Genomic DNA, 120,136 nt, shown 5'->3' with positions numbered 1-120,136 from the left:
CAAAATGGCAAAAATCATGCATAAAGAATAACAGGTTTTTAAAATAATATTTCAAAGAAAAGTAAAATTTATGGCACAAATACTAAGGTTATAGAGGACAAGGACGAAAACAAATATGCTGAAACATTTCTCACTGAATAGGTTTATGTCATTACCATTAGTATATACAAAAGAACTGCATCATTAAAATCTAGTCAAAAAGTGTTTAACTTGGCTACATTGCATTGCTTTGAGCTGTTCAACAAGCTATGAACTTGATGTGGTATGATATGGGTGATAGGCTACACACACAAACACACAACATTAGCAATAGAGCTTCTTTGCTGGACTATAAAAACAATCACATCACGCTTTTGCATTCATTGCAGCACTCTGCTTAAAACCTCTTCCTGCTCCCTTGGAGCAATCTGCTTCAGGATATACATACAGTATATTTTGCTCTAAACAATGCCATATAGTTGAGTTTAGACACATAATGGCCAGTGATGGCAATGTCAAGTTTATCATTTGCCAAAAGTATGCTAAATGTAAGCAGACTCATTAAATTGACCTGTATTTGGAATCTGGTCAAAATTGGTCTGAGTGTAACTAACCATATCCAATGCTTGTGCAGCATTTCAGTTGTAGTCTAAAGGTGTCCCAGATGTAAGTTCTGCTCCATATCATGTCTGAAATATGGGCTTACCAGGCCTGATTTGTGTCTGTGTTGTGGTAGTCACACACTGATGAGTTAATCACCATTCCTCCACGGCGGTGTGTGAGCCAGATGACAGTAGGCAGTGTGCGCCAACATTGGGCAATCATTCATTTGCTATCTGGGTAGGTTTTTTTGTTTATGCATGTAGGTGGGCTGGAACATTTCTAAGCATTATTGGCACACCAAGGCATCCTCATTTAGCAATGTTTGTTAAACATCCATTGTACGGTATTTATAACTAGTGACTGTTATATACAATCACAATATATATTGATTGTTTTTCGTCAAAAATATTTTAAATAAATTGATTACTGTACCATTTACCAACAAACATGTGGAATATATGTGTAGAGTTTGGCTGTAAAAAATGTTAGTTCGCTAAGTGTTGTTTAGTCTAATATCTGTACCTTAAAGAAAGATATTTACTGATGCGATACAATTCCTTCCTACAAATAAACCCCCTGAACAATTCCATAGACATTAAAGTTTAACATGTCTTATTTTAAAATCTAATTGTGCATCATGATCACTGTTAATAAACCTGATTTAGATTTAAAAGGGCATCCTTTATCAGTCTTTTAGTAAATGTGTTCATAAGCCAAAACAAACAAAAATTTTCGCGAGATTTACAAAAGTTTCAGAAATGGTGATTTTCTTTGGACTTATGTGCATATGTTGATGAATGTCGATCCCCCGTAAATTCCCAAGTGCATGCACAGCACAGCTCATTTGCATTTGGTTACACCCACAAAACTCCATAAAAGGCAAAACTCACAGCATTAAAATGAAGAAGCAAAATGGCAAAAAGTCTTTCTTTTGTAAAGATCAAAAGAAAGAGTTAATTGAGATGAACAGAAAATGGTTTGGCATGAAAACCGAGAATAATAACAGAGAGACCCTAAGCACCTCATGCAGGGAAACTGCTATTTTTTTATTCAAAGTGTCTCAGCGACTCTCAGCCAGAAATTTCTCGCACACTAATGCAGCTCCATGGTGGAGCATTGGAAAAGCAGGAGGGCATGTGTCATAGGAAGCTGACAATTGCACAGAGCACACTAGAGCTTATATGGCACACTGCAGCTTGAGACATGCCAGATCGGTCACTTATCGGTCTTAGTGCCCTAATGAAGTGTTGCACAGCATTAAACGAAGATGCTGTGGCACACAGAACTGGCTTACACACCACTTGAGCCACTGCAGCCTGCATCTTAATTGGACGCCTATTTTTATTTGTCTTAATTTAACTTAGTTAATGCATTAATATGAAGCAACTGAGTTTCACAAACGTTTAATAGAATTTGTGTGTGTAACTGAAATACACAAGTGATTTAAACTTGACAAAGTAATCCATATATAAAGGTAAAGTAACTCACCTTAAATGATATGATTTGAAGCCACTCAGTCGAGGTTAGTCTTTTTATGTATACAATTTACACACATTCAGGGGCATGAGTAGGATACAAAGTTTTTTTTGTGTAAATGCTCATATAAATGATTTAGGAATAAATTCATATCCAATTTGATAAATTTTCTTCTTTATTAGTTGAGATCAGCTTTAATTATACTAAAGTCAGGTGGGATAATTCTTCCATCTGGCACAGGATGGTTTATATGGTTCAAGGCTTGCATGCTATTCATGGTGTGTTTCTCAAAACAAATGCGATTTTAACCATAGCCCGGAAGGTATCCTGCTTATTTTGTATAGAAATTGCTGGCGAAAGGCCTGAACTGCATTCTCTTTACAAATAGTACATTGTATCCATCAGCACATTCACGCATATTTGCTGAATATGTTTAATGCAGAACAGATTGAGTTCTTTCTGGATTAGGTCATTTACAACAACATATTAAGAACTGAATCCAAATCTCCAGGGGGACTTTGGTGATACATTTCTTTTGTATATTAAACTGGACTGTACACTGTAGAGTATAATTTTTCATCTAGTATCTTCAAAATCCTGCTGTCTTTGGTGGTGTGTTTGCCAAAATAACCAAGGTGTGGTGCAAAGAGAAAACAATGTCACTTCTATCCTCTCCAATCTGATCTCTAGGCACTCACACCCACTAATATTGCTCATTTAGTCCTGCTTTTTAAGCTTTGTGACATGAATTTGATCCATTCATCCTTTTTTTACATTTCACATGGGAATTGTTACATTCATTTCTCTCCCAGACAGGATTTTTTAAAAGGCTGTAAGAAGAAAAAAAAAGAAATAATATTACGTTTCGGCCACATGCAGCTGTCGTAACAGCTCTTGACCTTCCCCATTTCTGCGGCACCATATGGACTCTGTTAGTCTGGGTTGCCAGTTGCCTCCTGCTCCCCCCTCCAGTTCCTCACAGACAACCACAGATGATGAACTCAGCAGAAAAGCAGAGTGAGCCAGACCCCTCTGTTTGGACCCACACTTCCATTCTTCTCTAATTGCATTGCGAGAACTGTGCCAAGGGGCTCCTGCCATTAAAACGCCTCTGCTGTCTCCCTTCAGTCTGTTGTGCTGCAGAGTTGGTTTATGGGAACTGAGCTCAGTGACAGAATTGTTTTCTGCTGGGTAAGTGTCTCACAGTTTACAGGACAAGCTGTCAATAGAGTGACACTGGGCCTTCTATTCATCTTACAGCTTACCACTGTGCAAACTGTGTTATGTAACTATTAGTGTGTTTATATATACAGTATATACAGTATGTAAATAAGTGCTACTCTTAATCCAGGAAGAGTGACATAACGTATGACTTCTGGGATTGTGGTAACTGCACTGTAATATGTTTTGAACTACCACAGCAAAGCTAGTTTACAGTAATATGCTTTACAAAAACTACTAAGACAAATTACCAGTAATGTAGTTGTGCAGTAATGCAGTAAGTAATGTAGATCAACAGACAACAATTGAATAACAAACATGACAGTTACTGGGTTTACAGTTGGAATATTTGAAATCACTGGGAAATGAGGTCCATGTCAGGAAGCCAATCTTGCAAGAAAAATCCAGTAACTTTTTACAGTAAATTACTGTATATATTACTGTAAATACTACTACAAAGAAGTGGTAGTATACAGAAGTATGTAAGTAAAAAGTAGAGTATATTGCTGTATATTCACAAGACAGTAAATTACTGTATTTTTTTCAATTTCCAGAAAATTACTGGGAGCACAGCTACATGGATACTACTGTAAATCTACGAAAGTTTCACTGCAAATAAAATAAGTACACAACGGTACCATACAAAAAGACAAATTACTGTATTTCCATCATTTCCTGAAGAATACCAATGATGCCACAGCCATGCATGGCCAGGAGTCAAGGGAACAAAATCAGGCGTGTTCTCTGGGTGATAGAGTTGCGGTTACTTTCTCTCCTCTGTCAGTCGACAGTGGCACTACCCAATCTGGAATTTGTGAGCAAATATATGCAAAAGAGAGCAGATAGTGCTTTCCTTTGAGTATGTTACACTGCCTTGTGATGCAGTATGAGCAGCAGTTCTAAAACAATGTGGTTGGCTAGCTTCACGTGTCTTGGAGGAAGCACGTGTTCACTTTAACTCTCCCTAGTTGGTAGTTGTCTTACGATGAGGAAGAGCTGGCAAATGGGTGGGAATTGGCAGGAGACCAAATTGGGGAGAAAATGGGGTGAAAAGGATCATTGCACATGCCAATGAACACCTCACACCCAAGCCAGTTACAATGATCATCAATGGAATCAAAGGTAGTCAATTTAAAAAAAACACAAAAATGTTTATTTTAAGAAATGTTTACTTACCTCCATTTGAAGGATGAGTGCAGGTCTCAGGATTCAGATGAATCAACCTTAACCAAAATCAGATCAAAATGAATCAAACTTAACACCAACTATACTATCCAAATCAGACTTGTGTAAGTTTTGAATTTGCTGCTTGTAAGACTCAACTGGTCTGAGTGAGTCTCTTGAATGGGGTGCTGGCTGCAATGTTGCTCGTTTACAGAATCTACAGAAGTTAGTGCTCAAGATTTTATTTCATAAAATCTACAGAAGTTAGTGCTCAAGGGAACCCTCTCTTATAGGGTTCTACATAGTAACTTCAACGGTTCCCCCAGAGAGGCAAACTGAAAAACTGATTAATATGGGTGAGGCTGTTTTTATTCCAGAAAAAGGTATAAAGGGAGTAAGTGGTTTATGCTGTTCATTTTTGTGGTTGGAACAATACTGCAAAACTTTCCAGTGGCCTTCTTCTCAAGGTTATTGAGTTTCAATGAATTTGGCACTGTGCTCATGTGAGTTGTTTGTATGTTTTACCCATAATTAAAGTTAGGCATGAACTCAGTAACAAACAGTTTGTCATTCAACAATTTATGTAGAGACCTGGTCTGAGACACAATACTGTGCTCAATATTCAAAGGATGAACACTTAAAAAGGATATACAAGCAAACATTAATCAGTTTCCAAACGAAAGGTCTCAGTGTGTGTGTGGCCATGACCTCTTCACACTGCAGGCACGTTACACAAATTACAGAGGGGCTTGAGGTCATTAGACATAAAAGCTGGAGTTGAAAATTATAGGCTTCTTTCAAAACAGCTGTGCACTGAAGACCATATCATAGTAGCTCTTGGCCCAAACCTTGAGAACATCTGTGTCCTGAACTCTACATCTGACGGAGTGAATTTTAATTTCATAATTTGATTATAATTTTACAAAAATACTGAGGATAATATGGTAGAAAAAATCCAAACTGGATAGCTCTTGAACAGATTCCAGTTTTGTTGTGTTTCTTGCGGCAGAGATTGCCCAGGTGCCTCCATCAAAAGGGAGAATTGTAGCAGTCAACAGCTGTCTATTAAACATCCTGCTTCAAAACAACACTAGGATAAAATCACGATCTAACAGTTCATTAAATCTGTTCATTAATTCCAGTGACGAGTAATGGATTGCATGTAATCTGACTACAAAAATCAAGTACTTGTAATCAGAGTAGAGTGCACACAAAATCAGGTGTCGGATTACAGTTCCTTTCTTATCAATTACCTGATTATACTTTTGACCACAGTGACTCGTAGTCTGTTAATTTGTATCTGAATGTGACTATAAAGTACACAACAATATGACTGAGAGAAAATAAGTAGTAGGTGGTTTCTTGCAGTAGATCTGATCATCCCAGGTAACTGTTCAGAGTAGATGGTAATGGGACTGTTAGCTAAACATACATGTATAGCTAGCATAACCTCCAATCACTAAGCAATAACAATTTATGACAATTTTACAATGTATTGAGTCAACAATTCTCCGAAGGGTAATATGCAAAACTGTTTTTTACCCCCTTTTTTGGTTAATATCAGGCTCTGATAAGTAGCCTGAATAAACAGCATGTCCTTGTGTTTTCTGAACATTGAAGGACTTCATCCTCTGTTAACATTATGTTTTACATTACTAAGTATGTTATATAGTTTGTAATCAGTATCTGATCACATTTCCTCAGTAATTAACCCAAAACTGATTACATTCACTCTGAGGTCATAGATACTTTTGCCAAAAGCTATCAATTCATCATGTTTGGAAGGCATTTTCCTGTCCATGTGGCTTTAATAAAACACATCTTATACTGGCATTTCGAGAGTTTTTTTTAGTGTTTGCCACAACTTGGGAAACCACAAGATACTGTACATTACATGTTCTAACAGAAGAATGTGTAGGCACGCAATAGCAAACCCTTGATTTGCTACATTAGCTTCATGTATTTTAAAGTTCTACATCCTATATGTTCACTATGTGTATTATTTTCTGCATTTGTTTGGCTGGTATGTTTTTAGTCACACCATCTTATTGCATTTCTTCAAAAATGTTCAACATACCCAGAGTCGATGGGTATTCTTTTTTGTTTTTTTGTTTTTTTTTTTGCTGGCTTTTTGAAATTCACTCTAATTTTCTCAAAACACTGAGATGGAAACATACATACTCTAAAAATGGGTCATATATGTGGTTTTATCATAGTCTTAAAAGGAATTATTTAAATGGTTAATTGTTCCAGCTTTCTAAAGGAGTTTTACTTTAGGGTGCTAGACCCTTTTTTCTCTTTTATAGACAGCAGGTAGATCCCATGTGATCTTGATTCCCGAAATTATGGACCATCATCAAGAAACCTTTAGGAATTTGATGAACCATTGTGATGTGCAGATCATTCTTTTGGAGCTATCTTTTAAGTGGGTTCTTTAAGTAAAAAAGATCTTCATAAAACAGTACTTTAAAACAGCATCCGAAGAACCTTTGAAAAGAGCATTTTCAGACTGTACAGAATCAAAGGACTATTAAAAAGATTAATTCGATTATTCAATTAAGCATGCCATACTTTCACCTGAATTCACAGAACACAACATTTACATCTACAGCATTTGGTGTATGCCCTTATCCAGAGCAACTTACAGAAGTGCTTTGTAGTCTCTATCGAAAAACATATCCACAGGCTAGCACAAATAGGTCAGGGTCAAAAAAGTATGATCAAGCTTACAACCGGTTAGAGCGGAGTTAGTACGAGTTATTACATTAGCAAATACAGTACGAGTTTAGGTTTGTATTTTTAGTTAGCGCTTATTTAAATGTTTAGTAAAGACGTAGATCTCCAGTCTTTGTTTGAAAGCAGTCAGTGACTCAATACACAGCCAGGAGAAGTTTATTCCACCACCTGGGTGCCAGGACAGAGAAGAGTCTTGATCTTGGTCTTCCTTCTGTCCTAAAGGATGGTGGATCCACTCAGGCCATACCACATGATCCAAGGGAACGTGGTACAGAGCGGGGTTTTAAAAGTGCCTTCAAGTCGGCATGGGCTGAACCATTTCTGGCTTTGTAGATATACATCAATATTTTAAATCTGTTGTGCGCAACTACAGGAAGACAGTGGAGAGAACACAGCATTGGAGCGATATGAGAAAACTTCGGGTGGCAGAAAACAAAATGTATGTCACATGTATGTCACATGAATTTCCCCTCTTAGCATGTACTACTGTTCTTAGCACATCGAGCACTGTTTCCACACCACTTCTGTTTGTTTTGCTGTGAACCTTTTAATTTTGGTCCTGTCTCCACCCTGTCTTGTCGTTGGTCTGTTACTACTGTGTTCACCTGTTTGGAGATTGTCCTTTTTTAGCTTATGTATACCCTGTTGTTTCAATGTAATGTGGTGAAGTCGTATCGTCCATTTGTACTGTTAAGAATGAGCTTTATTGTCTGTACTTCCTGGTTTTAACCCTTGCCTGTTCCCCTTGGATCTGAATATGGATCATCCTTGTTTGGCTTTTCCTGCATGTATAGTATTTTGACACCTACTATGGACTGATTTTTTGATTTTCTGTAATCAAACACATATTACATCCTGTTGAAGGTTGAATATGAATATAGACAGAGAATTTAGTAGAATATTACAATATATTATGTGGCATCATAAGAAAACTTAGTAAAATGATTTGCATCATGTTAAATGATGGATCAATATTCAAAACATAGTACAAAAGCACACTACAGACACCAAACATCTTGGCTGATCTTGGCTGAATTGAGAGTGGAATGCACCATTAGCATGTCATTTTAATTTGAGAGACTCCAGTCTTGTGCACATTATTACATCTGTTTATAACTTCTAGACGTTTTGAATATAGATGATGACCTAAGTGCAGGGTGCCAAAGGTGTGGTGGCACTGACTCATAGGCTGAAGGTGGAGAGAAACTGTTTACACAGCAGAGAGAACGAGAACAATCCTGCCAGCACCTGAAGCCCCTTTGCCGAGCTGCGTGTTTAAACAGCTGTGCTGTGACATTAGACACTGCAGCACCAGTGGAACAGTATGTCATAATTTCTGTGTGGTGTCAGAAAGAACAGCTTGTTTAAGGATTGTTTCCCAGGAAGGTTAACAGCTTAGGCTCAGGACCCAAACAAGTCCTTCTGACAACTCAGAGAGGATGTTATTGACATAAATTTGTTTCACACAAATAGACACTGCACATTAAAAGCTTAATGCTGTATTTAGTGGAGCGTTGTTCTGCTTATAGTAGAGGGAAATTGATCCACAGGGAGAAATACATGATCCATTTTCACAGTGGAAAATTCTGATGAAAACATTGGCAAAGTGTCAGTTTTGTGAAGACAGGACCAATAAAATCCTGCGATTCAGGCTGCTGTGCTGCCAGAGCTTTCCTCTGGTTGTGATTAAAAAAAGTGCTCTGTGGTTTGTTTTGTGTGTGTGTTTATGTGCAACTGTGAAATAGAATGAGACTCTAGAACTCTTAAACTATTCATGAACTCTAAGGTAGGACATGAACTGCCAAATATTTGTCAGACACACAGTTTAAAATATGAGGCCATATTTTAGAGAAGGAGAATCTGGAAAAACCACAAACCTAATTGATGTCAATGAATATTAAAATATTAAAATATATTCAGTCTGGTGGATACTCTATTAAGGGATGAAGAACTTGTAGATTCTCCCTGCAACAGAATTTTTCTTTTTTAGAGATTGTTCCAAATAGACCTTTGTAGGAAGCTAAGAACCATTAACTGTCCAAAGAATCCTTGAGGAACCCTTTTGGTAATAGTGTAGAAAAAGGTTCTTTGGTTTATCCATTTAGGGGAATCCTTAAAGGACCTTTGAAGTCCTAAAGCTACAACATCTTTAGGAAGCTAAGATCCATTAACTATCCAAAAACCTATCAGGAACCCTTTTTTTTAAAGTGTAGAAAAAAGGTTCTTCATTTGTCACTCAGGGGAACCCTTAAAAGTTCTACAGTATATAGAACTTTACAGAAAAGGTTCCTAAAAGTGAAACATCTTTAGGAAGCTAAGAACATTTAACTATCCAAAGAACCATTGAGGAACCCTTTTTCTCAATGTGTAGTGAAACAGGTTTTTGGTTTGTCCATTTAGGGGAACCCTTAAAGGTTCTATGTAGACATGTAGTCCTACAACAGGGTGTAGGTAAAGTGTCTTTTACAGAAAAGGGTTCCTCAAGGTAAAGCCTCTTAATGAAGCTAGAAACCCTATGCAAAGATCCATGCAAAGGACCCACAAGATACCCATGAGGGACCTTTTTTCTAAGAATGTAGTAAAAAGATTTGTTGGTTCGTTCCTCTAGGGGAACCCTTAAAGGTTCTATGTAGAACATTTTCTGAAAAGGTTCTTAAAGGTAGAACTTCTTTAGGAACCTAAAAAAAAAAAAAAACCTTTAAATTTACAATGAACCCTTGACGAACCCTTTTTCTAAGTGTAGAAAAAAAGGATTCCTTGGTTTGTCCATCTAGAAGAACTGTTAAAGGATCTATGTAGAACCCTACAACAGAAAGTGTCCTTTTCAGAAAATGTTCCTAAAGGTATAACCTCTAATTCCCATCAATTATCAATTATTAGGATAATAAACCAATAGGGGACCTTTTTTTTTTTTAAAGAGAATTAAGGTTTCAAACTAGTTTTTTGGAATGTCTTTAGGAAGGCAACTATCTAACTATTCTAACCATCCAAAGGTAATTTATGGGTACATTTATTTAAAAAAAAAAAAAAAAAAAAAGTTCCACCTAGCACCTTCAGTTTGTCCCTCATGGAGAACCTTTAAAAGGTCTGTGCAAAGAAAAAGAATCCCTTTAGAAATCTAACAATCATTAACTATCCATTGAGTGTATACATTAGAAATGTTTAAAAACACAGTGATAAGTAAACGTTCGCTCTTTTTGCTCCATCTGGTTTTTCTCTGAAGCCTTCAAAGAGCATCGTCAGGTTAACATGGTATTGGCTCTGTACTTAAAGCCTAGCAAAGTTTCCCACTCAAAGTCATCCAAAACACATACAGCAGCATTCCAAAGAGATCCTGGAGCTTCTCTGAGGACAAAACACAATGTTACATTGTTTTCACACCCAAAACCCAGGATATCATCAGCATGCATTTATCAGGAAAGTTCAGGCTTTGTGGCATTTAAACTTCCAGCTTTCAAACAGATGCGCACACTTACACTTGCCATAAAAGTCTGGACACAATATGTGACATAAACAAATTAGTTTGGTGGAATTGGCATTGCAACCACTTGTGTCTTCTCTTTTCATTTAGCACGTTTTCAGGGTCTGCTGGGGATTTACTCTTAAATGTTGCATCACCATATGCTAATCGATTCCATGAAGAATTTTGCCCTTGACAAGAACAACCAACAGCTAGGTCTTGCCAATAGCTAATCCCTTCACCATTAATTAATGTTGAATTCCTGCATTAAAATGAATGCTTGATAAGGCCTTAACTCCAGCTATATATATATATATATATATATATATATATATATATATATATATATATATATATATATATAGCTGGAGTTAAGGCCTTATCAAGCATTCATTTTAATGCATATTAATATATATTAATTTGCATATTATAATGTATATATATATATATATATATATACACACACAATATAAAGAACTCTTTGGCGTAGCCGCAGCCTGATGCTACTTGGTTATAATCTGACTGAAGAATTTAGTCCAAATTTTATTTAGGAATTGGAGTGATATTAGCTAAAATGTTATCCACTCATTATTATAGATTAGCACTAAAAGACAGGGAGTGCTATTTGGCTAAACTAACACTTTCAAAGGCATATAAGTCTCTAAATGTTTACAACTTTGTTGTTTGTGGGTACATTCAAGATGTAATGTTTTATGATTTTTAACATGGAGAACATCATGGCACTGAATCCCGAGGTACTGCCATAAACTAATCTGTAAAAGTTGAACAAAGCTAGATTAATGTGTCCATTATAGACAACACCTCAGTAAGAACATGACCTAGATATCTAGCATTGGCTAGCTACTTTCTTGATGTAGATTTTGGGCAGGCTACACAGGATTGTTAAAACAAAATTAAAAATTAGGAATTTTAATGAACTAGCGAGCTAAACCTGTTAATTTTTTAGTTAGCATGCCAACTACACTGATATGATAGTTACTCAACTACTGTAGCTGAGGTACTGCAAAGCCTCAGACCAGTTATCCCTCCTAATTAACTGTAAGCACACCTGTCTTCTGTGGGCTTGCAAACGTGTCCGATTTGATAGTATGTGGTAAAAATGAATCAGTTTATGAACTCTTTTGTGATTCTGACACCCAACATCACAACACAACATTTTACAAAACAAATTCTGGCTTGCTCATAAAACCTAGGAGGCGTGGCTGATGTCAGAGTTACGTTACTCACTTAGGGGTCAATTGTCTCTTTTGTATTTTCACAACTTGCTCAGCACCACTTGCCATATCTTTCTATGTTAATCAATATTGCACAAGCCATGCATGTCAAGTGGCACAATAATCGGTGTAGCAGCAGCACAATACAGTGTGCATAATTTTATGCTCAGGTATACTGTATATACATGGTATTAGAAGTTTCAAGCTACAAATACTACCATATAAAATATTTATGTCATGTTGTGAAGTTTCCCATGCTGTAAACAGCACATAAGCTATACTGCAACATGAAGCATTACTATAGCAGTGTGTGTCCTCACAGTTGGTCCGAATTTCAAACTTTGTAAAAGTCCTAACTACCCTCTTTCTCTGCTGAGGTGGAGTGAAATTCCGGCACTTTTGTGTGGTCCTGGTATGAATCTGGAGTGAATGCTGTGGTAACATTAGCTGTTAACAGACAGAATCAAACATCTACTTACAATTTTGGTTTAATTATTATTATTATTTCCAGTAAAAAAGAAACCACAATCCCTCTTGATATTAATTGTCTCACACTGCTAAGGTGTTACCACCTATGGTAGTACCTTTTCACACTGTATTAAACACTAATGTCATTAAACCCTTCTTTCTGTGGCCCTTCTGGAAGATGCACCTGAAAACAGGAGGGCAAACATTTTTATTTCCACAGCATGACAGGATAAAAATGCATGCCTAAAATGAATTCCACCTGGAGGGGAAAAGAAGGAAAATAACTGGCTCCAGTGACATGGTTAATGTCTGGCGCTGTTTATTCTGGCAGCCATTGTATTTCCAGGAGAGGGAAAATACTGTATAACACCCTCTGCTCTTTTATTTTAGTCTTCTTGTCTCAGAGCTAAACAGTAAAAATTCACTTGTAACACATCAATTCGCATAGAACATGGCAGAAAATTGAACATGTGGTATCCTCATGTTATGCATATAACGATTTTGCATACAAGACAGAGTGGAGGTGGATTAATGATGTTTATTGACATGAAATTCGTCAGATACTTTTCATATCCCAGATTTTCTAGAGTCGATAAAACCAGTGCAATAATGCACTAAAATAATCCATTAAATCAGAATCATTAACAGAATACTTAAGTTCTTAAGCAGGAATGAATGAATAGTTCTTCATTAACACTTATTCCTATTAACAACTAAAAACTACTAGTTAATTACTCAGTAAATATGTTAGAAGGAGTTCACTATTATACTGTATATGCAATAAGCAATTGAGTCTTAAGCAGTGTTTACTGAGTGTTACATTTCTCCTGCAGAAGTACTAGTTAACTATGGTACTTTTATAGTTGTATATATATAGTTAACTACTGATTACTTACTGATCACATACTAATTACTAAATATATCTCAACCTATTCCAACACCTCAGTGTCTAAAATGTAAATGTTTATATGAGTCATTATAGGTCTCCTCAGAGCAGCACATGGTCAGTGCATTGTTGTTATAGAATCAAGGTCTAAAGAGAGAAATTGTCAACAATAATGTTCCACATTGTCATTAACTATGACTAAAGTGTTACTGTGTATTTCTTCAGAAGTTAATGATGTGAAGTAGTATTGTAAAGTGAAGCACATTGAAACTTCACTAAAAGAGTGAGCAATGTAACTTTTAAATGTTATATGAGATCTTACCTAAATCACGAGCATGGACATAGTAAACAAATACAACATGTAGCTCTTCTGTACTGTACTGTACCAACACCTTACATCTTATTTTATTACACAATCACTTACATGTGCAACATTTGTTAGTAATTAAATTACAGTGTTTATAATTGAAGTTTTCTGTTAACAGACATTTACTTAAAATTTATGGAAAGAGTCTCCAAGTTCAGTGATTTATAACAGTCAGAGGTAAAGCTGTAACTTTAAGTTTTCTGACTTGGGAAAGTCTTCAGGACAGAGGAATTTTGTGGTTCATCAATAACATTTTTTTTCTTATTTTGTGGAATTTTTGTCTTATTAAGTAAGGCTGGTGAAAAGTTATAAGTTGTTATAATGTACTGTGACTGATAACAGGAACTAACTTTTTCCATAGACAGCATTAAACACAGCATTAAATGTAACTATAAATGGATATAAAGATTTATTAAATTGCTGTAGTATAAGAGGAATACTCTTAATCAGCTTTGGTGTGGTAAGAGTGACTTCACTTCATGTCGGGCTGCACTGTACCAACTGCACCACATTGTCAATAAAGCACAACCCCGTTGTGTTATATTCATTATATATTGCCCAGTATGTGACGTGTAAACAATTTGTTGCTTGCCGTCTTTTTTGTCAGCATTAAAACTGATGTTCGGTGAATTATGGGTAATGCATCCATTCCTTTGCCCACAGAGAATAGTGCTACATGAAAATAATTACTATAATTATAATAAAACAATTAAGACTATATAAAATAATTTAGAAATTATTAGAGTTAAAATGGATTGTACACATTCTAGCATTTGGAACTTTTTTAATTGTTGACTTTCTGTTAGTATCTACCAGGGCATGATTTTTAGCATTTGGGAAACAGAGCCAGCTACTAATAGCTGAACAACATGGTATGTGTAGAAGCTGTATTCAACACATCCACTTGTTCTTTAATATTCTCAAGGTGTTAAATGCATTTTCTCAATGTTTAGTGAAATGGGAGGTCCACATACATATATGCCTTTTAAATGTTATGTAACTGTTCTGATGTTTATATGAGTTTGTGATTTACGTCAGCCTGCCCCATATGTTTGTTTTGCTTGGCCAGAGGAAGCTCCATGACCAGTCTAGGTAGTGTAGGTGGAGGCACATTGAGACACTAATTTAGACCTATATTGTGACACTGAGGGCGAAAGTACCAGCCATGAGCTCACAGCCAGCTGAAACAATCTGCACGTTGTTTTCCCAGCCAACAAATTGCTTAATAAATAATTGCTTAATAACTCAACCAAGTCACTGCAGTTAAGGGTTGACAAATACATTTATATTTATATCACACACTGTAATAAAACTATTTGTACAATGGTTTGTGATGAACACTTCACTAGAAGTGCTATAAATTGCACAAAACATGTTTTGTTTTTATTCTATGCAATGAAGAATTTTATTGTTAAATAAATATAATATAAATAAAATTCAATATATTTATTTATATTGAATTTTATTAATTTTATGTTATTGTGAACATTATGTTCACAAAACATGAATATAAATGAACAAATGTAATTAGATAAAGTCATAAAGCACCTACATAAATATACAAATCGGTAATATCTCCATATCTACATATGATAAAAGGGAATATTTTGCATTTAAAGCCAATCAATTTTTTTTTAAATATGATAAAAATGTTTTGATGTTGTCTTTGCTCAAATATTATTATTATTTGGAATCAAATATTTCTATTCTGGGCTGAATTTTACAAATCATATCTTGTTTATTTCACAGCAATTAAGCTCATGTCAATTTTACTTAAAAGTGTTTAAGGAGATTTTTGTCCCTTTCGTATTTTCGCCATCATTAATCCATAGGAAGTTTTTTTTTTTAATTATGCGAACCACAAATATCTAACCAATTTATTTATTTGGTATATATTTTGAAATAAACCAGCTAAAAGCAGTCGATGGTTAAAGAGCTTGCTCAACAGTGGCTCTTTGGGATTTGAACTAACCAACCTTTAGGCATTAGTGCAGACCTTTAAGCGCAAATCTACCACGGGCCACATTACGTCCACACACATACATTACAATCTTATGTGCACTGAGGAGGAACTTGAAAGAAACAGAGGCAGAACAGTCTATAGAGAGATCTATAAGTTAGCATATGGCACAGGCTGTGGATTCAGCATGCGATAACTCTGTATGAGTTATATAATGAGTTACATGATTGTGCACTCTTCAAAATGCTGTGTCTTTTCATGTTAAAAATTTATAGTCACCTGACATTTTCTTTTTGTTTCTAATGCTCATAAACAGATTTGCTCACCATGTGTAAAGTACATCCAGATCATTAGACAACTGCACATGGACTCATCAATTTTCAAACACTTTTCAGCTATTCAGTGCAGGAGCAATATCTGCTGTCCCATATGCCATAAGCCATAGATACTTACATTCACATCCAGGGGTGGAAAGTAAGGAACTACCTCTTGTCTACTACCTCTCAGAACTACCTCTCGTACTCTAGTCACAGTTCTTGAGTACATGTTTCACTGTGAAAGTACTTTTATTTTTATTTTTTTCACCCTGTAACTGTCAAAACACATATATGTCAAAATACATGTAGTGAAAAAAACACTCAAATAAATGTACTATAATTAAATCATAGTACTTTTACTTGAATTAAAAAAAAAAGTAAAATATACAACTTTGCTATATGTATTTTGACAGTTACAGAGTAAAAAAATGCATTTAACCCTATTAATTAAGATATTAAGCAAATTAAAAGACAGTATTAAGTATTAATTAAGTCAATTTCAGGACCCAGTGAAAATAAAGCAGTTTCCTGACGTCCACACTTCAGGCACTAAATTCTAGCAGCAATGTCTGAGACAGATACCCAATTTATCTTTAAATGCTTCGAAGGAAACAGCATGATAAAGATCTGCAAATTATGCAAGCCAAAACCACGGCATTTCACAGCTCAACGTCCAGCCTGCAGCAACGTGTACAGATACATTAGTTAGCTGTATGTGCTAGAATAGCTAGTAGATCTTTTGATGCTTACATTATGAATGCTCTGTATTAAACTTAAGAAGTCATTCCGATGTTCAGTAGCGAATGCCTGTTGTGTTACATATCTCTAAGTGCTGCTATGGCCTATAGGTAACACTCAGGATAATGTGCAAGGAGCATCTTTGCTAGATGCCTAAGAAACATGTGTACCTAGCTAGGTAAAGAACCTAGCAAGCTACTGAAACCCCAACAGCCAGCTAATGATAGCTGTCTTTATAAGCTGTTGATATTGGGACTGGCGTTCACTTCAGCATAGCTCACTTGGTTAGTTAGCATAATTTTCAAAAATTCATTCCTGAGGTATAGAACATTTTTGGATTATTTGTATCAATTGGTGATGTAAAAAGTAGTTACTCAAGTTGTTTTTCACCAGGCAGTTTATTTATTAATACTTTCTTGATCAGTACTTTTACTCAAGTGAATTATTACAGCAGCATATTATTACCTGCTGCTCTTTCCACCACTTTTCATATCAAAGAGAAGTACAAATTGAATTTACGAATTTAGGGTGTTTTTTTCTTGGCATATTTTTGATAATTAAGTTATTTACCTGCCTTTGAACAGACAAATGATGCAGTATTGAGTCTGTACTTGCACTCAATAACCTGCTTCTGTTGCGTGAAAGACTTTAAAATGTTTGACTCAACTTCAAACAAGTGAGCATCATTTAATGTTAATTACATTCCTCTTGCTAGCATGTCTTGAATTTAGTTTATAATGAACAGGCCTCAGGCTACCATATTATTTTTTCCTTAGAAGAATCTCTGTGGAATCACAAATTCCTCAAGACAATAAGTCCTCACTTGTTTTGCTCAGAGGAAACTAATATTCTATACTATACATTACATATAGATTTTTTCTTTCTTCATCATGAAGCATGCTTCAGATAAGATTTATGCATTAACTAGAGGCAAAATTTCAATAGCTCAGATTCAACACTTTCAGAAGTCCTTGATCTTTGCAAAAATTAAGCATATATTAAATTTACATTGCTGTACATTTAAATATGCATAGATGATGCTGGTTAAAGCAGTTTTATACATTCTACAGTGTAAAATACTGGGTGAATTATCCTGGAATTGTGATTTCTTTCAAGAAATGGTTTTATTTCTTTAACACAGTGTAAAAACACTCCTGTCAAAATTAAACTCTTATGAGACAATATATAATGCTGCGCAAAAGCATAAAATATGTTAACTATGATTTTTCTTTATACCAATAAAAAAAGAACATTTTTTGCATATGTAAAATCAGCAAAGTGTGCATTAAAAATGTAGTATTGATGCTGTGGTATGCATTTTCTTATTGTGTGCACTGTATATTACACTTTTGTTTGGAATAGTTTTGTCGCAGGATTAATAATTAAAAATCTCACAATTTCATGATCTTATATCTTGTTCAGAGTACCTGCTCCGAATACGCCATGGTGTATATACAAAAATAGATCTAATTCTAAAATAATGGCTTGATTAAAAATAGTATTAACATTTAAAGTGCCTTAACATTTGTTGTCATGATATGTGAAGGGATTCTTAATGAAAAACAAATAAAAGGCCATCACAAATACCAAAACATACCATTCCATCATTCAGAGACATTCTCAAAGCATCTATTGGACCATAAAAAAGTGAAAGTCCAAAATGTTAGGCAAAATTTAAAGCTATGTGCTGTAGTAGTCCTACATAGTCTTGCACCATTAGTACAAGGTAACCGCCATTTTGCCAAGTGCACGTTCATGTGATGAATGTCAGATATTGGGTATTTATGTGCAGTTTAAAGCCTGAGGAATGTATACTGAAGATAAGGATTTTTAAGGTGACATTTTCAGGGAATGTATGCAACTGTAGTTACTTCATAGTTGATTTTATCCATCCATACTCAGTAACATTGTTGTGTATCCAGGAAGGTGGTTTATGAGATATCCTGCTACAAGGTTCTACAATTTTAATAACGGAGTGGTCTAAACATTTCTCATCCCAAGGTGGAGTTCCCTGGTGGTCCAGGAGGTCCACGTGGGCCAGGTGGGCCAACAGGTCCAGGTTTTCCTCTAGGTCCAGGAATCCCATGTACACCAGGGAGTCCTGCTTGACCCTGGATTCCTGATGGTCCTCTTGGCCCTTGCAATCCATCTTTGCCTGCAACTCCCATGTCACCCTTCTGCCCCTTTTCACCTCGAGGTCCTGGTTGTCCTAAAGACCCTTTGGCTCCTTTAAGCCCTTGGCTTCCTTTCACTCCAGAAGATCCAGGTTCCCCTTGAGCTCCTTTAGGTCCTACAAAACCCTTTGGCCCTGCAGGACCAGGGACACCTGGACGTCCCTTGTCTCCCTTGATCCCTGTTGATCCTGTAGGACCTGTTGGTCCTGTTTCACCCCTGTTCCCCTTTGGACCTGGTGGACCAGGAGCACCTGCAAAATGAAAATAGATTAAATTCATCTAAATTTTAGTTTACCATATCTAATGGTATATGCCACTATAAAAAATGCTACCTTTCACAATGGTGAAGTTCTGGATCAGCTGAGCATGTGTGGTGTCCACCAGCTTCATCTCCTCCATAACCATAGAGATGTTCCTCATATCCACATCAAGACGTAAATTAAGCATCATATATTGTGATCTCAAGGAATCAGCGAGGTTTAGCAGAAGCAAAACAGTATTGTTTAAATTCTGTAAGTCCTCTGTGTGGCTGCCCAGCTTTGACTGGCAAGATGAGCTCTCCATGTTGATGTATTTGTACATGCTCTGAACATGGCTGACTGTTGCATTAATGCTGGAGGCAATTGTCTCAATCTCCAGTTCAATGGAACCCATTCTTGTGTCCAATGTCACAAACCTTTCCCCAGTCCTATTTTCATAGTACTTGGCATGATACTGGTGGTCATGCATGTTCTCCTCATGCTCATCAATGTAAGAAGACACATTGTCCAGCTGTATCTGCAGGTTCATGACCTGTAACGTAAGGTCTTGCACCATATCTGAGCTCATGCTGATTCTCTGATGTGTGGCAGAGATGCCACTCTGGATGGTTCGCATTGTTTGGACATTGGCACTAGAATTGGACTTGAGTGCACTAAGCGTTCTGCTGTAGTTCTGCCAGTCTTTGGTCATTTTCTCTAGCACCAATACCTCTTCTTCTGCCTTCCTCTGAAGAGCATTTATCCACAAGGCACTAAGTGCAACAGTACTGTTGACCTGTTGCACAGTAGCCTTCAAATCATACTGGTCTTGCACCAAGGTCTTCATGCCCTGATCAGTCTCGTTGATAACAGCCTGCCATCCATTTACCTGATTCAGGTACTGCTCAAGAGATTGGTTTATTCGTTTAATAGTAATCCCATAAGCTTGGACATCTCTCATCATCCTGTTATTGGACTGTGTTAGAGTGTTTTGGGATTGAGTGGTCTGGTCCAGTAACTGCTCTTGACCCACAATCATCTTTTGGAGGTCTTCAAATTCCTTCTTGAGCCTAGTGATCTCTTCCCGGAAGTGAACTGCATTGTAGCATTCTGTACAGTTCATGGTGCTGAGATCTGCAAAAAATATAAACTATATTGACATTTCTGAAGGGCTTGGAATAGAAAAAGCAACTGAGTGTCCAAACGATGAGTATCTGTTGAGTTTGCAGCTGCTTCTCAAGCCATCAATAATATAACAGAATTTTTCTTGAGTTACTCTCAGAGGAGATGACGCACCCCAAGAGGGCAAAGGGGTGCAAAGTCACATGATTAGAAAAATACTTCAGCCCAGAGGACTGATTTCAAATATGGCTTTTGCTGTACAGTTTTCAAGATGGATTATTAATTACCATTCTTTTAAAAGATATTCTGTCATTTTGCTCCAAAATCTATATTTTTTCATTTTGGTTGAGAACTGGTGACTGTGAAGGCCATAGCTCATGATTAACATCATTTTCACATACATCAGATACAACATACAACTGCATATACAGTCAGGTCCGAAAGTATTTGGACAATGACGGAGTTTTTGTGATTTTGTCTTCTGTACACCACCACAATGGATTTGAAATAAAACAATCAAGATGTGATCGAAGTGTAGACTTCAGCTTTATTTTAAGAGGTTCCACAAAAATATGGCATTTACCATTTAGGAATTACAGCCATTTTAAGCAAAGTACCTCCATTTTCAGGGGCTCAAAGGTATTTGGACAAACTGACATAATTGTAAATATAACCATAATTTTAATACTTGGATGAAAATCCTTTGCAGTCAATGACTGCCTGAAGTCTGGAACCCATGTTCTCAAAACTCAAATTCTGAGTTTCCTCCCTGGAGATGCTTTGCCAGGCCTTCACTGCAGCCACCTTCAGTTGCTGCTTGTTTGTGGGCCTTTCTGTCTTCAGCATGCTCTATTGGGTTGAGATCAGGCGACTGACTTGGCCATTGAAGAATATTCCTTTTCTCTGCCTTCAAAAAGTCTTGAGTTGCTTTCGCAGTATGTTTAGGATCATTATCCACCTGCACTGTGAAGCGGTGTCCTATCAGTTTTGTAGCATTTGGCTGAATTTGAGCAGAGAGTATAGCCCTATACAACTCAGAATTCATCTTGCTACTTCTGTCAACAGTCACATCATCAATAAACACCAGTGTGCCCGTTCCATTGGCAGCCATACATTCCCATGCCATAACACTTCCTCCACAATGTTTGACACATGATGTGGTATACTTTGGATCATGACCTGTTCCTTTCTTTTGCCATACTTTTCTCTTCCCTTCATTCTGGTACAAGTTAATATTGGTTTCATCAGTCCAAAGAATCTTATTCCAGAACATGGGAGGCTTTTTTTAGATGTTTTCTGGCAAAGTCTAATCTGGCTTTCCTGTTCTTGAATGTTACCAGTGGTTTGCACCTTGTTGTAAACCCTCTGTATTTACATTCATGAAGGTGTCTCTTGATTGTAGATTTTGACAATGATACGCCTACCTTCTCCAGAGTATTCTTGATTTCTGTTGATGTTGTTAAGGGATTTTTCTTCACCAAGGAAAGGATTCTGCGATCATCCACTTTAGTTGTCTTCCGTGGTCTTCCAGGCCTTTCAATGTTGTTGAGCTCACCAGTGCTTTCTTTCTTTTTAAGAATGTATCCAACTATTGATTTGGCCACACTTAAGGTTTTTGCAATCTCTCTTATATATTTATGTTGTTTTTTTCAGCCTAATGATGGCCTCCTTCACTTGCATTGAGATCTCCTTGGACTTCATATTGGTAGCTCCAGTTGAACAGCTGTCAAATGCAAACTCAATATTTGATATCAACTCCAGACCTTTTATCTGCTTTTCCAGACCTTTTTTATTTGTCTTGAAGTAACGAGGGAATGGACCGCACCTGGTCAATTAACTTCTTATCAGTCAGTTGTCCAAATACCTTTGAGCCCCTGGAGGTACTTTGCTTAAAATGGCTGTAATTCCTAAATGGTAAATGCCATATTTTTGTGGAACCTCTTAAAATAAAGCTGAAAGTCTACACTTTGATCACATCTTGATTGTTTTATTTCAAATCCATTATGGTGGTGTATAAAGGCAAAATCACAAAAACTGTCATTGTTCAAATATTTCCGGACCTGACTGTATCTGCGCTTTATACAACATACAACTGCACATATCTGCACTTTATACATAAATACAGTTCATATATTTTTTGCCATCTATCTTTTATATCTTTTATATCTACTTTTTAAAATTTTTTTCTTTTTCTATTTCTTTGTAAGTAAATTCTGTTTTTATGTAGATTCTGTTTTATGTCATCGGACAGTCATGAAAACCATTTCACTGCATTTCGTACTGTGTATGATTGTGTGTATGTGTGACCAATAAAAAAATTTGATTGACTGAAAAATGAATTGATTTGATTTTTTCATCCTCATCAAACAATTCAGTGAGCCCCTTCGCCCATCCACATGATGGGCATGAGGGCTCACTGAACCTGGAAGAGAGCACTGCCATCAGGATAGAAATGTTTCATCATAGGATAAAGGTGACCCAGTCAGAAGAACTTTGGACTGATTTGTAGTGAATTAACTCTTAACTCTTAATGGGACAATTTGACCCAAACCCCAAACCATGCCAGCAAAATAAATATACACCCCCACAGCAGATCAGAGCCAACATCCCCCCCCCTTTAATTTGTTGACCATCAGCAATTTCCTTCTTCAGGAATATGGCAATGTTAAAAGCTTACCTTGAGTACTCCCCTGGCCCTTGGTCATCTTTTTATGATAAAGCGATTCCTCTTCAGATAAGCTGTCAATCTTCCTAAACACTGATGACATAAATGAATCTGATTAAGTTCAGATTTCAGTGATTAATGAAAATGTTCAAAGCCCTGGCACAGAGACAGAAATAAAAAAGAATGGCCAAACATTTAAAATAGAATCGTAACCACTGTGTGATTTCTCATGAGAATAGTAGTGTTCTGGTATTTCTTTCAAGGTTTCTCCAGTAAGACCTAAACCCTCAGACTAAAATGCAGCAGTGCAGTAACTTAATGTTTAAGGGGATGAAAAGTCATTCCTTATAGTTATATAACAGTGATTAATAATGATAGATTACAGTATAACTCCTCTGGTGCCTAACATGTTTTGCATAATTCAAAGTTTATTAGTTTCTTGCTCTTTGATGGATTTTATGAAATAATATATCTTATTTCAAGGCAGTTGAAAGCTTGCTGTTTTTACACCCATCTTGGGCAACTGAGAAATATGAAACAGATGTGTATGAATGCCCTTACACAATCTTGTTTTTCATTTAGCAGTAACAGCAAATCACATTGTTGGAATCTCACTTTTCCATTTCTTTTGTTTTCAGTTCATTAGGCCACGGATTTGTAGGTCAATTTTGTGTCCTGCCAGTAAAAAGTCAGCACCACCACAGAGTCTCAAGTGTGTTTTGGAATTGGTTGCGGTCCCCAAGTTGTTATCTGTAAATCTGCAAGCACGGGTTTACTGTGCTGCAATCCCGTGATTAAGCTGAAATCTGAGAAACATCTGGAGAGAAACATCTGTAGGCCCAGCAGTGGCTGTCAGGTAAGATGGCCTGCTCACATGATTCCGAAATTATATGGTAGTTCCACTGCTCTTCAGTCAGACCCCCTTGGTCTCAATTATCTGTGCTTTACAATTCCACTGAGTAAGTGAGCATGCAGTGAAATCAAGCATGGCAAAAGTGGGAAGCTTTGGTGGACTGCTTGGTGATATGAGACTTTTTAAATACCAAATGTGGAAATGAACTTTATGAGGATATTTAATTTCATGGTAGCCACAGAGGACAGTGTGGTGGCTTACCCAGACACTCCATAAGACATGAATGACTTTCAAATACAGACCAGCCTATTTTAAATTATCTAATATTAATCATCACTAATGACAGACAGATATCTTTTTTATTTGTAAGCAAAACTGACAGTTTTATGGCATGATAACCATGATATCCATGGTGCAGCAGGCAGGCTCCCTGGTTCGAGCCTAAGCTTGGGTTCCTGTCTGTGTGGAGTTTTGCATGTTCTTCCCATGTCTGTGTGGGCTTCCTCCAGGTTCTCCAGCTTCTTCCCAATTCCCAGAAACATGCTGGCAGGTGTATTGGCTATGCTAAATTCTCTCTATGTGTGAATGAGTGTGTGTGGTGCTTTGAGATGGACTAGACTGGGACGTCTTTCCACCTTGTGCCTGGGGTTCCCAGGATAGGCTCCACAACCCTGACCAGGATGAAACAGTTACTGAAGATGAATGAATGAATCATATCTTAACCAGACTAGCTTTAGCTCACCCAAAGAAGCCAGGACTGCCAAAGTGATGACTATGAAGGCGAAGAAGCCGTAGAGAACTCTGACCGCCAGCTGGAGAGAACGAGTATGCTGGCATTTCACACAACCTCCTCGGGTTCTTCCTGTGGACACAAATAAATCTTGAGTGCATGGCTCCCTATGCCAAACCATAAGCTCATTTTAAAGATATTTGTGGTGCCATTATAAGAGTAACCACTAAAACTAATGGTAATTTCACCCTACGCCTAAAAGGTCTACTCTACCAAAATTCTTCAGGTGATGACATAACTTGGAGTTAAATTTCTCCTTAACGAACAACACAGCCTGTGCCAGATGTTTAGAGTTTACACATCATTTCCTATTTTCACAGAGAATTGTATGAAACAGATGTAGGGACATAAATAACACTGTAAAAGCTGTGTCCACTCTCTCAGCACATTTCACAAACAAGTGCAAATCTGCTAGAGTTTTCAGTTTAGTATCACATTCATCATCATGTCATTAATACTACATTTTCTTCTCTGTTCTTCTGGCCTCTAATTCATTTATGCTCAGTAAGATCATGTTTTGTTTTAAATGTTCACACAGCATGCATGTATTTACATATCTGCCATACTGTTAGCAGTGGTGTAATATTCTGGAAGTTTTCTCGTAGAGAAATGCATTTGTCTAACCTCTGAAGGGAGGCATCTCCTCCTCCTCTCCGGTCAGGTCCTCCTCTGAGAACAGCGATTATTCAAAAGATAAATGAGTCACAATTGGAAGAGCTTTTCAGTTTCATGGATGAATAGAAGCACAAATTAAATAATTGCCTATTGTCAATGTTGCAAACACCCTTGAGGCACATTAAAACTCTCTCTATCCTCTCCATTTCCCCAACTGACAGAACACAGATTATAATGGGTGGACTGCTATGTTGGATTTTTTAAAGATTTAACGTTTTAAATAATTAAAACAGGACAAATTGTTCCATTTTACTCAATTCAAACTAAACATTCCAAATGACTGATAAATGCCAATACATGGAAGAAGTGAAAGAGAGGAAATCTTCACAGTACCTTTGAAGAGCTGGTTTTCATAGCCACAATAACTTTCTGCAAGAAAAGGAATTGGAGGGTGTTAGAATTGGTGTTAGAATTGGTGTTAGATAAGTTAGGGATAAACCACTTGGTGGCATGCTATTACAGGAAATAAATCAACAACAGGGTGGGGCGATGCCTCCTGAAGTGAAGTGAAGTGAAGCGGTGTTACTGTTGCCAACCTGAAGTTGATTATTTTCCTATAACCACACATTTCAAAGTGTTTTATTCTTCATATACCACAGCAATTTTCTAATGATTACAACTGTTATCTTATTAGTTAACAACACATCATGCTTTTGGAACACCCGCTTCACAATCACACCAATCAGATTTGAGAATTCTACAGCTGTGGAATAAGATGTTTAAGTGTATAAGTGTTTAAATCATAGCCAGTCGTATGAAACATGAACCCAGACAAAATCACTGTACCCCTAAATCCATAAATCACAGACTAACTGCCAGATCTGCCCTCCATGACACAAACCATGTGACTTGGGCTTGTTTCCAAACATGAGGTCATATCTGGCACCTAACACACTACACAGTAATACAAAAACATGAACTCAGAGATAGGAGTGTGGTGAGATCAGTACTTCAGGAAAAATATATCTTCTTTTGGGAGAGAAGGAAGAAAAAAACAAGAGTGAGAATAGCATAACTGAGCTTGAACAGCATGAAGATGAAGGAGCTAACAGGAATGGCACCGCTGGGTGCATTACACAAACACACTGTAAATTATACCAGTGTCAGTCAGAGTGAGTTAGGCCAAAGGTTGATTAACAGATGCTAAAGAAGCAAGAAGTGGAACTTGTTTGAGTTGAACTCACTAGAGAGTTGAGGGATAGCAAAATATATTGCTAACTCCAAATATATTCACTTTATTCTTAATCAATTTAATGAGTTTGCTTTGAAGAATTCTAGATTACCTTTTTGTCCTTCTGCTATACATCCAGTTTTTCATTTGTCTAACACCAAAAACACAATATACCCCTCTTTACTCTTTATTCTTTGTTTTTTCCAACACAAACTTAGCACAAGCTAAATATCTGACTGATCTTATTGTAGCTGCCCTAAACTTTTACATTAAAAATTATATATATATATATATATATATATATATATATATATATATATATATATATATATATATATATATATATATATACATACACACATATATCTATATATACATACATACACACACACACACACACACATATATATATATAAAATTCTTAATTTTCAGTGAATAAATTAACAGAAGGTAAACATGTAAAATAAACTACAGCAGTCAATCAAAGTATTTTGTTTTTCCCTTCCATTAGCTAGGTTGGCTATCTTACTAGCATAGCATACAGGTTCTGCTGCTAAACTAATCTTATCTTAAACGCCAATCTATATAATCAGAATCAGTTACGCAAGATTTGAGCCATTTAAAAAAAATCCTTTTTTTTTAGTTCATGGCTTCTTTAAATGATGCTAAAGTGTGCACCTTTGAGTCCATTAGCTCATGATAATCTCAATATACCATGTATATCACTATCTCTGGTCATGAATAAAGAGATGAAAAACAACATGCTGTAGGTTTGGCATATTTCCTAAAGTCAGTTTCCACTTACATTAAATTTAGGTGGTGTGTTTTTTAAAGCTGGTGTGCAGGGCAGCTAAAGGGCATCATCTGCCCTGAGTGTGTGGGCCAATCGGAGCTGAAGTACTGTACCAACAGACCAAGAAATGCAGGAATGCTGTCTGTCTGCACTTTTTCCAACCCAGGCATGGCTACACAGGTGTCTCTGGGATCAACAGACCTAACCTGAGCCACTGCCACTAGTGCTGCCAACAACACAGAGGAAAAATTCAGGAGATCCTCTGGTCTGGATGGCGGCCATCCCCTCCAAAAACAAGTTCAGAAGCTTACTTTTGAAAAACCGCTGAGGCTCAACTAACAGAAGCAGCCTTCAAAAGTACAACAACTCCTGAATGTCTGAAACGGGCAGGATGTTTGGAATGGGCGTCCAGGAAACTGGAGGAAATGGAGGGTTTGCTGAAGTTGGAGAACACAAGGAGAATTTGGTTTAATGAGAGTGATGAATCAGCAGGAACCCGAGTACATCTGAAATCCAGTTTGTCTTCTGATGTAAGACATGAACAAGTTTACAGTGCAGAAACATATGTTTAAGGATTGTGTAATTGTATAGCACACAAAATGATGCTTCATGGAAAGTTGTATTGTATATGGATTTTCTTAGGTTTGGGCTATATTTGTATAGGAAAACAAATACAATTCCTTGTGTTTACGTTTCTCTCCGCCATTGGGAAATCCTAAGATTAAATCCAGACAATGCTGCAGCCATCCAGAACTACTCAGAACTACTCAGGGTGGAAATAATTGCTTTCCTCTTTCTCCCCTGTTGATCAGAGTGGCATTAGCTAATCACAAGTGCGGAATTGGGCATTTAGTGCTCTCCTCAAAGCGCTTTTAGCTGCCCTATGACTTTGAGTGAGCAGAAGTTAGCAAAAATGCAGGATCTGGCTTCACATATCTTGGATGCATCATGTATCCATACTTCCCACTTTACCCTGTCACTTCACCCTGAATGTGTTTATGATACAGTGTACTGGAGTCCTATTCAGGATGTACTCCCACTTCATTTCCAGTATTCCCAGGATAGGCTCTGGATCCACTGTGACCCTGACCAGGATAAAGGAGTTATGAAAGATTTTTAAACGTAATAAAGTACACCATTTAGTTTGCAACTTGAAAAATGGTGGCCAGTACAGTACTTCTAAAATGACAAACATCTTCAACAGTTCAATATCAAGTAAATGGTACAAAGCATATCTAGATATTATAGAAACAGTTAAGACCAATATAGGCTCATATATGTACATTGTTAAATGTTTTCTTAAAGTCTTTAATATTCATGAAGTTACAAAAATGTACTTCAGACATGTTCCATGTAACATTTTTCAGGAGGCCAAAGTCAGAGGACAGTATAGGGAGCTTGTTAGCTGGGTCCTAAAAAAAAGCCCTAGGACATAATAGTGAGCTCCACCCATAACTCTTGGTTGAAATCCAATAGCTGGCTTACAAGCGTGGGTATGCAGTAAATCAAAATCTCAAACCCTCAGCAGTTTCATTCTCAGGTGTAGGTGGAGGGAAGCAGTAAAGGTGATTTGTCTACTTGACCAGATGTTTAATAGCATACTGCCCACTTCCTGTAAAAACAAGCACATTAGATGTGGTGATGTTGTTACACACGTGACCTTCAGCTCAACTCAGAACAGTGCTGAGTGAGTAACCACATCCATATGAATCACTATGCTAAATAGTCATTACATATAATCTCCGAATCCGTTCTGTACAATAATTCTGGAGATGGTTGATTGTATTGAAATCAAAACTGTGATGATGAAAGGGGCTGTTTTTGGCAACTGTGAACCAATGCACTTTGCCAAGTAGAAGCCTTGTGGCTTTCAACTAGTTTCGGACAAAGGAATAATAAATAATGTCCTTGTGTTTTTTTCCTTTCTGGATCATTAAATAGTTAACAATTCTAAACACTGCAATCTAACACAGCATGTTCTCACATTCCAGTCCAGAGCTCTTCAGTGGTTTGTGTTCCTGAAGTACGTCCAAAATCACAGCTTTTGAATGCTCGTCTTTTCATTAAATAAAAGTGTGTATGTACGCTGTTTTGATAGAAAGTTAATACTTGAATGTGGTGCAGTCACATGCTGTTATTATGAACTCTGCGTAATGCAGCCCACGAACATAAAACCAGTCAGGATCCCGGATACACAAAGCATGTGGTGCGTCAGACGTTTGCAGTGAACTTTTTCTCATGCAACGGATCAGGGTGAAGATTTCCAGAGGTGGGTAAAGTCTTAATCTTCAATGCTTGTTTCAGATTTCCAGAAAACAAAATGATTGCGCATTCATTTCAATGTGCTAGATGTTTTTACCCAAATTCTAGAGATGCACAATGAAGCCCTTTTGCAACACACAACGACAAGTTTCACTTGATCCTGATCAACAAACAAACTCTTCCAGATGTACTTTATATGGAGCATGTGGTCCTGTTCTGAAGCAATGAAATGCAAGGAATGTGTACATGCATTTTCGTCAAACAGTGAGAAATGAACTTAAGCATGCATGTGTTGTGGTCTGGGGTTGAAACTGTTGAACTGACACACATGCCTCAAACATGCATCATACTGTATGTGAATATTAATGAAGAAATTACAATTTGGGCAATAAGGTATCCTTTCAAATGTATATCATCATCTTAACACGTACTGTAATTCTTTCAGACTCATTACGTGATACATGAATGGCCATTCTTGTGAAATTCACCACTTTAGAAGTCAGCTTTCATAATAGCTCAGAGTTTACGAGCTGTTGCAAAACATGGCAGTGCTCATAGAAGCTGCGTTTGCAGGCAATACTAAGTGTAATAACACATCTAAGGGAAATATTGATTTTCCAACAGTTGTGTCCTATTTCCAGTGATTTTGAGCTGTTTCGAAGGGAAATGGTACAATATTGTGCAAACAGATACATTTTACAGAACATGCCCCTTACACTGGCAGGTACAAAGTTACAGCTACAGGTACAATATCCTTCACTGGACTGACACGTACAAAGGTCACGCCTCCTTCCCCAGGATTAACATGAACCGATCCATGCCTTCTTCATTAGAACTTACAAGCACAGAGGTCACAGTCAATGATACTGACAGGTCCAAAGCATTTTCTGGGACTGACAGACATAGAGACCACACCTCCTTCATTGGACTGACAAGCATAGAGACCACACCTCCTTCACTGTTCTGACAGGCATAGAGACCATGGCACCTTTAATTGACTGAAACAGAGGCCATGTCTCCTTTATTGGACCGACAGTCTAGGAGGCCACACATCCATCATTAAGACTGACAGACATAAAGCATTTATTAGAACTGACAAACATAGAGGCCATACCTCATTTAATTTACAGGCACAGAGGCCACGCCTCATTTAATGAAACTTACAGGCATAGAACCTACAAGCAACTCCTTCACTACAACTGGAAAGGCACACCACCTTCACTGGTTTGATAGGCACAGAGACAACTCCTCCATCATCATGACTGATCGGCACAAAGCATTTACTGGGACTGACAGGCATAAAGGCCACTTCTCTTTATTGGACTGATGGGCACAGAGACCACACCTCCTTCATCGGATTGATGGGCATAGAAGCCACACCTCCTTTATTGGACTGAGGGAAGCATGGTGGAAGGCACAAATGTAGTGCTGAAATAATCTCATTTAATAATTAATAAATAACAAACACCAGTAATAAAATGAGCTGGTCATGTGGTATCAGATTATCAGATACTCAGATTTATTCATTCACCACCACCAAACAAAGTTTACACACTGTTCTGAAGCATTGCAGCTGTACTGTAAATATTAACATCAGGGCACTGAGTCAATTTAGCATAACTTTACACCACCTGTCAATACACATGACTTGGTATGTCTTTAGTCATGCCCAGACTGGAGCATGTGATCTGGATCTCCGGTCACACACCTGCTGCTTGTCTGCTGATTGCCGACACGCACCTTTCCCACAGCTCTGGGATACAAGCTCAAATAAAGAGAAACAGACCTCCTACCTGTTCCCTTTCCCCATAAAAGCAGCTTACCAAATCTTCTCCATATGCTGCCTCTGCCTTCAAAAGGTATCACTCAGCTTCATTTCCAGCGAAAAAAAACATCGCGGGATACCAAAATCCTAAATATCACTCGATCAGTATTGTTTATGCAGGAGTTCATTTGAAATGCCAAAGCAAATGTGCGAGTGCTGAGAATGGGGAAGTTTAATATAAACTCCTTTCTCTGAGTCTGTCTTACATCCAAGATCAACAAATGTTGATTTTCCCTGGACACTGAGAGGTGAGAGGTGCAGTCTTTACAGCGAACTGCCTCCAAGTTTCAGAGTGAAGGAGCTTTTATTTAATATCTGTGTTCATGAAAATAAAAAATGACCAGAGAAATTCCTCTTACCTTTCATATTTGTTGTGTAAAGATGTTTCAGAAGGAATGGTGATGAACAGGTAGTCTTGAGAACTGTCTCTCTTCACAGGTCCTCCACTGTCTGTTTAAGTAGACAGCTGCATGCGTGTCTTAAATAAGTATCCTTGTTTAGAACAAGTCCACTTAATTGTAATCGAAGCTCACTTGATGATTTGAGCAGCTAGTTGCGCTACATGTTTAAGCAAGTGTGCATATGTAGCAGCCGCTCCGGAACATGCCTCTCTTTTCCGCAGAGCTAGAAGGAGCTAAGAAACATGTGCAGTGTGGAGAGACACAACAGAGGTCGGAGTGTGTGTTTCTCAGTGAGAGAAGGACAGAGGGAAGGGGAGGGAGAGATGGAGTGGGGGAGAGGAGAGAGAGAGAGTGCATATGTTCCTGCAGGCCAGTCCTATCCTGGCCTAATTACTAACAAATGTCTGGGTAGGGAAGGACAGAACCTTTGTCTTCTGTTTCTCTGTCACTGACATATTTATGGGAATTTACATCGGTTTAAACCGTGGATTCTGCCATCTGGCTGTTTTACAGTGTTCCACATTCCAAGTCAGTATCTGTGGAAATGAATTTGTGCCATGTGCATTAGTGCAGAGGTTCTCAAACTTTCTACAGTCAGGTACAAAAATATAAGGACCCCCTAAGTATAGATAATATATAACCATTGAAATATGAAGCTCAATATTTAAATATGTGCATTAATATTTTGGCTATTTATTGGTGCCTCTCAGTAATAAAAAAAAATACTAATAATGGATTGTGAATTCCACCACTGTAAGAAATTAATAATAATTTTTTTTAAATGCTGATGCTTCATGTGCCCAGGGGGTTCCCCAGACCCCACTTTGAGAAACCTGGCATTAGTAGATTCAGGGCCATTTCTTTCTATAAGCAGCATAAGTGGTCGCTTAGGACCCCCCAGACCACCAGGGTGCCCATGATTTTTAATATAGAAATGCAAAGAAGCACACTTTACTATCGTTTGGTGAAAAGGTTTATGTATCAGGTGGGCACAGAGCCGTATGAATGTGTGTGAATACTGGCATCCAGAAGATTTTCCCACCCTGTGCACAGTGTTCTGGATCCACAGTGTGCTTGCTAATGAATATAAACACTGAATGAAAGAAAACGAATAATTATGCTTAATTATTTTTTGTGTTTCATTGATCTATCAGGATACAAGTGGATAGACAGTGGAAAAATAAATGAAGTAATGGAAAGTTAGGTTTAGATGGTAGCTTAAATCCAATTTTTTTGGCATGTCCATTGTAAACAGGAGAGATTAAGTGAACACAGCACAGACAACTGAAAATTTCCATGTCTCAGTAGGTTAATTATGATCCCAGTCGGAAATTGTTGTGAGCCAACAAGGAATTTTGGAAAAAATGACAAGTAAGATAATCAACTGGTTCCCCTGAAAGCTGATCACTAAAGTCCACAGAAATGTCAAGATACATAAATCCCCCTTAAACCTCCAATGACCAATTTACAACGACATCTCAGACTCAACCAGGAAATCAAAAAAAGAAAGGGGCAGCAAAAAGAGGAGGAGAAGAGGATGCAGTAAATAAGATATGAAATTGAATAAATGAAGATCAATGACTGTGAAGCAAATAGCTAATCTACATTTTTGACTTGTAGTTAGATGGACTGGAGTCTCATCCAGGGTATATTCCCCTGAGTGAGTGAGTGAGTGAGTGGGATTCTGATCGTAACGATGATTTATCTTTATTGGGGGAAAAAAAAATCATTTTTTTGCAGTTGGCATTTGCCCAGATTGCCCAATCATAGGTTTTTACAAACATACAGCTTGATCATTAAAGCTAAAATGTTAGTTGTTTTCACTACATGGTGTAACAGTTCAATTCAAGATGACATTATTTATACGTCTGTTTAAGTTACCGAACACCTTCCAGTAAGAAATATGTTAATGTGACTTGCATAATTGTAAACCCATGTAATTCAAGTGGCCAGCCAGGTTAGGTTTTATATCTATAACAATATTTATACCACAGCACTGGGAAGCAATTTCACCTATGTTAATGACATTCACACCTAGGAGTCATTTAGTGTATCCAGTCCACCTACTTCCATAGTTTTGAGAGGTGGAAGGAAACCGGAGGACCCAGAGGAAACCCACATGGACACAGAGAGAACATAAGAAATCGACACAGACAGTAGTCTGAGCTTAAGATTGTACTGAAGACCCTGACCCCAGTTTAGTATTGTGTAAAAAAAAAAAAAGTATGTTTAAATCATACATCATCCCCAGACATCAAGGGTGTCATCAATATTGAACAGTCACCAAGAATGTCTTGGCTGATCTACTACATTGTGGGTAAGAGGAACATATTGTATGTTTGATTTTTTTGCTGCAGTCAGCCAAAGAAGCCATCAAGAGCACAAAAGCAGTACGTTTGATGTGACAACAGGATTGTAGTGTGCATTTTATAGTCACACAAATAGCTGGCAGTTTGCAAGCAATCCTCTGAAGCAGCGATATGATGAATAATGGCAACACATCAAGTTTGATAAATACTGCAAGATGCTCTTCAAATAGTTTGGATAAGCTTCTGAGAGTAGACTGTTCCTTGATGCAGGCCAGAGGAATTCCATTCAGTGAAGAAATGCTCTTTGGGACACACACACATCAGGCATGTAAAAGATTAAAAAAAAAAAAAAAAATACACACAGTTGGGAGGAATTTGGGCTTTGATAAATATAGCACAGTCATTTATAGCAAAATTATCCCTCGGAAAGTTGGACCTTGGGGACTGGGCTGCTAAAAATAAGGTTTATTTTATGGGTTAATAATTATATTGTTTGGAAGGCTACAATCCTGGTCCAGTCATTTGAGGTTTGTTGACATTACATGAAAAGGAAAAAAAAAAACCCTAAGGCGAAAAGGAGAGAAGAAGAACTGGTTATAAAGATTTACTCCAAACAGCAGGCTCAAAGTCAAGATCCATTCTTGGGTGAGTATTTAAACCACATCGATTGCGTCCGTGCAAATGTGCAGATGTGAACATTGCACGTGACCTTGATCAAGTCAGCTTACCGTAAACAAACATCTGGAGCGAGTGATGGATATGGTGTTTGCGGAAAAGAAACATTCCGATTACTCACATGGAATGTCTTACTTTAGGAAATGAAATGAAAATGGTTAATAAACTCAATTATATAGTGAAAAGCAAATTTCCCACACTGTCATATCAGTTCATGTGTCCTGAAACCTGATACAGTGATTACACTCAACATCTGGAAGACATTAAACCTAAACTTTTACAAACATTTATCTGAAAATCACAGAGATTACTGAATTACGACAAATGCACCAGAGTACGTCATGCTGAAATGTACTGAAGTGTGTAACATCTGATGTGAAGTTCTCATCACTGCCAGGAGCTGGGGAAAAGGGAGTGTTCAGTTTGACTGTTAATTTCACTAGCACATTTCCAGGTGTGTGTTAAATCAGAACAGTCCACAGGTTTGAACAGGACTCTAATGACTTCAAGCCCACCAGCTTACATCTGGCTGACAAAACAGCACATTTGGCTGACAAATGGAGTGTGAGTGTGTGACATAAGATGATGGTAATGTTGAAAAGCCAGAGACCCCTTTTAGTGTAAAAAATTCAAGCAACCCCTTATTACTGCAATACAGAATGATTTTTTTATATAAACACTATAGTTACACAGAATAGACAAATGTTGTATATGCAAATATCTTTTTTTATTTATTGAGCCTTTACAGCTTTTCATTTCTATTTCATGAACAGAATACAAACAATTCAAAGATTTTAAATATTTGGTATTATATCAATATCACTTATCCTAGTTGTGTTATTGCAGTTGAGTTGTGTTGCAGTTCGGTTCAACCTGACGTTATTTATACTTGTGTTGAAGTTACTGAATTTTAAGTGAACAATAAGAAACATTAATGTGACTGGCATTAAAGTGAGCAGCCAGTTAGGCTTTATATCTATAATAACTACCACAGCACTGTTGAATTCTGATTGGTCAGAAGGTTTTCAGCAGCTCTGACAGTAGTGCTGCTCTAATTCAAATCACAGGTTTATATGAATGTTTATATGAATTGTTCAAATACATTTCATTAAAATACAAAGTGATAATGATTAAAGAACAATAGCTTGATCTCATCCATTGGCTATAACCAATGACATCTTTAAATCAACATTTCCATTGATGATGAAATTCAATAATCAATAGCAGTTTTTGTTTGTTTGTTTTGCCTGACTGTCATCCCATTCAGCATTGGGAATGTGAGTAGGTATTTGACCAGATCTTCTTTAAAGGTGTCCTGATATAAGATATTAATCCACACCTGTCAGCTCATTAGCAACAACTATTTTTGTGACTGTGGACTAAATGAAAATATCTGTATGATTCCCAGTGCCGGGTAGTGGAGGATAAGCTCCCCCTACTGAGACCTGGTTCCTCTTACACTTTTATAATCCATTTTCCATTAACACACTGAGGCGTTCCATAGTTAAAATCCCTTCCAATCTATTCTATTCTGGGTAAAATATATATAACAGGAATTCCAGACATTATAACTGCATTAACATATAATATTAATATAATACACTCCATAGGCTAGATGTACAGTTTATACTACTTATAAATGTTCATACTGCATATAGTCACTCTGGCTCTGCTCTTTTTCAGGTCTTTCTGTATGAGTAAAATGATCTCGTGACAGTAAAAACATCAAGAGTGAGCAGCCATATTTAACTTTAACATGAAACACTGACATCCAGAGGACAACATGGGGAAAACTCTAGTTACTGGGAAAAATCTGTAAACTTCTTCACCAGTCATCTGCTTAGCACATCAAAATAAGAACACTATAAAAATGTTAAAAAATTCTTCAACATCTAATAATAATTTTATGAATTTTATGACTGCAGTGCATCACATTTTCACAGCCGGCATCCTATTACAAACAGAATTGATTAGTCTGTTTAGCTATCCAATAACTTAATCAGAGTATTGAGGAAAACATGCAAGGTTTTAGACATCTTTAAGCACACTGACTGCATCTGTTAAAGTGCCTTCTTACTAAACATTTGCAGGATTTACTAAACATTTGCCTAGGCAAGATTAATAAGTCAAAATTAAGAAGTCATTTTGGTAAATATATTTATGTTTCTTAAAGTTTGAAGACTAATTATGGCTTTTGAGTGAAATATATTTATGGTTTTTCACTATATCTCTTCTTGCCATTTGATATTATCAACATGGTATGTAATTGTCAGACTTACTGGAGCATGTTATACATTTCTCAAGATTCATATGCTCTTCACTGAGCATATACTTTGAACAGGAATGAGTTTGCCAGGGCCTAGGAGACACTTTTATCTGTGCACTGACCTTGGGTTAGCAGCCTAGGTAAGATGTTTTGGGAAAGAGATATTTAGTATGTAGTAATGTAGGTGGGCAGTTGAAGACTGAAGTCTAGGCTGAAAACATATTTGTTTAGTCAAGCCTTTTGTGAATAGTTTTTTCTTAGGTACAGGGGCAGGTCTGGAGGGTTTCACAGGCATAGAGTGTTGTGGTGAACTGGGATGTTTGGATGCTGTCGCCCCCCCACTCTCACACGTTCACTCAGGTTTGTCGACGGTGGAGTGGCTGGCTGCTTTATGTCCCAGGGTGCCCTCATGTCTGTGTTAGCTTCTGGCTCTCCCTTTTAGTTATGCTGTCATAGCTAGTCTTGCCGGAATCCCTGCTTGCACTCTGCATGCAAAGTACATTGTGCTTAACCATTAGAGGACAAAAGCTCACCTAACAATCTCTTCCTTTCGCTCCATCTCTCTCTCTCCCTCACTCTCTGTCGAGCTACACATGCTACTTCTGAGATGCCAGAGATCCTGACCCCTTCTGCTCCTCCTCGCTGCCTGACCCATCCTGATGCCCTACTTCTGGTTGGAGTTCTCATCGGTTGAGTTCGCTCGCTGCTGCTGGGGGTGGCCCCATATGGATGGCCTGAAGAACTGTTTGGATTGCTGGGGATGGCGCCACCTGGGGGCTGTGGAGATGGCGTGGGGATCACATATGGGGAGCTGTACTGTAATGGCTTGGGACTGCGATCGCTGTAGTGGCTTTGGGGCTGCGGTTGTCACAAGCAGCTTCGTACTCAGGACTCCATCAGTGGACAGTGGATAGATTTTAACCAGCCGGACTTCTTGCAAAAACTGTGATGAATTTATTGGTTGCACAATTGCACTATTTGTCCATATAGTACACAATAATCGAAGGGATTTATTTATAATCGCACTCTCCGTTGCACCCAGATGAGGATGGGTTCCCTTTTGAGCCTGGTTCCGCTCAAGGTTTCTTCCTCATATCATCTCGGGGAGTTTTTGCTTGCCATCGTCGCCACTGGCTTGCTCATTAGGGATAAATTCACAGTGATAAATTCAAATATTTACAATATATTTTTGTGAATCCATTTATTTCTGTAAAGCTGCTTTGTGACAATGTCCATTGTTAAAAGTGCTATACAAATAAAATTGAATTGAATTGAATTGTGTGTCTATACATGAAGCTTCAATAAAAACTACATCTCCAAATTTGTGCCTGCTTGCATCTTTATTAAGAGGAAAATCAGAAAATTACTTCTCAATCCATCAAGTTCAGGTGTCAAAGTATGTCATAGGCAAAAAAAAAAAACTCAGTTTTGTTCAAAAACTGATGCGGATGCCCAAGCATAGAAAATATTATTTCCATTAATACTGTTTACAGTACACTGCTAATAATAGTGGTGTACATGATAATATAAATAAATTGTAAAGCAGGTTTAAGGCCCAGGTGAAGATTGCGTAGAGTCTTGTCTTTAATGCAGGGAAAATGCTGAAATACATTTACGTACTTGTAGTGCAATACAAATCAGAAAAAACAAAAGCATGCATAGGCTCTTATTTTATTGAAAATATAAGGCAGAGTTAGCTGAATGGTTAAAGCTCAGTGCTTGCAACCAGAAACGAAAACATGTTCAGTTCCCACAACAAAAATACTGCTGTTCTGTGAACTGGTGACATCACTGCTAGCTTGTGACCAAGAAAACAATTCAAACATCTCGCACTATTTTTATGACCACTGTTGAAATAAGATGTGAACAAAGCAGAATAAGATCAGTATTGCTGACGTTTGCAGACCTTTTGCTGAGGAAATTACACATGTATAAAAGTTTCTATCATCCTGTGTGTAACTGGTGTTGATAATTATATCTCACTGCTGTGTAGACGTGGAAGGATTTGACTTTGGGTGCTAAAATATGTTGTTAAACCCTGAGGTAAAAACCGGTAAAATCCTCCATGGTTATTATATTTTAGCCCTGCATCAGGCAACTCCAATATATAATTATGTAATGATTTGGCACTCATATTAGAGGAAGTGTGGCTGCACCATGTTGGATAAACAAATAGTACCAAACAGCCCCTCTTTGTGCAAGTCCTTAAAGGAAAAATCCACCCTGAATGAATGCCGACCAAGATTTTGGTTTCGTAATAAAATTAAATGTTTTTTCTTTCATCGACACGTTGGGGTGTTTTCCTGCCGATAGCGGTGCAGTGAGATTTAGCCCTTAACTAAATCCCTACTGATGCAGCAGCACTTTAGTCCTTTAGTTTGTCCTGCTCTCTCACGTCCTCATTTGTACACTCTGCTCAAAGATCAGCTTTCAAAGCTTCAACTTTCAGGCTAATACCACTTTCAACATCATCACGATCACCATCACACAGACCTCTAACTAGCCAAGCCAAATCTCTGCCGCATATGTGTCATATACAGCAGCTGCATTGCATTCTGAAATTTAAGAGTACAACATTTGCTGTCTCTACTATTTCTATGTTGGATTTCTCATTAATATGATGGTTAATGTTGCTGGAAAATGGTGAGCGGGAAAAGAAGCTCTTGCTCTTCTGTTTTGAAGAGCTGACATCGAACTCTGACCATTATCCCTTATGTTTGAGATTGTTGAAATTGTTTCTAATAAACACGGCTGTAACTGCGCTACCAGTGTCCCTTTGGGACGTCAGCACCAACAGCACCAAACACACCAACCAACAAATTAGGACCAGAATCACTAAACACATCACAAATATTTCAATATAAATATATTTAATGTGTTTCAGGATCATTGTTTCCATTAAACCCTCGACCTTCGAGCATATAGCTGAATTTGATTCTGCCTCACTTGTTTGTCACTTTGTATAATTAAATAAACATAATACGTATGACGTACAATTGTATTTGTACAAATGCATACATGTGTATGTTACAGCACAGGGTGAACATGAGTCACTCAGATGTTTTTGCCCCCCCCTGAGAAAAAAAAAAAATTTCAAGTCAACGTGTGCTCAAAAACAGGCTTTAATCACCTTTGACTCACTGTGAGTAAGACAGGACAATGTGCAGCTGTGGCCTCCTGAAATTTTGGCTCCTGAAACGCCTGACAAACAACCCGGACCAGGACCTAGACATGACAAGTAATAACATGCACCAAGCAACCACAAGCACCACCTGTCTTCACCACAGCAGACCTAATAACCAAAAGTCTAAATCCATTTACAGTAGTGAATGGAACATCATATAATTATCAGCATTATAAACATTGTTTACTCTGCAGACTCTGGGGCATGAGTCACATGTTTATGGGGAGCAAACTTCAGAGAGCGACTTTTGTGCTTGTGAGCTAGAATTAAGTGCAAAAGTTTGTATACCGTTAGGACAAAATGCAGAAGACAAGGAGATTTAGTTTATAGCATTTATTTAAGTGCATTGATTTTATTATTAGGCCTACATAAATACTATATGTTCAGATATTATCAATAAAAGAAATTAAAATGACAATAACATGTATGGCCAGGCTTTGCCTTTATAACTGCCTCCAACCTCTTTGGTATCCCATGAGCAGCATTTGTAACATGCTATCAGTTGTTATACTTGACTGATTGCTTGGCCAGTCTTTGCATATTCTCCAAGTCTCACTGCCAAATGTCTTGTCTTTTCTTATTTTCTATAACTATTTTTCTACTGATTTTACATTTTATTTTGAATTGCTTTACTGTTGCACTTTTCATTAAAGCTCACTGATATATTGTAAAATAGATTATATTTAGGTTGTCTTATCTCATGCACACAGCTGCATAACTTAAAAAAAAAGTTGAAATGCAATAACATTATTTTTACTTAATATTTTGGTAATTTGAGATAGTATGTTCTTAATTCAACATAATATCTTATTACAACTTACTAATACATAGTTTTGGCTTAGTAACTCATTATTTCAAGATATAATGTCATTATTTTGAATTAAAATCTTGTTATTATGACTTAATACCTCATTAATTCAAGATAGTATGTTGTTATTTCAACTTATTATTTTGACTTGACAATATCAAATAATGTGATATTAATATCTTGTTATTTCAGCTCAATATCTAATTTTTCTACTTTATCTAATTACAACTAAATCTAATTTGTTGTTTCAAGATATCATGTTATTTGACTGAGTGTCTCATAGTTTTTGACCCATTATTTCAAGTTATTGTGCCCATTTGACATATCTCTGAACAGGTATACATATATATATATATATATATATATATATATATATATATATATATATATATATATATATATATATATATATATAAAAGTACCTCCATTTTCAGGGGCTCAAAGGTATTGGGACAATTGACTGACAAGAAGGTAACTGACCAGGTGCGGTCCATTCCCTCATTACTTCAAGACAAATGAAGCAGATAAAAGATCTGGAGGAACATGGTGGAGGCAGTGTTATGGCATGGGAATGTATGGCTGCCAATGGAACGGGCTCAATGGTGTTTATTGATGATGTGACTGTTGACAGAAGTAGCAAGGTGAATTCTGAGGTGTATAGGGCTATACTCTCTGCTCACATTCAGCCAAAGGCTACAAAACTGATAGGACGCCGCTTCACAGTGCAGGTGGATAATGACCCTAAACATATTGCGAAAGCAACTCAAGACTTTATGAGGGCAGAGAAAAGGAATATTCTTCAACGGCCAAGTCAGTCGCCTGATCTCAACCCAAGCATGCTTTTCACGTACTGAAGACAAGACCGAAGGCAGAAAGACCCACAAACAAGCAGCAACTGAAGGTGTCTGCAGTGAAGGCCTGGCAAAGCATCTCCAGGGAGGAAACTCAGAATTTGGTGATGTCCATGGGCTCCAGACTTCAGGCAGTCATTGACTGCAAAGGATTTTCATCCAAGTATTAAAATGATGGTTATGAAATAGAAACATAGCACTTCAACTTGCAATTCAGGGCTTCCATGCATAAGGATATTTTCCATCACACTGAAAAATAAAGCCCATGCTGGAAAGCTAAACATCTGGACTCAGAGCTGCTTGGCATTGAAGTGCATTAAATTCAAGCCACTCAGTTACAGTCTGCATTTTATAATAGAGAGAAAGCCACAGTTTACACTTGTTTACACTGAATCCCTGTGCACTTTCCCCACGGGATAGATTAGACACTGGTGCACTACTAATGCTAATGTTATTCACTGTACATGTATTTCACAGTCCAAGCTGAAGATCTGCTTAAGTAGGTCAACTGATGTGTCTCTGCTGATTCATTCCTTCAAAATGTGATCACTTCAGCAGACTGATCAACAACACGACTTTATCCTTGCCCGTAAATGACTGGATATTTTTAATCCCGTAAGTCTTTGGTTCAAGCTCGCCTTGGAATAGGGTTGCCAGATTGGTTTTTAGAGTTTGCAGCCCAATTACAGGTTAAAATCCTCTCTATTCTCAAAAGAAGAAGTGTAGGATCTCAACACTACAGTGATTTCTATTTACTTAGAAATCTCTCACACACCAGATTCAGTCCATGAAGGTATTGGTTATTAGCTGATGAGTTGAGTCATGTGTGTTATCCCTGGTGAAAGATCCAGTTTGATCTAACCGGCTACCAGTTGCCAAAACACTGACCCAACTGGTCATACTGGTAGACCATTATTAACAGGTTATTTACACTATATGGACACCTTATCATCACACTCATGTGCTTTTTAAACATTTCAGACTTATTCCCCCTTTGCTGTATAACTGTGCTGAGCAGAAAAGCATTTCAGAATGCACAACACAACACAACGAACCTTGAGGTGGATGCACTACTACAGCAGAAGACCACATCTGTCAGCCAAGAACAGCCAAGTCTGATGAATCTCAATTTCTGCTGAGTCACACAGATGGTAGGGTCAGAATGTGGCACCAACAGCATGAATCTATGGACCCAACCTGCCTTGTTTCAACAGTCCAGGCTGGTGGAGGTGGTGTAATGGTGCGAGGAATGTTTTCTTGGCGCACTTTGGACCCGTTAATACCAACAAATCATCACTTGAATGCCACAGCTTATTTGAATATTGTTGCTGACCATGTGTTTCCCTTCAATTTACCCATCTTCTAATGGCTACTTCCAGCATGATAATGCACCATGTCACAAAGCAAAAGTCGTCTCAAACTGGTTTCATGAACATGACAATGACTTCAGTGTTCTCCAGAAGGCTTTCCAGTCACCTGCTCTGAATCCAATAGATCTCCTTTGGCATGTGGTAGAACGGGAGATTCGCAGCGTGAAAGTGCACCTGAAAAATCTGTGGCAATTGTGGGATGTAATCATGTCAACATGGACCAGAATCTCAAAGGAATGTTTCCAACATCTTGTGGAATCCATGCCACAAAGAACTGAGGCTGTTTTGTTCTATTAGTCTAGTGTTCCAAATAAAGTGGTCTGTGAGTGTACAATTGTAAAATAATACATTTTTTCATGAATATTTCATCCTGGAAGTGCGCGTTGAATTTAGATCATAGCTGTAGACGTAATTTAATATGTTAATCAGTTTAAAAATATTTCAATAATACAACAGATGGATATAAATAACCCAGCAGATGCAAACTCAGTATATTTTGAACTTTTGCTGTATACTGAGTTGCTATTTTGTCAGGTAAAACTAACACAATTTTTTTTTTTTAGGAAAAGGGAAATACGAAATATAATATGCATTAGGGAGGCTGTGTTGGTGCAGAAAATAGGGTAATGTCTAAAGACAAAAGATTTAGCATATTGATATCTTGACTCAATATTGCTTTGACAAAATATCCATACTTTTTTATTAATCATCTTAGCCTTTTCATGTTTTCGAAATAAACATCATTATATTCCATACTTTATATTTATATTCCATATTTTCCAGACCTCTGTAGAACCCCATGAAGATGGCAGTTCACAGACTCTCCCCATCCAATCTGATTGAGCTCAGAGGATCTGCCAGGAAAAATGGGAGAAAGTGCCCAAATCCAGGTGGGCAAAGTTTGTAGAGACTTCCCCAGGAAGACTCAAAACTGTAATTGATGCCAAAGGTGTTTCTACAAAGTACTGAATAAATGGTTTAAACTACAACCAAGGAGAAGTTGGATCATCTGTTCAAAACATTGTGCTCTTTCAATATTTGTTTTTATTCTCTCATGACAAAGTAAAATGTTGTCAATTCAAATTTACATGGTGAATTCTGAACTTCCGATCCTTGATTACATTACCGCGCCCAGCATAATGTTCATTATGGTGATATCAAACATTATGGACTGTTTAACACATTCATCCTCACAACTCCATCGATATGGTGGATTCATATATACATATATATGTACATATGAGATGTACAACTTAATTAGACAATTTTAATTTTAAAAAAATCTCAACAATTTTGACAAACAACAGAGATCTTCCAGGAGAGATCTCAATACCCGTCTTGCTGTTAAAGTACATGTAGGCAAATAGTCACCTATACTTTACACTATATAGTCAAAAGATTTGTGGACACCTGACCAATCACACCCATATGAGCTTCCAGATTTAGCCCCTTTTGCTGTAATAATATCCTCCACTCTTCTGGGAAGGCTTTCCACTAGATTTTGGAGCGTGGCTGTGGGGATTTGTGATTATTCCTCCACAAGAGGATTAGTGAGGTCAGGCACTGATGTTGTGTGAGGAGGTCTGGGGCACAGTCGGTCCCATTCCCAAAGCTCTGTGCTCTGTGCAGGACACTCGACTTCTGCCTCTTAGCTCCAGTGAAGGGAAATTTTAACGCTACAGCATACAAATACATTCTATACAATTGTGTGCTTCCAACTTTGTGGCAACAGTTTGGGGAAGAACCACATATGGGTGTGACGGTCAGGTGTCCATATTCCTTTGGCCATATACTGTATATAGCTAGGGAATAAAATGGCCTCATAGTTACAAACGTGTTGCATTGTGGGAAATTGCATAGGTCACAGTGAAGTCAGTGAAAAGAATGCATACATATCTAAATGAAACTTCAGTTTATTATTTTTTAAAATAAAAATGATAAAAACATGTTTTGTCATGGATTACTGTCAGTAGATTTATGCCAAAAGTACATTTAATCCGTTTTAAATTCAATCTATAACACAATAAACTGCGCAAATGTAAAGTGATATAAACGCATTTTGAACCCACTGTATATAATAAGAGGGAATTTAAGCCTGTAGACAGTATGTTCACTTGGGAGTAAAATCCACAATCTGGCAACCTGTGTCCCTCAGGCAGCGGACAGAGAGAGAGAGAGAGGCGCGTGACACTTCTGGAAAAGTCCAGCAGTGCAGAAACAAGGGTGGGGTGCAGGGGGTGGCTGAGGAGGGGTTCGTGCTCGCGCGCTGAATCACGTCGCCACCTCGCGGTATAAATAACGGGGCGCGCGCGCGCAGGGAAGCGGAGGACGCACGGATCCAGCTGCGCGAGAGACGGCTCGGTAAGTGCGCGTTATCTTCCCACATCTGAACTCTTCACCACAGAACACAGTGTTGCAGCTATAATAATGCGCACTCTCATACTGTTTTATAGTAATAATAATAATAATAATGATAATGATAATAATAATAATCCCGTTAATACGCACTAAATTGCGCCTGATGATGATGATGATGATGATGATAACACACAGTGACACATTAAGGGATTGTCTTGAGCACTTCTGCTTGCATATTGCATTCCTCTGTGCTATCAATCCCGCAATAACATGGAAGAAATGATGAAGAAGTTGCAGCTGTGCATGAACAGAGTGGGTGGGAATGTTAATGTCCTCTGTTTCTGCAGAGGCAGATGCACCAGGGTCCAGTAATAACTTTCAAAATACAATTCATAAGCAATATTAACGCATTCATAGTGTATGCATTTCATTTTGGTTAAAAATGAACATTTTTAAAAGGCTCTTGTTTGTTGCATAAGCCAGACAGAAAAAAATCTTCTTGTTCATGCTATCTGATAAATATTACTTGCCTATACAAACAGACTGAACTCTCTAAGTGTTAACAATAACGCTAAGCATTTAGCGTTATTACATACATAATTAAACTGAGGCTAAATGACTAACACACTTTTTTTTGGTTCGTGATATTATTATATGCAATAATATCGCGATAAGGATTAACAAATAAACTGTTCAGCCCTGCATTACTAGAGTGGATCAGGATAGGGTTTGTAAATGCTTTTTCAGGTTAAAGGTACATTTGTACCTGTTATTTATAATAATACTATAATATTATATAGTAGTCATTATACTACTACTACTACTACTACTATAATAATAATAATAATAATTAATGTAAACATTATTATTTATTTTTAATGGTATTATTATTATTATTATTATTATTATTATTATTATTATTGTTGTTGTTGTTGTTAATAATAATAATAATAATAGTAGTAGTAGTAGTAGTAGTATTTATTATAATATAATATAATAGTATAGTATAGTATAATAGTAACATTTTCTTAATCCAAATCCATGTAAAAGTGAATATTTCAATATGGAGGTAAAATGTTTTTTTATTCTGATACTTGCACATAATGCTATTATAATACATGAAAACTAGACTGCAGGACATCACTAATCCCATGTGGTGTAGTAATACCCAGAATGAAATGAAAGCATATATTTTAAAAATCACAGGTTTATCAAATAACCTTTATCTTTAACTCTGGCATTGTTGTGCAATTGCGTAACTGCACACACAGAGGGTTAAATAGTGTGTCTGCTCGCTCACCCTTCCTGAGGTGAATGTGTATTGATTTTTCAGTGCAGAGGGGAATTTGACTCTCAGCTCCAAAAAGCGGGTTCATGTCATACTGCTCTCTCTCATCTCACTGCAGCACAACTCCAGGTTCGTCAGGACGCCAACGATCCCTCTGAGCTCAGGCCAGGCCATCTGCTTCAAAAAAAAAAAAAAAAAATTTTTAAAAATAAAACACCAAAGACAACCTGGCAGGCACATTTTTTTCCTGTCTGTTTTGAAGTCATCAAAACAAAGACTAAAGCACTATCTGGAATTTGCTGGATAACAAACGCAGCAGAATGAGGAGAGAAAGAGCTTAGACTGCCCCTGCCATAGCAAATGGTTTGGCTTGTTCAGATGTATAAATGAGTCACATGTAGCACATGTAGCAAATATGGCAAGACTTGGCAAAACGATACTTTCACAATATATTTTCAGGATAGCATTACATTTATTTTGTTTGATAATAAGTACCACATTAGTAAAAAAGAAACCAATGAATTTAACACTTTTCTACTCCATTATTTACAAATAAAGTGAAACAGGCGGTCAAAAAGTCTACAGTATGATTGGTGCAGGTGCACCATGAATATGATAAAAAAAAAATTTTACCAATATGATACCAGTTTTACTATAGGAGCTATAATTAGAGTAACCAAAAACTATAGGCTAATATTTTATATAGGGGAAAAAAGCATAGACCAATAGTTATAGTTAAACAGAAATTCTGCACTATTTCTAGCTCCACCCATATGTCTCTATTCAGCATACTCAGTGCCTGTGTAGGCAGGATAACCAAATTCAGTACAGATCATTTGGGAAAAGAAATACTGACAAAATGTTGGCTTATGGACTGCTTACTGTACCATACCACATCTTCTTTATGACCACAAGGTGGTGTGATGGGTTTTTTTCTCCTTCTACCACAGCTATTTGACAATGATTACATTTTTTAGTAAACAAAGAACACGATGTCATACCTTTTATCAGTTTATAGTTATGTTTACTGTCATGGAACATTCGCAGTCAGTTCCTGTTATCACTTACATTATAGCAGCTATAAACAACTGTTCTCTCATTTTCTCTTGAAGTTAATAAGACAAAAATGTATATAGAGATTGTATATAAAAATGTACCCTGTTATAGAGAGAAACTGCAAAACGTAAAGACTCTCCCGTGTAAGAAAACTTAAAGGACCAGCTTTACTTTTGACTGGTATAAAGAACTGATACTGGAGACTCCTTCTGAAAAATGTGAAATAAAGCCGTCTTACCTTATTTAGTGCATCAACAATTATACATTTTTTAAATCTGTTTATTAGTAGACTTAGATTATTTTGAAGCATCTGCCATACAAGTCCTGTGAATAAGCTGTTACTATAGAAACGCACTCGAATGAGCACATTAATATAAACCTGTGATTTGAATTACAGCCAGCGCTGTTATCAGAGCTGCTGTTACAGAAAATGAATGAACACCTTCTGACCAATCGAGAATTCAACATCGCTGTGGTGGAAACCATGATAACATATCGTCGTCTCACACACCGCTTTTGTCAGATGTGTGTGATTTGTTTTCTCAGCACTGAGGGCTCTGCAGCCAGCAGCTTGCGTCGTTCCGTTTCAGTAAGCAGTGAATGCAGAGAACTTGTGTGCTTCTTATATAACCAAGCTCCCTGCATTGATCTGGCAAAAGCACAGAGGTTCTCTGTGCACCGACGCAGCGTGCAGGCGTTCTCTCAGAATAATAGCACTGTCATCACATGCTGAGTGCCTGACTAATCCTCAATTGCTCATCGAGATGGATTGTGATTGGTGGCGAAGCTTTGGAAATGATTGTTGGTGCCGTCGTCAGCTAATACGGCTAGGAAAATAATTCACTGTGTTCTTACATGCCCACACACAGATTAAAGATTTATCTTCTGTACTTATTTTCTGCCTGTTTATGAAGCTGCACACACAAACCCAATCCTTAATCTTTCAAATCTAATCCAGACAGTGGTCACAGGTTACTTATGACTGGTGGATTTTGGCTGAAAATTTGTCTGAAAACAATTCAAAGCAAGAGAGATATTACACAATGCCTCAAATCACACACTGCAGCTTGACTACTCCCCAGATGGTTTTTAGGGTTATAACTCAAATATAGCACTAAAATTTACACTCCAAAGAAATGAAAGATCACTCCCCAGTAATAAACACTGATTTCAAAACCCAAAATGCCTTTCCCTAACTTTTTACTGGTCATTTGCATCTGCAGTGCAGCAGCATTACGATCCTATTGTCACTACTTGAAATCACTCACATAATTACCTACACTCCTTACATGGAGATCATGTATCACAGAGGTGTATTATATGCAAAGACAATAATAATAATTTTCATCACTAAAAGTAGAAAACTGTTCGCAAATCTAGTTGATTACTATTATCTTCCTGTCAGATAGATTTAGCTAGATAAATCTAAACAGCTTCATAAAATAACACTATAGCTAGATGGCTAGTACTGACGCTAGATTAGCTAGCAGATTGGGTATTTAGCTACTCTTACTCTATAAATTTAAGTACTAAAGTATTAAGGTATTAAATACAGCTAGGTGGCCATTACACTGAAGGGTTGTCACTGGAGTGGCTAAACAGCTAGCTAATATTTCTTTATAAAGTACTACATGACATAAGTTATTAAGTATAGCTAGGTAGCTATTACGCTGAAGGGTTGCCACTGGAGTGGCTAAGTGCTAACTACTATTAATCTATAAAGTGCTGCATAAATAAAGGTAGTAAGTGTAGCTAGGTCCTCAAGAGCTTTTTTTTTTTTAAGGATGACATTAGAAGTGATCTGCTTAACAGGATGTGTATACCATTTAGAAAAAGTAAAAACTGCAGCAGCTTCTAATGTGTCTTCCACATCTGCTATGGAGAGTACAGAACAGTGTCTGGCCCCTTTCAGCCCAATGCTGCATCTGAGTTTCCTATATCCGTGATATTTACTGGTTTGATCTAGTGTCTGGCTTCACGTGTCAGAGGAAGTCACGTTACATCTGTCTCTCCTACCTTTAGTGTGTTTCTTGCAGCTGAAAGCTGAACTCGCTGAAGATGAGGGTGTGTTGGTCTTTGGTGGGCCTTTCGCTCCTCTACATCTCCGCTGAGTGTCTGCTTCCCCCCTCCCAGGACGACCTTAAAAGTGAGTACAACAGATGTCCTCTCAGTGCAGTTAAAACAGCGATCTGTGTCAGCCGGTGCCTGATGGTAGCTGTGCATCCACAGAGATCTCCCAGCTCGGAGAGAAATATGTGGATAAGGAGATCGAAAATGCCATTAATGGCGTAAAGGAGATGAAGACAGTGATGGAGAAGTCGGAGGAAGATCACACGAAGTTCCTGTCATCGCTGGAGGAAACCAAGAAGCAGAAAGAGGTTAGAGAAGATTTTCAGACTGATTCTGTTTTTTTTCCCCTCAGTGAGGACTGTAACAGTTTGAAAGTGTGCTAGACCTCCAGATTTCCTGTGTGCATTAGGACGCTCTGAAGGTTGCACAGGAGATGGAAGAGAAGCTGAATGAGGAGCAGTCAGTGTGTAACGAAACCACACAGGCCCTGTGGGAGGAGTGTAAGCCGTGCCTGAAGAACACCTGTATTAAATATTACTCTCGCACCTGCAGCAGCGGCTCCGGCCTGGTGGGTCGACAGGTGAGATCAGAAATCCACAGTGGTCATGCTGCATTCGGGGGCTCATTGGAAGATCATCTGTCATATTGTAAACTAACAAATACGAGTTCACTCCATTCAGATGCTTGTCAGTAGACACGCCCATAAAACAAATATAAATGTTAATAAATATAACAAATACATGTATAAATGTAAACGTCTTACAGTAGAGCTTACTTTTATTGTCTAAAGCTAAACATAATGTAACAAAACAATTATTTCTTAGTCTAATATCAGTTAGAAATAACATGATAAAAGATCATGTGTAATTTCCAAGTAGGAAAATTGCTATTGGTATCTCCATATTTTCTTTTTTTCATCTGGGGAATAGAACGCACGTCTGTATTCAGTACAAGACTAACATACTGTAATCATTAATATAATATAAAACCATTACACATTAATAGTGATTATAATAACAAGCAATATACTGTATAATTAATATCAGTAATATAAACCAGCAATCAAACTGTATAAATAGAAATATTCAGTATTTAAAGCATTTTTGGAACAAAAATTATATCAAATTGATAAATAATATACTATATAATAATATATGTATTAATAGTAACAAATTTATTATAACGTCATTCTTGATGCTTAGAACTTTATCCAAATTTCAAACATCACAATTTTTTTAAGTCATGCAACACTTGTTTTAAAGACCGTAAAGACCATGTTTTATTTCTCCATCACAGCAAAATACAAACGACTATATTTTTAATAATTAAAAATATAACAAGTACTTTTTATCCATTTATAGTTACATTTAATGTTGTGGAATGTCCATTAGACAAGCTACTTCCTGTTATTAGTTATGTTATAGCAGCTATACAGTCATTCCCTCACCAGCCTATTTTTTTCCCTCTCCTTCTTGACGTTAATAAGACAACAAAAACGCAGCTTGTCATGTAACTGAGAAACCAGAAGCGCAAAGTCTTCTGTCCTGAACACTTTTCTGTATCAGGAGACTTACTAACATTTACAAAGCTCTGATACTGGAGACTCCTTCCATAAATCCATAAATGTTAAATAAACGTCTTACAAAAAAAATCCATATCAACAGTTCCACATCTACATTTTCCTTTGGTATATAACAGCACATTTTTAAAATTCCTTTACTATTAGGCTTAGACTATCTGTCCCTTGTAAGATGTTCTTATAGAATCAGCGTATTAATATAAACCTGTGATTTGTCTTGCAAACTGTCAGAGCTGCTATTATAGAAATCAACAGCTTCTGACCAGAATCAAGACTTCAGCAGTGCCGTACTATAAGGCAGAGTAACACTTGCCTATTACCTGTCTATTCCATAAGATAGAATACAGTGCAACTCAAACCCATACGTTTGTGTGCTGCTCCTGTCTCAGCTAGAGGAGTTCCTGAACCGGTCCTCGCCTTTCTCCATCTGGATTAATGGTCAGAACATGGAGACTCTGGAGAAAGAGGACGACCAGCAGAGGCAGCACTTCCAGGATCTGGAGAGGCGCTACACTGACGTGGCTGACGGCGTGGACAGCATCTTCTTGGACAGCATGAGAGTATTCGAACACATGCGCTCCCTGCAACAGCCCAGGTGGTTCCACAGACCCTCCCGCATCTACAGGTCCCTCTTCCGTGACCCGCAGTTCCCTGGCTTCCACAGCATGTTCCAGCCCATGATGCAGATGACTCAAGACATCTTTGGATCATTCGGGTCATACATTGATGGTGATTTGAACTTTCCCTCCGAAGGTAAACAAGCGGTAACGTTACTGTGTTAATGCAAATTTATTACTCCTCTACGCTGCGTGTGAAATTAAACGCAGTACAGCGACACTATACCATATTCATCATACTGTCACATAAACATCACAACAAAAAAAAATCACACCATCAGTCGAATAAGGGTGTGTCCCAAACCATATCCAATATACAGGCTATGTATCATCAAGCTGCACTGCATTATGGCCATTTCTGTACATATAAGGCTATTTATTGCTATGCATTCAGGAATGTACTGGATATTCTCCACTATGCACTCAGATAGTGCTATATACATTGCAGATTGTCTCGTTTTGGACATTATTTATAATTTCCATCCTTTACATCTGCTGTTTTTTTGACAGAAGGCAGCGTGAATGAAGACGTAGTCATAACCAGGCCATTTGGGAATGATAAAATGACCTGCAGGGAGATTCGCCGCAACTCTGCCGGCTGCATCAAACTCCGAGAGGAGTGTGAGAAGTGCAAGGAGATCCAGCATATCGGTGAGCTTAGTGTCAGGAGCACATTATACTCAGGACATCACCCAAAAAAATAAATAAATAAATAAATAATAATAAAAAATAAACCCTCATAGATCTTGCAGAGTGCGATTATAAAAGACTCCCATTTATAACATAAATAAACACATTTATAACTCCCATTTATAGCATGCTAAGCTGCCTTTCCTGTATACAATGGGCCACATAATAATAATTAAATAAGCTAAAGTTTAATAAATCTAGTCCGAGGTAATCAAACTGTGGGGCATGCCTACATTGCCTACAAAACTCCACTAGTTATTTTATTTGTATTTGAACCTAAAAGCAATAATCAGTTTTTATTTTCTGAATTCTGACCTTTAACCTTTATTTTGGCTGGACATCATTTATAAATGACTTTGACCCATTAGGGATAAACTTTTTCCAATTTGTAATGCCAGTTAAAGCTCCTTTTATTACATTTAAGATAATAAAATAAGATCTTAAAAGTGAAATTACATAATACTTTCAATGTTCTTAACAGCTCTTCTGTTCTGGAATTATTAATTTCTGTTTTAAAAAAGTTATTAAGCTTGTAACGAGATTTTAATTTGTTACTTTTAAATGCATCATCATGAAAACTTCTTTCAATTTCAAAACAATCTTCCAAATTCATATAATCATGAAACCATAAGTATATAAGAACATGAAGTTATTATATAGTTATATGCCTTTATACCAGTTAACTACTTTTTTAGGGATGCTGCTGAAGATTTTTGTGCTGAAATTTATAATAACTAAAAAAAATAAAAATAAACAAACACACACATGGGACTTAGAGTGGCTCAAGTGAGCAATAAAACATGACAGATCATGCTGTTATAGGAAATGAATCAATGATGACCCATTGCAAAGATTATCACCCCCAAGTTGATTATTTTCCAATAACAGCACTCCCCATGTGTTGTAATACACTTACACTACATCAATTTGCCAACATTAAACCCTTTTTATTATTTTTTTTAAAGAGCGACACATCATAATTTCTTATCTGTTTATAGTTACGTTTAATGTTGTGAAACGTGTGGGGGAAAAAAAGATCCTGTTATCACTTGTATCATAACACCTATGAACAGTCATTTCCTCTTCAGTCTCGCTTTTACCTCTCTCTTGAAGTTAGTAAGACAAAAACAAATGTTTTTTTTTATTCGTTTATGTGGAGCATCTGCTTTACAAGTCCCTGTGAATTAGCTTTTAATAAAAAAAATGTGTTAGAACAGGTACATTAATATAAATCTGGGATTTGCAGAAAATGAATCAACACCTTCTGACCAATTAGAATAGAGAATTCAACAGTGCTGTGGTAAAGTTGTTTTAATCAGCTGTGTAGTAGTGTTATAACTTGTAGCTTGTAAAGTAGGTTTTCTATTAAAGCTAAAACTGCAGCATGCGACTTTAGAGACATTAGGCACTCTGAGGAAACATTTCAAAGCCTACCATGTAATAAGTAATACATATCAACAAATACTTTAAAACATGCTTTTAAGCAAAAGTTTCCTTCAAGACAGTGCAATTCTGTATCACCTTCCTTCGATAAGGCAGCAGAAACTGCAACATCCTACTTTTTTTAGTTGAAGCTTGATGTCATTTTGCTTAAACAGCCAACAAAACATGCACTGTGAACTTACTTCCTGCTTACTTACTTACTTCCATGCTTGTCTGATGATAAGCTTGGCTTGCCTTGCAGGCTGCCCTTAGTTTGTTTGTGGTTAGCCGTATGAGCATTGCTGACGAAGCATAAGACAGACTTAAGATGGCTCTGTCTTACACTCTCGTTAGCTATCTGCACTTCCGTGCCCTGGTTTTTAATCAGTTTGACAGGAAACCAACTTTTTATATCTAGCTAAGCTGGTCAGCAGCAGCAAACTGCTGATTCTTTCAAAAGCAAACTTGTCTGATGGCACTGAGAAAACCACAAAGTTTGTATTGGGCTGTTTTGCATGAACGTAAAACAGCTCTTTTTTTTTTTTTTTTGGTCAAAGTAGGTAGCTTGTTTGCCATTGAGAGTGATGAAACCTACCAGTTGCTTGTGTGTGGGGCTTATCACAGCCCTAATGCTGATGGGCCAGGTTCTTCTAGTCCAGTTCTAAGCATGGTTTTCTTGTGCAGATTGTTCTGGAAAGAAGCCTCTGGAAGGTCCACTGAAGGAGGACCTGGAACAGGCTCTGGCTTTGGCTGAGAGATTCACAAAGGAGTACAACAATCTCCTGAGGCACTTTGAGGAGGAGATGTTCAACACCTCGAAGCTGCTGGACACGCTGAGGAAGCAGTTCAGCTGGGTGTCCTCGCTCGCCAACCGCACTACCAGTGATGACGGCATCTTTAAAATCCAAACAGTGAGTCCTGACATCAGTGCCATTCAGACACAATCAGTGATCCATACTGTATGTAACGTCTCATTCTGCTTTCATAAAGATCATCTGTAAGGACACGGCGGACGCTGAGAAGCCGGCCGACACCAAGGTATCCGTCAAACTGTTTGACGAGCCAGAAATGAGCTTCACTGTGCCGGGAGAAATCCCCTGGACCGACCCTAAGTTCTCGGAGGTGGTGGCACAGGAGGCTCTGGATCGCTACAAACAGAACACTGTGTGGGTATTTAAGTAACGGTTCTGGAAAATTCTTCTCTGCAAGCTTAATTAGTTGCATCGCTTTAATCATTGCACTTATTACAAAATTTCCTTCTTTTTTGATTACAGAGTTGCAAAGTAATCATGAAGGAGAGCAGGTAGAATTTCTTGTTGAAGAATCGACCCAACAAACATCACAGAAAATACAGACCTTTCTGCATTTATCTCACTAAATACCAATAGCTGTTGTACTACTTAGCTGGATGTTCTCTATCTAGCATTATTCCTGCTGTATGATCCTGACCTAGGCATCAAAAGATCCTAAGTGAAAATAAAATTGCTTCCAATTTCCCTGTAATAACCAACTGTACATTGCAAAATGGATAATAAAATGTATGAATAAACCCAACTACTTTATGTTTCCCTTTATATATAAAGCAATAAATAAGGAGTAAACAGCATAAACATGTCAGAACCTTGGGTTCCTGAACAGGCAACTCTGGTGGAATTTGGGAAATGGCACATTTTCATAAAGGAGCCTCAGAGGTCAGCAGTGAAGGTTCTGTGCCAGAAGGCTTTTAGTTCAAATCTCAGCACTGGCAAAGAACCACTACAGTGTATCACATAGATCTGAAATATTCCCTGGCGGAAGACAGGGGACCAGCTGCTCATATATTCTTTTTTTTTTTTACGGCAGAGTCAGAAAAAGAAAGTGTGCTGTATTCTGGGAATGTATTAAAAGAAAATTATGGGGTCAGTTCCACCACAGCACATATAAACCAGATATTCTGGCCTGAGTGAAATCTCAGGTCATAAAGCAGATGTCAAATATACAGTCAGTGGACCTGGACCAGTTTCTAATCCAGCCCACCAAATGAATTTAGAAACTGAGGTCTAAATTAAAATCATCTTGTGGACCAAAGCTGAATTAAAAGATTCGAGAAAAAAAATGTATCTGCTATTCCACTAGGGGGCAAAACAGAGCAATAAACTCAGAGCAATCAATTCAGCTACTGACAAAATGTGCTAATGATTAATGTGTAAACATTATGCTGTAACCATGTCTCTCTCCAAAATAACTAATTTATGGGTTTTATAGCTCTGAGAGTTAATACTTATGCAATCACAACTTTTTTTTAAATTTGCAAATAAATATTATGGGCTATTTTGGATAGATTGATGACATACATGCCATTTTTCACATTTTTCACACATGCACGCACACTACTGTTGATCTTTAGATGGATGAGACTTAAGAAAGCTAAGCACATTATAACCATATAATGGCAGTTTTACTTATATCTGCATCTAGCTACATACTACTGCTAAATAAAATAAAATATTTGAAAATTATGACAAAGGAAAAATTATTAAAATATTGTGCCATTTTTATTTTGTGTAAAAATCACACAGCTGCTAGTTCATTCTGCAGAGATACATCCATGCAGTTAAACATCTATGATCCCACAGCCATAATATAAGCAATTAAATAGAATATTTGCTATTAGTCAGCAATTAATGCAAATTTACATATGAGATCAAAAGGTGTGTATCATACAATATACAACAAACCCCTTATACAGTACATCGACCTGAACAGCAGGAAAAAAAAAAAAGGCTCACCTTGATTCAACACGGGGGGAAGATTAGTGTAAAAACCTGAATGAAAGGAGTAAGGCTTCGGGGACACCGAAGGGAAAAAACAGATAAACAAACTAACTAACCGAACACTTAAGACATTAAGTTTGAGTAAGAATGTAAAACTCTAGTACTGGTTAAGATTATACACGTACAAATCAAGTGGTTCGATTTTAAGAGCTGTTTTAGATCAAATAAGAACAGGAACGACATGCAAAAAGTGTTACAGGGTAAAATACGGACAAACAAAGGAAAGCAAAGGGGAAGAAAGTGCAGTTTCAGGTCTCATTTTTTTAAACTGATGGAACAGGAAAACATGATTTTGAAGCATGACTCGCTCAGGTTCTGTGCCATACAGGAACTGCTCTTATGAGTGCAGGAGTCATGAAAGAAAAGATCTGTTATACAGGGTCAATGACTGTACAAGGTAGAAAAACATTTTTATACCACAGATGTTAAAAGAAGAAAACAGAGCGGTCTTTGATGCATTATGCCAGTGTTTCTCAACTCTACTCCCGGTGACACTTTACCCTGTGCTAACACGCATCATCAAACTTCATCTTCTTCATCATCATCATCATGCGCTTATCAGGTGTGATGCATGTGCAGAGCAGTGACCTTCAGGACCGGAGCTGAGAAACTCTGTATTATGCCATATATTTATAACCATCACTCACACACATACACACGTGCGCACACAAACACGTATATTGGTGTTGGCCAATGGCATGTTAGGGAGCTTACAAGAAACATGAACGAGTGTCTAGCAGTCATTCGTGAACGTACTTCTGAAACAGAGCATGATCTCTCCCCAAAAATAAATCAGTCCTCCCCTGCACTCACATGATTATCAGGCCAGAACTGCTGGAGAATCATCACCTTCCCATCATCCTCAGTGTGATTCAAGAACATATACTCCCCATAATAGCAGTGCTAACTGTGTGCTGCAGAAGCAGAGGACTGACATTTATATTTAACTCACACTCTGTTTTGTCAAAGTGCCAAAATGTTATATATTCCTACCCCTGGCTGTGAGGACAGCCTCTCTATCAGAGCAGGATGGGATGTGTGAGAGCGTTATGGAGGAAGCAGCAGTCTTTCCTCACGCAGCCAGATGAGGAGCAGGAAGAGGGCTGACATGAGCGTCCTCCCGGAGGATCTGTCAGACCTTTCCCGTCGCTCTTCACGGCTCTTCCTTCACACACTTACAAATGGGAAAAAGGTCTCAGCTGCTCCAGTTGAACTTCCAACGATATTCTCTCCTCTAGCAAGTCCTGCAAAAGAAAAAAATAAAGAAAAACCACAAAACCGTGATGCTGAGTAAACTGATTGGTCATGGCTATCACCTAGCCCTTTACTGTGAGCGGCCATGATGGTATGATGTCAAATGCTGAACTCATGTTGAAGACTTTCCAAGTTTCCGAGTAGGAATTCCAAGTTGACGCAGCATTTTCTTTGATTTTTCCTTGTCAGAGTCAAATGTGATGGTTGAATGCATCCTCACGTTTGAATTCTTACTCAGAAAGTCATGAAGGCATCCTCAACCCTGTTCAGCATATGACATCTTCAACATGGCTGCTCACATGTTAACAGTAAATAAAGCACCACTTTATTTTTTAAATACAATTATAGTACTCTTTGCTTTAATCAATCCTCATACAGACACAATAGTTGGTTAAATCATAACATAAACCAGTTTGTTCTTAATTTTGGTAAATACATAATGAATGTTAAAGATATTACTCATATCACAAATGTTAGCTGGCTTGTTGCTAGTTCATGAGATTTTGGTGCTTGAACACAGTGAATTAAAGACATGCTTTTATCGTTTTCCCCATTTTGTAGCTTAAACAAGCACAAGATGAAAATACGTCTTTCTCCCACTTTCGAGATGAGTCAAACACAGCAGAAGTACCAGGCGAAAGTATTATCTTTTCATCATATTTTAGGCATCAGTAAGGCAAAATTATGTTTTAGTTTGACTTTGGAAAAATTTATTTCTAAATTCTGCAAGGATGAAATGACAAAATAAACAGGTAAGCAATAACACATGATTGACTGTGCACTTACAACCAAGACTCCTTCCATAAATGTTAAATAAATGTCCCCTAACAAAGTTACCACATCAATTATTATACATTTTACTTTGTTAACCACCACGATTTTTTTAAAAATCCACTTATTATTCTTAGATTATGCAGAGGGTCTGCTGTACAAGTCTTTGTGTATGAGCTGTTACTACAGAAACAGTAACATATTAAAACGAACGCATTAATATATACTTGATATTCAGGTTACAGCCAGAGCTACTGTCCAAGCCGTGCTGGTATACACAAATAATGCAATCGGATTCGAGAATTAAACCACACTGTGGTATAAATGCTTTATAATATAGCCTCTATCCTGTCTTATTTCCTCTCATATATGATCATTTTGTGAGGATTTTATTTAAACTGTCTGCTGCTGTTAGATTTCTAATTTGTGTGATAAGGAAATCTAAGTAAAATGTTGATATTTGTGTAATTACTCTTTCACATGGTGTTTAAAATGAGCAATCACTATCTTTCTAGCATAAGCACTTATCATGTGCTAGACACTGTCGATGTACGATTAAATCATCCTTTTGCCCAGCCCTAGTCTAAATATTTCCTGAAAGCACTGTCAGCCTCAGGAAACACACAATGGTATAGAGGGACATATTGCACAGTGGCTCAGTATTTACGATATGACTGCAGTGATTAAAAGAAACAGTGCACATCATGAGACTGTGGTCTGTCTCATACGACATTCACATCACTTTTCATAAATAGTGTAGTTTTATTCACAAATCTAAATAAAAGAGTGGTTCTCTAAGATTATCTGTGCCTATCAATCCCAACTGAGAAGGTGTGTCCTCCAGCTCAAGGCTAACATCTTACTGCCGTCTGAATCACACTGTACTTCCAGTACAACTTGTGTAAAAACCTGTCTTAACACACACCTTTAACTGCTGCTGTAATTCACTGTTGAGTCTAGCCAGAACCGTATTCGTCTCTTTGTTTCTTCTAATGGAAGCTTGGATTGCCTTTTTATCCTTCCCAACAGACCTACATTGAACAGAAAAGATTAGAAGGTTGATACGCAAAGAACGTTTAAAAAACTGGCTTGATTGACCCAAACGTCTTGTGTGTGTACCGTGGTATAGAAGGCTGTGTAGCGAGGACAGTGGCAACGATGTTGGACTTCTGAGGGTGCTCGTCCACTTCAGGTCTGAGCTCATCTTCTGACTTCAGCCTTCGCCGAACAGGTTTGGGAGGAGGGGCCAGTGGAGTGGATCCTTTGGCCTGAGAGAAAATTCAAGGTTCAGTAGCAGTGTGTAATTAACACATCTATTAGGTGTGCATTGTACCACACCCATAACCACAGGTTCTCCCCTCTAAAACTGTGTGTGTATAAATCTGCTTTTACATTCAGATACGTGCAGAGGTGCCAATATCTTTGGGTTAGCTGTAGCATTTACCATTTTTGACCTGCTACTACAGCAACACCTGGAGACATAAGACAACTGTATTAAAAATAAAATAAAAAACCCTATGCTTTTTCAGCTAAAGCAGCGATGAGACTAACCAGGATCAAGGCTTGCCTGTCAGAAAAGTCATGCCCATTTGTGGTTAGCGTTGTTACTGAGAATTTATCTCTGCGTCATATAAACAGGTCATTCTCTAATAAAAGCACAAGGCAAAATGTGACCATATTATCAGTGCAGAAGACCAGGGATTTTTGTTTGTCTCTGCACTAATTATAGCACGTATTATTTTATTATTCTGTGAGACATCATTTTTGTGCCAACAACAATTCATAATTCTTTTTTAATCTCTGTGTGTGTGTGTGTGTGTGCGTGCGTGTCTCAAACATACAGAGTTCACAGTGGCCGCAGGTCGTTCCTCCGGCTGAGTTTCATTCTTCACTGATCTCAAAGCTGCAGCAGTGTCTGCACATTTCTCTACCTGCATGAAAACAAAAGCAGTGACTTCAGGCACTGACTGATCTACATCAGGACACACAACAGGTTTGTTATTCTCAGCAGTAAGGTAGTTTGTCCTAATGTGCCCTGCCATAAACTACCTTGGTATGGCTTTTTAAAATTCCTGCAATTTGACATAATTTGCATGTGTTATGATCACCACACATGTAATTTAAACTAGGGAGGAACTAGGGAAATCAGGTCATGGTGATGAAATCTGCTGCTAGTCAGTGCTAACAAAGAAGACTCCAGCCCTCCTGGACTAGAACTGATGACCTCTGGTATAACATTCTCTAATAACTGCGCTTATTATACTAGTGATTCTGCTTGAAATGAGATATTGCACTTTATATTTAAACTTACTGAATATTAAAAACGTGTTTAACTGCTGGTATGCTGAAGCTTTCTGTGAGGAGACGTTTATTCAGCATTTAAGGAAGGAGTCTCCAGTGTCAGTACTTTGTAATGGACACTAAGTGTTCCACCTTGGGAAAGTCTCCAGGACAGAGGAGATTTTTGTTAACTTTATCTTTCATGGAAAAAAGAGAGGCTGGTTAGGGAATGTTTTTAGCGGCTATAATGCAAATGATAACAGGAACAAACTTAGCAGTTAAAAGTGTGATGTGGTGTTCTTTATTAAACAAAAACGGGTAGCATTGAGAAACTGCTGTGGAATACGAGGAATAAAACACTTCTGGAAGTGGGTGATTCAACGTGTTTTCCTCCTTACATCATTCATATTCAGCATTTATACACTGCTACACACACTCACTAGACACACATGCACAGCCCAACACAGCAATGTAACACAAACTGGAGGACATCAGATGGCTAGCTTTACATGACTGCTCTGTGCCATGCCAATAATCTGGATTTCCTGCATCACCAGATTATATTTATCTGCTTAAAATTTCTAATTTGTCTGTTACAGCAAGATGAGAAAGGCTGAACCCAATTTCCTTCAGTAGTGGAGTATGTAGCTCCTTTGCTTCCCCACCTGTCCACTGTCCTGCTGTTTGTCCCCTTCATCTGCAGGCTGCTCCACAGCAAACGCCTGGAACTGGCTGAAATCTGCAAAATTGGGCTGTTCAGGTATCTGCTGGGGTGAAGTGCTGGAATGTGCTGGAAGACCATCTCCATCTACGGAACGGTGCCCATGTGGCACTGACGTCTGAGCAAAAACACAAATACCTTTAAAACCAACTGCATGGCAGAATGATATTAGCTAAAATGATCATCATAACTATCATGTCCAATACTGGAATAGCAATCATTTATAATGATTATTTTAAAATGGCAGAAAATGGGATTCTCTTTCACACTGTACAAGATTAGTCTATATTTATTCAAATGTCCTGCAATAAGACTGGGCTATGAGTATTAATAAATGCTCAATATAAAGACATGAGGACAGATTATGCACCAGTCAATGAAAGACTGATCTCGAATGTTAAGTAACTTATCACAGTGTCACTGATCACTGGTTAAAATTTATTAAGGAAGCCAAATATCACATTTTATTGGAATTTGTAATGTGTTATAAAGCCTGCTATGACATATACCTGTGTAGCCAGTGGTCGAGGAGGCACAGCAGGAGGAAAAGCCACCACTCCTGCCTGCTGCTGAGCCCCTGCAGAAATTAAACATTTAGTTTTACTTTAATATTTGTTATGAACACAGAGGAGCTGGCTGCCCTTGGCAGAAGCGTATATAAGTGTGATGTGTACCTGCAGTGACAGTGGCAAAGTTCCTGTTCATGTCTAGAGAGGAAGAGCGTGAGTGTGAAGCATGAGGGCGGGGAGGAGGAGGGGGTGGAGCCACAGCTTTCAGACCTTCAGGAGATGTCCCAGAGTGAGACCTGCAACAAATACTCCAGTGTTCAAGACAAGCAGGACCGTGCTTAATGTAAAACACACCCACACACTCCTTCAGGGTCAGAAAAGTAGGTTGCAAACTTTCTCCTAATTTCTGCTCAATTTCATCAGCTTAGCTGTTAGATATTTTATTTATTACCCATAAAATTATAAGTATTTTTCATATAATGAGACAAAAGTAGACTTCTAAAGGGTAAAGTTAAAAAAAAAACTGCTTAAAACACATATGATATTACTAATACATTACTACATATCAAATAATTTTCACCGGCCCCTACAAATGAATATTTGGTTTTGGGGGTGGGGGCTTGGCAGCGGTTGATATGCTGGTATGCTGACTGACTGCCAGTTAGTGCACCAGCAAATTGTGTCTTTACCTGGTTTCAAACTTTCTGGCCCCAGACTACCTCTTTAACTGTAAAATACATTTCTTGGACCAGTACATTTTTATGAACATATTCCAACTATTCAAATATTAGGCATATTATTTAAATGTGTACACTAATAGTCTGGATCCTCTCAATATTATTTCAGTAAATCATGGACCCCCTGGCTCTGCTTCATGAACCATGGCTATAAAGGATATGGAAAATAATAATCATGTTACCCATCTGGCAAAGTGGAAAAAAAGAATTTAGTAGGGGAAAAAAAAAAACATGCAACAGTGGACTGAAGTTACAAAGAAAGAGAAGTTGAAACTGTTCAAGGCTGAAACTATAAAATATATAGAAACATTTCTTCCAACTGGGTCTGTTTTTACTTTTCAGTAAGCAGAGAAATATATATGTGTAATATATTAATATTATATATTACCTCTGTCTGGTTGCAGCACTTGAAATGGGTTCTTGATCAGATGTAAATGAATCAGAGCTGCTATAGCCGTCACCTGCATGACAATAAGACTTTTAGGGTTTGTCTAAAAATGCCTACACTCCTAAAACCAAGCCGAGCTCACAGTGTTGTTGAATAACTTACCTACAGTGCTGCCAGGGAATTTAATTGCTGCTAGCTTTTTCTCCTCTGAGAGTTCGGGAGGTTTAGCGATTAATGGACTTGTTGGATGTGTGTGGTCTGTAGAATCAAGATGGAGAGACAGAGCATTTGTCATTTGTTTGGATGGAAAAGTCTCTGCAATCCAGGACAGCAGTGTGTACATCTGACTAAAGACAGATTTACGTCATACACGTCAGGGAATTTCTTCTTGCTGGGTTTGGATGGAGGATCTGTGGCTCCTGTGTAGTGCGTGAGCCAACAGTCTGCACTGAAACTGCTCAACTCTGACAGCCATCGCATTTCCTAATTAAAGAAAGTGCTTGTGCTCCCTTCCTTTCTTTATGGTCCCCCTCCTTTCATGTTATCCCTACCCCTCTAATTGACTGCTGATTGATGAATTCAGAAGGTCTGTCAAGTAAAATGCAAGTCATTTCTGAAAACTGAATTTTTTTGCCCTTTACATTCTTACAGGTTTCTGCTCTTATGTGAATGAATGCGACACTGCTAAATCCTTACACACATTATATATTTGACATTAGTTTCCCTAAATTTCATACTGATATATTATGGCAGTTTCTTGGTTGCCACACGTCTTCATTAGGTTACTTACTATCCTAAGAACTAAAATAGCTTTTTTTTTTTTTTTTTGAATGACCAGGCCAAAATACATCTTTTTATCACTAAAGACACATGTATTGAGCTTACTACAAAAGTGACATGGCCTGAATTCAGGAGTTACTGTTGCCACCCTGAAATTTCCAGCCCTAATTTCTGCAGCTCACAAGGCAAATATAGTTTCAACAGAGGAAATGGAGTCACATAGCAGAAGGCAGTGGTTTATCCCTATTTTTTATTTCAGGTGAGATTTGCCTTGCAGGCAATGGAGGGCTCTAAAATCACAAACTGCTTGTTAGAATAATAAAGCTATTATGTAAGGAATAAAGCATGACAGAGTGCACTGTTATACCTTCAGTACAAAGCAGAGTCACTCTTACTACCCCAAAGTTGATTATTTTTCTATGACAGCATGTTCCATGTGTTTTATTCTGCTAACAATTTTTAAAAAATAATTAAAGAATGACACTTTGTATGTGGAACATCTGTGAGACAAGTTACTTCCTGTAAACACTGGCACAATCATTAAAAGGAAAGGATGAAAATTTAGTGCCAGAAGTGAGGCCATAATTATGTAAGTCTGTATGTGCAGCCAGAAATGGAAGAAAGCCCCCATTCTGCATTTTTGCCCCTGGAGTGGCTGAACATTTGTGATAAAAATGATTATACAATGAAGCAAAAACAATAATCATAATCAATAATTAAAAGGTTTTTCATTAGAAACGAATTAGAGGTTGGTTTCTGATACTTTCCTGTACGTTAAGCTGACTGTTGCATACTAAAGTCATATTTAATGACTAACAGTGAAAAGTTTCTTAAAGTTGGCACCAGCATAAGTTCTTTAGCATAAATACAGAGAAAGTTCTTTACCACTTCCAGTTCTCTTCAGCTCCATCTCCTGCATGTGTATCTTGCTAGGCGTCATACGGATGGGTACAGGATGCACGATGGCCGTATCCTGTAAAATATTCATGCGTCATTTCATTACTGCAGTGTTAAGTATCTTACTTCACTCCTCATGGAGTGCAGCAGGCATTTCTACACCCCGAGCCCAAATGTGCTACAAAGGAAAATACTGAAAAAACAGCTGTATAGCAAACTGAACTGACAGAACATTCACTGGGTAGAGCTAGGCGATATGGGGGAGTTGGTATTTTACCAACACGACTCTAATATGACCAGGAATTCTTTTTTTAAAGTGTGGTTTCAGAGTCAGATTCACTTTATTACCCGGGTTTATTTTCACACGAGGAATATGAGTGCTGAGTGCCCACACATTGCATTTGAATTACAGTTTGCTGAATCACTGAGTGTTTAATCAATCACTGAATCTTTTATTTGATATGTTTAATGTAGTTTTCTTCCACAGTGTGACATTTCTGAGTGAAATGGCATATTTGTCAGAGCTAGAGGTAGATCTAGAGCAAGGAACTGCTCGCTTCATGCAACACAGCCGGATTAGAAATAAAGGAAAATTTAGTCCCAGGAGTGAGGCCATAATTATTTAAGCCTGTATGTGCAGCTGGGAATGGAGGAAAGTCAAGGGCAAAGTTTGTGTGGTCCTACATGGATCTCAATGTGTTACAAATGGTAAATTATTAAGGTTATTTTTATTAATTTTTTTGTCCTGCCCATGTCTTTAGAAAAAAATTGCTGCATTTTCAAAGTAAGATTTCTGTCTTGCACAGGTTTAAAAAGTCAAGTTCTGATTTCAGGTTGTCTTTAAGCCCCACCTCTAACCTCTCTAGCTTCACTAGTTGAGGGCTTAAAATAAGGAAATGGCATGCTTAAACTTAGAGAGAGCTGCACATTAGCAATGCAGCTGAAATAAATGAAACTATCGACAACGTTGAACTTTCTCAGAGAACACTGATGGCAGTATCAGTTTAAATAAATAAATAAATAAATAAATAAATAAATAATCGCCCAGCTCTATCACTACTTTCTTTTGTTTCAAAATTGTAAAAACTTTTACAGGACCACCAGTAGTCACCATCTAGACTGAGTTATGCGAACAAAGTGAGCAAAACAATAATTCATAGGCTTAGCAAGCAAAACTAAAAATAAACAAAATAAAAAAATTGTATTGGCCACTGCTGCAGATGAATTAGCAATGAAAACATGCATATTTTTTTTCTAGACAGAATCCCAAGGGTTAATGAAAAATCATTAATCATGAAAGAGCACTAGGTGATTGACTTACAGGGTCAGCTGGTGCAATGTTAGAATCAAATTGGGTCAGAGTTTGTGAGCTTGAGGAGCGTTCGCTAAAAGTCTCCCACTGCTGGAGAGACAGAGCAGAGACATAGAGACATGTCAGCAGGGTGCACACGCCCGACTCATGTCCAGCTGAACACAACAGCACCAGTGAGCCTGCAGTAGAACTACAGCTTCCACTCTCCCAACACAATAAATCAACAGAGAATAAGAGAGATAATGTGCAACACCAACACACACCCCAACCATCAACCAAAATATCAACGTACTGATAAACATCTTTGGTGCAGATAGAAACAATAGAGACTCTCACAGTTTTACTGAACAAAGCAGAAACAGCTGCCCACACTTTCCCGAGCATGAACAGTGTGTGACACAATGACCAAATACCACCGATTGAACAAAGGCTAAAACACTTGACCTTTACATAAAATGTAAATGTTAAATAAATTAATGTAGTCCATCTGACAAGACATGTTTTTTGTCTCAAGTTTGCTTCTTTTTCTGGTATTGGAGCTAAAAGGCTAATGCGGCTCTAGGCACCAGGTTAGCAATGTGCAAAGTGCATTCCCAGATCATCACACACCCACTTCAAAGACCACGCCTGGCACGATAATATCATTTCCATAAACAGTTTTATAAATAGTCTCAAAATAGAGCCATAAACCACATAACCAGGCCTATTAGAAATTATAAATGTGTGATGATTTAGACATGCACAGTCATGATGCTAAACTGAAGCCTAGAAGTGCGCCTTGCTAGCACATTAGCCATACAGCATCATTATCCATAATGGGAGAAAAAAAAAAACGATAAATATGTGTATAAAGACTTTTTTTTTTTCAAGGTCGCATTTGAAAACAAATTGTCAAGCTAAAATGGAGACAGATATGAATAACACCTTTTAAGTGAGATGTGGGGAGTTAAAAAATAATGAACAGTAGATTGTTAGCCAATGTTTTGTCAATATATGCCACAAAAGCACTGACATGTTTTCCTGAGCACTTTTCCTCTGTCAAATACATTCCTATGCCTATCCCTAGACTATATTAGTACTCTTAAGTAGATTATAGTTTGTCTACATTTGGATTAAATTACATTAACTACCCCTTTTAAGACGAGACCATTGCATTTCAGACAACCAAAATGTAGGACTGGGTAAGTGCAGTCAGCTACGTAATAAATTTATGATTTGTCTAACTATTGTTTAAAAAAAATAAATAAATAAATAAATAACATGCCTTAGATGATCGACTACATTCGGGGATAAACTTGATTATTCTGTAAATCTTTAAAAATAGAACAGCTATACTAAATGCTTATCTGCTGTAATTTTGCTGTATTTTTATCTACAATAGGTGAGAAGCTCAGGCCAAACCTCGTTGCTCTGGTTGAGCTCGGGCCAGTTCTGGTTTAAGGAAGGCATGGAGGGAGATTTATTAGGCGTCACCTCCACAGGGGAACCAGAGAAGCCCACCTCAGGTGCAGGCTCTGGGACTCCTAAAACACACAGGTGCATGGAGACAGACACACACACACACACACACACATCAATATGTCTGATGTGCTCTTCTGCATTCCACATACTGATCCTAGGTTCTGAAATATTACTTCCTTTATCACTCCAAGTGCACATTTCTTGGGTTTCTCCTCTGTTCATACCTGCTGAATCATCCAGGTCAATAAGCTTTGGCATCAAGCTCTCTGGAAGCTTCTCAGGAAGGTCATAACCGTTCTTTCTGGCAACCACGAGATGAAACGCTGCACAGAACTCGTCCAGGGTCAGTGCACCGTCTTTATCAAAATCTGATAACTCCCTGCAGGGAAAAAATTTAACATCTTAATACGGAGTCCTTTTTTTTTTTTTTTTTTTTTTTTTTTTAAACAAACATTTTACACAAAAACCATCACTGTGTACTTTGTGGTTTCCCCCAGGAAATTGACTTCCTCTTAAAACCATGACTCAGGCAATGTAGTGTGGCTAAACACAGAGCAAGAATACTAGCAAGACCAGTTAAGATTAACGTCTTAGAACAGCAACATTATATTTACACTAAAATTATTTATTTACAAGCAATATGCTCTTCCTCTGCATTACACTACAAGTGAAACGTGTGGACACATTAGAGTGAATATATATTTTTCAATGTCTTAAAGGCATTTTGATAAACACTTATGGTTGAAATTTGTTTCTAAGACAAATATAATTCTTGTAGTTAATACTCACGTATATATTTATTTCTTAACTAATACATACTTACTAGTAGTTTTTTCTAGATTTCATTTAGCAGGGCTCAGCCTGTTTTGGGCATTTTAAGAAAAGCCTCCTGGGTGAAGCTCCCTCATGAAGTTGGTTTAAATAAAGCTTCATTAGAAATAACGTTAAGAATAAAAAAAAAAAATGTGTGTTGATCTTTTGGTCACTCTACAATTCCATATGTCAGCTTCTCAACCTTTTTTGGCCAGTGACCCCATTTTAAGGACACAGAGTTCTCGCAATATATAATATGCAAATATCTGTAATGAGTGTTAATCCAATGAGGATTACATTTCACTCCTACGCTCAGTGACAGATTTTATCCGACCCCCAGAGCACATGCTGCTGCATTAAGCTACAGACTAAAATATAATTTATTATTATTACTGTTTAGAATTTGGGCATACACTGCAAAATATACCAGGAATAATGTATTTTGTAGTTTTTCTAGCGAGAAGCCATGACTGTACCATGCAAAAATACACTTTTTAAATTTTAAATAGCTGTCCTGAGTAAAAGGATGATTAACACGAGAGCATACTGGACAAACAGATTTCATGTCTGTGTACTGGATGCAGTGAACTGCGCTTAAGAGGAGCACAAAACCGAATGTAGACTTATACAGTTTTATTCATTATTATATTATTTATAGTGTTTGGTAAAACTCTCCTGTGACCCCACATGACCTCAAGGTTAAAAACATATGCCATATCTTCATTATTATCCTAAACTAATAGACAAATAGTACAAATGAAGAAAACTCTTCAATGAGCAGGTATGCCCAACATTTTGACTGGTAGTGTATGTTTGTTTTTGAACAGGCTTAAGCAAGGTCACCCAAGACAAACACAAACACACTAATCTCAGTAAAGCAGCTTACCAAATGTGAGACAATTCTAAAATAGGCAGCTTCGACTTAGTAAAAAACTCCTTTGCGGCAGAGCCTGTGACAGAAATCACTTATCAGTTTTTCAAAGCAAATATGAATGAAAATCAACTATATGTATATAGACAAAAGTGTCAAATGGTCAACTCAGTTACCTGGGATAAAACCTGTCAGATCAGGTTGGATAGTTTTGAACTGATTAATGTAATACTGTCTTTGCTCATCGGTGATTTTCCAGGGGTCGTCGTAACCACTGGCCTGTCTTTGGATCTCGTTTGTAGTAGCAGCAGATGCCACTGTTCGTACTGTTGTGCTCTCCTACAGCACACAATGGCAGACACAGCAGCATTTAGAAACAGGCACAAAAACAACTTTAAACAGCATGAAAAATAAAAAAAAACATGATAGTGCCTTTAAAGAAACAGGTTAAAAATCTAGGGAGAAAAATAATTTAAACAAATTTCCTGTAATCCAAATGACATGTTCTACTTTCGAGAAGACCCACATATGGGCGTGATGGTCACATGTCCACAGACTTTTCCCCAGATAGTGTATGAGGTTGAGATGAACTAAGCTAACAACTACTGTATAAACAAGTCCGTCTGACCAAAAAATATTTTCTATGTGTACAATGTGTTTCCACTGTGTAAATTTGTAAAAACAGACTCTGCCATTTTACAGAATTGTTTATTTGTAGATAAAATTACGTAGCTGAATGTCATTCATAGCACGTACATGAAGATTTTAGTATGTATTTATGGAAAAGATTTTGACTGACTTTCATTACTTGTTAACTACATCAGCTACACAGATCCGGTGCAAAACTAAAGATGAAATTTTCAGATGACAAATATCACTTTTAATCGAATACTTGTGGGGTATTGCAAATATACTAGACACAGACAGCTGAAATGACATTACAGTTGCAAAGGTGCGTATAGAAGCCCCAGTGTTTTGGTAATGGGAAATAAACATAGCAGAACAATAGGTTCAAATCAAACGACAAGGGCAAAGATATGAACTGTTGTACATGTAAACATTTTCTTGGCTCCCATGGATACTTGCTTTGTTTGCTGCAGGCATCAGTAATGGGTTGTACTGTGTGTGGGCCCGACAAATATTAAAACAGGCCTGTGCTTACCCCATCATGACAAAAGATGCTTTATAAACAGAAGCTTCATAAGCAGTGTGCATAACAAGCTTTGCACACAAAAAAAGCTATTGAGAAGGGTTGAGAGACGTGGACGGTGCAGTACCTGAGCAGAAGAGGGATGCATTGCTGGAAGTGTGCTGGAGGGAGGAGTGTCTGTAAAACTGACCCAGTTTTCCTGAACAGGAGGAGGAGAGTGGGCAGACCACATCCCATCACCTGCCACAGGACCTTTATTAGTGAACAGTGTTGGGAGAGGGCAGGGGATGAGGAGGAAGGGGTTAGACACCTAACACTTTAGAAGTGGACTTTAAAATTTGAAGTAGATTGGCAATGCCCTACAGAATTAATGGCAGCCTGTTTCACACTTTTAGTATGGTTCTAATTGTTCTTAATGGTATTTTTATATGCTTATCAATTTTATATATCTATTACCTGATTTGTGCAAGTCAACAACAACCATCTGCCACATTTGTTCTTTGTTTTTTCCCATGATAATGGATAACAAAGGGATTTTTACATGTGTGTAACCACATATTTATACCCCAGGGAAGTGGTTAAAGCCAAGGCAGCTCCTGGGGACAAGGGAGCAAATAAATAATAAAAAAAAAAAACAATACAAGTTTTTCCAGACATTTGTTTGGATTTGTTTACAGTATTACTTAGAGACTGCGGATCTTATATTGAAATTGATGTCCTGTTAGAACAAGACAAGTCTCTCCTCTTGTTTGATTGAAGATTTTTAATTATTATTTTTAATAATAATGTGATTTTATGGAATTATTTGTTCATTCTTATGAAGGGTGCCACTAATTCTGAAGGACAGTGCATATATCTATTACAGATACCAGGTGAGCATCCCTGACCCACTACAGCTGATTAGATTAGCTGGCGTTCCATACTCTACACATACAGAGTGTGCTTGGAATTTATTTTTGCATCTGGCAGAAAATCATCCAACAGTAGAAGGTGTCTGGAGTCAAATGCAGGCTCGTTCACAGAACATAAATGTAGCTTATGACAACCAATAAAAAGAGTGAAGTGAGTCAAGGCAGAAAGCATATCCAGCATTTGAAACTGTGTCACTTAAAAAGACCAGTGTTAAGAAATAATCCAGCTTTTGCTTTCTTTCCTGTAACAGGACAACCGTTCAATACTGAGAAGAGTTTACATATCTATAAGAGGAAGTGACTCAGCCATCTTATGATTAAAATATATTCCCCTTTTTGAAAAACAGGTCACATGATAAGCCCTTTCTACAATGGTGACTCAAATGAAAACATAAATTAGAGAAACAGTACATCATATTATTTTAACTGATTCTATTAAGCTGCGAATTTAATTTGTTCATGAAAATAAATGATGTACCCGATTGTGCTTCCCTGAAAGGTGGCCACACGGCTCCTGCCACCGCAGCCTGTCGGTCCACGGTGCCGCCGCTGGGTTGGCGCTTGTGCTTCCTCCATGCGGGAGGTGAGGTGGGCGGAGACTGGTGAGGCGACACTACAGGAGACGTGGTGTCGGGCTGGGGTCAGAAGACGTGGAACATTAATTTTGGGTGTAACGTCAAACTCCAAAGATATCTTAAATCTTCACAAATAAAATACTGTATAATTAGTATAACTAGACACAACTAATAAACATTAAAGAAAAATCTACACAATCTTCCCTACACTTCATGTGCAGTCGATCAACCAAGCATACAGATAACACTTGAACTAAGTACTGTTTGTGCATAAACAGTAGCATATTTCATGCTTTCATTCTTTTATTAATAAGATAAAAGATAAATTCAACTGGAAGTACTTTATATTATTAGCCACACCCCCTACCTAAATCAGAGCTGATAAACACAAAACTGAAAATGTGTTAAGACTCAAGATGGCCGCTATGACTTTAGGTCTTCCTTTTGTCTCTTTTTACCAGCAAATGTATGCTCACACATACAGTGACTTGCAGCGACAAAGCGACCAGAGACCATTCATTTTCAATGAGAGCTTCCAACTTCCGGTGACATGAGTGACAGCGACCGTTGGTGACTAGATGTGGGAGTGTCCAGCTACATGACAAAGCTGAGAAAAGTTGAACTTTATGCAAATTTGGTGCAACATTGTGCAGCGACTACCAATGGGAATGAAAACGGTAGAGCGCACGTGATCCATGCTTGTTAGCCATGCTGCCTGCGAGTCTGAATCGTGGACCCAGACAGGCCGATGTTTACGCTTTCACCGCAGATAGATGGCCGCAATGGCAAAGAGCACACCTAGCTTCTCCTTCATCTCGTATGATATGATGCAGATATACACACTGGTGAATTTTATATACAAACTCTCTCCCTCCCGAATGTTTAATTTTAGCAGCAAGAAAACTGATTTGTTGCCAGTTTTGTTGTGGAATGCTAGCTGCGCCACCCACTGACTATGGGAACAGGTAGTAGGAATGCCTAGTGGCGACTTTGTAGTACAGTGACTGGAGACTTGCAGTGATAAACTCGCTGCATGTGTGAACGTTGCTTAAAGGTGTGACACAGTGTCAGAAACCACATAAGGTTAAGTCTTTTCTGATTGACTACCTTTGGAGTAAGAGGAAATTCATTTGTATAGTATGTTTACCAAGAGACATTGAGACAACACAGCTTTACAGAAATCCTGAAATAGATACTTAATGAACAAGCCAGAGACAACAGAGGCAAGAAAAAAGCCTGAGACGATACAAGGAAGAAAGCTTGAGAGGAACCAAATGCAAAAGGGAACCCATTCTCTTCTGAATGACAGCAGATAGAGGGCTTATAAATCATTACAATACGTACATTACAGTAAACACATGTACATATTTGTATACAAGCTAATGTATTAATCTAATGAAGCACTGAAAATATTTGAAATCTTAACCAGAAACACTAAATTCAGGCAGCAGAACAGAGGAAGGCTGCAGACTGAAAGAACTACTGCAAAGGCTAACATGTCTGCCTTTAAACAATTTCTTTACCTGATCTATAAACCAGCTGGAAAGATAAAAGCCGTTATGATGTGAGTGGATGAGAGCAGTACACTGACCTGGGGCTCAACAGGGGGCGCACAGGGCTGGATCACTTCATGCGTGGACACTTTTTTGGTTGCGACTCGGCCCGGGGGTCTGGGGATCACACTGGAGTACGGCCCCTGGTTCTCTGTGTCCGGGTACACGGACGCATGTCTGGCCTCCTGTTCATTCTTACCGACCACAAAGCGAGGGAGGGGCAAGTCTTTGACTGCAAAGCCAAACACAGACATCTACCTTAGTGACAGATAGATATATATATGTATACATACATATGTTTAAAAAAAATCTAGTGATCTTGCAACAACAATGAGCCAAGCATCACTGCTTTACCAAATTAACGACTATGAGTCTTTCATGCAAACAGGATTCAGACATATGTTACAGATAAAATTCCAGGATGTTAAATAACTTTTCAGACATGGCCTTTGTTTTGAAAGACTTCAGCAAATATGTCACTCACTGAGCTAAATCAGTGGGCGTCAGGTGTGAGCGTTTGGTCTGTGTGGGTGGAAGTACAGATCAGTGTTTCGGCTTTGAGCTATAATTCTTTTTTTCCCCCAGAAAATCAAACCATATATTATCAAAATGACTTTCAGGGCATTTCTTAAAGAAAAGAAAATTCAGGCTTTTCAGTCAGGTGTGGACAAATCATAAATTCATTTGCCCAAGTGAAAGCTTAAGTGTCCTGTCCAGTCCATGTTTTATTTACCATGAAACCTAACTGACTAAGCTAAAACGGGGGCGCTACCAAAAACATGTATGGCGAGCTAGTTAACCAGTTAAATATATAAATATAGAGGAAGAGAAATAATGAGTATACGAATGGGGAGGGATGACTCTGCGTAGCCATATGCTGCATTTGACTAAAACTCCTAACTTTCCTCACCAGAATTTTCATCTTCTGACTTGAAATCACCAAATGAATTCCTACTCTTAAACTTGGGACAGTCTCCTCAACCCCAAGTAAAGTAGGTGACAGATTAACACTTCTTATGATTAAAACAAACAAATAAATAATACAGTAGACAATTTCAATTAGTTTTATAGTCTAACAGGCTTAATACATACATGATCTCCAAGTACAAATAGTAGAGTACGACAGTGACATAACTGAGTGATAGCCATGACAGTCAAGACACTGAGGAACACTGAAAGAAAAGGTTCTTTGAATTTTCCTGATTCAGATGTGTACATTGGTTCCATGTGTTTAAAATAAACTTACTATAAACAACGAAATCACATTTTAATGAGAAAGTACACATACAAGTATAAAGAATAGGTATAAGTAGTAAATATTTTTTACGTAAATTATACATTATATATTTTGTCTTAAATCTGAACAACAACATATTCCATTTTTGCAGAGTGCACTACGGTGGAACAACTGTTTGTGAGTATTGTTTTGTCCAGACGGGACTACGAAAGCACAAGGCTTGGCCAATAGAATTCATCAAACTTCAAAACTAACCTGACGCAGAGCAGGTCTGTCCAAAAGCATATGTTGCCACAGTAACTCAGCGGGGTTTACGATTAGCTTCATTTGTGGAGCCGAAATTGACGGAAATTAGCTGAGCTTGTTGAAATAAGCCTGGCTTATCAACTTCACGAAATACCCCCCAGAACTAAGCACTGAGACAGAAAAATGCCAACACAAGCCTATAATTAAAAATCCACATTCAATACATGGCAATCTTTTGATTAGTGAACGGTATCTTTAAGATTCTTAACCGTCCTTTTTTAATATAAAAATTATACCTAAAAATTATACATTCCAGTACTAACAAGAACCTTGATGCTGCAGAACAAAATGTTCTTTCAAACTGTATCTCTGCTTTATGGCCCATTTTACTGCAATTTCCTGTTGACTCACTTTCTATTCTCTTACAGTATCTTCAGGCCTACAAGGGATGCCCTTATTTCCTGCTCATTTTTTTAATCACTGTCTGCTTTTTATTCATTCTTCATATACGAAACCAGTCATTTCCTGATCTCTAATACAGGAGCTTTCAGGCTGGCAACTGAGAACACCGGAGATCACACAGACTTTAGGATTTTGGTAACAGAAAGAGATTCAACACTGTGGTTTAGAGATAATCTGTGATATGGGATAAATCCTTACTAGGAATTAAATAAAAGGGCCATTTTAGTTGACTTACGTAAGCTTTAGTGTGTGCAGAATAAAACTGTCAACCACAAAGATTGATGCATTTATAGGTTTTTCCATATACATGACATTTACTACGGGTTTGCTTTTGCTTACCACTGTTCAGGCTCTCGACGCGAAGCGGCAGTCCAGACTGGGCGATTGCAATAAGTTTCAACGCGATGTAGAACTGGCTCCTACCAAAGTGTCCAAGCCGAGTCGCACCACACAGTTCGGTAATCTGAAACAATAAGAAGAGTTCAGAAATTCTGCTGCAATACTTCAACCATTAACAAAGTATCAGCCATGACTAAGCACATCTGTAAGGTAATTGAGTGAGGGATTCTGTGTTTTTTTCTGCCAATTTTTTAAAGCCAGTTTTGTAACAGAGTGTAAACGTAACACTACCTATCTCTAATCATCAATATCAAAAGCATAAAGCCTGGTGAAAAAGTGAAAAGGTCTGCACCACAGACAGACACACCCCTCTGCATACAGGTTTGTATACAACTTTGGCAAGCGTTCTCGTTCAGCGTACTGGATCCTCGATGCTGAAACGATGAGGGTGCGAAACTCCTCATCTGATGACTCATCACAAAATGGGTTTTTGGCTTCAAGTGTTTCGCAACTATGCAAGTCAGGCCACAGAGCTTGTGGCCTTGATTTGACTTCTGAGAAGTCAGTGGCACAAAGACTGTATCAACCCCAAGCAGATATTATATCAAAAACAACGAGTCAAGATATTAAAACGTGTTTACATTTAGCAGTTTGGCAGAAAACGTGCAAACAGCTACAACGCTACAAAAAAACAAATGCTTTTTATCCATATCGTCCATCCCTAGTGAAGAAAGAAATCATTTTACTTGCTGTAGAGAAAATCTGAGATGTACATTTTGTGTGTGTACTTCCAAACACCCTTGCGAAGAACATGATGACACTAGCTATCAATGACATGGGAAAATTACCATACTGACCTGACTGACTTTACTGGTTCACGCAGTTTATAAAATCTACACTAGATATTCAATCTGTTTATCTATGTAGGGCAGATGTGTGATATGTTCATGACAGTTAGAAATATCATTAGCTTGTTTAATCAACAGCTGATAGTGTTGAGCAAAATGACAGCGTGCTATTGATATCAGAATATGTCAAATCATCATTTTATGACTTACTATAACAAATAAATTAACAGGGCTTTATACTTACTCGGCTGTATTTAACTAAGAAATGCATCAATTTCAGTTTTTCAGCACGTAAGATCTCTGTGTATCAGTCGATACTGATCCAATTCTGACATTCTCCTAATAACCAAGAACATTTAAGAGCCACAATAGAGACATGCTTTTAAGCCTTATATTCTGCTTGTTAAACTCGCAACAGAAGAGTCCTTCAAGGCTTCATTTGTATATTTCAAGTATGGAAATGTTTCTGATAGAAAAACTAATGGACAACTGTAGAAGTTTTAAGGTTCTTAGATTTGATTTTTTAATTATTTTATTAAATATTTATAGCTGTCCAGTAGTCTCATTCCTTTTATTCTGATTTGACACAATATATAAATGTATAATTCAATAAAATAACAAAACAAAACGGTTTTCTCTATTTACCACTCAGTCCACTCATTTTCACACAGGTTCCTTTCCCTGCTCCTAGAGTAACCCCCTCCCCTAAAACAGGGTCCTGCAAGTTTTAGTGTTTTCCCTGCTCTAACGCACTATAACTCAGAAACAGGCTGTTAATTAGCTGATTAGTTGAACTAGTTGTGATAGAGCAGGGAAACACAAAAACTTGCAGGACAGAGGACACTCCAGGGCCAGAGCTGGGAATCTGTCTTGTGTTGGCCAATTTTGTACCATTCATGACATAAACAAAGTCAGTGGATCGAACTTCAAAAATGTGTCCAATCGGATGCAGCATTTCAGGCATTTTATTTAGGGAAAAGGTCCTGCACAATGTTTAGATTTCACATAATATAAATAGTGCAAATTATATGACATAGAACATACACTAAACGGCCAAAAGTTTGCGGACACCTGAATATCACATCCATATGTGATTTGTCCCCAAACTGGTGCCACAAAGTCAGACGTACACAATTGTATAGAATGTCTTTTTTATGCTGTAGCATCACAATTTTCCTTGACTGGAACTAAACCTGGTCCAGCATGACAATGCCCCTGTGCACAAAGCGAGCTCCATGAAGATATAATGTGTATTAAAAGGTTGGAGTGGAAGAACTCGAGTGTCCTGCACAGAGCCCTGACCTCAACCCCACTGAACACCTCTGGAATGAACTGGAACGCCGACTGTGTGCCAGGCCTCCTCACTTGACATTAATGCGCAACCTCACTGGGCAAATCTCCACAGCCACACTCCAAAATCTAGTAGAAAGCCTTTCGCAGAAGAGTGGAGGTTATTATAACAGCAAAGAGAACTAAATCTGGAATGGGATGATGGTCAGGTGTCCACACACTTTTGGCCATAACGTGTACAATGTAGTGCCAGTAGTAATATGAAGGCACATCACAGAATAATATACAATATCCCCAGGATGGGTGAAATTAATGTTGTTCAAAATTAAACAATCTGACATTCTCCTAGCACCTGAGGACTCGGTGATGTGTCTGTCAATTTTGCATGTAAAATGGATCAGAAAATGCATCCAGTCTGATCCATCATTGAATGTTTCTACAGAGTGAGTATGAGAAAATATTCAGTTCTGACAATGCATGTAATATGAACCGTGCAAATTATGTTGTATGATATGCAGGGTGTCTGAAAAGCCAGGAACCAATGGGAGATAAGTACACAGTCACGTGTATGTAGTTTATTATTTATTTACATGTCATTTCATAGTTTTTTTTTCCTTACAGGTGAAAAACAGCATTAATATTGGATGAAAGGGCAGAGATAGCGCTCTTTGGTCCTCTCATTGGTTCCTGAGTTTTTCGAACACCATGTAGAGTCGAAATAAATGTAGTGCAAGTCGTGATATATGTCCAGAATGTCTGGAAATATCAACAGCAACTACAAATTTTTCATGTAGAACTGGACAAAATGACATGATCAACATCTTCGTGTACGTATCAACATGAATTCTATTCCTACACATAATAATGAAAGGATTGAGATTCACTCCTCATATATCATACAGCTTCCCAGTTGTGCTGCAAAACCAAACATCGTCATACATACAGCACTGTGCAGCAAGAGGTTTGGTTTAAGTATCGCGATATGACGTTCTTGCCGTATCGCCTAGCCTATTAACAGGTCGTGTTCAAAAGTAATGGCACACACCAGCAAGCTAGCTAACTAACTTTGCAAGGGAACACACCCTCTATCAGTGAGGCATCCCAGCTAACCCTGTGTTGTGTTGTGCTTGCTTTTACCTAAACTATAGCTCATTTGCGAGCATGCACCTGCACAAATGGAGTTGAAAATATCTGTTTGGAGATGCAGACATTATTGCACTGTTAACACACACACAGAAAGAGAGAAAGAGAGAGTGTGTGTGTGTATTGAGGCGCAGCTGCGTAGCTGATACACCGCTTTAGCTGCCTTACCTGCAGCACCACGTCGTTGGAGAGCTGGGCCGCCCGGAACAGCTCCAACACCTTGCCGTTGGAGGCCACTTTCTTCGTGTTGTCCACGTCGCAGTAAACAAACAAATCCGAGTAGTATTTCTGCTCGACGTCGCTCAGCGTTAAACTCTCCATTGTGGCATATAGGCTAAGTTATTAGCGACAATGCTAACGCTTAGCTGGCTAGGCAGCAATATACCCCGGACTGCTAGTGTCAACCAGCGGAAATAAACCGGCTAGCCAAGGCTCAAGTGCGTCCCTTAGCTACCCCTTTTCCCTCTCAGTGTGTGGTGTTAGAAATGACAAAAAAAAATAAAGTCAGACCTTTCACTAGTGCAGCTACAGCTCTAACGTTAGCTTCCTAGCTAACGCAGGTAAAGAAGTTACAAGTAATAAGTTAGCTAGCTTAGCGAGCTTATATCCGCAGCCGTATTTGACTCTAAGCCACGGGATAGCTCTCTGTGCCTTTTAACTCAGTCCTCGTGTCCTCGGCGACTGAAACGATGCGGTGTGTTAAATCCGCAGAATGTGTGCTGTGGAGTAAAGTTTTCAGGCTCTTCAGGCTCCCTCCCTCACACAGACAGACGGCGCCGCCATTCCTGCACCCGTGACGTCATCGCCCAGTCTCTAGCGCGTGTCTACGCGATAGCGGAAAGACCCGGATGTTCAATTCAATTATAATTTAATGTGAATTCGCGGTGTTACAGGTTGTTGTTTTGCCTTTAATAAGGAACATGTAGGCTAGGTGTGTGTGTGTGTGTTTTGGTATATTAAGATGATATGCACAAAGGTTACTGCAGGACCTTTATGATGCAAGAGTACCCAGTATTTTGTACATTTCAGTATTTTCTGGCACTTCAGTATTATCCACATTTCATTCACAATTCTGTACACTTCAGTATTTTTCAGTATTTTCTTCAAGTCATTCTTTCGTACACTTCAGTATCCATTACACTTATTCTTTCAAATACTTCACTATTCTGTACATTTCAGTATTTCATACACTACAATAATTACAGAGTAACATCATACAGTGCATCGTGACGTCAGAGTGTTACAAACACAATTTTCCTAAACAGTCCTTTTTTTCTCTTATTAATACAAATGCTGTACTTTCTAATGATACACCTGTTAACATACTACAGTACATACATTAGAAATAGCCTATGTATTTACTATTTGTTTTGTTTTTTAAATCAGTTTGCTTATTTGAGTTAAAATAATATACAGTTATGCAAAAGTCCCAACCAGCATTCAGTGGAATTAAAAACAAATCAACCTTTAGTTGCAATTCAAACTTAAGAGGGGAATATCGAGGATCTGGCAACCCTTCACTAAACGTGAAGCTTGCTTTGCATTCTGGGTAATACATGTAGTTCCTCACAAGCCTCAGCGAACCCATTTAATATTTGTAACGAATATGAGTAATACACATTGAAAAAGACATCAGTTACGCTGTTGCCTACAGCAGTCAGGATGGCCGAGCGGTCTAAGGCGCTGCGTTCAGGTCGCAGTCTCCCCTGGAGGCGTGGGTTCGAATCCCACTTCTGACAGAGCTGCAATGCTTTTCACGTCTGGAGGTTTGTGATCTAAAGATTGCGAGTTAAAGAATCCCACAAACATCAGACCGTCAGAGCCAAACATGCATGATGTAGCAGTTGCAGTGTATGAAATTGTGGTGTAACCATATGCTTCTGTTCACAGTTCAGCTCTTTTCAGAATCCTGTCTTCATGATTTGATGCTCAGTGCATTCTGAATGAAGAAAAATGATGAATGAATGAAATATTCTATTATAGCAAACAATGCAAAAGAATGTGAGCTTTTGTCTGTATAAAACTAAATAAATAAAAAATGGCTAGGAACAGAGGTTTAATACTGTAAACAAAATGCACTACAGGTTCACCATATCTTAAAAATAAATAAATTTATAAATTCTCCCCAAAATTTTGATTGAACAAATAAACTGTTTGACCTGGGGACTTTGAAAATAATAGACTGAAACATAATGAGCTCCATAGCAGAAATAGAGCTCCAAGGTCAGCTAAAATGCCCAAATTCCACGGCCTTTGGTGTTGTCTGAAAACTACTGAAGAGCTCTTTTTAACCATTTGTGTAACTGTATAACACACAGTGTTGGTCGTTGCACTCCGGTGCTATCAGGCTATCGGTCACTTCACAAGTGCAGATCTCACAGGTTCTTCACAAAAGAAACGCAATCAAATGACCAGCAAGCACACTGTATATTTTTACTGTTTATTTTTACTTCAGAAAGTGCAAATCTCCTGCATTACTTTTCACAATAGTGCATGATCACTGTCTTAATATTGAAAATATTGAGATTGTTCCTTTTGAGAAAAAGCTTAAATATCTTGAAAATTGTCCAGTAATTTTCAGAAATAATTGTAATAAAATATGTTCAGCTGTACTGCATAATAATGTCAGTTAATGTTGTGATTAGATAGATTAGATAACATGTTTGCAGATCAGCTACATGCTTGCAGATCACACTGACCTGCACTTGAAGTTACTTTCATTCTGTTCACTTTAGTATTTCGTACACTTCAGTACTCTGTATACTTCAGTATTCTGTGAACTTCAATATTTCATACACTTCAGTACTCTGTGCACTTCAGTACTCTGAACACTTCAGTATTTTATACACTTCAGTACTCTGAACACTTCAGTATTTTATACACTTCAGTACTCTGTACACTTCAGTACTCTGAACACTTCAGTATTCTGTGAACTTCAGTATTTTATACACTTCAATACTTCTTTATATACTTACAGAACTTTTAATTTTTCGTACACTTCACAATTTATACACTTTAGTATTTCATACACTTCATAAATCATTCAAACAAAACAACAAAGAAAAAAAAAAAACAAACAAAAAATATCCCAAAAAATGTCTGAGAATGAATTAAAGAAAAATAATTTTAAAAAATCAACGTAAGTGTATGGAGCCTATGGGGAGGGCGTGCCCTCTATTGGCAATTATCCGGATGTCCATCGTGGAAAACACTGATGATTTATCCCCAGCAGGCAAATGTTCACGTGGAAGTATCGAGGATCTGGCAACTCTTAAGTTAAGCCTGGCCTTTACAGTGCCTTGTGGTACTCTGATCCTAGCTGAACCCGCTTCACCTACGGTCAGTCTGATTGAAAACATGATATTGATAACTAGAAAATATGCTTGAGGTCAGAGACACTTTGACAGTTTGCGCAGCAGTCAGGATGGCCGAGCGGTCTAAGGCGCTGCGTTCAGGTCGCAGTCTCCCCTGGAGGCGTGGGTTCGAATCCCACTTCTGACAGAGCTGACTTGTTTTCACTTCCACGGTTTTGTGATTTAAAGTACCCCAGAAAAGTCTAGCAAAAGCCACTCTACCCCGATCATTCCTAGATATATATATTACACAACACTAAAGCAGGAGTGAGTGCTTGTCGAACCACTTAAAAAATGTTAAAAATCAGATGTTCTGTGTAGACAATAAATTTCAATTCTGCCAAGTATTCTAAACAAAATAACGTTTTAAAATGGGCAAAAACCAAAGCAGGTGAACGAGCATCAGGTGTTAAGGGAAAGTGCGCCTTCTCTCGGCAGTCATGGTTTATTATACATGCATGCACCGGTGGTCTTATCTCATTCGGATGATTTCTACGCCAGTGTTAAATTGAGATCTGACTTTAGATTTAATTCTAACAAGTCTGTTAAATAAGCATGTTTGGGGACGTGTAATTACACTTTATTTTATTACACAATTATTTAAAGCAAAGCTAACCTTTTCTACTGGATATATACAAAGAAAATAATTTAATAATAATATTAATTTAAACTGTGCTTTACATTTGATGCAGCGTGTCAGTCAGTCAGGATGGCCGAGCGGTCTAAGGCGCTGCGTTCAGGTCGCAGTCTCCCCTGGAGGCGTGGGTTCGAATCCCACTTCTGACAGAGCTTTTCTTCCGTTTCTGTGACTTTGTGACCATAAGATTCTGAATTTGAAGTCCTTGAAAAGGCAGACTATCACTGAGTGAATCCCTTTATTTGCTTTTCTTCCACTGAGATAATAAAGAACCCATTGACCTGATCAAGACAAGGCACTTGACTGACATTAAATCATTGCTTTTGCGTCATTTTAGAATTTTTTTTTTGTTTTTTTAGAAATATCTGCTGCTGCTGCCTGGTTGGATAATGTAATGTTTTTCTAAAGTTAGAAAAAAAAAAAAAAAAAAATTTCCCCAGTGAATGCCTCACAATATTGTCATGGAGAAAACGGCAAAATGCAATGACACTAGTGGGGGAAAAAAACCCAAAAAACCATGAAATACAATACTGCTTTGCATTAGTGAAATACTGAAAACACACTACACTTAAAAGTAAAGCCTTCACTGCATTGCCCTCTTAGTCTCTTTAATGAAAAACAGACAAAAGGGGGTTACATTATATGGGAATTAAATGCTGAACTTGTGTCAGAAGTGAATATAATTCCCTGTTATATTATTACATTTTTATTTCCATCAGTGTGTTGCAGTCGTATCACACTGAAATGAAAGCACTGTCCAGTCAAGGCTCTAAACATACCCTGGGGCATGGCTGGGCTATTACCAGAGAAAGGGAGAAAGATCATTTTCCAGGAGGTGTTACTGTCCATATAAAGGACATATCATTTCTTCTGGTCTATTGTTTCTTCATTCCTGCTCCACTGATTGTTGAACCTTTAATCAACATTTTTCAGAATTATTACTAAAACATGATATAAGTGATAATATAGCTAAAAATTCTTACAGCTCTGAGCAGGACCCAGGAGTTATCAAATTTCTTTTTTGTCTATCAGCGAGGAGAAGGACAAACATTTCTCAGTAAAATTCTTGCTGTGTTTGTATATAGAACTTCATGTTTTTTCACCTGTGTAATATGCATTTTGTTCTGCATATTATACATTATTCAAAAGTTATCAGAAAATATTTGCCATATTCAGAAACGGCAACAAACCTTTGACCTGACATAGGCCTAATGAGATTTTTCACTTTTAATGCTTTATTTAACCATGATAATGATAGTGAAGAGAAGCGGAACCTCTGCAAAACCTAAGCCTCTAAACAATTTGTTGGCATAAATAATAATAATAATAATAATAATAATAATAATAATAAACAGTAGAAGCTCAGAAGGGAAATCCACGACCTGGCAACCCTGTTAAAAGTTAGGCTTGCAGTGCATTCTGGGTAATATGCACAGTTCATCACTACTAAGACCCGTTTACCCCATTTAATTTATTACCAATCTGAGAGAAACTCTAACATACTTAATGATTATTTACAAGCGAGGCTATTAGGGTTATTAATTTTTGAAAAGGATATCTGTTAAACTAGCTATCACGGCAGTCAGGATGGCCGAGCGGTCTAAGGCGCTGCGTTCAGGTCGCAGTCTCCCCTGGAGGCGTGGGTTCGAATCCCACTTCTGACAGAGCTGACACACTTTTGTGATTATGAGTTGGAATATCAAAAAAGTCGACAAAATAGTATCGTTTGGTATAACGTGAAGAATCAACAAGTTCTCTCGACGGAGAAATAGAAAGGTCTATCAGAACAATCTATTGTAAACCCAGTGTAAACCCATATGAGGATGGGTTCTCTGTTGAGTCTGGTTCCTCTCAAGGTTTCTTCCTATCACCATCTTTTTCCTTGCCACCGTCGCCCTGCTTGCTCATCAGAGACGTCACACACACACACTTCACTTTACTTTTGTTTGTGTAAAGCTGCTTTGAGACAATGACCTTTGTAAAAAAGCGCTATACAAATAAAAATGAATTGAATTGAATTGGAATGATTAGGACAAAAAACAGATATCTAGCTCATGATTTCAGTAACACTTTTGAAATTATGTTTAATGCTAATCAGAATAAGTGTCTCCACATTATTTGCAGCTCGCCGACTTCCAAACGAAGGAAGAATAGGAAAAAGAAGGAACTGGAGGGTGAGAGATCGGAGGGAAACATAAAAGCATAAAAGCCTTTTTTCTGCATAATTTCTGCATCATGCAACTTCTTCAGAAATAAAATAAAAAAAATGTTAAAAACATTGTTAGTACACTGTTAACAGTTAGTGCTTCAGTTTAATTATTATTATCTGCATTCCCAAATTTCCTCTCTGGGATAAATATATCTGTCTATCTGTCTGACTGTCTGTCAAATATTCTGCGATTATAAACATATCCACCAGAGGGCGCAGCTGTCCATAAATGTCCACAAATTCCAGAAGCTCAGTATTATCTACTGGTATAAAACGTATGATAATAAAATACTGGGAAATATTTATATATATTAAACCTTATTGTATGTACACTTACAACTTTCATTAATGTGCAGAAGTTTTAATTCATTCCTTCTTCAGTAAGTGCTTTATCCTGGACCCAGAGTCTATCCCAGGAACACTGAGCCCAAGGTAAGATGGGACATCAGTCCATTGCAGAGCTCCATGCACACACTCATTCACACACGAGGCAATTTTGAGTAGCCAGTCCACCTGTGCATGTTCCTATGCAGAGCTCCATGCACACACTCATTCACACATGAGGCAATTTTGAGTAGCCAGTCCACCTGTGCATGTTCCTGGGAGGTGGGAGGAAACTGGAGAACATGGAGGAAACCTGCAGAGACACGGGGAGAGCATGTGAAACTCCATACAGACAGTAAACGGAGATCAGGATAGAACCAGGGATCTATAGGGTGACATGTAGGCTACATAAAGTAAAGTAAATATGGTAAATAATTTTTTTGGATTTGAAGAGGTAACACTGATATAACAAAATATTTCCATTTGATAAATATGTTGTAATTTGTTAAGAAATGTCACAGATGATATTCAGGAAATGTGACTATATAAAGACATTTTTTTATCAACCCAGGATCAGTGCAAACATACTAATCTCCAGATTTTCTGAGTGAAGGCTGGATTCAGGTATGACAGTACATCAGGTGACAGGAAACATGTGATAGAAAAATGACTCAGACACTGTTTTTGCTCACAAAAAAAAAGACCCAAAAAAGACCAAAAAAGACCACCTCTAATGTAACCATTAGAGATAACACTGTTAATAACAAGATGAATAATTGATTTATTAAAATATTCAGTGCTAATAAAGATGATCAGAGGAATGAAGTGCTCACATAAAGTGTCGACATACAGAGATACATTGTTTATTAAAGTGTGAAGAGTGTGTATAACTACAGAGAGACAAAGTGTTGAGTGTATGTAAGGACAGATAGAGAGATAAAGTGTTTATTAAAGTGTTGAGTGTATACAAGGACAGATAGAGAGATACAGTGTATATTAAAGTGTTGAGTGTATATAAGGACAGATAGAGAGATAAAGTGTTTATTAAAGTGTTGAGTGTATGTAAGGACAGACAGAGAGATAAAGTGTTTATTAAAGTGTTGAGTGTATATAAGGACAGATAGAGAGATAAAGTGTTTATTAAAGTGTTGAGTGTATATAAGGACAGACAGAGAGATAAAGTGTTTATTAAAGTGTTGAGTGTATATAAGCACAGACAGAGAGATAAAGTGTTTATTAAAGTGTTGAGTGTATGTAAGGACAGATAGAGAGATAAAGTGTTTATTAAAGTGTTGAGTGTATATAAGCACAGACAGAGAGATAAAGTGTTTATTAAAGTGTTGAGTGTATATAAGGACAGATAGAGAGATAAAGTGTTTATTAAAGTGTTGAGTGTATATAAGGACAGATAGAGAGATACAGTGTTTATTAAAGTGTTGAGTGTATGTAAGGACAGACAGAGAGATAAAGTGTTTATTAAAGTGTTGAGTGTATATAAGGACAGATAGAGAGATAAAGTGTTTATTAAAGTGTTGAGTGTATATAAGGACAGACAGAGAGATAGTGTTTATTAAAGTGTTGAGTGTATGTAAGGACAGACAGAGAGATAGTGTTTATTAAAGTGTTGAGTGTATATAAGGACAGATAGAGAGATACAGTGTTTATTAAAGTGTTGAGTGTATATAAGGACAGATAGAGAGATAAAGTGTTTATTAAAGTGTTGAGTGTATATAAGGACAGACAGAGAGATAGTGTTTATTAAAGTGTTGAGTGTATATAAGGACAGACAGAGAGATAGTGTTTATTAAAGTGTTGAGTGTATGTAAGGACAGATAGAGAGATACAGTGTTTATTAAAGTGTTGAGTGTATATAAGGACAGATAGAGAGATAAAGTGTTTATTAAAGTGTTGAGTGTATATAAGGACAGACAGAGAGATAGTGTTTATTAAAGTGTTGAGTGTATGTAAGGACAGATAGAGAGATAAAGTGTTTATTAAAGTGTTGAGTGTATGTAAGGACAGACAGAGAGATAAAGTGTTTATTAAAGTGTTGAGTGTATGTAAGGACAGATAGAGAGATAAAGTGTTTATTAAAGTGTTGAGTGTATATAAGGACAGATAGAGAGATAAAGTGTTTATTAAAGTGTTGAGTGTATATAAGGACAGATAGAGAGATAAAGTGTTTATTAAAGTGTTGAGTGTATATAAGGACAGATAGAGAGATAAAGTGTTTATTAAAGTGTTGAGTGTATGTAAGGACAGATAGAGAGATACAGTGTTTATTAAAGTGTTGAGTGTATATAAGCACAGATAGAGAGATAGTGTTTATTAAAGTGTTGAGTGTATATAAGGACAGATAGAGAGATAAAGTGTTTATTAAAGTGTTGAGTGTATATAAGGACAGATAGAGAGATAAAGTGTTTATTAAAGTGTTGAGTGTATATAAGGACAGATAGAGAGATAAAGTGTTTATTAAAGTGTTGAGTGTATATAAGGACAGATAGAGAGATAAAGTGTTTATTAAAGTGTTGAGTGTATGTAAGGACAGATAGAGAGATAAAGTGTTTATTAAAGTGTTGAGTGTATATAAGGACAGATAGAGAGATAAAGTGTTTATTAAAGTGTTGAGTGTATATAAGGACAGACAGAGAGATACTGTTTATTAAAGTGTTGAGTGTATGTAAGGACAGATAGAGAGATAGTGTTTATTAAAGTGTTGAGTGTATATAAGCACAGATAGAGAGATAGTGTTTATTAAAGTGTTGAGTGTATATAAGGACAGATAGAGAGATAAAGTGTTTATTAAAGTGTTGAGTGTATGTAAGGACAGACAGAGAGATACTGTTTATTATTCACAGTGTTTATGAACAGAGACAATGGAACAGTTTATAGTGTTAATTAAAAGAGGAAAATGAATAAAATGTGGATAGTGTTAATAAAGTGAAACAGAGCTTATTAAAGCGCAAAAGTTAGTCTGAATGGTGGAAATGCAAATTATTGCATTTCTTTTAAAAAACTAAAATCAACGTAACATAAACTGAAGTGCTTGTATTTTTGTTGAACACTGTTAATATTACTGCAAACATTTTCACTGTTGCATAACGACTTCCGGTGTTTACACTCGAAGTGTTTTTTTTTTGTTTTTTTTTTTTGTCCAATTCAACGGGTTAATGCAACACTACAAAAGGTAATTCAACACTGTTAGTTGGAAAGGCTGCTTTCCTGCGCGCGCTCTGCTTCAACCGTCTCGCGCCGCTAGTCGCCCCCCAGCACGTGCTGTTCTGTAGGTCTCCGCGCGCGCCCAACGTCACGTCCGTACTTGAACTTGAATTCCAGTCTTTATTCTTTTAGTCTGAGGCAACCCCTGACCACACACACACACACACACACACACACATACACGCACAAGTACAGGCGCGCGCAGGGTGGGTCCTGTCCTCCTTCCCTCCCTCCCTCACTCCCTCCCTCGCGAAGAGCCCCGACGTAAAACGCGAGACGTAATTAATGACTCGGCCTGTGGGTCGCTTTTTGAGAGGCGGCTCCGTCTCGTGCGCCGTGAGTTGCCGTTGCCGCGCGCTGACGCCGGGCAGGATGGAGCGCGAGCTTTCAGTCACCTGTCAAAACCACTTTGGGAGGAATTGGGATTTGCGCGAGAGATGCCTTTTTTGACACAAGCGTGCAACTCTGAGCGTAAATAAACAACAACAACAAAAACAAGAACAACACACTCCGAGCAGAGGAGCGCGTATTTACAGGCAACTTTTAGGTTGGAGAAGTAGCCTAGTGTCGCGCGCGCTGCGAGCAGAGGAGCTGCACTCGGTATTAGAGCAGAAATTAGGTGATTAGTTTCAGCTCGCGCGCGGAGGTGCCTGTTAGTCGCGCAGAACGCGCGCTGTTTTTATCCTGCTTGTCTTCTTCTGTTTGACTCGTGCACACCGGAGCGTTCTCCCGTCCTGAAAACCCACCTGAAAGCTACGGGCTCCGGACAGAAGAGACGAGCAGAAAGTTTGCACAGAGGAAGAGGAAGAAGAGGAAGAAGAGGACTGCGTGCGTCTCACGGACTGTTTTTATTCCTCTGTGCTGAGTGTGTGTGAGATGCCGGGCGATGTCCCGCCGCAAGCAGGGCAACCCGCAGCACCTGTCCGTGAGCCAGAGGGAGAGCGTGCAGCGTGAGTAATCCCACTCTCACACCCACCCACCCACACACACACACACACACACACACACACACGCACGCGCGCGCGCGCGATCCTAATCAATAGACCTAATGATTCCACATCGCATAATAACCCGCCTGTCAATAACAATCTTGCACACACGCGCACGCATCACCTATAACCCTACACACACACACACACAACAACACACAGACACACACACGAGGGCACATAACAGCACTAACTCAGGAACACCATTCCTTATGTGATTAAGTGAAAAATATTTTATAAGTGAAGTTTAAAATACAGAGCACTGCTGGACATCGACTAGCTCTTAATCCAGCTGCATCTGACTCGCACACTGACCCTTTAAAGAGCTTCTCATTAGTCCAGATTAAGTAGACACCTTGATCTGCTCCCTGAAATATATCATTTTTGATCCATATTATTTGACGCAAAAAAAGGACTTTGACTCTGGCTGAACTCCAGACATCCCATTAAAGCATAGACTTCTTTATCATGGCCTTTAACAGTGTTTGTGCTCCCTTAAAAAGAAGGTTCCTGGAAGTTCTTCAGAGTGCCTCACCTTTAAAAGTGTCTCCAGGAACCTTGCTTTAAACATTCTTCAAACATGGCTCCTTAAAGAACCCTAATTTCAATAAAATCTCAAATTCTATCCTAATTGCCATTATTATTTTTTTGTTTTGGAGTATGTGAGACAAGTTTCATCAAAAGGCCCTGAGTGTTTGCCTGTGAGCATAGATTACACTTTCAGTTTTCGAGCTGCATTATATTCCACGGTGATTATAATCTTCATTTGGGTGATTTTCTGGTGTTTTGAGTCACATTGTATTTATTCATTTTTACCTGCCCAGACGGAAAGCTAGTTTGCTAATTCTCATTCAGAGCACTTTTCTTTGTATTCACCCCCTGACCAAATAAATCGAACAAAACAAAAAGTTACAACAAAAGATAAGAATCTACATAAACATTAGGCTTGAAAATAAACAGCTATACTAGTTTTGAGAATTTCTTGATTAAAACGCAGGACAACGAAGCACAGATTAAACAAATCATGCACAACTGCTGTGTTTAAGTTTTAAAAAGAAGCTTTGCATAGAAATATTAGTTACTGCTGAACTGAGGAAGGCTCAAAAGATGTCTATCTCAAACGCACACACACACACACACACACACACAAAACGCACACACACGTACAAACATTTTTATATACAGACTACACGGTTCCACTGGAGCACATGCAGTTTGTTTAATATTTTATTAACCGTTTTATATAATACTCTTCCATATCACTAGGCTATTATTTTTTAAATGTAAGAATTGCTGATCAATTTGTTATGAAATAATTCTTTCATATATTTATATACTTATATATTTATATATATATCACAACTTTTTAGAACAGAATTTGCATTTACTTTAACGGGATGATTTGTCTTACATTTATCTTAATTAGCAAATTAACACATTCTTCTAGTGAAGCCATGCCTCTACAGCTTTACAGTCTTTCATCATTTTTACAGCGCAATCAACATCATCAACATCAACATCACCTCATAATAATCAAATGTTACCTCAATTAGAGCTTAAAAAGACTTCACACATATAGGCCCAAATTATATTCATTTCACATAATTTCAAAATGTCTTTTTATCAGATGTAATAGCAACCAAACAAGTAACATTCAGTTCCTGTCTGCAGTTCAACAGCAGCTTAATCAGCGTAATTCATTCAGCCTGTTTCCTCTTGACGAGCTAAACATGCTCGCTTAGACACCTACGGATGTAGCTAGATTTCTGTGTGTGTTGAAAATAATCCGTGTGTCATAGTACGATTCCTGAGATGATGTGTTGGAGGACGTGAGTGTGTTACTAACGTCAGCGTCTTGGTTAGGCCTGTAGAGCTCAAAAATTCATCCTGACCTTTAACCTGTCTGACTGCTCTGTTGTGTATGGTTTAGATGGTTTATATAAATGTAATCTTCTTATTGTTGAACGTGTAATTATGTGCCCATTGTAGGTGTATTTATGAGGCCCTTCCTTAATTTCTGTTGAGCCCTCCAAGATAAGGTCAGAAATAAAAACAAAAACAAAGGTGTATCATGTGGATTTATTAATGCGTTGTGCAAATTAACACACGGAAATTTAAGAAGAGCTACATAAACCCTGCAAATGTGGAATATACAATACAGACTATACATGCATATATAATACTCAAGACTATACAAATATTAAATATACAAGACTATCACACATGTTTTGTCTTATGGAAGCTAATGTGTTGGTCATAGAGAGGTGTGTGTGTGAGTGTGAGTGAGAAGAAGCACCGGATGACCTTTGAGCTGATGGTCTCTTTCAAGACTCGAAACTTTCCAGCTTTGCTCCAGCGCTTCTTCTTGTAGATCCATGAAGCTAATGCATAGACAGTGTAAAGTTTGTGATGGAGTTACTGAAAGCATGCCGATAACTTGTTGCACGTGTGTTTGTGTGTATGTGCGTGAGTGCGTGCAAGTGTGTGTTTGCTTTTGTGTCTTAGTGCATATGTTTGAAGAGAATGATGAGATTATGACTCATATAAAAAGGTTTGTTTGTGTGGTCCTGCATGATGCCTGTGTCTGTCCAAGGAAATGTGTGTGTGTGTCTCAATAAATTCATACCAAGTGTATTAATCTATGCTGAAGGTCAGATGCAAGGGGAAAAACCAGAACGGCCTCATTTGGATAAGCTAACGCTCTTGGAACAGGACGTGTCGGTTGAGACGGTTGCTCAATGCAGGTAGAGTTATCTCCGGGTGATGAGATCTATAGGTCACATTAGGTAAAAAAAAAAAAGGTGTGGAAACTGGAGGATCCACATATTTCATGCTGTAAAATAAATGCAGGCATAGACTGCTATATGCTGTATATGAGTCTGAATGCACATACATGCACACGAAGGCTGGAGAGCTGGACAGAAAGGATGCAGATTAAATGTTTAAAATGATTAACTGCCTGCATGTAACTGCACGGTAATCAGCACGGTATTAAAATATTGAATGCGCATATACATATATATATATATATATATATATATATATATATATATATATATATACACACACACACACACACACATACACACACACGTGGTAACGACTTCATCACATTTAATTTGTGTGCGTGTGTGTATACAAAAATATTATTAGTGCATATTAGCACATATTATATACATATATTAATTATTTTAATATTTCATTCATGTAGTTATACAGAGTTTAGTGCATGTGTACATATAGATATGTGTGTGTGTATGTTTTATTGTCTTGTTGGGGATCAAATGTCCCAACAACGATAGGAATATAACAGTTGAGACATTTGTCTGGTCCCCACAAGGTAAACTGTTTGTTTGTTTTATATTTTTACAAAAACTGCAACTTTTATTTAAAATTATTGAAATAAAATCCACAAGGATTTCTTTTTTGTTACTGAGGTTAAGATGAGGGTTAGATGTATGGGTAGGGATAGCGTTAATTATCTGTGTTAATAATTATGTCAGTGACGAGGATAGTGAGACGTGTGTGTGTGTGAGTGTGTGGGTGTATGTGTGTGTGGGTGTGTATGTGAGCGGTAGTGCTCTTCTGTGTAATTTTGCCATTTTTCAAAAAAAAACAGCATGAGTCAATGCATGAACCTTGCGTATATTTATGTGTAGGAGGGGGATGTCCATCATAGTCCTGTGGTTCACTTTACTGTGCATGTAGTGCACCAGAGTGCACATTGTTTCAAAATGATTTTGTGTTATGGCCTGTGGATGCACAAACATGACCTTTTCACTGTACACACTGTAAAAGAGTGACCAGTATGATTACTTCTTCTTCTTCTTCTTCTGAAGACTCTGGTGTTAAGAAAATCGAATCTTCTCAAGAAGGCATGTGGACATGAGACATGTTATCTCCAGGTCTGTCACAGATGCTCATATTTGTCTAAGGAACTGACACAAAGCAGGACTTCATATTCACACCCACGTTAGCCATCAGCATGGTGGTGTGTAAAGCATGTGCAGTAGGGTTTGCTTGGTTTAGCGGCATCGATCGTTGTGTGTGTCTCCTCATCCTACAAGTGTGTGTGTGTGTGTGTGACTTCTCATGAAGAGTCAATAGTCAATAATGTGACTGATAGGGGGTGCTGTAAGTCTTTAGGAGCTTCGTGCAATTGTGAAGAGTGAAACCCCCCCCCTCCCCCCCCAACCCACCCCGTTTCTTTTGTGTGTCTGTGTGCGAATATACTTCTTCAGAATTTGTCCTTCCCTCTGATTATAGCCTTCAGGAATAATGTGTGATAAGTGTATTTATCGTGTGCACATCCCCCATGTGGCTACCTGTCATCCCAGGAGTATCATTCCCAATCTACACTCGCTTCCAACCCCTTATCTTAAGCTGGATATAATTCATTCACTTTATTGTCTGTCAATTTTTCCCTGAGGAACGTGTATGAAATTGCTGCTTTGTGTGTGTGTGTTTGTGTGAGTTTGTTTTCCACACTGAACACTGTATATAATTGAATAAAGTTATGACACTGTGATGCACTAAACCATTTTGGGAAGCATGTAGTAATTCGAGAGCATTAAAACATTGTGTACAATTTAGCTTTTTGCCCAGCCTGCAGGATTTCACACAGCCGTACTGGGAACATGCGATTCTCTGTAAATGCAGCTGCCGAGGTTTGCTGATGGTTCGATGGTTGGACCGTTTCTATTTATTTATTTATTCATGCTCATGTCATGTTTGTGTCTGAGACACTTTTGTTACATGAACAGGTTTCAGCTAAACACAGGCGCTAGGTTTGGACTACAGTGTTTTACTGAATAGTTTCACTTTAAAAAAAAAAAAAAATTAGTATTGACTAGTCACTTAAAAAAACAATATGTTTAGAGGCTTATTAAAACAATTTAACAAATCAATTTCCTTTTATTATGACAATTGATAACTGTGATAATTTAAAGATAATTAATAATATAATTTGAACACAATTAATAATAATAATAATAATGATAATAATAATAATAAACACTATGACTACTAATAATCATAATGTTAGTATATTATTATTATTATTACCTCTTTTTTATTTTATATTTGATTTATAATTTGATATTGTGCGTGTGTGTGGTTTGCAACCCCACCTGCATTTTTTGCACCATGCCCCGTAGCAGTGCTGGGCGTTTTTTCTCGGGGGCGAGGGTGCTACTGAACGAGCTCCTGTCCGCCATTCCTGTGGCGTTGGGATCTTTGCCAACTCCATGACATTTATGTTCCTCCTCCGGCGATCTTACTCAACCGTGTGTGAACAAACAGGCTGATGCCTCTTTCATCTCACACTGAGAGCCGAGTACAGATGGCCAGGTGTGTGTCGGCGACACGGCTTCAGAATCGCTTCGCTGTTAACGTTCAGGCTGCCATCTCGCAGCAACGTTCGCCTGTGAGAACATGGAGGGGTTGATAGACATGAGGAGTGGATTTAAAGTACCATAATATTTATACATACACAGTATCTCAGATGCTATTACATGCTATAAGATCTCAGACCTGTTAATAGGGTTATTAGTATGATGTAGTGTGATAAAGAGAAAAATATTAACAATGTGAATTTTGTACAGTGTGCCTCCATTTCTGTTTAATGTTCAGCAATGTTAGGCCTTCTCTCAACTGTCTACAATGTAATCGGACTATAAACTAAACTTATATAATATATGTAATATACATTATTGAAAAGAAGGCAGACAGTACAAGAGTTATATTCTGGGTTGCAATAAAAGGAGTTCAATAAGGCACAGAGGAGCAAGTACTAGCGTGACAGAGCACAAATATTCACACAGGAGGTGGTTGTTTGTCGAGTATCCTTAACCGATCTTTTCCCAAAGTGCACCTGCGAGGCGGCCTGCGGCTCTCGCGCCCTGTTTGCGGCTTCAGCAAGCGCTCCTCGGCTTCTACCTGTACAGTGCATGTGCACGTCTCCAGCATCCGGTCCAGCGTGCAGAGAAGTAGACCGGAAATAGAGATAGCACTGCAGGATCGTGCTATTGCACGGCTGTGACACACACACACACACACGTACACACACACACACAGACACCTTGTCTGATCTCAGTTTGTAGTTCACAGGTGTTCTGCTTTTTGTGGTGTGAAGAAAGAGAAAGGCATTTTGTAACTGCAAGACACTACTTGTGCGTTATAGCAAGCGTACACTATCAGGATCATAAGCCGCGGTCACCCTGAGGCCAAGTTTATGCTCTGAAGCTGAGGACATGATATTAGTTAGCATCAAAATTTTAAGAACATGTTTCCAGATTATTAGTATAAAAAGTAAGAAATGAGATGATCTAAATTCAAATATGAGGAGGAAGGAAGAATAGCCAAAATCCAAAATTTTAAAGGAATGGCTTGATGAAAAATCAAACTTAAACAATTTTCCCCTTGTCCAAATATACTCAGTCCTCCAGGTCTGACATTTTTGTCTTTAGTTTTGCACTGGAGCTATGAGGATAATGTAGCTAACCACTAATAAAAATCTATTTCACCTAAAATCTTTTCTGTTTACATCTGCCTGTAACTACATCCAACTCTTCAGTGATGAGATTTAGGACACAGTGTGACTTAGTCTTACTGATCTATAAACAATAAGAAAAATTTGGGTGAGATAGACTCAAGTCATTTTTCACCAAAGCTTTCCTTAAATGTCTTGATGATAAGCTGAAAATGTTGTTTTAATTAAACGCTGTCTCATCCTCTCTCTTTCCCCCCAACAGCCGAGGCCAGCCATGAAATGGGGGTGGAGCCTCGTTCACCAGGGGTCTGTCCTCCCAGTCCAATGGGCAACGCTGGAGAGAGAGACCTGTTGACCTGCGGCCAGTGTCAGACCAACTTCCCTCTAGGAGACATCTTGGCCTTCATCGAGCACAAGCGGAGGCTGTGCCGTGGGGCCGGAGCCTGCTATGAGAAACCCGGGGAAGGTGGCGCCACATCATCATCACCGCGTGCTCTGCGAGTAGAACTTGCCAGGAGACCCCGCCCCGTGGAGATCGGCATCCAGGTCACACCGGGTGAGGAAGAAGAGGAAGAAAAGCGTCTAACGCCCGCCAGAGGAATCTGCCCCAAGCAAGAGAGTGTACTGACAGGTACGAGGGTTGAGTGGAGGGGGAGGGCTTAGAGAGAAGTAACTGATATGTGTGTTGGTCTGTACTGAAAAAAATACATGTTCACACATACATCCACGTGTAGGTGTGTGGAGAGGTGGAGCTTAGCAGAGAACAACTGATCTGGAAGTACACAAGGATTGGGGTGTGTGTTACGTTTTGGCAGTGCATCTGTGCTTTCATACTCGTGCATGTACACACCCACACAAGCACGCAAACACTCCTCACCTGTTCAGAATTTATATATAAATATATATATACATACATATATATAAATCTTCCTTCAAAGATTTTTTTTCCTTTAGCTTTGGTGGCAGGAGGGATTAACACATGATTACATGTCAGCTGTCAGATGAGTTCATTAGAGTTCTACTTTTTTCCCTTTTTTCTTTTTCTTCCTCTCTCAACCAGACTCTGACTGAAGGGCAAAACTGCATTTCTAGGAAGAATGTTCTTTCCACGTTACCTTGTAAGGGTGCTTTTGCACTTGCCGAGGTGCACGTTGTAACTGTAGCAACGCTTTTATCAGCCCTAAGCCCTAGTATCAGCTAACTAACTATCCTAACTAATCGCTTTGTAGATTAGATTTATTATTATGAGTAATAAAGATGAAATAAAGACTGGTTTTACACTGGTGAGGAGGCTGTTTGGCTTCGTTGTGGCTTTGGCGGCAGAAAATCAAGAGAAGAGGTGCCGCTTGGGGTGGTTTCGTATGCCTCTGGAGTGCTTATTGTGCGTTTGAATCCTGGTTTGAATGTTGCTTTGGATAAAAGTATCTGTGAAATGAGTAAATAAAAATGAGTGCGTGTGTGACTAGACTGTATGCCGATACACTTAAAGTGGAACGCCATGTCACGTCACATACCAGTCCCAAACATAGACACGTTGTTATTTTTAGTTACTTTGCAACATTGGAATATTGGCAATAAAATATTCTCAAATCAATAAATGTCATAAATCTCCTTATATGCACTCACTTACAAGAGTTTTTCTCCAGCACATTGTCTTCCATGATTGTTTTTCTCACTTGCCTCTCAACTTGCAACCAGGAGGTTAAAATCTCTTGACGTCACTCAGTGCTTTTTTAAAAAGTTGACAATTTTTTTCAACTTTGGAAGCTCTGCTGTTACATAAAAAATGCCAATGGGATCATTTTTTATAAAAGACGCAGCATTCCAGCGGACTTACGGCTGCTAAATATAGCATTACATGTCAAAAGCACACTTACCGATGAGGAAAAAATGCCTAGTGTGAAAGCACCCTTAGAACAAACATGCAGAGAATGGACAAAAGTGTAAAAGTATAAGACAAGCTTCAAACTCATTTCAGTTCAGTACTAGAAGCTTACTGTTAAGTTAAAATTTACACAGGAGGTCATTGCTAGCTAGCTAAGTTACCTAATCAGCTCAATCAGACGTCCATATTAAGCGCTGCTTGGGGTAAATGAGCAGATATTACATATTTAGCACCTCATTTTTCCCAACGTGGTCTCACATTTAGAAATTTGACTGAATTTATATGAAAAGTTACAAAGGGTAAGGCTGGGGTTAGTGTTTGTATCATTTCTTACGACTTTGTTTGTATGAAATTGAACGAAATCCAACCACGTAATTCTTCCTTGTCTGAATTCATATGATTTTTTTTTCTTTTAGAGATTGGGGTTTTTTTTGGGATCAGGTTTTAATAAATGGCTTTGTTAAAGGAAATGAAAGCGTACACTTTGCTACAGAAGTCACTGCCAACGCTGGGTTGTTGTTTCAATTAGGTCTCATTAGCAAGTCACCACTTGACGTATCCTCCATATTTAGATAGGATCAAAAACATTTCCAGGTGTTTTAACCGTTCTTGCGTTCTTCACTGTTGCAGTGAAACTTGGTCAGGGGAAGATGACATCAAGCAAGTGCACGAAAACAAATAAGAATGCATACTAAGAAACAGCCTCATTCTTCCTCTCTCCTTTTCTTTCTTTCTCTTGCTCTCTTTCTTTCTTTTCTCTTGCTCTCTTACTTTCTTTCTTTCTTTCTTTTTTGTTTGTAATAAAACATCCTTTTGCAGCCCGAAGCACTTTGCCAGCTGAAACCAATTTTCCTTAAAAGAAAAAACCCTGAACCTTACCCTACATGTTGGGGGCATTTAATATATTATGAGAAAAAAGGTTAGGGAAGCTCATTAAAATACAATGGCTCTAAGAAATAGGAAGGTATTATTATTATTATTAAGGGAGATTTTTTTTTTGCAGTTTAGTGGGATGCAAGAGAAAGCAGAGCTGCAGGACAACATGTTTAACGTGATCAACATGAGCACAGCAGCAGCTAGCATACTGTACATTATACACACACAAGTCTCAACACTACATCTAAGGTTACTGTATTTCAGGGGGATTTCCACTGAGTTAGCACTGAGTCTATACCTAGTCCTAGCCCTAAGTAGAAACTTAACCTCAGTACTCAAAAATTAATATTTTGACCTTTTACAGATACATGTTGCATGTTGTTAAAACAAAACAACATGTTCTTTGTGGGTACCAGCTAAATGCTGGTCCAACAAGATCAAAACCGAGGGTCATTTGGTCCTCAGTAAGCATCTGCACGCACACACCACAAACACACGCATACACACCATTCTCACACTTTTGCAAGCAGTTCTCTCACTTTTATTCAGCATAAATCTGTGGTGCATTAAAGCTGCCTTTACACTGTACAAAAAAACCCCACACATCTTAAAATAATTCTTTGGTCGTGAGTTGAGATCGGCAGTCTTATAACACATAACGTAATGCATGACGGAGTCCGATATTGTTCCATTGTGATAAATGATGGCAAAAAGTTCTGGCTGTGTCAGAAATGTTTTAATCTCAGAGAGTGTCTGCTTTTACACTCATCTAAAATCCACCAATAGGAGGACGGCATAGTATCACGCAAAAAGTATGGGACAGCTACATATACTTTAGTGGCAATGATGAAATGTAAATGAAATGTCTCATGGACAGAAAAGAGTATCCTTATTTCTTCTAACTCGCTTTTGCAAGTTTGTGTTTATGCGAGCCCGTTTTCTGCATGAGCTGATTTCCAGATCACGCCTATTGATAACGTAAGCACAGCTTAATCATTTTCTTTCATAACAAGTCTATCTTTAGAGGATCTTTATCGTATAATTTGACATGGAGAACACATTATCACACAGTCTCTTAAAGAATTTATCTAAGATATCATTGGGCTCATCTGGTACAGTGTGACAAGTAATAATCTTAAAAGACTGCTGTGTAAAACTGGCTTAAGACTCAAATCAGCAGATTCATCTTACTGTATATAAATACAATAATTTTCAGGTTTACATTATACATTATAGCCAGAATATTAGAACAGTGCTGTTTTATGGAATTATAGGTATCAGAATTGAGTTTCACTGAGGTTAAAGGTTAAATTTTATAAACAAAAGTGCCACTTTATGGAAAGTGAAAACCAACAAATATTTTATTGGTTTAAAATCTACTGTCCAGTTAGATAGTTGTCTCTGTGAGTATCAGTGGAGTTGGTCGACATTGTAGCCAGTGGTTGAGTTGTAAAATATTTTCAAGGCAGATGATACGTACATTGTATAAGCTGCCTTGGTAATGGTTATGATTATCACATCATTAACCTACTTATTATAATTTAAATCTATTCCATTGTAATTGTTCAGTCAATGAAGCTATTAGTTATATAATAGTTTGATTTATAATTTTATATATACTCATCTTACATTGTGTCAGAACTTTGCTCCAGACAAGAATGAATTCATTTTACATTCTATTTTTATATTATTTTTAAGTTTTATTTGCTCTTAAAGAAATTTCACAAGGAGAGGAATCTTATTTAGGTATTTAGGTATGCAGAAGAACTCATATTAAAGAGTAACAGCATAATACATGATGGATTATCTTAATATTTAATTGTGTAACATTATAAACTCAAATGTACAGATCTTATATTTCTCAAATATGGATGGAATTAAAATATTGATATGGACATGCATAGTGGTATATCATATCACGCACCAGCGTAGCTACATATACCATTATCCATCTTAGATATGGACAACTGCATAAACTCACAATTCCTCCATCACCAAAGGGCTGTTTATTTCTTAATTCTGGTCAGAACGTGTTGATTAATATTCTATAACAGCAGCTCTGACAGTAGTTCCGGTTGCAAGGCAAATCACAGGTTTATATTTACGCTCTTGTTCTAATACCTTATGGTTTCTATAGTAACAACAAAATCACAGGGACTTGTATAGCAGACACTCCACAATAATCTAAGGCTAATACTACCCAGATTTTTAAAAATGATTTAAATTAAAAGAGCATAATTTTTATATGGTGAACTGTTCTTAAGTAGACGTTTATTAAATATTTATGGAAGGAGTCTCCAGTGTCAGCGCTTTGTAACATTCAGTAAGTTTTCCACCATGGGAAAGTCTTTATGCTTTTTGGTTTCTTGTTAACATCACAAGCTGGATTTTTTTGCTGGAGAGGTAATGACTGTTCGTAGATGCTATAACGTAAGTGATAACAGGAACTAACTTGTCTCGTGGACATGCCACAACATTTAAATGTAACTATAAATGGATAAAAAGTAATTATAGTTGTCAAAACGTAATGCAATTCTTGTAATTACTGTGGTGTAAGAAGAGTAAAACACTGGTATGTGCTGTTGTAGAAAAATAACTTCAGGATGATATTAGCTTGATGTGAATTGATGGAATGGATTGGTGAGTTGTTGATTATTTTCCTATAATAGCACATCATGCTTTATTTTATTCCTTAATAAGAAGTTTCAGGGAAATGAAGGTTATCTGCAGACATGCGGGGTAGAGAGGAGCTCATGGGTGAAACTGCAGTTTCCCAAAGCATGTAAACTTTGCTAATCAAATTGAAGACTGTATAGCTTTATGTGTGTATCTCTGGTCAGGAGGAACGTATGATTCCTGATGGCTCAAGGTTAGAGTTTGATGAGTACACAACGTTAACCGTTAAGATCCAACGATGACTGAGAATGTCTAATCATACTATGTCAAACTATTCACGTCTATCTACTGACAGTACTTTGCCATAGGCACAAAAAGATTGGCACCAGAAAACTATTAAAGGGAAAGTGGCCTTCATTTATGTCCATAACCTTTCCTGCTGAGGATGGACTGAGTGTGTAGAGATATGTCCCCCTGTCCACTGCAGTCCCACAGGGCTGATCCTGGCACGTTGGTAGAGGTTTGAACTCGATTGCAGCCTTGGCCGTCATTTGAACTCATTTCCCCCCCCACATCACACTCCCGCTGGGGCAGTTTGACAGCATGGCTGGCTCAAGCATGAGGAAGTTATCCCTGACCTCCAGCTTAAAGGATCAGTGCCACTGAATTTTTACTGAGATGGGCTGTCCTTGTTATATTAGCACAGAAGCTTACTTCCAAAGATCTCAAGTAGTGGTCACACAGGACATTTGGCTCACAGTTTAATTTAGCATGATGGAGCAAAAATCAGGTGATCCTGAAAAGTGTTTTAGCTAATCTTAGCTAGCATTTTTTTTTTTTTTTGCAACTATGAGCAACTTTAAGAAATCATTAGCAATTACTCAATTTTTAAAAAATAAACAAACAAAAAAAAAATTCAGACAGCCTTATCCCTTTTATTATCACGTTTCACTAATTTGCAAGGTTAAAGTTCATATTAAATGCAAAGCAAAATAGGTGAAAATAATTAGACTGGATTCTTTTTTAAGTTATATATTGTGTGTTTTTGTTTTTTGTTTTTCCCATTCAAATAAATTAATTCCTCCACCAGAAAATTTTTTTCCTTTAATTTTGCGTCACTGTGTTTCTTGTTGTCTTCCTCTATCCTTTTTTTGTGTTTTCTAGGCCTAGTGAAGCATTTTTTTTAAAGATAACACCTTTTATAAATAGCGAATTATCAAATTAGTGCTCTATTGAGTTTTGCACAATTTCTTAGATCATCTCTCTCCTCATGTCAGCTAGCTAATGTTAACTAGCTTTTTTTGTAACTGTAACCACCATTAAGTTGCATTAAGCAATTGTAAGAACGTTATGTAATAATTAGTTACTCAGTTTGCTTTTAATTTTGGAAAATCTTGTCCTTTTGTTTTCAAGTTTCCCTCCAAGTTTCACCAATTTTCCACCGAGCTGAAAAGCAAAAAGCAGAATTAATCAAAGTGAGTTCTTCTTTTTATCTTCCCATGTCTTTTCTAACTGAAGTAAATTGGTTTCATTGCAGTGGGCACACAAAAATGGATAAGGGTAGCCCTCATATCCAGAGCTCTTTTTATTACACATGTACTGTTATTTAAAAACATTATCAAACACGTTTCTTTAGACACCCTGTGTTTTTCACTCTCTTCTTCCATGCTTTTTTGTGCCTGTCAGTTTCAGTGAAGGAGGCATGGCCTCACACTCATCAAAGCTAACACTTTTTTTTTAAAGGACTGCTTTTTTTAAGCTTAAAATCAGACTATTTGTACAATACTGAATCAGATTATATTGTATTTTATTATATTAAATTGTATTGTATTGAAACAGCCCTCAATTGTATCAAATTCAATTACTGGCAGCTATAAATCTGTAAATATAACATAACAGACATATATCAGCTCACTGATCATGTACTGATCATGTATTGTTTTGGAAGTACGGATACACAATGGTTAGAGTTGTGCATTACAGCAAGGCATATGATCTAAACCAGTGATCCTCAATTTGGGGTCTGTGAAGCATAGTCAGGGAGTCAGTCTTGTGTTTTGTTACAATGCTGGAAGTCACAACACGTTGTTATATTTATTATGGAGTCCTTTTAGTTATTAGCCTGTTTGACCTGAATTGAATGGGTTTAGTCTAAACCTTAATAACCCAAAAAACAAGCACAACTATAAATAACATTAACTTGGACCTAATGTGTTCTGTAAGAAGAAACTTCAGGAATAAAAAAAAAGCTCTGTGGCTCTAATAAATAGACAAAATATTACTGTACACCTTTAGTTAATGAGTAATATTTGAGTAGTTGGATTATGTTTGGAAGGGGTCCAAATATATTTATTTTAAATTTATTTTACAGTTAAAGGAGACCCTGGGTGCAAATGTTTGAGAACCTCTGACTATAGATGATTCTGCTTCTCACTACTAAATTGAGAAAATCAACAGTTCAATGTTCGTATTTTTAGGAATTTACTCAAATTCATATTCAGGGTAATAGCAGATCTTTGTCGAATGGCAGGAATATTTCCTGTTCTCTGACATTTCAACACATTTCTTAGGTACGCAACTGAAGAACTCTTTAAAATGACAAATTTCAGTTGAATCAGTGCAGCACTCATGCCGTGGCGCATGACACAGCTTCCAGATGTGAGTATAATCATTGGTGAGTGAGAATGGTTCGTCAAACCTTTGAGGTTTTTCTTGTCTAAACGTTCGCCTCACGAGGCCCAAACCCTGATCAAGAGTTCTCCAAGAGTTCCTTTGTTTCACGGTTGCAGATGGTGATCTGTGTTTCCTATACAACGTGTATCTGAGTGTGTGAGATATGTGGGATTGTAAACAAGATTGGAGTGTCACGGTATAACTGTAAACCACTGGGCTTGATTACAGCGTGTTCCTTATATAAGACGCTACCTGTTCTTTTGTGAAATACAAATGCCATCAATTTTCTTCTCATTTGCAAAACCGCATAGAAGACACCTACACCACGCTTATTGCAGGCTGCATGGTGAATCGTTTTTTTTTTTTTTCTTCTAAATCTGCCTAAGCAAGCACACGTCCTCGCACGCTGGCCCTTTGCAGTGTTCGTCTAATCACCGAGCGTGCTCTCATTTAAATATTAGAGTAGTCTTTAATCATGGAAAGTAATCAGTGTCATGCATATTCATACGGTCCCGGTCTAACAGTCTCATTGTCTCGCTTCAGTGCCAAATCATCTCAGCCAGTCTCTCAGCTGCCTGCTCTGATAGCGAGAGCCTGGTGCTGTGCCAAAAATACAAAAAAAATCCACCATCTCAAGTTTGAAAGAACTTCTCTCGCATTTATATGTCGTCCCTGAAGAGAGAGGTGTGAGTGTGCATGTGTGTGAGCGCGCGTGTGTGTGTGTTTGTGTGTGTGCGCGTGTTCGTGGGTGTGTTTGTGTGTATGCGAGAGGAGAGAGGAGAGATTTTCGAAAGATGGCGAGACTGATCCCTGTTCCGAGCGATGAATATTTGCGCAGGGGCTCAAGGAAAACTCCATTTGCATAATGACTTTGTAGTTCTGCATTAATTAAATTTGCATATGAAACTGCGTTAATTACCTCTGATCATCTGGTTTCGACTCCGCTGCATTTGATGTCCAGCCTTCGGGGTTGTGATTAGAGGTTACAGTGGCATTTTGTGTGTGTGTGTCTATTTGTGTGAGGAGGATAGGTGTGTGTGGCAGTTAGTTAGTGGCAAGAGATCGTTAACGGATATGAAAGCCATTTTCTCACACTGTCACTCAGAGTACACAGGATGAGTAAACTGTATCTGTGTGTCCTCCGTATCCTCTGTACAGAACTGACTAAAGGGGCTGACATACAGCTTAATATCATGTTTTTTTTAATAATGACCTATGAATACATTCATGACATGTTCTAATTATTTATGAAAAGGCATTACAGTTTATAGCAATGGTTATAATGAATTTATACTGTAAATTGTTAACATTATAAGCAGTGTCTAGAACATGTTATCACCAATATCGAAGAAATTCAGGATGAGTTTGCTTAGCGCACTGTGACCAGAACTGCACAGATTTTTTAATCTGGTGAAGTTAATATTAATAAGTTATTGATATTAATAAGTTATTAAGCTGTCAATCTCTCTGGTGTGATTCATTTATTAAAGAAAATAAATCATGACAGGTCTCATTATGCACCAGACAAAATGGGACTCTTTAGTATTGGTGATATAATGTGTTATGAACTTATAATGCATCATGTTAACCATACATAATGCATAATAACGAGAGCAATAAAGTATAATGCGTTTTCACAGATAATTATAACAATATGTATAATGTCATATGACATATCATATGTTCATAGTTTATTATAGAAATTTTTACTGAATCATTTTCAACAGATTATGCTGAATAATAGCTCTCCAATGTAAAAAAAAATTCTCTGTTTACATTTCCGTTTACAAATATGATACACTTTTTTATAATATTGTGGCATATTGCACATTATATAGCATGACATCATTATCTGTACTGTTATAGCATCATGTGTATTATGTTAAAAGTGTACTGCATCATTCAATCTAAGCTCTGTTCATCATATCTGTAGTGTATGCTCAGACAATAATTTCAACATTACCCTGTGCTGAGAAAATAACCGAAAACCCAAACTTGTTTACTCAAAACAAGGCCAGTTGTTGAACTAAACTAATATGCATAGTTTTGTTTAAAATTATATAAAATAAATCTGCATAAATTTATAAGATAGACTCAAAGCTACAGCTGTTACACTTAAACAATAAAGGTCTTAGTATTAGACACACATGCGAGAACATCTTACCAAATCTGTCCTTACGTAATTTCATTCAACTTTCCATCACCGGAGCAATAATTCATTCCAGTTAGGCTTTTCTGAAGGTTTTGTGGTGTCCATGCACCACAAAATCTTTCCTTTGAAAAAGTCGTCCCATCTCTGAAAGGACGATTTATACAGATTTAAAGCTTATTTAAAGCTTCACAAATACCTTTGACCAAAGAATTCATGAAAATTTTCTACAAAAATACATCTCACTTAAAGTTTTTGACTTAAATCATAAATAGGTTTTGAGTAAACAAATTTTCCGTTTTTTTTTTTTTTTTTTTTTTTTGGACGCTCTAGGAATCCAACCTGTTCAGACTTTTGCTACATTACAGAACACATACTATTGGCAAGAGCATCCACCTTTTCTTTTGTAGTGAGTCATATTTTGGGAACAAGATTACAATACAAACACATTCTACTGGCTTGTGAAATCCCCAGGAGTTTTGCATTGCCCCAAAGACTCATGGGATTGGGATTGGAGGTGTGGCATTTGGGGCTGGCCCAGACCACCCCAAGGAAGGCTGATTGGTTTTCGACCCTGCTCCATGCTGGATCGGTTAAAGTGCGGCAGAAAAGAGCGACACGCCATGTGCTTTCCACTCGCTGCCCTGTAAGGAGTTAAAGTCTCCCACATGAAGGCATCAAACGCTCCACATACCGCTTTATGGTAGTCATATGGCAACCGATTTGATATTTTTCCTACCACAGCAGGGAATAAAACTCGCCACTAATTTAGGCTGCAAGCGCCGCCGCTAAATTTCAGCATGTGCTGACGGTGTTCGCCAGATGTTTTCCTTTTGGTCCCTCTCGCTTTTCAGCCCTCGCTCTGTCTCTCTCTCTCTCTCTCTCTCTGGACTTGCCTAATGTTCTCTCACATTTTGTGAGAAGCTGCATGGCTGTGGCACAAGTTTGGAAAACAGAGACTAAGTTTTTATTATAATTATTAAAAACATCATTGCTCTGGTTATAGTTTTCAGCTTGTGAGGAATCATGTCCCATTGGATCTGTCAGCAGCAGCTCGTTCTCGTCGAGTCTCTGCGAGCTAACCGCATTGCTGACGCCCAGATGCGACCCTCTGCTTCTGGAGCATGTTTAAGCCCCTGTGATTTTCTACTTTTATGCATTATTTTTTCTTCTCCTGCTCCTTGATTATGAGAAGACCTCTAGATTATGTGGGTCATGTTCCATTAAGATGTAGCACATCACTTCATCGTGATAATGTCTTCCTATTTTTCATAGTGATTATAAATGCATATTTACACACCCTCACATATTTTTCACATTTCCTGTCCGTCATGCTCTCTTGCATCCCCTCAGGAACGCATTAAGGTGAAAGTGCAGGGTGCTGTACGTTCAAAGAGACACACAAACACACACTGATCTCCTTGTGAAAACACTCCTCCCTCCTTTTTCTTACATGGCCCCTAAAGGTTTAGCCCACTGTCTATCAGCACTCAGACTAACACGTTCTTCAAGTAGAAGACTAGCTTAGCTGAAGAAGTAAGTGAGATCTGAAGCTGTGGCTGATTAAAACAAACAGTTTTCCTCCGCAGACATTACAAGGCCTCACGTCGACGGCGAGATCTCATTGCCCGAGCTTAATTCAGTGGTAAAGTGTGGTGTTGGCTTGAGCATTACCAGCCAGAGCGTAAGCTCAGTTACAGCGGCTTTGCCCGCCACCGTTATTGTCGTTGCGTTCTGGGTGGCATTATAAAAACGCAACCGCTTTTAAACACCGACGTTCTCATACGCTTTTTACGGCTGTCTTATTTTCCCCTCCCTCACTCAAACTGTCTGTCTTTTTCCCTGGCGCTGATTTTGATCTGTCTTGATGTGATAAATGCCGCATGCTGACCATGACTGGGCCATATGCCGCCGCTTTGCTGTGGATACTATTTTGACTGTGCAGCAAACACAAGCCAGACCTCTCCTCAAGAATCGCGCATGTACGCTGTACTCTCTCACGGCTGGAGAGTTGATCGTTGGCAATTTCACCTGGCTTCGCCTCTGTATGACATCGCTCAGTAAATTGAAACCGGTTTAGCTTTGCCTAAGGCAAAGTCCTAGTCTGTTCCACTCTCATTCTCTGATGCTCTTATATGCCCTGAAATGCAGCCCTTTTTTTTAGGCTTTGCTGTGTCATGCTAATAAGAACTCATGTCATTACAGTACATAGGTTTAACTCGGAGAGGTTATGGACACCATGGTATCATAAGTACCCTTCTTTGTCTCTGTGGGAGCCCCTGTGAAATGAAATAAGGCCCTGATCTTATCAGATTTTGTTCGTGCCAGCACAGGCTTGTCCCGACGTGCTCACTGAGTTAGCCCTGGCCCTGGCGCTACAGGCACTGCCGAGATGAAAGAGCCTCCTTAACCATAAGCTATGTAGGGAACTGAGCCAGGGATTGAAATGCATCGGCGTGATAACAGCCAAGGGAAAAACGAATCTCCTCTTGTTTATTTCCCCCACGGCTGCAGCCAGGAGAAGGGTACACGCAGGATCGGGGGGATTCGGCTGGTCGACGTGGCCATTTTTTGTTCAAACCTGACTGGCAGGATTTAGCATGATTTATTTGTTCATTTTGTGGTAATTTATTGCTTTGTGTTAGTTTAGCTTAGCAGTATCATAATCTGATCTGTAATATGATTGTTAGCAGTTTTTTCTTTTCATCCTTTCACCTTCTCTTCTTTTCTCTTCTCTTCTCTTTCTTATTTTAGCTTCTCATTTTCTCTTCTCTCATCTCCTCTCATTTTCTCTCCTCTTCCCTTTTACGTCTATGTGTACTGTAACTTTTAGCTAAAACCCAGGTCAGTGTTTGTTTCGGATTGTGTGGTCTAATGTAGAAACTTACTTATTTACTAAGGCCTGTTCTACACACAAACACACACACACACATACACACACACACACAGATCTGTAATATGGTCAGCGTTGGGGCTCGATGCCAGCAGGCATGGCAGTAAGGTGGCTGGCATGTGTGGCAGCTTCTGCCATCATAAGGGCCGTGCGGCATCTGAGGAACCGTTTTATAGCACATGCACACACACGCACACGCTGATTATAGCGGCCTGATTGCTTTGGAAGGCACTCTGAAGGTCTGCTGAGTTTTACAGTGGCCTTTAAATGGGTCTAGATGCCTGCGCTCAGCTGGGGACCATTATGGGGTACGTTATCCAAAAAAATGGCGGGGCAATTATTTCCCATACGGGACTGTTCTTCGTGCCATTTTGCTCACACACACATGCAGAAGTGCATGCGTGCACACTCACACACACACACACACGCACACACAAGACATGACATGCTTGTTTTGTGCACTTATGGATTCCGGGCTTCCTCCTGCAAAACTGAAGAGATCAATATGCACCTCCCACAGTTATGATGAATGTTGGAGTATCATTCCCAACAGTCAGAGCTACCTGTACTCATGCTGATCTGTGTGCCGATTCTCTCAGTCTTATGTTGAAGCAGTTAATGTGTGTGTGTGTGTGTGTGAGAGAGAGAGAGAGAGAGAGAGAGAGAAAGTGTAAAGCCTGTGGATGTGTGGGTGGGAGATGGTGCCCATCCAGGAGAAGATTGACGAGATGCATAGCGCCCAGCTCACGTTCCCTTTGATCTCGTTCCTCTCACTTGCTTTTTTTCTTTCTTCCCTGCATGGCGGTCTGCGTCTCCCTTCAACCACAAGCTCAAGTGTCATTCATCAAACCCCTCGAGCCCTTCGCCATCGGTGGCTCATGCCAGCCGGGTCTTAGCGTAGCGACACATACTGGGGCTTGTGCCTGAACCATGATTCAGGCTTGCTGCGATGCCATGAAAAGCTTAGCTAGTGCACTATGTATTACTGTGGCCAGGCCAGGAGTCATAGCTCTTATTGACAGAGATGTCTTTCCACTTATTTTTCACTGTCTGCTGCTGCCTCTGGCACAGGATCCCCCCTTGCTCCCCTCATGTCTATCTGATGATGGCACACCACTCAGGCCCAGTATGTGTTTTCAATTAGCTGCTTGTGCATCCTAGCCTGTGCTGAGAGATGTAGGTGTAGCAAAATGTCTAGCTTATAGAGGCTCATTGATCTGGCATACACACACACACGCACATATCACCTGCAGGAAAGCGGGCTTCCAGCCAAGATTCGTGTTGGAGTGTGTGTACGAGGTGAGGGAAGCATTTATATCCAGTCTTCTTTCTTAAGTCCATTTTGTGTGTGAGTGGTGTGTGTACTGCAGCCACATCTCTCCTCAGTCATCCTGCAGGTGGAGCCACAATCGGTCTGCTTCTAAAATGTGTGTGTGCACCATTCACAGTGGCTTAGTTGCTCCACACACACTTTTTTCCTCCCACTGTTCCACTTCAGATTAGCTGCTTTTTTAAATAAAGTTGCCTCTTCCACTTAGGGAGAAGAAACAGTGACTCAAAGAGTTCAGAATCAGAGATGCTAGAATCTAGTCTAAGCATGCAGCCTTGCAGTTTAGGGTTAAAGGAATACTCTTTAACCTAATATCTATCTACAGTAGTGAAGGCTGATCATGATATTAAATGGGAGAGCACTGGGCTTCACCGTAGGCATAAAACTGTTAGGCATACACAGAGGAACACACACACACACACACGCATGTACTCTGTGACAGCACCATTCATGCTTACTATTTCGAAATCAAGTAGTTCAACTCTGCCATCATGCTGTGTCTTTTCCGAATAGCAAGCATGGTAAACTCTTGCAATGGTACGCTGTTTTTGTTAGCCAGTTCTTTCCTTTCAAGCTCAAAACTTACTGAAAAACGGAGAAAGTAAGGAACGTCACTATTATATTTCACACGCAGCCTCTTAATCACTGCTGATGACATGTTAAGGCTGGTTTATACTTCTGTGTCGAAGTGTATTTGTTCATTTGTGTCACGAAGAAGAGTGGGGGTTTATGGGAAAGCGTGGCATGCAGAGGCACACCAACCGACTGACATGCAAACCTCCAAAAATCCTAACAGTATGTTGTGTGTATCTAAGGTGCTGTTGGTTTATCTAATGCTGATTGGTTGAGGCCAGGAGGTGTATCCGGTTGTGTAGCAAGAAGCATTTTGACCCTTCATCTGCAGGTTTTATCAAGAGTTATAAAGGAATATTGCCAATATAGTCCTTACTCATACTGCAAACCTAGTCCTCATAAATAAGCACTAGGTCTTATAAAGAGTTATATTACTATATATAACTAAAAATAGTGTTTCAGTTCATGTTAGTTAGTTAGCTAGTGTGATAGTTAACATGAACATTTAGAAAAGTGTGTAAGTAAAAAAACTGCATTTCTGACATGGTATGCTGTAGGGGATTATTATATATTCTCTTTTATTATGTGATATTTTTGATTCATCTTTTTTTGTGGACAGAATCTGAAAAATCCGGTTGACTATGTACTTGGCCGCCTTTATACCTAATAGCATGGTATTTGTGATCAGGAACCTGGCAATAAATGATCCCGAGTTATCGCATCCACAACTTTGCTACCTCTCCGTTCATTTTACACTAAAGCACTCATACACAAATATGCAGACGCAGAAGAATAAACCACGCCATATGGGTGTGACCGTGAAGCAGGTATAAATAAAAAAGCCCAAATTGACACCAAATCTAGGGGTTCATTAATCAGGGCTGCAGACTGGGCTGGAAAGAAATCAGCCCCAGCCTCTACTTCTTGCTATTCTGTGCATTTTTATTTACAACCGTTTGTGGTGCTCTTGTTCTTGGTTCCACAAAAGTAAATAATAATTCACTCCAAGCCATTTATTAACAGCAAAACAGATGATTTGGAGGCCGAAAATTGAGCCTTATTTTTATGTTTTCGTATTTCTTTCTTGAAAGGCAGCCCTGCTAGCCCATTTATACCAGACAACCCTGATCCACAGCATTTGTACTGTACGTGCAATTACAATGGACAAGAATGTCAAGATGTTTCCCTGTACTGAAACCTGTTTACTTGAAATGCAATTATAATGGAAGCCTAAGGGCAGCTCGTTATTCCAAAAACTAAGTTTGGTAATGGATGATACAACTGGTTAATACAGACATCATGTTTTTGGCCCCATGGTTATTGTTACAGTGTAACAGTTTTAGTTTTTACTTTATATCATTGTAGTTTAAACATTAATCGACTAAATTCAACAGCTGCCCTTAGACAGCCATTGTAAGCGAGCAACTATTTAAGAAAACTTTTGTCCATAGTAATACTTTTTTTGTCCATAGTAATACTGGAGGGTTTCTTTAATGCTGTTGCTCAAGGACCCAGCAGCAGCTCTCTAGCAGTCCTGGAATTTGAACTCACAACCTTCTGGTCACTAAGACAGAGCCTTAACTGCTAAACTACTACTGATATACAACCATGCCATTCATTTATTCTATTTTCTAATACTTTGTAGTCAAGTTGTAAATTGTAGTTGAAAACTTCCAGTGTGCATCCTGATAATCACAGTGGACTAGCATTCAATACCCCAGCTGGCACAAAATACCCATAATGCCCTGTGGCATGCCCTGTGTGCTGTGTATGAAATAAGTACAGTAGGTGCTGTTTCGGATATATAAATCCATTGCACTGCGTTGTGGTATTTCATGAGCACACTGATTCAGGCATGACTTTAAACTGTGCACTCATAAAAATTTTGCATTATGTAGTGGACAGGCTGTGATTAAAGACATATTGAGAATATCAAGGTTTCAAAAGAGAGATAGCAACACAGTCTTGTGAGGTCTCCCTGTCCCAAGCACACACACACACACACACACACACACATACATACAAATATATATATATATATACACAGACGTCCTGGTGTGTATCTGCAGCAGAAGCAGCTTTTCCACAGCAGTGGCAGCATGTCCCACACCACCATGCATGCATGCATGTGTGTATATGTGTGTGTGTGTGTGTGTGTGTGATTTGCATGGCAGTCTGGCCTCTTGATTAGCCGCCATCATCTGAAACAAGACATCAGCGATGCGAGGTGAGGCCCCGTGGGCGCCCGAGAGCTGCAGATCACAGCCATGCTAATGCGGGCACCGTGCCAGGTGTCACACAGTGGGTGACAGGTTCTTGGAGGGGGCGTGGGCGCTGCCGGGGGTGTCACACTCGGCGCGTTATCACCTCGTCCTTTGTTCTCTATGCAAATCTACCGTTGTAGCGTCCTCCACTGCTAGGAATGTGACACATTCTGGAAGCTGAGCTCCCAGAAGTGCAAGGCGTAAGGCTTACAAACACACAGACTTGCGCACACACACACACACACACACATCACTGTGACTGGCAATGTCTCTCTCAGATCACTGAACACGGATGGGACATAGCAACCATGTTAGCATCCCCTTTTCTCAAGACATGAGGCTTATGAACTTTCTCAGAGATAATTAAATATCAAACACCCTCCTTTACCATTACACGCATGCTAATCGCCTCAAAAAGGCCAAATATCCTCGTTTTAAATGAGAGCTAAACCCTGAAATGGTCTCTCAAAGGACAGCTTAATTGGCTGTGCGGTTTTGTAACAACAGATCCACGAGGGTGGGGAACTTTAATGCTGGACCACCTCTAATACACACACGCATCATTAATCACACACAGACAGACATAATGTGATGGGAAGCGAGCCCCTCCTCAATGATTAGCGCCACGAGTTTGGCTAGCATGAAAATGCTGCACAGCCTGGCATATCTTATAACAGCCGTGACTCAACTTAGCCATTTAACCTGTAATCCCTGCATTATTTATGGAAGTGTGAGGGGTGGGGGAAAATGAGGCCATTAGGCTCTCACAACGAACACCCCGAGAGCGGAGAAGGCGCTCTGCTAACTGCTAGTTGACCTCCACGGCCCACAGCGAGAGCTTTTTTTTTAAGCATGGACCACCGTAATTGCTGCAAATTGAATCACAGAGCGAGTGGCAATGATTCCTTAATGAGCACTTTTATTGGCTGGAGCAGCGCGGTGTGGCACAGCCCTGCCCGGTGCCATGCGGCGCGACCCAATGGGCCATGATCAGATGGAGATTTGTGATCCTGAGGTGGCTGATGGGTAATTTCACACCATCACACCACACAAGCTGCCGTTGCAAGACATGGCTCTCTGATGGGTCATTAGCATATTTTAACTTATTCATGATGGGCTTCTCTCATTCTCTCTCTCTCTCTCTCTCTCTCTCTCCCGCTCTCTCAAGCTTGTTTTGAAAGTTGATGAAATTTGTCTTTGGTCGTCATTAGGCCTGCCTGTCTGTTAGCTGACACGCTCCTTTGGCAACATATGGCTCTTTCTGTAAGAAGTGATAAGATGCAAATTGCCAGAGCTTGAGCGCACATTTATGGCAGAGTAGAGGCGCACACTCATAAAGAGACCCACTCACATACACACATTCAGCCAGTCCCTCTCCTCACACCCCCTCTCTATCACTCTCCCTGTCTGTCTCACTGCCATCTCCCATCTCCCACCTCTCTATTTAGAAAAATCCAGTTCGGCACTAAGCAGTCACTTGAGGAATGTGTGATCTTGACAAGGCGTCATTAGAACTCATGGGGGGACATCAATTACGTCCACTCCTGATCCACACTTCAGCTCCGGGCTGAGTTCCATGCACGCTGAGAAGGGAAAGGAGCAGGCACGTTTATATTTTAGTATCAAATTCTCCCCCTCTTCCTGCTCCCTCCTGTCAGCCATGTGTGTGAAGGCCGGCCAAACTAAACACGGACATCAGGCCTCCACACTTCTCTCCTCCTCTCCAACAGAGCAGCACCAGTGGGACTCTGGCCATGCCATACAAGCCCCTGGCCATGGCCCCAATAACACCCTTTGGCCCCTGTCAGCCATAGAGACAATATCACACTCCTATTAGCACACAGCAACTCTACATGGACACACACACACACACAACAGACAAAACAGAGCCACCACTATCATCTTCTTTGTCTGGAACCAGAGCTGAAAACCTGACCCACATTGTAATTAAAAAAAAAAAACACAATTTTCCACTGAGTATATCATATTTCATTCACCTTCACTGCCAAATGATTATCATATATTTTTGCCATATATGCATTCTACATTCTTATTCCACACATACATAAGCTTTATACATAGTGTATAGATGCATTTGCTAGTGATTGTAATGCGGTTTTATGAGTCTTGGTGAAACTGATCACCACCTCCCTTGTGTTTTCTCTCTATTTCTTCATCTCCTCTTTCCCCTGCCTTTGCTACACACTTATTCCCATATGGAAATAGCAAATGTGTATGTGTGTGTGAGAGAGTGTGTGTGTTTGTGTGTGTGAGTGTGTGTGCATGTGTGCGTGTGAATTGAGCTGTATATTAAAGCCTGTCTGGCATTAGCATTAGCATAATGCGTTGAGGCCTTCAGGCTGTACCTGCCATCTGCATAAGGCTGCAGCCCTCAGGGAATCTCAGAGAGACGCTCACACACCAACCCTCCACCCTCTGGCCCTTGATCCTTACCCAGTCACGTACAGACACATCCCCTCCACTGAGGGTTTAGCGAACAGCAGGCACCGTGAGGCCACTGATAACCTGGCAGAGTATCAGCCGATTCGGCTCTCCCACTTACAGCGATGCAATTTTCATTTTGTCTCATAAAATGGCTGTCACCAGAGTGCGGTGAGATGCTGCTCACATGTTGCCTGTTTAATTTTTAAAGTGAAATGATCCATGAACCTCATCATAGAGAACTCTTCCCTTTGATTACACGCAAAGCCATTGCCGCGAACAAACAGATGCAGGAATGACATGAAAATCTATTAAAATGTGCCATCAGAGCCTCTCCTAAGAGTGTGTTGCAGAGTTAAGCGCTAATATTTATGCGTTCATTCACACCATGTACCCTTTGTGTCTTCCAGGGAAAGATGAGCCCTCTAGCTACATCTGCACCACATGCAAGCAGACCTTCACCAGCGCCTGGTTCCTGCTGCAGCATGCTCAGAACACGCATGGCATCCGTATCTACCTGGACAACCACCCTTCCAGCTGCTCCCTTACACCCCGTATGGCATTGCCCCCTCCTCTGGGAGCAGATGCCCTGCCTCGCTCCCCTCTTGCCAGTTTCCTGGGAGACAACAGCAACCCGTTCCACTTGCTCCGCATGGCAGCACCTCTTCTGCGAGAGCCTCAGCCTGCTGGATACATGGAGACCCGCTTGCCATCTACACCACCATTTGTAAGCCCACCTCCACCACCCCGTCATCCCCTTGAGCGTCTGGGCCCAGAGGAGATGGGCATTCTCACCCAGCATCCCAGTGCCTTTGAGCGTGTGATGCGCCTGGCCCCAATGCCCATGGAACCACCATCCATGGATTTCTCTCGCCGCCTCCGTGAGCTGGCCAGCAACAACAATAATAATGGTGGGCCCACACCTCCTCTCTCACCCAACCGTGTGCCCCCTGTGCACAGGCTCCTCAGCCCCACGCTCTTTCAGCCTGGTGCCAAGCCAGCGCCATTTATGGGAACACCGACACAGCCACTTCCAGCTGCTCCCAGGTCCAGCTCTTCACCAACCTTGGGCCAGACAGGCAAGGTTAAGTCCTGTGAATTCTGTGGAAAGACCTTTAAGTTTCAGAGCAATCTGATAGTACATCGGCGCAGTCACACTGGTGAGAGGCCTTACAAGTGCCACCTGTGTGATCATGCCTGCTCTCAGGCCAGCAAGCTAAAACGGCACATGAAGACCCACTTACAGAAGTCAGGTTCGTTGAGCAGCTCGCCAGATCGGGGAAGGCGTGATTCAACAGGAGAGGAGCAAAAGAGCGGAGAGGGCAGGGAAATACTGGACAATGATGATGAAGATGAGGAAGATGAGGAGGAGGATGAGGAAGAGGAGGAGATAGAAGAGCAACAGAATGGCAGTAGCAGGCCCGCATCTAATCTCAGCATGGACTCTGAGCTCAGCAGAAACCGGGAGAATGAGTCCCGGCCTATGACTGAGAAACCACTCTCCATTGACAGAGGGAAGGAAAGCCAATATAATGACATCGACAATCACCTGAGACTGCCTTTGGGCAACAGGCCTAGGGAACAGGCAGACACAGATTCATCAGCCAGAGAAACAGATGCAGACGGTCGACCCATGGTTAACGGCAGGGGCTGTGGACCCGAGGACTCCATGGCAGGTTTGTTCCAGCAGAAGCCTGTACATATCTCTAGCCCAAACCTCTCTGGCTCCTCAGCCAAGAGGATCAAAGTAGAGAAGGACATGGAGCTTCCATCTCTGCCACTGATTTCTTCTGAAAATGTGTACTCTCAGCTGTTGGCTGGCTACGCTGCTTCCCGCCACTACATCAGGGAGCCCTTTCTGGGCTTTGGTGACTCCCGGCAGTCACCTTTTGCCACATCCTCTGAGCATTCGTCCTCAGAGACGGGCAGTCTGCGCTTCTCCACGCCCCCTGGGGAGCTGCTGGAAGGTGGAGTGTTGTCAGGACGGAGCGGCAGCAGCACACCACACCTCCAACTCCGAGGTCCAGGTCCTGGCAGGCCTCCTGGCTCTAAAGAGAGCCGGAGGAGTGACACGTGTGAGTACTGTGGCAAGGTGTTCAAGAACTGCAGCAACCTGACAGTGCATCGGCGCAGCCACACGGGTGAGAGGCCATACAAGTGCGACCTGTGCAGCTATGCTTGCGCACAGAGCAGCAAGCTCACACGCCACATGAAGACCCACGGCCAGTTTGGCAAGGAGGTGTATCGCTGCGAAATCTGCCACATGCCCTTCAGCGTCTACAGCACCCTGGAAAAACACATGAAGAAGTGGCATGGTGAACACTTGATGAGCAACGATGTCAAACTTGAGCAGGCGGATCGAGCCTAAGTTATGTGCACAAAAGCACATACTTCAGACAGTATGATGAGTTTAGCTGGATAATCTTTTGAATAAATCTAACTATAGAGTTTTTGGAATGATTTGGTGTGGTTTTTTTTGTGTTTTTTTTTTTCTAGTGCCACCTGAGAAATAAGAACGTTAGTAAATGTTTGTGGATGGATTTGAAAAAAGCCCTGCTGGCATTCCCAGCAACCACCAGGAATTTGTCCATTAAGAGTCCATGGAGCCTTTCTACTGTGCAATAATTTCTGTATTTATTGGATCATTTCTTGATGATACATGGCATGTGCAGGTATATTATGGCATGTGCAGGGGTTTTAATGCATTCCTTTGTTAGAATATTATTTTCAGTCACCATGTTATGATATGACACATACTGAGATTTTGGCATTCTGCCACCATTTTGTTTGAGGTATTTCCTGAAAGGAAAAGAAGTAACTTTAACCTGTCCTGCTAAATTCTGAAGAAGTTGTACTTCTAAAAATAAGAAAGATTTTCTTGTGTACTACTGCTGTTTGCAGTCACACCAGACGTGGGTGATATATTAAAACATAAAGCACTGAATGTCAACTTGACAATAAATATTAAACAAATTCGAGGGATATGGAATACCAGGGATGTCTCAGGCAGCTGGATGACAGTTTGACTGTATTTTAATGATTCCCTTTTGACCACCATCCAGCTGAATATGTTCTTGATATGACTTTTATCATTTCAGCTGTCAAGCTTAAACAAAACAAATTCTTTCCTACCACAATACACTCATTTTGACATTGTTGATTTATTGTATTCTTCATAAGGATGGTAATGTGATATAGCCCATATTTTTGTGATCCCAATGTTTACATTACCACAAATTGTAAAACAAAATATACCACCCAGTGTATATTTTCTTAACACACATGTTAATGGGTTTGGCCTCAAAGTAGAGTAAACATACAAATTTGCTTATTTTATCCTGATTGAAATGAAATGTTTAGCTGATGAAAATTGTGAGATGTTATTTCCATACTAGGGCCCAAAGTGTTAAAAACAATTTTAACAAAACCTCAGCCAGGACCATTCATTTACCTGGTCTTGCAGTATTATAGACATATTATTTACAAAATTGTTATCAAAATTGGTTTGTTATGGCAACATGCAAGTATCCTAAGTGGCTGCTTAATCTCCAGAGCTTTGTGGAATGAACCAGTGTGCTCATTTATACGTTGGAGGCCTCATGGCCTCCTATTTTTCACACTTCACCCATTCAGAGGGCTGCTGTGGCTTTAACAAATGACCATTCTCCCCTCAAACCTTAGAAATTTCAGCCTGCTGCTTTTTTTTTAAGACTAGACATTTTATTTTCAG

The 120,136-nt window shown here is 38.6% G+C and overlaps 4 protein-coding genes and 4 non-coding genes across 12 annotated transcripts; 6 read left to right on the top strand and 2 right to left on the bottom strand.

Moving 5' to 3' along the window:
- Positions 1–14,608: 14,608 nt before the first annotated feature.
- scara3 (scavenger receptor class A, member 3) lies at positions 14,609–31,889 on the bottom strand. The gene is made up of 7 exons (XM_026922601.3): positions 31,539–31,889; positions 25,462–25,497; positions 25,078–25,122; positions 24,406–24,525; positions 22,823–22,903; positions 19,117–20,157; positions 14,609–19,035 (listed from the first exon to the last, which is right to left on the bottom strand). The coding sequence occupies exons 1-7, from the start codon at positions 31,543–31,545 to the stop codon at positions 18,602–18,604; spliced, it is 1,764 nt and encodes a 587-aa protein (XP_026778402.2). The 5' UTR covers positions 31,546–31,889; the 3' UTR covers positions 14,609–18,601.
- A 13,362-nt stretch (positions 31,890–45,251) lies between these two features.
- On the top strand, positions 45,252–55,677 carry clu (clusterin). 4 transcript variants are annotated; one of them, XM_026923497.3, is made up of 9 exons: positions 45,252–45,404; positions 49,768–49,891; positions 49,975–50,123; positions 50,225–50,395; positions 51,784–52,147; positions 52,525–52,662; positions 54,808–55,034; positions 55,114–55,289; positions 55,398–55,677. In XM_026923497.3, exons 2-9 carry the CDS (start codon positions 49,804–49,806, stop codon positions 55,408–55,410), a joined length of 1,326 nt encoding a protein of 441 aa, XP_026779298.2. In that variant the 5' UTR covers positions 45,252–45,404; positions 49,768–49,803; the 3' UTR covers positions 55,411–55,677. The 4 variants fall into 4 exon arrangements, with proteins under 4 accessions (XP_026779298.2, XP_026779296.2, XP_053098086.1 ...); XM_026923495.3 differs by having other exon boundaries at positions 52,522–52,662; XM_053242111.1 differs by lacking the exon at positions 55,398–55,677 and having other exon boundaries at positions 52,522–52,662; positions 55,114–55,305.
- A 958-nt stretch (positions 55,678–56,635) lies between these two features.
- reps1 (RALBP1 associated Eps domain containing 1) lies at positions 56,636–80,322 on the bottom strand. 2 transcript variants are annotated; one of them, XM_026923152.3, is made up of 20 exons: positions 79,653–80,322; positions 76,204–76,327; positions 73,958–74,151; positions 72,270–72,426; positions 71,008–71,132; positions 69,907–70,069; positions 69,746–69,809; positions 68,271–68,425; positions 67,987–68,108; positions 66,595–66,675; positions 65,262–65,349; positions 63,759–63,854; positions 63,597–63,669; positions 62,637–62,767; positions 62,472–62,539; positions 61,907–62,080; positions 60,803–60,892; positions 60,081–60,229; positions 59,887–59,992; positions 56,636–58,180 (listed from the first exon to the last, which is right to left on the bottom strand). In XM_026923152.3, exons 1-20 carry the CDS (start codon positions 79,803–79,805, stop codon positions 58,112–58,114), a joined length of 2,382 nt encoding a protein of 793 aa, XP_026778953.3. In that variant the 5' UTR covers positions 79,806–80,322; the 3' UTR covers positions 56,636–58,111. The 2 variants fall into 2 exon arrangements, with proteins under 2 accessions (XP_026778953.3, XP_026778954.3); XM_026923153.3 differs by lacking the exon at positions 66,595–66,675.
- Positions 80,323–81,140: 818 nt separating this feature from the next.
- trnal-cag (transfer RNA leucine (anticodon CAG)) lies at positions 81,141–81,223 on the top strand. The gene has a single exon. It is a non-coding gene; the product is annotated as a tRNA-Leu (tRNA).
- A 1,679-nt stretch (positions 81,224–82,902) lies between these two features.
- On the top strand, positions 82,903–82,985 carry trnal-cag (transfer RNA leucine (anticodon CAG)). Its single transcript has one exon. It is a non-coding gene; the product is annotated as a tRNA-Leu (tRNA).
- A 555-nt stretch (positions 82,986–83,540) lies between these two features.
- trnal-cag (transfer RNA leucine (anticodon CAG)) lies at positions 83,541–83,623 on the top strand. The gene has a single exon. It is a non-coding gene; the product is annotated as a tRNA-Leu (tRNA).
- Positions 83,624–85,055: 1,432 nt separating this feature from the next.
- trnal-cag (transfer RNA leucine (anticodon CAG)) lies at positions 85,056–85,138 on the top strand. The gene has a single exon. It is a non-coding gene; the product is annotated as a tRNA-Leu (tRNA).
- A 4,256-nt stretch (positions 85,139–89,394) lies between these two features.
- bcl11bb (BCL11 transcription factor B b) lies at positions 89,395–119,780 on the top strand. The gene is made up of 3 exons (XM_026923292.3): positions 89,395–90,176; positions 96,968–97,336; positions 116,817–119,780. The coding sequence occupies exons 1-3, from the start codon at positions 90,113–90,115 to the stop codon at positions 118,772–118,774; spliced, it is 2,391 nt and encodes a 796-aa protein (XP_026779093.1). The 5' UTR covers positions 89,395–90,112; the 3' UTR covers positions 118,775–119,780.
- Positions 119,781–120,136: the final 356 nt, after the last annotated feature.

This window comes from Pangasianodon hypophthalmus, chromosome 19 (assembly GCF_027358585.1).
Source record: "Pangasianodon hypophthalmus isolate fPanHyp1 chromosome 19, fPanHyp1.pri, whole genome shotgun sequence".
NCBI classification, from domain to species: Eukaryota; Metazoa; Chordata; class Actinopteri; order Siluriformes; family Pangasiidae; genus Pangasianodon; species Pangasianodon hypophthalmus.
Note: the sequence above shows the minus strand (reverse complement) of the source record. Positions and strands in the feature narration are given on the sequence as shown.

Bases quoted from the DNA above. Each gene is read 5' to 3' on its own strand.
- bcl11bb (XM_026923292.3), top strand. From the start codon at position 90,113: ATGTCCCGCCGCAAGCAGGGCAACCCGCAGCACCTGTCCGTGAGCCAG. The intron at 90,177-96,967 runs GTGAGTAATCCC...TCCCCCCAACAG, and splicing joins CCAGAGGGAGAGCGTGCAGC to CCGAGGCCAGCCATGAAATG. The intron at 97,337-116,816 runs GTACGAGGGTTG...TGTGTCTTCCAG, and splicing joins GCAAGAGAGTGTACTGACAG to GGAAAGATGAGCCCTCTAGC.
- scara3 (XM_026922601.3), bottom strand. The intron at 22,904-24,405 runs GTGAGCTAAAGC...TTATGTCATCAG, and splicing joins GGCAGTCCTGGCTTCTTTGG to TGTTTAGGAAGATTGACAGC. The intron at 20,158-22,822 runs GTAAGCTTTTAA...TATTTTTTGCAG, and splicing joins GGGCCAGGGGAGTACTCAAG to ATCTCAGCACCATGAACTGT.
- reps1 (XM_026923152.3), bottom strand. From the start codon at position 79,805: ATGGAGAGTTTAACGCTGAGCGACGTCGAGCAGAAATACTACTCGGAT. The intron at 71,133-72,269 runs GTACATCATTTA...TCACTAATAAAG, and splicing joins TTTCAGGGAAGCACAATCGG to GTCCTGTGGCAGGTGATGGG. The intron at 68,109-68,270 runs GTATGAACAGAG...TGTGTGTTTTAG, and splicing joins TGACCTGGATGATTCAGCAG to GAGTCCCAGAGCCTGCACCT.
- clu (XM_053242111.1), top strand. From the start codon at position 49,804: ATGAGGGTGTGTTGGTCTTTGGTGGGCCTTTCGCTCCTCTACATCTCC. The intron at 50,396-51,783 runs GTGAGATCAGAA...CTCCTGTCTCAG, and splicing joins CCGGCCTGGTGGGTCGACAG to CTAGAGGAGTTCCTGAACCG. The intron at 52,663-54,807 runs GTGAGCTTAGTG...TTTCTTGTGCAG, and splicing joins CAAGGAGATCCAGCATATCG to ATTGTTCTGGAAAGAAGCCT.